This window comes from Eulemur rufifrons, chromosome 19, assembly GCF_041146395.1.
Source record: "Eulemur rufifrons isolate Redbay chromosome 19, OSU_ERuf_1, whole genome shotgun sequence".
Lineage (NCBI taxonomy): Eukaryota > Metazoa > Chordata > Mammalia > Primates > Lemuridae > Eulemur > Eulemur rufifrons.
In genome coordinates this window covers 47,447,354-47,567,982 of record NC_091001.1, presented here as the reverse complement: position 1 = coordinate 47,567,982, position 120,629 = coordinate 47,447,354, and the positions used below count along the sequence as shown (strand labels likewise).

The 120,629-nt window shown below is 37.9% G+C and overlaps 2 protein-coding genes and 2 non-coding genes across 5 annotated transcripts; all 4 read right to left on the bottom strand.

Moving 5' to 3' along the window:
- Positions 1–9,328: 9,328 nt before the first annotated feature.
- On the bottom strand, positions 9,329–60,370 carry CHMP3 (charged multivesicular body protein 3). Of its 2 annotated transcripts, none has more exons than XM_069495183.1 (6): positions 59,643–59,791; positions 45,269–45,329; positions 35,992–36,171; positions 15,738–15,859; positions 12,179–12,293; positions 9,329–11,158 (listed from the first exon to the last, which is right to left on the bottom strand). In XM_069495183.1, exons 2-6 carry the CDS (start codon positions 45,294–45,296, stop codon positions 11,013–11,015), a joined length of 591 nt encoding a protein of 196 aa, XP_069351284.1. In that variant the 5' UTR covers positions 45,297–45,329; positions 59,643–59,791; the 3' UTR covers positions 9,329–11,012. The 2 variants fall into 2 exon arrangements, with proteins under 2 accessions (XP_069351284.1, XP_069351283.1); XM_069495182.1 differs by lacking the exon at positions 59,643–59,791 and adding an exon at positions 60,254–60,370 and having other exon boundaries at positions 9,330–11,158.
- On the bottom strand, positions 20,550–20,655 carry LOC138400400 (U6 spliceosomal RNA). Its single transcript, XR_011236293.1, has one exon. It is a non-coding gene; the product is annotated as a U6 spliceosomal RNA (small nuclear RNA).
- Positions 60,371–63,179: 2,809 nt separating the features above from the next.
- LOC138400444 (small nucleolar RNA SNORA32) lies at positions 63,180–63,297 on the bottom strand. Its single transcript, XR_011236327.1, has one exon. It is a non-coding gene; the product is annotated as a small nucleolar RNA SNORA32 (small nucleolar RNA).
- Positions 63,298–82,316: 19,019 nt separating this feature from the next.
- RNF103 (ring finger protein 103) lies at positions 82,317–103,077 on the bottom strand. The gene is made up of 4 exons (XM_069495181.1): positions 101,844–103,077; positions 99,562–99,701; positions 91,129–91,244; positions 82,317–84,570 (listed from the first exon to the last, which is right to left on the bottom strand). The coding sequence occupies exons 1-4, from the start codon at positions 102,067–102,069 to the stop codon at positions 82,995–82,997; spliced, it is 2,058 nt and encodes a 685-aa protein (XP_069351282.1). The 5' UTR covers positions 102,070–103,077; the 3' UTR covers positions 82,317–82,994.
- Between the last annotated feature and the right edge of the window lie 17,552 nt (positions 103,078–120,629).

Genomic DNA, 120,629 nt, shown 5'->3' with positions numbered 1-120,629 from the left:
AGACTGAAACAGTCTCCTGGCCCTTTGTAATATAAATTTACAAAGGAAAATGAAATTATTATAAGTTTTAGGACATTAATACCTAAATATTCATCTCTGTAAAGGAAGAAAATTCATAAGGAAGCAGCTTTCTATAGCCCACTGAATTCTCCTAGGCTGCTATAGCTGTAAGAAAAGGAGTTAAATTAAAATCAAGTAGTATAGATGAGGCCTAGAGCCTGGGTTTTAACCTTTAGGCTGAGTAGGTGGTCAGAGGATTGGTGTTAGAGTTAAGAATTTGTTGCCAAATCCAAGGTCATATGATTTGCTCTTGTTTTCTTCTAGGAGTTTTACAGTTTTGGCTTTGAAATTAGGTTTTTGACTCATTTCGAGTTAATTTTTTCATATGGGTGAGTATAAGGTAAGTAAGGGTTCAACTTCATTCTTTTGAATGTGGATATTCAGTTTTCTCAGCACCATTGGTCAAAGAAACTGTTCTTTCTCCATTGAATGGTCTTGGCACTCTAGTCAAAAATCAATTCACCATAAATGTGAAAGCTTATTACTAGGATCTCAAGCTATTCCATTGGTCTGTGTATTTATCCTATGCCAGTAGTACTCTGTTTTGATTTGTGTAACTTTTGAAATCTAGAACTGTGAGTTCTCCAACTTTGTTTTTTTTCATGATTATTTTAAATAGGTTCCTTTGACATTCCATATGAATTTTGGCATGGGTTTTTCTATTTCTGCAAAAATGTCATCTGGGTTTTGATAGGGATTGCATTGAACTGTGGCTTGGGGTGGTATGTCATCTTAATAATATTAAGTCTTGCAATCTGTGAATATGGGATATCATGCTATATATTTGTGTCATCTTTAATTTCTTTCAGCAATGTTTTGTATTTTTTGGTGTATGAGTTTGTACCTGCTCAGTTAAATTTATTCCTAAGTATTTTATTCATTTTGATGCTATCCTAAGTGGAATTACTAATTTCCTTTTTATATTGTTCATTGCTAATATTTATAAATGCAACTGATTTTTGGTGTTGATGTTATATCCTGCAACTTACATTTAATAAGATCATATCTTCTATAAACATAGTGATTTTACTTCTTCCTTTCTAATCTGGATGCCTTTCCTTTTCTTGCCTAATTGCTCTGGCTAGATTTTCCAGTTTCATGTTGAATAAAATTAGTGAAAGTGGGCATCTCATCTTATTCCTGATCTTTGGGGAAAAGCTTTCTGTCTTTCACTGTAGAGTGATTTGGCTGTGCATTTTTCATCTATGGCCTTTATCACGTTTGGTGAAATTCCCCTTTTTCCCCTAGTTTTAGTGTTTTTTTTTTTATCCTGAAAGGTGTTGGATTTTGTCCAGTGTTTTCTCTGCGACAATAGACATTTTGAGGGCTTTCCCTTCATGCTATTAATGTGGTGTATTAAATTGAATGATTCTCATAGGTTGAACCACCCTTGCATTACTGGGATAAATCTCACTTGGTCATGGATATACTCCTTTAAAATGCTGCTAGATCTGGTTTTCTAGTATTTTTGTATCTACAACCATAATGGGAATTTGTAGTTTTCTTGTAGTATCTTTACCTGACTTTGGTATCAGGATATTGCTGGCCTTATTGAATGAGTTAGGAAGTGTTCACCTCTCTCCAGTTTTTTGGAGGAGAGTTTGAGAAGAATTGGTGTTGATTCTTATATAAAGTTTTATAGAATTCACCAGTGAAAACATTTCATCCTTGTTGGTAGTTTTTTTGTTTCTTTGTTTCTTAAGGGACAGGGTCTTGCTCTGTCACATAGGCTGGAGTGCAGTGGCCCAATTACAGCTCACTGCAACCTTGAACTCCTGGGCTCAAGTGATCCTCTCACCTCAGCTGCTCAAGTAGCTAGACTACAGGTAAGCACCACCACACCAGGCTAATTTTTCTACTTCTTGTAGAGATAGGGTCTTGTTATGTTGCCCAGGTTGGTCTTGAACTCCTGGGCTCAAGCAGTCCCCTCACCTTGGCCTCCCAGAGTGCTAACCTTACAGGCGTGAGGTACTATGCCTGGTTTTGATAGGTTTTTGATTACTGATTAAGCCCCCTTACTAAATATTGGTCAATTTTGGTAGTTTGTGTGTTTCTAGAAATTTGTCCATTTCATCTAGGTTATCTAACATTTTGAGATACAGTTCATAACATTCTCACATTCTCATAATCTTTTTTATTTGTGTAAAGTTGGCAGTAATGTCCCTTCTTTCATTTTAGTAACTTGTGCCCCCACCCCGCCTGCCCCTTGGTCAATCTAGCTCAAGGTTTGTTAATTTTGTTGATCTTTTCATAGAACCATCTTTTGATTTTTTTGATTTTCTGCATGATTTTTCTGTTTCCAGTTTCACTTACCTCTGAACTATTCTTCTGCTACCTCTGGGGTTAGTTTGCTCTTTTTCTAATTCCTTAAGGTGTACGTACAGTTAGGTTATTGCTGTGGTCTGAAAGTTGGTATCCTCCCCCTAAATTCATATATTGGAATCTAATACCCACTGTGATAGTATTAAGGGGTTGGGGGGGGGGCCTTTGGGAAATGATTGAGTCATGAGGGATTCACCCTCATGACTGGGATTAGTGCCCTTATAAAACAGGCTGGAGCAAGTTCCCTTGCCCCTGCTGAAATGTGAGGACACAGAAGGTGCCATCATGAAACAGAGAACAAGCCTTCACCAGACACCAAATCTGTGGATGCCTTGATCTTGGCCTTCCCCGCCCCAAGTACTGTGAGCAATATATTTCTGTTGTTTATAAATTGTCCAGTCTAAAGTATTTTGTTATAGCAGCCCAAACAGACTAAGACAGTTATTGATTTGAAATCTTTCTTCTCTTTTAATATAAGTATTTCAGCCATAAATATCTCTCAGAGTACAATTTTTGCTGCATCTCCTGTGCATTGGCATGTTGTGTTTCCATTTTCATTTGTCTCAAATATTTTGATTTCCTTGTGATTTCTTCCTTGACCCTTTGGTTGCTTTATGATTGTTTAATTTCCACGTATTTGCTAGTTTTTGAGTTTTCCTCTGTTAGTGACTTCTAATTTCATTTCATTGTGTTCAGAAAAGACACTTTGTATGATTTCAGTCTTTTTAAGTTTCTTCAAATTTGTTTTGTAGCCATTTGCATTTGAGAACAATGTGCATTTTGCTGCTGTTGGGTGGATCATTCTTTATGTTAGGTCTAATTGATACATAGTGTTTTTCAAGTCTTCTACTTCTTTATTGATATTTCTGCTTGGTTGGTATGTTCATTACTGTAAGTACTAAAGTCTCAGCTGTTACTGTAGAACTGTTTCTCTCTTCAGTTTTGGCAATCTTTGCCTCATCTTTTGGAGTTCCGTTGTTAGATGCAAATATGTTTATAATTGCTATATTTTCTTGATGGACTGACCCCTTTATCACCATATAATATCTTTCTTTGTCTCCTGTAATCTTTTTAACTGAAACCTATTTTGTCTGATAATAATATAGATACCCCAGCTCTCTTTTGGTTACTATTTCCATGGAATCTTTTTCCATCCTTTTAACAGGTTTTTTTTTCCCCATTGTATCTAAATTGACTCAGCATACAGCTAGATCATGTTTTTATCTATTCTCCCTATCTGCCTTTTAACTGGAGAGTTTAATGTATTTATATTTAGGGTAATGAGATGACTTACTTCTGCTGTTTAGCCATTTGTTTTCTGTTCCATTCTTTTTGTTACTCTCCTCCTCCATTACTGCCTCTCTTTCATACTTAGTTGAAATTTTGTCATTTTCCATTTTTATTTCCTTTTCTGTTTATTTTTTAGCTATTTTCTTAGTGGTTACCTTAGGGATTGCAATTAACATCATAAACTTAACAAATTTTGTTTTAGTAGTATACAAAACCTCTGCTTGTATACATCTCCATCCCTCCTTGATGCTGTTGTCACAGATTACATCTCTATACATTGTGCCCATTAACATAGATTTGTAATGTTTTATGTATTCACCTTTAAATCATATAGGAAAAAAGGATGAGTTACAAACCAAAAGTATAATACTGGCTTTTATATTTACTTATAATTACCTGTTCTGGTGTTCTTTATTTTTTATTTATTTATTTATTTTTTTGGTATGGTTAAGTACTGTCTAGTGTTGTTTCATTTCAGCCTTAAGGTCTCACTTTTGCATTTATTGTAGGTCAGGTCTACTAGTAACAAATTCCCTTGGTTTTTGCCAGGGAATGTCCTGATTTTTCATTTTTGAAGGATAATTTTTCTGGATATAGAATTCTTCATTGATAGTCTTTTCTTTCAGTACCTTAAATGTGTTTACTGCCTCTGGCCTCTGTGGGTTCTGATAAAAAATTGTGTGTTAATCTTATTGAAGATCTCTTGTACATGATGAGTCACTTCTCTTTTGCTGCTTTGAAGAGTCTTTGTTTCTTCGATTGTTATGTTGTCTCAGTGTGGATCCTTTTGAGTTTATCCTGTTTGGAAGTCACTGATTTTCTTGGATGTATAGATTCATGTTATAGATTTGGGAGGTTTTCAGCCATTATTTCTTCAAATATTGTTTCTGTCCTTTTCTCTCTTCTTCTGGGACTGCCATAATGTGTACGTTGGTGAGCTTGATGGTGTCCCATAAGTTCCTTAGGCTGTATTGACTTTTCTTTTATTTATATTTAAAATGTTTTTGTAGAGATGGAGACTATGTTGCCCAGGCTGGTCTTGAACTTCTGGCCTCAAGGGATCCTCCTGCCTCAGCCTCCCAAAGCGCTAGGATTACAGGTATAAGTGACACCCGGTCTCTTTTTAGTTTTTTGAGATGAGGTCTCATTCTGTCACCCAGGCTGGAGTGTAGCAGTACAGTCAGAGCTCACTACAGCCTCAAACTCCTGGGCTCAAGTGATCCTCCTGAGTAGCTGAGACTACAGGCATGTGTCACCATAACCAGCTAATTTTCTTTCTTTTTTTATGTTTTTAAAGAGATGGGGGTCTTGCTGTATTGCCCAGGCTGGTCTCAAACTCCTTGCATCAAGGGATCCTCTTGTCTCAGCTTCCTGAGTTGTTAGGATTACAGGTATGAGCCACCATGCCCAGCATTGCATCAACTTGTTTGCATTCCTTTTTCTTTCTGTTCCTTGAGCTGAATTTTTTCAAATATCCTATTTTCAGCTTTGCTGATTCTTTCTTCTGCCCACTCAGACCTGCTGTTGAACTCCTATAGAGTATTTTTCCTTTCAGTTACTATACATTTCAGCTCCACAGTTTTTATGTGGTTCCATTTTATAATTTCTCTTTATTGATATTCTCATTTTGTTCATGGTGTTTTCCCAGTTTCCTTTAGTTTAATGTCCTTTACTGCACCAGCTTTTCTTCCCAGGTTTTAGGCAGTCCATTGTATGTTTCAATTATAATCTTTTGCCTCATGCAGGTACACAATTTTTTGATTGCCTCACTGTCTTTTTGAGCTGCTTTTCTACCAAGTAGGTTCTAAATTAGGCAAACCAGAGTGAGTACCTTGTGTTAGTCCCCACAGACAGGTTAAGATAGACAAACATGCTGATTTGTGAATATGTCCTCCTTTGTTCCCTCTGGAATCAGGGACCAAAGTCCCATGCTAAGAATGTGGGCTGTCAAGCTGGGGAGGGGGGTGAGGAACTCCTGGGCTCAAGCAATCCTGCCTTGGCCTCCCAAGTAGCTAGGACTACATGTGCACACCACCATACCCAGCTAATTAAAACATTTTTTATAGAGACAGGGTCTTGCTATGTTGCCTAGGCTGGTCCTGAACTCCTGGGTTCATGGAATCTTCCCATCTCAGCCTCCCAAAGCACTGTGATTACAGGTGTGAGCCACTGGACCTGGCCAAAGAGAACTTCTTTAGCCTAAAAAAAGGTGGCTTAGATCTGCATTTCTGAAATGGTTCAGTGGCTGGGGGATGTTATTAAATAATTCTGATGTCTCAAAACTATCTTGGTCAAATAAATTAGGCAAAAATATATGAAAGCCTCTAAAAAGTTGTAAAGAAACCTTTTTTATGTTTAGTTTAACCAAACATTTTCCAAGTTCATGTCATTGTCAGATCTTTTTCTTATGATAATACAAATTAGCATTTGAAGAGCACTTGTCACTAGGGGTAGGACAAGGAAAATGATTCCAGTTATTCAGTGCTTTGAATCTGTATGATTTTTCAGTTGTCCCCAAAACCACAGTTGTGGGGTTGGGGACAGGACCAGAGCAGGTATGACTAGTACTATTTGGGGACAAATGAGTCAGAACTCCTTCCCTCTAGGAGTTCTAAGATAAACACCTGGGGATATGCAAGACAGGGTTGCCTAAGGCCAGGTGAGCTGTACAACTGCTTATTGCTTAGGAAGACATCCTTCAGAGAAAAAAATAGAGTTGGGAGGGGCAGCTAAGGTCAGGTTACAACCTGCCTAGAGTGAACCGCAGGGGAACCACCTCAAGCTGGAAAGTGATTTTTTTTTTTTAAACAGTAAGCTGTTTGGAAATAGAACAGATAGGGTGGTGGTGTGGAATGATAGTTTAAGTGCCCTTAGAATTGAATGAATGGTTTTACTAGAGCACCAATTAGAGCCTGTCAGTAGGAGCTGGTGCTGTTATTGCTCAACCAAGTTGAATATCTGAAGACAGAGGAAAACTTACTGCAGGATCTGTACAATCATTATTTGCCTTCCAGGTTACAGATTTTTAGGACTAAGACAGTATCTGACTCACTTTGTCTCCAACGATGCCCCACAGGGTATACATGAGGGGAAAAAGAACACATGATATGATAATGAGCCAACAGTGTGTTTCCTTAGCCTGAAAGCAAGAATGGAAAATATGACCTCTTTAAAAATTAAAACAAAGCAACCCTATGTTTAGATGAAGAGGCAAAAGACCTAAAATAGCCAACACAATACTAAAAGACAAGAACAAAGTCAGAGGACTGACAATACCCAACTTTAAGCTACACTATAAAGCTACAGTAATCAAGACAGTGTGGTAATGTTGAAAGAACAGACAAATCAATCACTGGAAAAGAATAGATACTCAGAAACAGACCCACACAAATACAAGTCAACTGATCTTTGACAAGGGAGCAAATGGAATATAATGGAGAAAAGATAGTCTATCAACAAATGGTGCCCTATAACTGGACATCACATGCAAAAAAAATGAACCTAGACACAGACCTTAATACCCTTCATAAAAATTAATTCAAAATAGATCACAGATCTAAATGTAAAACATAAAATTATAACTATTAGAAGATAACAGAGGAGAAAAATCTAGATGACCTTGGGTTTGGTGATGATACATCAAAGGCACAATCCATGAAAAATTTGATAAGCTGGATTTCAATAAAAGTAAAACCTTCTGTTCTGCAAAAGACATTTTCAAGAGAATGAGAAGACAAACCACAGACTGGAATAAAATATTTGCAGAAGACATATCTATTAGAGGACTGTTATCCAAAATACATAACACTTAAAATTCAATAATTAGAAAACCTGATTAAAAAATGGGCAAAAGACCTGAACAGAAACCTCACCAAGAAGATATACAGATGGTAAGTAAGCATATGAAAAGATGTTCAAAATCATGTTATTAGGGGATTGTAAATTAAAACAATGAAATACCACCATTAGAATGACCAAAATCCAGGCCATTGACCACATTAAATGCTGACAAGGAGGTGGAGGATTAGGAACTCACAGTCATTGCTGGTGTGGACACAAATCATAGTGCAGCCCCTTTGGCAGTCTCTTAGAAAACTAGACATATGCTTACCCTACCAACAATCAAGCTCCTTGGTATTTACACAGATAAATTAAAAATTTATGTCCACACAAAAACGTGCACACAGATGTTTATAGCATGTTCTATTCATAATAAACTTGGAACCAACCAAGATGTCTCTCAGTAGGTGAATGAATAAACTGTGCTACATCTAGACAATGGAATATTAGGTTGGTGCAAAAGTAACTGCAGTTTTGTACCGTGAATTTTAAATCAACTAGGCTCAAACACATCCTTATTAATCAACATAGGAACCAATACAATCAACACATTTTTGCCAACAAGAAATAAGTTTATTCCTGTAGCATAAAAATTCATGCTTTGGGATTCCATGAACTCTTGGAAAGCATTTTCTGCATCCTGCTGGTTTGGGAAGCGTTTTCCCCGCAAAAAGTTGTCGAGATGCTTGAAAAAGTGGTAGTCGGTTGGTGAGAGGTCAGGTGAATATGGCAGATGAGGCAAAAGTTCGTTGCCCAATTTGTTCAACTTTTGAAGCGTTGGTTGTGCAGTGTGCCATTGGGCATTGTCATGGAGAAGAATTGGGCCCTTTCTGTTGACCAATGCCGGCCGTAGGTGTTGCAGTTTTCGGTGCATCTCATCAATTTGCTGAGCATACTTCTCAGATGTAAGGGTTTTGCCAGGATTCAGAAAGCTGTAGTGGATCAGACTGGCAGCAGAGCACCAAACGGTGACCATGACCTTTTTTTGGTGCAAGTTTCACTTGGGGAAGTGCTTTGGAGCTTCTCGGTCCAACCACTGAGATGGTGGTTGCCAGTTGTCATATAAAATCCACTTTTTGTTGCACATCACAATGTGATCAAGAAATGGTTCGTTGCATACAAGAAAAGATGACGATACTTCAAAAACGGTGATTTTTTAAATTTTCAGTCAGCTCATGAGGCACTCACATATTGAGCTTTTTCACTTTTCCAATTTGCTTCAAATTCCGAACAACCGTCAACATTAAGGTCTTTGGCAACTTCTTGTATAGTTGTAAGAGGATCAGCTTCAATGATTGCTCTCAATTGGTTGTTGTCACCTTCCAATGGCCGGCCACTGGGCTCATCTTCAAGGCTCTCGTCTCCTATGCGAAACTTTTTGAACCACCACTGCACTGTACGTTCATTAGCAGTTCCTGGGCCAAATGTGGTGTTGATGTTGCGAGTTGTCTCCACTGCTTTATGACTCATTTTGAACTCAAATAAGAAAATCGCCCTTGAATTTGCTTTTTGTCTAACATCATTTCCATGGTCTAAAATAAACAGCAAGTAATAAGTCATTAGCAAAAAAACATAAAGCGAGAAATGTGCATTAAAATGATGTATAACGTAACCACATTTAAGAATGTATTCCAATATCAAATGGCAAATTTCAACAATGCTACAATTACTTTTGTACCAACCTAATATTATTCAATGCTAAAAATAAATGAGCCATCAAGCATGAAAAGACATGGAGGAAACTTAAATGCACATTACTAAGTAAAAGAAGCCAGTCTGAAGAGGCAACATATTATATGATTCAAACTATTAATATATGACATTCTAGAAAAGGCAAAACTTTGGAGACAGTAAAAAACAAAGACCAGTGATTGCAAGGGAATTAGGGGGGTGTGGGGTGAACAGGTAGAACACAAAGGAGTTTTAGGGCTGTGAAACTATTCTGCATTATACCATGATGTTGGATACGTGATAGTATGCATTTGTCAGACCCATAGGATGTACAACACCAAGAGTGAATTCTAATATAAATGATGTACTTTGGGAGATAATGATGTGTCAACGTAGACTGTAACAAATATACCACTCTGGTGTGGGATGTTCATAGTGGTAGAGGCTATGCATATGTGGGGGCAGGCGGTATATGGGAAATCTCAGTATTTTCTGCTCAATTTTGCTACAGACCTACAACTGATCTAAAAAATAGTTTGTTTTAAAAAACAAAACTATTCCCTGAAGATGACATCAGGAGTAGTAAGAGGGTCCTCTGGATTCAAGATTGCGATTTTCTATAATGAGACTAGAAGGATCCCATTGTTTCAGGATTTTGCTACAGAATAAACAAAAACCAACCTGTGAGTGGTTGGGGGTTTTTTTCTCCCTGGCTAAGTTAGTGCACACAGGACTTGGACCAGAGGGATCTGGGTTTGAACCCCAGCTCGGCCACTTACCAAGTTGAGCTGTTTCCCTTATTTGTGAAGACTGAATGAGATCACATATGTCAAAGAGCTTTATAAACTGTCAAACACATACAAATATAAGTGCTACTGCTGAAATTATTTATAAATGTATCTTAAGAATGTCCCTGATGCATGAGAGTTGGTTATGATACATGGTGATGACGTGGTAACAACTTGCCCCTCACTGTCAGCTCCTGGCTTTGAGAACGTGCTCGTGCATAGGCCCAAGTGCCATGCACAAGATAACCAGCTCAAAGCAGGGACAGACAATAAGAGGGTGAAAGATGACTAATCCTATAGCTGTCTGATCTTGGTGCAACTTGCAAAGGGACGGAAGGGACAAAACCTGCAAACACAGCCACAAATACACGCCAGGACATAATACAGCCATCCAGCCATCCAGCCAATGGGACAAGCAGCACAGTTCCTAAGCATCCTTTTGGTTAAATAGATGACAAAATGCAGAAGAGTGGCTCCCCCACCATGACTGTGAAGGCTGGGGAGCAGCACACTCAGGGCAGAAGTGACCTCTCCTGAGCCTCCAAGTCCCAAACTCTGGCTATAGCCTCTCCTCTCTTTCCAAGGCCAATATATGAAACAATCTGGGACAGCAACACCTTGAAAGTTCATTGTACATGACAATCTACAATGGGGCCAAGTGTTAAAGCAGAAATTTATTAAAACCCATTTATGTAGTGTTTTACAGACAAAATGCAAAGTCCTCAACATTCAACAATCACTTCTTTTCAGAAGTACTTCATGAGAAGATGAATTTCTTTGCCCACCCCCCAATAAGATACTTCTGTTTATGCTCCTGAAAATGATGCATTTAATTACACCACCTTCCTAAGAAGAATTCCTTTGAGATCCCAAAACCTCTGCAGAGTGAAGAGATACTAGCAGAGAACCTTCTCGAAAATGCAGTGGCTCACCACAGAGGTGCAGTGCAAGAGATACATAAGATGGTGGCTCTTCAGAGGAGTGTGTGCACACCCAGCAGGTGAGCCATGAGGAGAGCCTGAGGGCCCAGCTGAGCAACCCCTAGCTGCGGAGTGTGGCCAGCCGGGACTGCATGGCCTCCAGAGCCTCCTCTTCTTCTTCCTCATCCTCTGAGGCGGCCATCGCTCCTAAAGGTTCAGTTTCTGGAAGGGCATCAGTCACTTTACTGGGTGCCTTGCCCAATGCCCCTGAAAAGAAAGAGCAATTAACACATCAGCTTAAGGAAGTATTCCCTCACTGTTCCCTGCCTTTCATTCCTGGACCAATTTGACAAATACAGAAAAGGGGCAGTAAAACAGGCTGTTTGGGAAGGGTTTTGCTCAAGGGCAAATGTGCAAACAGCAACTTGGAATGATACCAAAGTCATGATAATTGTAAGGAGTTTTGATTTTAAGAATCTTGGTTCTGAAGCACCTAATCTAAATTCCTAAACACTACTGAAACAACTCAAAATCTTCTCCCTGAATAAAAACCAAATTGTTTCTAAATCTTCATAAAGTGTTTTCTTGGAATAACTGTCTCCTTTCTCCCAGCAACTTAAACCAAATGAACAAATAAAAATTAAATCTACCCATTTTTTCATTAAACATAAAACTCAGAAAATTCAGAAGTAAAAATAAAGTTTAAAAACTGATTAACCATCACTCAGAGATAATTTTATTTATTCTCCTTCCAGACTTCTTCTATAGACATTCCATATACAAAAGTACAAGGCTTTTTTCATATAATATTTTGTAAACATCTTTCCATGTTAATGAATATATTTCAATATCATCTATCACAGCTGTATAGTATTCCATTAAAATAGCTATAACTGATTCAACCAATATTGTATCAGGCATTTAGGTTGTTTCAAACTTTTCAATATTATAAACAATGCCACTAGAGACAGCTCCCAGAAGTCAATCTGTTAGGTCAAGGGCTTTTAACAGTTACTGCGAAATTGATTTCAAGAAAATTTATACCAATTTAAATTCCCAACAGCACCGTATGAGAATAGTATTGCCCCTTACCATTTGGGAAATTCTAGAAATTTTGAGAATTCTTTATTTTTGTGTTTTTTAAAAGATGGTTATAGATATAGTTCTTAATTTTCAAGAAATAACTTACATACTCTTAAAAAAAAAAAAAGGAGAAGGGAGTTACAGCCTAAAGAAACAGCAGGAAGAATGGCCATAAAAGAGAAAGGGTGAATCTCATGGTCATACCTGCTGTAATTTCAAACAGAATTTTGTCAATTTCCATTTCTGCTTCTTCCTCCATTTCTTCCTGATCATCCATGCTTTCAAAAGTGTCCTCTAACATCTCCTCTATGATCCCAGCCTGAACACAGAGTAAACATGTCATTTCCTCAACTATTAAATCTGTTTCCATCAGACACCCCTAGACACCATCTGGACCATGCTCCAGTTTCAAGTCCCGTCCAGCCTTTCAAGAGTTGACAGTTGGCCAAAGGAAATACTGGATGCTCTCTGTCCTCTGCAGAAAGGCAGCAAATGCCCAAAGGGAAATGGGTCTCCAAGTTTAGCACTAAGCTTGGGGACTGCCACTACTGGCTATCAGCAGAGCTTCCTAAAATAACCCAGACTATAATGGCAGCATTTGGGGGAAAACTTGCTGACAGATGAGTATGTTCCCTGAGCTATTTTGCGAAGTATCTGCCCTAACATTGCAAATATAATCTGTGAATGCAGGAGTCTGAACAGAGTATGAAAACTGGCTGGAGTCATAGTAGACACTGTGATAACAAATGCCAAGAGGAGGGTGGGAATCCAGAAAAAGCCTGCAGAGCACTCCAGCATGTGCACGTTACAGCTGCTGGCCCAGGGTGACCTGGTAGGTCTGCAAGGATCAATCAGTTCACCCACTCCTTGGAGAACTGAAACAATGTTTCTGGATCCAACAAGGTAAAGACCAAACATTTTACTGGGAGCCCTGTGCTTTGTCCTCAAGGTGGCACTATGGCAGGTGCAAGCAAATGGCTCTAACACCAGCCCAACACAACCAGGCCCTGCAGTATTCCTGCTTAGCAGTGCCCTAAACTCACAGAAAAGGCCCTACTGAGTGTTCTTTGTTATTGAAGCAAAGGGTCATAACAGCACTCTCAAATGTCAAAAAGGGGGCTGCTGACATTCCTGGGCAGAAGTAGGAAGGGGCTGAGTGGGAGGGCAGAGGGAAAGCATGTGTTCAGGCTTCTGAGAAGCTGCCAAAAAAGGAAAGTCCTGATTGTCTTGTCACCTGAAAGAAACGAGCCCCTAGCTTTGTATCTTGACGTTCCAGTGATTGAAGGAGCAAGTGGTCACATGCCGCAGCTGCAGCTTTGGCTCGCCGGTACTCAGCCAGGGTACAACTCTCACTGACTATGCCAATGGGATCAGATTTAAAGCAACTCTCTATCCTGTCTGCCTTTCTACTTCCAAACCACTGAAGTGACTCTTTTTTTTTTTTTTTGGGAGACAGAGTCTCACTCTGTTGCCCAGGCTAGAGTGAGTGCCGTGGCGTCAGCCTAGCTCACAGCAACCTCAAACTCCTGAGCTCAAGCGATCCTCCTGTCTCAGCCTCCCGAGTAGCTGGGACTACAGGCATGTGCCACCATGCCCGGCTAATTTTTTCTATATATATTTTTAGCTGTCCATATAATTTCTTTCTATTTTTGGTAGAGATGGGGTCTCGCTCTTGCTCAGGCTGGTCTCGAACTCCTGAGCTCAAACGATCCGCCCACCTCGGCCTCCCAGAGTGCTAGGATTACAGGCGTGAGCCACCGCGCCCGGCCTGAAGTGACTCTTAATGACATGAACCTAGCTAGTACCCTATTCTGCCCATTCTTAGATCCTTTCTTCCCAACCAAAATGAACAAATAAATTCACATTCATGGTCACCCAGGTGGAGCCCTGGGGCCTTCCTGAATGGAAGTCATCTTAGTGCTGGGACTACTATAAAACAGGTTCAATAAATATTTGCTAATTGGTTAAAAGAGCCCACCCGAATCCTGACTGTAATAGCCCTTCACATTCTGGAGGTAGAAGATGTCATTTATTCGTTCAATCAGCAACCATTCAAATTCCTGATCTGTGCCACATAACAGGCCAGGCTCTGGCAATAACCAGAGTGAATAGGACTGTGTCCCTGCCCTCAAGGAGATGGACCCCCATGGGAGGTTTCAGTATCTACTATATGCAAGCCGTCCTCCACATCTGTATTACTCCAGTATTCAGAATCCATTGTGAAAAAGATTCCAGATTCTAAAAACAGGATTCCCCTCCGATCCTGTCGGCTGTATGACTTAAAATGAGTGGGTGTGAGAAACACTCCAAGAATGATCTTGTGGCCCGGCGTGGTGGCTCATGCCTGTAATCCTAGCACTCTGGGAGGCCGAGGCGGGTGGATTTGTTTGAGCTCAGGAGTTCGAGACCAGCCTGAGCAAGAGCAAGACCCCATCTCTACTAAAAATAAAAACAAATTATCTGGCCAACTAAAATATATATATATATAGAAAAAATTAGCCAGGCATGGTGGCGCATGCCTATAGTCCCAGCTACTCGGGAGGCTGAGGCAAGAAGATTGCTTGAGCCCAGGAGTTTGAGGTTGCTGTGAGATAGGCTGACGCCACAGCACTCACTCCAGCCCAGGTAACAAAGTGAGACTCTGTCTCAAAAAAAAAAAAAAAAAAAAAAAAAAAAGAATGATCTTGTTATCCAGTTCTAGATGGACAGTCATCACCAACCTTGGGGCAAGACATCCATCCACCACTTTTAAAGAACATACCCTCCTCACCCCGTTTCTTCCTTACTGCTCCTGCCCAAGGCCAACACCTGGCCCTGGGAGTTTTATGTTGCTTTTCTTTCCTATCAATTTTCTTCTCCAGTCCCTTTCTCCATGCCTTATAACCTTTTGTATAATTCAAGTTCATTAATGAAATTCCCCAGGAGGAAGGGAGGTGACTTCTATGTACAAACTCTATACAAGAATTTGAAATGTACACTCTTGGTTGTCAGGCCAAGGTCTGAGGCATGAACAGCACCTGTGAGGATTTCCCATCACTATTTCCTCTGGCAGCTCAGGTGATAAGGTCAGGCACCTGTGCTTCAACATCAGATCTTCACTTAAATGACTGAGGTGACTTCAGGAAAGTTACCAGGCAGCTCAGACTCAGCTTCCTTCTGTGTAAAAAGGGGACAAAAATACCTACCCCTCCCAGGGTGGCTGGGACAGTGAGTGTGGTGCACCATTGGCTGTGGGGACTCAGTGACAATACCCTCCTTATCCCTGTCCCTTCTGAAGGGCACCAGTATAGTTCCTTGCCAAGCTCTGATCCTGGGGGTGGCAAGTATTTTTGTACTTTCTATTTGGTTCTCAGTCTCTCCTCTTTTAGTTTAAAACAGAGATCAGCAAACTACAGCCTGCAGGCCAAATCTGGTCTGCTGCATGTTTTTGTAAATGTTTCCCTCCATCTCCTTGCTCATGATGGAGACTGCAAACCTTATCTCCTTGATTCCTAAATGGTTGTTCCCTGGACCCCCACCTCCCCCAGAGCTCTGGGTATACTTTTTACTTCTTCTAAGGAACACTCTGGCAATCTGATCCAGCCTCTGCCACGTTCAGCTCAAAAATGGTTTCCACCAGTGTTAATGGCTGCTCTTCTATTCTCAAAATCATTTCTGTCCAGCAGCTGTAGTCTGTCCATTCCCACCCACCCAGATCCCTACCCCCTACACTGACATTTACTCTCATGGTTTGGAAGGGGAAGCAGGGCTAACGCCAGGTCACCTTCATCATCTCTTTGGATAGCTCCCGCATGGTGGCCTGAATTTCTGGGATCTTCACAAGACTTTGCATGGCCTTCATCACTTCTGTGCTCTTCTGCAGGGAACCAGCCACTCGCAGGACCGCTGAAAGGGAAGGGGTACAGTCAGGTTGTTCAACAAGATGGAATAAAGAGAGACAGCCATATTATGAGCCATTCCAATAAATGGAAGCAATAGCAGATAGACTCCCGAAGTTATTTTATGTACCTTTAGACTACTTTACCGTCTAGTTGACCAAAAGACTGACTTTTCTAAATTGTGTGTTAGCTAGGCTACTGTTGGTGTGAATTCTCTGGGCATACAGGACAACTGGCCAATCTGCAGAGTGGCCTGCCTGAAGCCCTGTAACTGCCCTTTTTAGGGAAGGAAGCCAGCTGGGAATGACTGTGACACCCAAGACAAGACACAAATTGGAGTAACAGCTCTAGACCTGTTAAGGGCCACACTGGAACAAGAAGGCTTTAAGGTGCCCAAGTAGAGCTTCCCATATACCATACATCAGCCTATGGGCAGAGTCTACTCTGTGTGGAGCTTGTCACTGGTCCTCGTTAAAATGAGAGAAATTGGGATAAGACACAGTGAATATACGTTTGACAGTATGAGGTGGTTACAGTTCCTTGCTGGGGAGAAACGTTCTGTAGTCTGAGATCATATGCATACTACAATCTTCATTATAAGAAATTGTGAAAGTAGCAGAAGATCATTTCCTCCCTTCCCCCAGATGTCTTTAACATGACAAAGAGTTGGCAACCCTCCAAATCTCTTTTGGAATTTCATGAGACTTAAAGTTCTGAGAACTGTTATACATCAAGCTGTTCACTAACAATGGCACACAGACTTCCTCCAGTGCTACGGCTCCTGGCTCAGCCAGGAGTCACTACAGGTTTACCTCTAGTGGAATCCAGACTCTAGGAAGCTTTCCCATCTAAGGAAAAATAAGAGTGACCAGGGAAATGTCTGTCTGACATATATATAGCAATCTGTGATTTTTTCTAAAGGAGTAAAGAAGTTTTGCTAGTTGTGGAGAATACTTCATTTCTCTTAACATTGGAATAGGAAAGTAAAATATTTATTAATTAAAATTAGTATAATGATAGAGGAAGTATCAATCTGTATGGCTGAAATAAGCAATAAATTACATATGGCATTATAATGATATCAAAAAGATAGAGATTCTAAAATGTTAAAGTTACTATTGATTATTGTATGAAGATGAGAAGAAAAGGGTAAAAATAAAGCAAATTCCAGATAATTCTGTTTGAATTATAAAAGTCTGATGTCTACATGGGCCTGTGTTTTATCCTTAATTTACATCCTGAGTTTGTAACCCAGAAAGAGTGCCTGAACATGACATGTATTCAATTAACTTTTTTGAGCTGCGAATCAGTAAAAATAAGTAAAAAGATGGGAGACATGGAAAAAACTATGACTACAAGTGTTAAGTAATGAATCACTTGTATTCTGAAAAAGGTATAAATTTCTGATTAGTAGATCGAACAACAAAGGAAGAGTCAATGTAGTAAGAAAAAGAGGAGGCAAAATGAACTTAGAAATAAAACTTACTATAAAAAGATTTAAGTTGATAACCAATCAAAATGGAGAGGGAAAGTGGGTTTTTAAAAGGCCAAACTAAATGTATATTGTACACTTGTTAACTCAAAACAAAGGAGGTTGCTATTGTTTGAATATGACCCCTCTAAAATTCCGGTGTTGCCAGTGTGACAGTATTAAGAGGTGGGGGCTTTAAGAGGTGATGAGGCCATGAGGGTCCACCTCATGAATGGGATTAGGTGCTCTTATAAAAGAAACTGAAGGAGGGAGTTCATGCTCCTGGGCCCTTCTGCCAGATGAGGACACAGTGTTCCTACCCTCCACAGGATGCAGCCCTCACCAGACAACTGACCCTGCTGGCACCTTGATCTTGGACTTTGCAGCATCTAGAACAGTGAGAAATAAATTTCTACATTCTTTATAAATTGCCCAGTCTCAGCTATTCTGTTATAGCAGCACAAAACAAACTTAGACAAAGGTATAAAAGACTGGACGAAGATGTATTTTCTATGTTCCAAAAGGAAAAAAGGTGTGGCAGATAATTATTTCATAATAAAAAGTCATGCCTTCAAAAAAATGAGAAGATAAGCCACAAGTTGCAAGAAAAATTTGCAAAAGACATATCTGTTAAAGGACCGGTATCCACGACATACAAAGAATTCTTGAAACTCAATAAAACAACCAAATTAATAAATGGGCAAAAGACCCAAAGAGACACCTCACCAAGAAGTTACACAGATGGCAAGTAAGTATATGAAAAGATGTTCAAAATCATATGTCATAAGGGGATTGCACATAAAAACAATAAGATGCCACGAAAAACCTATTAGAATGGCGAAAATCCAGACCACTGACAACACCTAATGCTGGTGAGGATGTGGCGCAACAGGGACTCTCATTTATTACTGATGAGAATGCAAATGGGGCCACTTTGGAAGACACTTTGTCAGTTTCTTACAAAACTAGACATATACTTACCATATGATCCACCAATTGTGCTCCTTGGTTTTTATCCAAATGTATTAAAAACTTATGTCCACACAAAAACCTGCGCATAGATGTTTATAGCAGCTTTGTTCATAATTGCCAAAACTTGGAGGTAACCAAGATGTCTTTCAGTAGGCATATGATAAGCTGCTACATCCAGACAATGGAATATTATTCAATGCTAAAAACAAATGCACTATCAAGCCATGAAAAGACATGGAGGAAACTTAAATGCATATTACTAAGTGAAAGAAGCCAGTCTGAAAAGGCAACATATTGTATGATTTCAGACTATATGACATTCTCAATATACGTAACCTAAACATTTGTACCCCCGTAATATGCTGAAATAACAAAAAATTTAAAAAAAAACCCAACTATATGACATTCTAGAAAAGGTAAAACTATGGAGACAATAAAAGACTAGTGGTTGCCAAAGGTTGGGGGGCGGGGGGAAGGGATGAATAGTTGTAGTTTCGGGCCAGTGAAACTCTTTTGTATAATACTATCATGGTGGATTCATGTCATTATACATTTTTCCAAACCCACAGAATGTATAGCACCAAGCGTGAACTCTAAACTATGGACTTCACATTACATTACAAAATGGGTGATAATGATGTGTCAATTTAGTTTTATCGATTGTAACAAATGTGGTGGTGGAGGCTGTGCATGTGTGGGGCAGAGGTATCAGGAAACTCTGTATTTTCTACTCAGTTTTTCTGTGAACCTAAAACTGCTCTAAAAAATAAGTTTACTAAATAATAAAAACTACACCCAGAAGATGAAATTAAGAGTAACAGCAGGGCCCCCTGGATTTAAGACTGCCATTTTGTATGATGAGACTGGAAGGACCCCACTGCAGTCACTCCTGACATCAGGATTTCCCTACAGAATCTATAAAACCAATTTGCAAGAGAGTGGCTGGACTTTTTTCTTCCCTGGCTAGTTAGTGCACATATGACTTGGACCACAAAGAGCTGGGTTTGAACCCCAGCTCTGCCATTTCCTGACTGATTTAAGACAGTGGTTCAGCCAGCTGACCTGCTTTCCTTATTTGTGAAGACTGAATGAGATCACATATATCAAAGAGCCTTGTAAACTGTCACACACACATACAAATATAAAGTGCTACTGAATTATTTATAAATGTACCTTATGAATGTCCTGGATGCATGACAGTTGGTTAGGATGCATGACCCCACCTTGCCTCACTGGTTGGCTCCTGACTTGGAGAAAGCACTGATGGGTAGGCTCAAGTCCCATGCACAAGAGAACCAGCTCAAAGCAGGGACTGGCAAAGAGAGAGTAAAAGAAACCTAATCCCATAGCTCTGTTATAAGCCACTATGATCATGTTTTCTGTTACTTGTTGCTAAACATACTCTTCAACTAATACAACAAAAGAAAACAAAACTAACACCCTTTATATTTTATGAAGTATATATAACACTAATTCTAAAGTCTGAACAAAATCCTAATCATAGCATTGCCATGTAATGTTCTAATGAACTCAGGTGCTATTTATAATAAAATACTAAAAATGTCTTCAAATGTATTATATAAACCCATTAAGATCAAAGCCGATTCATACTCAAAAGGCATGGGTGGCTTACTGCCAAAATACTGCATTTAAAAAACAAGAACATACATGACATACTGGAATATAAGTGGCATCAGTGCGGTGATTGTGTCCCACTGTGTTAACAAGATGCTTGGTCACAAAGAATGCATTAATAGATAGTGCTGAATGCAAAAATGAATCAATCTACAAAGAATTATTTAACAGCAGAAAGTATCTCTTATCTAAAATCTTCAAAAACCAAAGCATTCATAGTATTCTTATATTTAGTTAAATGTTAAATGCCATTGAATTGTATGTGTAAAATGTTTAAATTTTGTTATATCTATTTTACAATAAAAAAATTCTCCTAAAACAAATTTAAAATTCTACAGAAAACATTACTAAGTCAGCATTATAAAAACTAGCTGACCACATTTAAAATTAGAAAGATCAAAGTTACACAGAGGGGATCATGAAATAAAATGAGCAGCATTTCACTGGTCACAGCTCGTTTTTGCTGGAGCCCTACCCTGCCCCAGGCCTGTCTGCAGGTCCCCCTGGGTTCCAGGCTTTCTCCAACCTTCAGGGCCTTTTCTGTGTTCCTCCCTCAGCGTGGGGGGCCGGGCCCCAATGAAAGCTCTATACAATGGAGACTTGGTGGATGAAGTTTTTTAAAACTGTAGAATGCTTCACAAATTTGTATTCATCCTTATTCAGAGGCCATGCTAATCCTCTCAATATTGTTCTAATTTTAGTGTATGTGCTGCCCATGAGAGCACTAGATTTCTTTTTCATTTGGCAGGGGAGCCACTGTTTCATTTCTGTTGCCTAGCATTGTGCCTGACACAGCTGACACTCTAATATTTGTTGAATAAACCAATAAATGAATTTAGAAGAGAACAGGGAAAACTATCATATTCAAATTGGGGAAAAATATTAAATATATTAGTATCTTGATAGGAAACAACACTGAGGTAGTTTTATAAAGACTCAGGTGCTCCTATAAAAATACTACATATTTAATATTGGGTCAGAAATATGTTTTTCCTTTTTTTGTATTGAACATAAAAATTCTAGAAGATTTCTTTATAAAAATAAACAGACAATAACCAATTTTATATGGCAAAAGGTTAGAAAGGGATTACAACAAATAGAAACTAGTTCTCTCAATGTTTGAAATTACAGACATAGAATACTCACATACTGGCGACAAAAACAGAGCAAGTGAGGCAGGAAAAGAAACTAGAAACCAGAAATAGACATAAAAGGATTAAGTTTATAACATTTTATTGTGGAGAATTTTGGAGATAACACAAAAGTAAAAAAGTATCATTTCACAAAAGAGGAGAAATAAGCACATGAAAGGATGTTTCTAATCATTAGCCATTAAGGAAATACAAATTAAAACCACAATCAGCCCTACACACCTATCAGAATGGCTAAAATAAAAAATAGTGACAACACCAAATGTTGGGGAAGATGCAGAAAAACTGGATCTCTCATACATTGGCTGGTAGGAATTTAAAATGATACAGTATCTCTAGACAACAATTTGACAATTTGTTCTATGCCACCATGAAACCTAGCAATTGTTCTACTGGGCATTTATCCAAGAGAAATGAACACTTAGGTTCATGCAAAAACCTATACACTTTCATATATAAGCAGTTTTATTCATAATAGCCAATAACTGGAAACAACCCAGAAGTCCTTCAATGGGTGAATGGTTAAATAAACTGTGGTATATCCACAGAATAGAATACTGCTCAGCAATAAAAAGAAATTATCTACTGATACATTAAAAAATCTGGATTAATTTCCAGACAATTATGCTGAGTGAAAAAAGCCAATCCCAAGAGGTTAATACTATATAATTCCATTTATATAATATTATTGAAATGACAGAATTATAGAAATGGAGAACAAATTAGCAGTTTCCAGAGATTAAGTAGGGAGTGAGGATGCGACGGAAGTAGGTATGGCTATAAAAGAGCAATATGAGGGATCCTTGAACTGATGGAGATATTTTGCGGCTTCACTGCATCAATGCCAATATCCTGACTGTGATACTGTACTCCAGTTCTGCAAGATGTTACCACTGAGGGAAACCAGGTGAAGGCTACACAGAATCTCTATGTATTATTTCTTACAACTGCATGTATGAGTGTCTAAATTTTTCTAAAAATAAAAACCTTAATTTAAAAAAACCACCTTAGAAAAGAGAAAATTAAAACATTGCATTCCCATGCCTGCCAAAGATACAAATAAAAAACAAAAGGATATTATGTACATAGAGACAATTTCTGCTATAAACATATCATATTATAATAACCACCACCACCAAACATGGAAGTGAAGTAGCTAAATAGTTTCGTAATCAGTAGATGCAAAAACTAATGGAAATATTCTGAAAAGAATTTAGACACCAATAATGAAAGTAACAAAAACAGAATTCACTCCACCTATCACAGGCTCTTATAGGAATTATAGATAAATTTTAAAAGAAAATTAAAATAATATTACAAGTGGCATCCACAGCAAACTGTAGCTCATTGTTGGCAAGGGCCCAAGGGAGCAATACAGTCACAAACTAGACTGACAGTGTGGTTTTTAAAAGCCAACTTAAAATTCGCAATTACAAACACAATGAATAAGATTATGAGAAAATAGGAAATCTTATAATGGTATTTCACAATAATGACAGATGAAAGCTCAGAGAAGTGATATTAAAAACATTCGAGCATCAAAAGTAAAATTCTTTTAAGAGACTAAGATACTTCTTCCTTGTAACAAAAAAAAAAGTTGAGATAAGTGATTTCCAAAGAAACATCTACCACAATAAGAAACAAAAAACAGAAAGGTAAAAATTAAAAGAAGACAGTACAAACATTCTATAATAAGGGGAAACCTATAATATGGGGAACCAAAACCTACAGTCATAAAATACCATAACCATGTACATTTGACAAATTTTCAAAATTTAAAGTCATGTTTATTTATGACTCATATGCTACCACTTGAAAAATAATTTGAAGTGGTTTATTAAAAAGACATATATGGTAGGTACAATAAAATAAATACAAAAGGGGTGAGCTGACTTCATTAATGTGGGCTGCAGTTTCTCAACAAATGCACTTTGACAGTTTGGATACGATAATTTTTTTGTTGTAGGTCATTTTATTCATTCGAGAGTGTTTAGCAGCACCTTTGGTTTCTGCTAGCTAGATTCCAGTAAACCCCCCCCCCCCAAACCCCAGTTGTGACAACCAAAAATGTCTCCAAACACTGCCAAATGTCCCCTAAGGCAGCAGTCCCCAACCTTTTTGACACCAGGACCAGGTTTCATGGACTGGGGTGAGGTGGGGGCAGGATGGTTTTGGGTTGACTCAAGTGCATTACATTTATGGTGCAGTCAAAGCTCTCTGCTAACGATAATCTGTATTTGCAGCCACTCCCCAGGGCTAGCATCACCGCCTCAGCTCCACCTCAGATCATCAGGCATTAGATTCTCCTAAGGAGCACGCAACCTAGATCCCTTGCATGTGCAGTTTACAGTAGGGTTTGTGCTCCTATGAAAATCTAACGTTGCCGCTGATCTTACAGGAGGTAGAGCTCAGGCAGTGATGCGAGTGATGGGGGGCAGCTGTAAATGCAGATGAAGCTTTGCTCACTTGCCTGCCACTCACCTCCTGTGCAGCCTGGTTCCTAACAGGCCACGGACCAGTACCAATTGGCTGCTGGGGCGGGGGTTGGGTTGGAAATCGCAGCTCTAAGAAGCAAAATTGCCCCCTGCTGAGAATCAGCGACCAAGGCTAACAAGCTGCTACAGCTGAAATTAAATTCAGCTGTGAGCATCTCAGGAGCTAAAGCACAAAGGTTAATAATATTTTGGTTGTAAGATACTGATAGAGGCACACTGCTTCACTGGGAAAGATATTTTTCTCCAGCACTAGGTTCTAAGATAAATTTCTTCCCTGGTTTTTATCTTAAGGAATATTAAAGTATACAATCTTTATTGACTATACTAGTAATTATATAGAAGTTATAGAAATAATCTTCATATGGCTGTTTCTTATCCATTATCAAGACAAGCAAAGGATTACTATGAAAAGAACTCAGTAAAGGCATTTCTTTAGGAAAGAAGATGGTGGTGGGAGGCTTTGTGATGGTCCAGCTTGCTACAGGGATAGGGTTTTAAAAGTCTAGAGGGATGAATGTCCTGTGTCACTCTCATTTAATGCCAACGATGTGTTCTTACACTATATTTACAGAGCATGAAATAAACATTCATATGAATAACACCTAAAATTAAATATGAAAAAAATCATAATTTGTTAGGGAGGTAGATTTTTTTCCTTAAAAAAATTTCATTTAATGTGTTTTGTTTGTATAGGGGAAAATATTTCATTTGAAAAAGACAATTGCACGCTGGTGGATAAGGTGCCTCACTGAAGCCAAGACAAGGGATTGGTGGGCATTAACTTTTTGTTTTATATATTTCTGTAGCATTTTTAAAACAATAAGCCTGTATCACTTTTAAGTTAAAGATACTAACAAAATCATTAAAAATGTGTTTTGATTCAACAAACATATCAGTTTAAATTTCACAAACGTTATGTTTGATCCCAAAGATCCACACCTTGCAGACTCACTTTCAAGTATGACAATCAAAGCACAGAAACAAAACAAAGAAAAAAGGAAACGAATCTAGGCAGATGCACCACCTTGCCTGCCCCTCTAGACATGCTATGCTGAACCCATAATCTACGAGCTTTGAGTTCTCACACATTTCTGCCACCTGGGACCTCACCAGGGCTTGGCACCCAGACCCGCCTCAGGTAAATATACATTACATAAAATACACCTGTACATGTATATTTTTATGGCAAAATATACATAACATAAAATCTATTATCTTAACCAAAAATACACACAACAAAATTTATGATTTCTAACCATTTTTAAATGTATAGTTAAGTGGCATTAGGTACATTCACGCTGTTGTGCAGCCATCACCATCATTTCCAGAACTTTTCTCATTTTCCAAAACTGAAATTGTACCCATCAAACACTAATTCCCCACTTCCACTCCCCCTTACCCTTGGCAACCACCATTGTACTGTCTCTAAATTTTACTACTCTACGTACCTCATATAAATGGAATCATACGGTATTTGTCCTTTTTTGACATGCTTATTTCACTTAGCATAATGTCTTCAAGGTTCATCCACTTTGTAGCGTGTGTTAGAATTTCCTTCCTTTTTAAGGCTGAATGATATTCTATTGTCTGGACATACTACATTTTGTTTACCCATTAGTCTGCTGATGGACACTTGGGTTACTTCCACCTTTTGGCTATTGTTAATGCTGCTGCCATGAATATTGCTGTGCAAATACCTGTTTGAGTCCCTGCTTTCAAATCATTTGGGTATATATTCACAAGTAGAATTGCTGGATTATTTGGTAATTCTATTTCCTACCCCACCTTTGAACCTCTCCCTTAACCCTCTCCCCCAATCAAAACATATTCATCATCTGTCTTATTCTGCAAGGAGCTGCTGTCAGAAAGCTGTCACTTGCAAAGCATCTAATCATGACAATGTATTAATAGCTGACAAGGCTTAACAGACTACCTGTCCCAAGGCCATCTGCATTTTAATAGGGGAACATCTTGAGGAAAAGGAATGACTTTGTCAAAATGTGGCTTTTCAAAGCAGTAATAGGCTAGGGGTGGGATGGGGTCCGTGGCAACACAGACAAAGACCTCTCAGGAACTCTGGTTACTCTGGAAAACCATTTCTAGTTTTCTCTTTTTCCACTCCTAGAATGTAGTCTTCCCTCTTACCCTCTCCCAAATACAGTTACTCGTGCTGCTGTATTTACTCTCCTAACAAGCAACATTCCACTATAAACCCTCTCAACAACCCTCTCTGGGGTCCCTGCTCCCATTACTATACTTAGGTGCTGGGGAAGCAGGGTAAACCAAACAGCCCCTGATCTCATGGAGCTGGTCTGGTCAGCCCCAAGTGGAATCTCCTTTCTCTCTTTAGATCTGTTCTTCTTTCTGTGTTTCCAGTGGGGGGTTGTTTTTTTTTTTTTTTGTTTTGTTTTGTTTTGATAGAGTCTTGCTCTGTCACCTAGGCTGAAGCTCACTGCAGCCTCAACTCCTGGGCTCAAGTGATCCTCCTGCCTCAGCCTCCCTAGTAGCTGGGACTATAGGCACATACCACCATGTCTGGCTGATTTTTTTATTTTTTGTAGAGACGGAGTCTCTCTATGTTGCCCAGGCTTCCAGTGTCTTAACGGCCCTGCAGTGAAATGAAATTAAAATTCCTCAGCCTTGGCTAGGTGGCTGACATCTGTAGTCCCAGCAATTTGGACTGGGTGATGGTGCGAGACTTTGTCTCTTAAAAAAAATAAATAAATAAATAAAGTTCCTCAAGGTAACTCTCAGAATTCTGACTCTAACTTACCTACCTTTCCAGCTTCCCCTCCCACTGCTCCCTTTCATGCACTCCTGTCAAACTGTTTCCTGAACACAGCCCGAACCAATCCCTTTGTACTCAGATGCCTCCCTGATTCTTCCCAAAATAGTTATCCTCTGAACTCCCACTGCACTTCATCTGCACCATTGCTATAGCACATCTCACTTGGAACTTGTTTTTAAGAACCCTTGCTCTGCTAACAGCTGTAAAAATTGTCTTCTTCACTTCCCTGCTCATTTCCAGCCATCCCTTGCCCTTGCTCAGTACTGTCCAGACCTTCCTTCAGTGTCGTGAATACACAGTTCCTTATAACCCCAGGGTGTTCTTCACACGTGCTGGCCAAGCACACTGTACCCCTCATACATACAACTTAATTGCTCATCTTCCTTCAGATTTTATCAGTGCCTGAAAGGAGCCATCCTTGATTCTGCATTTCTCTTTACAGTCTCCAAATGCATATCACAGTTTGCAATTATAACATCTATTTATTTGATTACTGAATTTATTATTTTTTTATTTTTATTAAACTTAGCCGATTATTTGCTTTTTACTCCATACCTAGAAGGCAGTGACTACGCCTATAATGTTCACAATTTTAACCCCAGTGTCTGGCACACAATAAAGGCTAAAAGATACACATTTATTGAATGAGTTAACATTTTGGTCTTTGTAACTCAGTCTATCTACCTGAAAAGGCTGGGAAAGGTACTCAGGAAGCCTACACTTAATCTAGCCTCCCCTAACCTCTTCTCTCCCATTCTCCCTCCCTCCCCCAACCTCTTTCTTAAAAAAGAGAAGAGGGACATGGAAGAAGAAGAAGATGATTGGGAGAGGAAGCTCTGAGACACAATGCAAGGAACACAAGAAAATTTCAAAAAGAGACTATCATTAATATTAATAGAAGATAATACTGCATAAATGAAATAGGAACAGAATGAGAACTCTTTCCTGAACATTAAATTTAAGATAGCCAAAATAAAGAATTCAAGAGAAGTGCAAAATAAAGTTAAGGAAATTTCTCAGAAAGTAGAACACAGAGACGAAATGGATGATAATATTTAGAACCTACATATACAGCAATTACCATGTGCTAGGCAATAAATTAAGCCTCAACCAGCCTACGAGGAAGGTACTATTATTGTCCTCAAAACAGAACATGAGAAAGAAAAAATTAAAGGATCAGTCTGGGAAATCCAACGACTGACTAAAACCATTTGCTTTCAGAAAGAAACAGAAAATATAGTGGAAAGGAAATGTACATGCTCTCATCCAAGCACTGAAGAATACAAGCCCTCAAATTGAAAGGACTCACCAAGGAACAGGAGGATAGAACCCTTATCTTTTATAAATTCATGTGGAAATATTTACAAATGAAACAACAGTTGGCCCTCTGTATCCGTGGGTTCTGTATCTGTGGATTCAACCAACTGAGGATCAAAAATATTCAACAACAAAATGGATAGTTGCACCTGTACTGAACACATATAGCCATTTTTTTCTTGTCATTATTCCCTAAACAATACAGTATAACAACTATTTGCATAGCAATTACAATGTATTAGGCATTATAATTAATCTAGAGAAGATTTAAAGTACACAGGAGGATATGCATAGGTTATATGCAAATACTACCCCATTTTCTATCAGAGACTTGAGCATATGTGTATTTTGGTATCTGTGGGGGTCCTCGAACCAACCCTCTGTGGATATCCATGTATACTGAAATACAGGAGATAGGTGAGGATATATATGAAGTAAAAATCAGCCAAGAGTTGACAATAGTTTAAGCTGGGTGATTGGTACACAGGGATTCATTTAACTATTCACTCTACTTTTGCATATGCTTAGATTTTCCTTAAGAAGTTATAATAAAAAGAAAACAATGCAGGAGGATTCAAACAATAACAAAAGTATGTATTAGAATAAAAAGTGAAAAATTTTTCTTCCCTGTAATCCAACTTCTCTCCTCAGAAGTAAACCTATTAACAGTTTGGAGCATATCTTTTTCAGTCCTCTCTTTATCCGTTTACCATTTATTAACACACTTATACAAATGCATCCTCTATTTACTTATTTATTTAGAGTGTGAGATCATACTATATATACTGTTCTGCAACTTGCTTATTTATTAAACAATGCATCACTAACAACTTCCTACTGGCTGAGTACTACGCTAAAACCTGAATATACCTAATTACTGATTCAATCCTCTAGTGGGGAAAAACAATGTTAACAGCCCCCCTGTTACCAACAGCTTTCCATTTTTGGCCTTAATTATCTATATAATTGGGAAACAATGCCTGATGCTAATAACTGTACAATTACAAAACTAACACAAAAGTGAAATTAAATATAAAAAACTTCAAAATCAATAAAATTCACATTAACAACATAAATAAATTTCCTGTGATACTTTGCTGGAACTAAAACACCACTTATATATGGGTAATGCTGCAGGTAAATTATTTTAATATTTGAGAACATATACATATACTGCCTTATGTGTCTGCCGGTGACTCATCTCCCATTTTTCTCTATTAAGACTACAGAAAGGCCGGGCGCGGTGGCTCACGCCTGTAATCCTAGCACTCTGGGAGGCCGAGGCGGGTGGATTGCTCAAGGTCAGGAGTTCGAGACCAGCCTGAGCGAGACCCCGTCTCTACTAAAAATAGAAACACATTATATGGACACCTAAAAATCTATATAGAAAAAATTAGCCGGGCATAGTGGCGCATGCCTGTAGTCCCAGCTACTCGGGAGGCTGAGGCAGTAGGATCGCTTGAGCCCAGGAGTTTGAGGTTGCTGTGAGCTAAGCTGACGCCACGGCACTCACTCTAGCCTGGGCAACAAAGTGAGACTCTGTCTCAACAAAAAAAAAAAAAAAAAAAAAAAAAGACTACAGAAAATCCTTGCATCAGATGGGACTCCCTTGGCAAGGCTACTTAGTTAAGTTGGGTTTTTCTCTTTTCACATTGGATTGCCACAATTAAATCTGGCAACAAACCTCATAAACAATAATGCAAATAATAATGAAATCTCACGAAAGTAATTGATTATAACATGACCCAGAGTATTCATATATTCAATTTTTAAAGGATACTAAAAGTCAAATTAAAAAATTTTTAATTGTCATAGAAAACTCACAGACACCAAAATATGTTCCCTGGAGGAGTTACTAGACTCCAGTTTGAAAAATCTGTCACAATAAAAATTCTTATAAATAAATGCTTTTGTACCTGAAACCACATTTCTATATGAAAGGAAGTATATATTTAAATTCTGATGTTGCCAAAATGTCTTCCAAAAAAGTTACACCAATTAACAATTACACCAAAATAAACGAGTGTGTGTATTTTCCCAATCCCTGACAACTTTGACAGTAGAAATGCAATTATCTCATTTTTTAAACTATATTTTAAATGTTATTAATGGGATTGAGTATCTTTTCATATAGCCATTTATTCGTTATCTTTGAGTTATCTAATTTTTTTCATATTGACTTGCAAAAGGTTTTTGAATAAGCTATCAACCGTCTGTTTATTACAACAAGTACTTAGCCACCTTATCTTCTGACTTGTGAGTTTTTGTAAAGTTTAAATGTTTTATGTTGTCAAATATATCAACCTTTTAAGTTTTCTAAAAGGGTTTTATATGTTAGATTTGGAAAATATTTCCCCATTTCAACATCATACAAATATTAAACTAGATTTTCTAAATTTACTTTTTCTCAATTTTTAATCCACTTGGAAATTACTTTGGTAAAAGGGAAAGTAGAGGCTTCTAAACTAGATTCAAATGAGGAACACTGTTGTATTTTCCAAATCAAAATTCAAAGTAAAGAGTTTTCTGTGTTATTTCCTAGTCTAAGGTACTGTTAAACACCAAAAAGATTAGAATTTTTAGGAGACAGCATGCTTTATGTGGACTGTAGGAAAAAATATATAATATATGAATATCAGGAGCACATAGTACTGAATTAAGTCAAAAATACACAAAAAGACTGTCAAGAATTGAACTAAGCTGCTAGCAGGTGTCAGAGGAGTCAGTTAAGACAATAAGCCAGTCAGACAAGCCTTTAATCACGACAATAGTGTATACCAAAAACCAGGTAAAGGTCAGATGCATCATCCCAGACAGGACCCTAAAACAAAGGTCTCCTTGCCATTTTATGGACCTAGCGGCCACGCAGGAAGAGCGGGGAGTGGGGCTAGCAGTTAGAAGGTACTGAGTACTGAGTCAGAGTGGAGAAAAGTGCCTTTAAGGTTTCTCTCCCCACCCATTAACAAGATCTTAAAAGAGGTGCCTGGGTAGGCTTCTGCCAAGGTTGCTCCAGTCCCCATGCTTGGGCTCTCAATAAAGAGGTGTCTGAAAGGAAGCATCTGGGCTAAGAACACAGATAAACTTATGAGCTTGGCTGGCCAGAGGAACCTGAATCCTTGACTGAGACTCCTTTAAAAGACTACAATGCACTGGTTGTGCACCAAGACTAGTGTGGAGAGGGCAGGTCTCCCAGAGAGGTCTGCCAGGTAAAGCCTTTTAAATTGCATATGGTTGGGTCTGAAAGATCACACAGGTTTTTGGCTGGGAGGTGGACTCCTCAAAGACAATACCCTCCTTGAAGAATCTTAGCCTCCAGATATTCAACATTAATGACAAGACTAAAATTTTACGATTAATAGACTTAACAGAGATTCCTCTACCATTCTAGACGGTCAAGACATTTAACAAGTGCTAAAAACACCTATCCCTAGCCTTCAAGGCAAAACGTATGTTTTCCTTTTTTAATCAAAAACAATAACAAAAATCTGAGATATATAGATATATCTATATATAAGAAACAATAACTTTTACTTTTCTCCCTCCTCAAATTACAATACATTGATACATATCAGAATGTGATACATAAAGTGCTTATTAACTATTGCTAAAGAAATAAAAATACAGTCTTAGTAACTAATGTTCAAGCTAGCAGCTCTCTGAAAGCTGTAATTCATTTAGGAAAGAGGGAATTGGTATAATTAATAATACAACTTTCCATTTTGCCACTCAGAATACTAAAAGATGTATACTCACTGGTTGTGATTTAATAAAATAATCTGTACTGCTTCATCAAGGATTCTTAAGTGAAACTGACTTTTTTTCCTTAATTGTGAGTGTGTGGCAGTAAAGAACACAGTAACTCCTAGAACAGTTGGGCACCACAACCTTGACTGGTGCTGAGGTTCCAACAGTTTTCCCACCACTGCTTTTGCATAATTAGTGCAAATGTCAACACAGTGACAAAGGTAAAAAACATTTTAGTATTATTAGGAAAATAGTTTCGACCTTGTAGATCTCCCTGAAAGGGTTTTGGGACTCCCAGGGATCACATGGACCATACACTGAAAATCACTGTTCTAGACAGAATATATGCAAAACTGATGCACTCCAACATGAGCCTGACGAGTTTTGACACTACAGGTAAAGAAGAGAGCAAAATTATCAAGGTATTATTCAAGACTGCATTTTCCATAGTAAACACATGAACAAGTCACAGTATTGCCAAGAAATCTGTGAAACCAGCTGAAAAGTTCATGAAAAATACATTGAGAGAAAGTAGAATAAGCTAATGACAAAATTCCTTTGTTAAACCATTCTGCTCCACATTTAATAATATCAAGGGTGTATATTATGAAAGTGCAATTACCATCACTTGAAGATGCTAGCAGATTTATTCTTTTCACAAACATTAACTGAGCCACACACTGTTTTTGGAGCTGGAGATATATTAGCAGACTAGACAAGGTGTTAATGCAAGGAGACAATCAATATACAAGCTCAAAATAAATGAACAAGTTAATTTCAGATACTTATAAAAGCTATAAGGAAATTAAAGGGAATGTTGTAATAATAATAAAATAATGGTAGGGCAAGGGGATGGGGGAGACTTTAAGAAAGGCTTCACTCAGTGCCTGAATCTGAACTAAGAATTGAATGCTTGAATGACAAGAAGGAGTGATCCATTCAAAGAGATGGAGAAGAATGTGCTTGGCAGAGAGAACATCAAGTGTGAAGGTTCCGTGACAGGAATAAGCTTGACCAGTTCCAGGAATAGAAAGGTCAGTGTGGCTGGATATAGAGTAAAAAGGGGAAAAGTAGGAGATGAGGTCAGAGCAATTGTCAGACCCCGTAGGGCCTTACAGATCAGACTAAGAATTTGGGTCTTAATTTAAATGCACCGAGAAACCACAGTATTTTAAATAGAAAGAATACCATGATCACACATTCATTTCATGAAGATCACTCATGCTGCATGAAGTATGAATTGTTAGCTGAGTGTGCATGCAAGCAAAGAGACAAAGAGTAATCCAGGGAAGAGATGATACTAACTTGAACTAAGATGCCACAATGTACATAAGTAGAAAAATATAAAGCTCTACTACGGAGGCCGAGTGACAGGACTCTGAAGGAAAGAAAGGAAATTAAGGATGAATCCTAGGTTTTTGGCTGGAGAAAACTGGGTAGATGGTGTTTCCATTTAAAGAGATGAGAAGGACTGGAAGATGAGCAAGTGGTGGGGGAAAGAAAATCAAGATTTATTGGCATAGATATATTAATTTTGAGATACCCATTATGAAATTTGAGTGGAGATGCTTTAGAGATATAAATTTAGGCTTGAAAATAAAATTTGGAAATCAAATTTAAACACACAGAGTTAGATGAGATCAACTAGGTGAAAGAGTGAAGGTAGAAGAGAGCAGAGGACTAGTAGGGAGCCCTAGAGCACCTTAACATTTTGAGACCAAAAAGCAGACACTTATTTTTCTTTTCAGTTATGGTAAAGCCACAATATATATTTAAGCAAACATATCATTAAGGGAGTATATTTAAAGAATAGGCTCTGGACTTATGTGCAGTACATATGAGAGCTTTTCTACTTACTACTGAAAGTGTAAGTTATGAGAAAGATTTTTTTCATACGGATTAATGATTACTTGTTATGATTATAACTGCCTGAAAAGGTATTTTGGAATCAGTACACAGGAAGAAAGGGTGAAGACAATGCTCAAGTTGAGTAGCTCCAAGAGAAATATTAAACAAGATAATATTTCTTTAAAATTAAAAAGTCTGACAATATCAAGGGTTGGTGAAAAGGTATGGAAAAAAGAACTCTCTCATCTGTTGTTGCTGGAAATATAACTTAGTAAAGCCTCTTTGGAAAGCAATTTTGTAATTCTAGCAAAATTTAAACCCAGATGTTTACCAGCAATTCTGAGTATATAACTATCCTAAACATGTATACAAAATTGAAAACAACCTAAATGTCCATCAATGGGGGAACAGAAAAAAAAAAAAAAGGAATTCCATCCAGTAGTTCAAATGAATGAACTAGCTCTATATCATTCAAAATCACAATGATAAATGGGGGCAAAAGATGAACAAGGGTATACACAGAATGAAACCATTTATACAAATTTTAAGATTCATGATAGTGGTTTCCTCTGGGGAGGTTGGGAGAGAAGGGGATGGAATTGAGAAGGGGTATTAAATGAGCTTCAAAGGAGCTTTAGTACTATAACAATGTTTTATTTCTTCTATAATATAAAAGGCAAATACAACAAAATGTTAAATTTTATTGGTTCTGGGTGATAGATATATAAGCATTTATTATATTATCCTCTGTGCTTTTATCTCCACAATTGGAGAAAAAAGAGGCTGTGTATACACTACTTTATTCGTAGGGGAAAAAAGGCAAAATAAACAATGTGTTTTCTGATGTTGATTCAGTAAAGGAAACAGTGAAAATTTTTAAAGTAAGCTTATCATCGTGAATTAAAACATGCATCTTTTCAGTATGTCACGGGAACAATTAGGAAATTTTCAAAGCTGGCAGTAAAAGTCAAAAGTATTTACCTGACCTTTCAAAATGACAGATAAGATTAAACTATTTCTTTATGGCACTGAATACTCAGCTTGATCAAAAGGCATTACCTAGGCGATATATCCAGAATTTAAAGGCCTGAATTTATCACTTTAGGGCTGAAATAACATGATTTTTAAAAGTGAACATAATCCTGATAGATTATTTTTTAACAAGATGTGGTACAGTTTGTTATATATTTTTACTCTTTCCCAACCCATAATTATTTTCTTCAGTATCTAGAAAAAGAAACTAATGATACATTCATTGTTAGGCATATTTAGAAACCACATTCAAATGTTAAAATTGAACACGAAGAAATACCTTCAGAGCCAAATACAACCGAATAATGCATTTGGCACCATCCTATAAATTAAAACATTCAGTCTTCTAGCTTCTTTTGAGTGTGATATATGCATCAACAGAGTGACAGAGAGTTGAAAATATTCTTTAGTGAAAATTTTCTCCATATTTCTTTCTTTCTTTTTTTTTAGAGCCAGAGTCTTGCTATATTGCCCAGGCTGGAGTGCAATGGCTATTCACAGGTGTGATCAACACAAACTACAGCCTCAAACTCCTGGGCTCAGGCCATCCTCCTGCCTCAGCCTCCCATGCAGCTGGGACTACAGATGCATGCCACCATACCCAGCTTCAGAAGAATTTCTGAGTCTGTATTCAGTCTAAATATCCGACAGTCACTTTGCTACCATTACCAAAGAACTATAATTCTGAGTTAAGACTTCCTAATTTAACAGAATAAGAAAAGAAATCAACTGGATGTAAAATTTAACCCATGACTCAAGCTGTCACTGACCTGGAAACAGATACCTGTGAAAGACCATAAACAGCATGGTACTAGACACTGAAAGGAAAGAAAATGATGTTTATTTCTAGTTTAAATATCACGGGTTTTTAAAAGTCATCTAAAATTGATGGTTCCCATGTATGCTGAATACCCATTATGTGACCTGCAGATTCCTAAGATGTGAGGAAGCAGTAGGTAGATAGCGATAAGGCAGAAAGGGAGGTGGGTGAAAGTGAAAGCCAAACAGGTTGGTTTAAAATTTTGCCTGAGGTGGTCTTGGCCTAGGACAAAGAGAGGAAACTCTTTTCTTCATCCCTCTTCCCAATATACAGGCTGGCCTCTTACCCCTACAACTCAATTGCCAGGTCACTTGATAACATTGTTCAATATATTCTCATTTCTAAACAAAGCAGATTTATATGTAGATTTTGTTATTACTTTGAAAACAATAGCAAAAGAAATGAATAAGATAATTATTATTACATTTTGCATTTTGTGTAACACCCAACTAAGACCATACAAAAAATAAAAACCAGACTCAGTGGCTCATGCCTGCAATCCCAGCACTTCAGGAGGCTAAGGTGGGAGGATAACTTGAAGCAGAAGTTTGAGACCAGCCTGGGCAACACAGCAAGACCTTGTGTTTAAAAATCAGCCGGGCATGGTGGTGTACACCTGTAGTTTCAGCTATTGGAGAAGCGGGGGTGGGAGGACCACTTGAGCCCAGGAGTATGAAGTTGCAGCAAGTTATGATGGTTATGATGACGCCACTGCACTCTAGCCTGGGTGACAGAACGATCTATCTCTAAAAAAAAAATCAAAAATAAAAACCAGAGCTAATTTCTTCCTATTTAAGGAAACCCACACTGATAGTAATAGTGATAACATCAGCATTACAAGGTGACTGTAAGGTAAGTGGCCTTACCAAGTTGATTCTTCATACCCATAAGGACCGAGTTCATGTGTGCTTTGGATGCATAGAGCTTGCTCACAGCCTTCCTTGACCTGATCATCTCCTTGGCCAGAACTACACAGACATCCTTCTGGCCCTTCTTGGCAGCATCTTTCACAGATCGTTTCACTTTTTCTTCTTCTCTTTGGATATCTAAATTTAGAACACAACACCAAAAATCAAGGGTAAATCAGATCTACTGACACTCAAAGCCACTCTTATTGTGATCTAAATGTGTCTATTGAAAACACAGGAAGATATAAATGAAATCAAAACAATGTGGTGGGTATTCATCATTTTCAAAAACAACATTAAAGTAGTTTAAGAGTAAAAAGAAAAGTATGATCCTATAATACTTGACAAAACTTCAAAACACCTTTGCAAGCCCATTCTAACATTTGTTGGTACCACTCTAAGAACTTTAAAAATTACTGCGAATGTATTCCAGAGCCTGCTCCAATAATTAATAAGCAGTATTTCCACAATTATGGAAGTACAATTTCTGTATAATCACTAATGATTTATAAACACTTGCAACTTAAACCCTAAACATATTAAAAGTCTCATATCAGCATCAGATAGAGGTAAGATATGTCTACATTATATTCTTTATGATTGAGTAGCATTTTTCCCAATTTTTAAAATTGTGATAAAATACATATAAAATTTACTATCCTAGTCATTACAATTCAGGAGTATGAAGTACATTCATACTGTTGTACAACCAGCACTACTATCTAAAACTTGTTTTCATCTTTCGAAATTGAAACTCTGTACCCATTAAACAATAACTCCCTCTTCCTCTGGCAACCACCATTCTACTTTCTAGGAGTAGGGAGAAATGCGGGTTATTTTTTAATGGGTACAGAGTTTCAGTGTGTATCAGGAAAAAGATCTAGATATGAGTAATAGTAATAGTTGCACAACAATATGAATTAAGTACTTAATGCTACTTCACTGTACTCTTAAAATGGTTAAAATGGTCAGTTTTATTTTATGTACTTAAAAATGGTTAAAAAGGTCAGTTTTATTTTATAACAAAAATAAGTAAAAAGCAGCAGCAAGCCTAGTATGATCAATTTATAAACAGACATTTGTGTGTAAAACAAAAAAAGAGAAAAATATATCTGGAAGGATGATCACCAAAATGTTGTGTAGTAGTTATCTATGAGTGGTAGGATTTCAGGGTAATTTTAACTTTCTCCTTTGTACCATTCTGCATTTTTATGTGCATTATTACCTTTAAAGTCATGGGGGTCACCCAAGCTACCTATTTTCATCTGAGGAATGAGGCAAAATGAATTACTCAAATTCACTCCAATTACTACCTATCATGAGTGTTCAAAATGTGGTATATTTGACTGAAAGCTAAAAATGTGGACTACCATGAATCTTCCATCCGATGTTGAGAACTACCTATAGTTATACTTTGCTTTAAATTACTATTATTTTTCTTTTTAACTTTTTTTAAAATATTGCATATATATAGAAATGTGCACATAAATGTAGAGCTATGTAAATTTTCACAAATTAAGCACACTCACGTAAGCAGGACCTAGATCAAGAAACAGATATTACCAACATGCCACAACACCCCGCTTTAATTCATCATCCCCCCAACAAGTATAACCATTATCTTGACTTCTAAGAACATAGATTAACTTTGCAGTTACTCATTTTTGCACTAATATTTTTTTAAAAATCCATTCACCCTGACTGCTAATATTAAGCCAAATGAAAGACCCTGAGTGTTTCTATGATAAATCCTCATATGCTTCCACAAGTAACTTTTCAAACAATCACATTCTTTCATAGTCATGCTTTGTCTAAGCGTCCCACCACCTTTTTGTGGTATAACCATCAATAAACAGTAAAGTCTCTACTGTATGTTAGGTACTGTCCTAAATACTTTCCACATATTCACAGATTTAATTGTCAAAACAATTCTATACAAGTCAAAGAAGTTTATTAAAGACAGATGGCTAATAGCAAAGTAAGAGTTTAAAACTGGTAGTGATAAGACTCCAAAAGCCAGAATCTTTTTGTGATGCCATGTTAAAGTTAGTAAATTGATGAATTCCTATTGATAACAAATAATAGGAAACAGCCATGGAAGAGATAGGGCTTAAAGATCATTTAAAAGGATAAATGAGCTATGGATGTGAGAAGGAATATAATGTGCATAGCACAAAAAAGGAATATGCAAGGCTTGTAAGACACTAATGGAATTTCTGAGGTTTCCAACATTTATTTATTAATTTTTGACGCTAATCAATTATTTGTGCTATTACTGTCATACATTTTTACCTCCACAGATGTTACAAGCCCCACAATACATTATTATTTCACTTATCAAGAATCAGTAAGTTAGGAGAGGGATCAAGATGGCCACCTAGACACAGGTAGCATGTGCCTCCTCCATGGAGAGGAACCAGAATAGTAAGGAGATGCTCGCATTTTGAACAGATCATCTAGGAAAGAATGCTAGGATTCACCAGAGAAGTGACGAGAAGCAGCAAAAGTAAGTAAGGAGAGGGTCCAAGGCAGCTTGCCCAGCCGAGGACTGGGTGAGAGCCAGGAGAAGCTCCTTAACACATGGAAACAGTAAGAGAGAAACCCCCACAGCTCCATACACCAAAATGGGTTTTTATGATCTTGGCTACAGCAGAACCCCATGACCCACACAAGTCTTGGGCCTAACACAGGCAGCTGCACAGAGATTGCACAGAGACATTGCTCCAGAAAGGAAACCCACATGGAATCCATGAATGATAAAGGGATTGATTCAGCAAGAAGATATAACAATCCTAAATATATATGCACCCAATATTTGAGCACCAAGATTTCATTCGCAAAAGAAATATTACTAGACTTAAAGAGACAGACAACAGGTGGGAGAGGGGAGGAGGGGATAGGTAAATTCATACCAAATGGGTGCAGTGCACCCTGTCTGGGGGATGGGCATGCTTGTAGCCTTGACTTGGGTGGTGCAAAGGCAATTTATGTGACCAAAGTGTATGGACCCCACTAATATTCTGAAATTTAAAAAAAAAATTATTTCACTAATAATTAGACAAATACTCTATATATTTTAATTCCAAAAAAGTAAATAAATAAAGAGAAAGACAATAATACAATAATAGCAGGGGACTTCAACACCCCACTCACAGTATCAGATCACTGAGACAGAAAATCAAACAAACACTGGACTTATGTTGGACTTTAGACACAATGGACTTAACAGGCATTTATAGAATACTCTACCCAACAACTACAAAATATACACTCTTTTCATCAGCACATGAAACATTCTTTACGACAGACCACATGTCAGGCCACAAAGCAAGTCTTAACCAATTTTTAAAAATCTAAATCACATCAATTATCTTCTCAGACCATGGTGGAATAAAGTTAGAAATAAATACAAAGAGGAACTTGGGAAACTATACCAACACATGGAAATTAAATAACATGCTCCTGAACAATCGCTGGTTCAACGAAGAAATTAAAACCAAAATTTAAAAATTTTTTGAAACGACTGAAAATAAAAACACAACATACCAAAACCTATGGGATACAGAAAAAGCAGTGCTAAGAGGGAAGTTTTATAGCATGAAATGCCTACATCAAACAGTAGAAAGATCACAAATTAACAACCTAACATCACACCGTGAGGAGCTAGAAAAATAAGAACCAAACTCAAAGTAAGCAGAAGAACAGAAATAACAAAGATCAGAGCAGAACTAAATAAAATAGAGACCCAAAAAACAATACAAAGGATCAATGAAATGAAAAGTTGATTCTTCAAAAAGATAAAATTGATAAGCCACTAACTACATTAACCAAGAAAAGATCCATACAAACAAAATCAGAAATGAAAAAGGAAAAATTATAATTGATACCACAAAAAGACAAAAGATCATCAGAGACTATTAAAAATACATGCTCACAAACTAGGAAACCCACAGCAAATGGATAAATTCCTGGAAACATACAATCTCGTGAGATTGAACTGGGAGGAAACAGAACTCCTGAACAGACCAATAATGAGTAGCAAGATTGAATCAGTAATTTAAAAATCACCCCCCACCCAAAAAAAAAAAAAAAAAAAGCCCAGGACCAGATGGATTCACAGCTAAATTCTCCCAAATAAGCAAAAAAGAACTAATACCAATCTTCTGGAAACTGTTCCCAAATAATCGAGGAGGAAGGAATTCTCCCTAACTCATCTATGAAGACAGTATCACCGATATGAAAACCAGAAAAGGACACAACAACAAAACTACAGACCAATATCCCTGATGAACAGAGATGCAAAAATCCTCAACAAAATACTAGCAAACTGAATCCAACAGCACATCAAAAAGATAAGACGTCATGATCAAGTAGGTTTTATACGAGGGATGCAAGGATGGTTTAGCATACACAAACCAATAAATGTGATATATTACATAAGCAGAATTAAGGACAAAAACCACATGATCACCTCAACAGACACAGTAAAAGCATTCAATAAAACTCTGCATCCCTTCATGACAAAAATCCTCAACAAACTAGGCAGTGAAGGAACATACCTCGAAATAATAAAGGCCACATAGAACAAATCCACAGCTAGCATCATACTTAATGGGGAAAAGTTGAAAGCATTCCCCCAAGACCTGGAACAAGACAAAGATGCCCACTTTCGGCACTCTTATTCAACATAACACTGGAAGTCTTCACCAGAACAATCAAGCAGGAAAAAAAAAATAAAATGTATCCACACTGGAGAAGAGGAACTCAAATTATCACTATTCACTGATGATATAACAATCTTATATCTATAAAACCCTAAAGACTCCACTAAAAAACTATTAGATTTGATAAATGAACAGTAAAGTTTCACAATACAAAATCAATATACAGAAATCAGTAGCATTCTATACACCAGTAATGATCTAGACGAGAACCAAATCAAGAAGACAATCCCATTTACAATAGCTACACAACAAATAAAATACCTAGGAATAAATTTAACCAAGGAGGTGAAAGATTTCTACAACGAAAACACAAAACACTGATAAAAGAAATTGTAGATGACACAAACAAATGAAAAAACACCCATTCTCGTGGGTTGAGAGGATTAATACCATGAAAATGACCATATTGCCCAAAGCAATCAACAGATTCAATGCCCACTCTATCTAAATACCAATGTCATTTTCACAGAATTAGAAAAAACAATTCCAAAGTTCATATGGAACCAAAAAAGAGCCCGAATAGCCAGGGAAATCCTAAGCAAAAAGAATAAAACTGGAGGCATCACATTGCATGATTTCAAATCATACTATGGCTTATAGTAACCAAAACAGCATGGTAATGGTATGAAAACAGACACACAGATGAATGGAACAGAACAGAGAACCCAGAAATAAAGCCACATACTTACAGCCAACCGGTCTTTGACAAAGTCGACAAGAATATACACGAGGGAAACCACACACCCTTTTCAATAAATGGTGCCAGGAAAATTGAACTGTCATATGCAGAAGAATGAAACTGAATCCCTATCTCTAATCATATACAAAAAATCAACTCAAGATGAATTAATGACTTGAACGTAAGACCTGAAACTATAAAAACACTAGAATAAAATCTAGGGAAAACTCTTCTGGACATTGACCTAGGTAAAGAATTCATGATTAAGACCTCAAAAACACAGGCAACAGAACCAAAAATAGACAAACGGGACTTAATTAAACCATAAAGCTTCTACACAGCAAAAGAAATAATCAACAGAATAAACAGATAACCTGTGGAATAGGAGAAAATATTTGCAAACTATACATCTGACAAAGGACTCTGTATACCAATAACAATATACACCAATATCCAGAATTACAAGAAACTCAACAACAAAAAACCAAATAACTGCTTTAAAACTTGGGCCAAGGACATGAATAAACATTCTTCAAAAGAAGACAAATGGCCAACAAGCATATGAAAAAAATGTTCAACATCACTGATCATCAAAGAGATGCAAATTACAAACACAGTGAGATAACATCTTATTTACACCAATTAGAATGGCTATTATTAAAAAGACAAAAATCATGTTATAGAGGATGCAGAGAAAAGGGAACTCTTATACACTGTTGGTGAAAATGTAAATTATTACAACCTCTAAGAAAAACAGTATGGAGATTTCTCAAAGAACTAAAAATAGAACTATTAATACCATACCACCCAGCAATCCCACTACTGGGTATCTCCCCAAAGAAAAAGAAATGAATATATAAAAAGATACCTGCACTTGTTTGTTATTGTAGCACTATTCACAACAGCAAAGATACGGAATCAACCTAAGTGCCTATCAATGGAAGATTGGATAAAGAAAATGTGGTCATATACACACAATGGAATACTATTCAGTCATTAACAAGAATGTAATCATGTCTTTTGCAGCAACATTGATGGAACTGGAGGCCACAACTCAGACAGAGACAAATATCGCGTATTCTCACTTATAAGAGGGAGCTAAATAATGGGTACATATGGAAGCAGAGTGGGGAATGATGGACAATGGAGACTCAGAGGGGTGAGGGGGATGGATGATGGGAAGTTGCTTGGTGGGTGGATGCACTGAAGGCCGTGACTTCAGGACAATGCAATGTATCAGTGTAGCAAAACTGCACTTGAATATGCTGTGAATATATACAAAGAAAAAAGAAGAAAAAGTCAATACATTGTTAAAGAAATTTTTAAAAGAGACAAAAGTCATTTACTTGCATACTTACCATTTCCAGCATGCTTCATTCCTTTGTATAAATCCAAGTTTGTATCTGGCATGATTTTCCTTTAGCCTACAACTTCCTTTAAAATTTCTTGTACAGGCAACAAGTTCTCTCCATCTTTTATTTGAAAACATCTTTATTTCACCTTCACCTTTGAATGCTATTTTCATTGGGTCTAGGATAAGATGTTTTTTATTTTTCTTTCACCATATTAAACATATTTTGTAATGTTTCAGATATAAATTTTTTAATCATGCTTATCACCGTTTCTTATACTTGTTTTTCTTAGGCTGTGTTATCTCTGCTTTTAGTAATTTGAATATGCTAGGCCTTTGTATGGTTTTTTGTGTGTTTATCCTATTTGGAGATGGTCCTTGGATCTGCGGGCTTACCATTTTCATCATGTTTGGAAAATATTCAGCTATTAATTCATCTGCTCCCTTCCTGACTCCTCTCCTAAGATTCAAATTACACATTAGACCATTTGATATCATTCCACAAGTCACAGAAGCTCTGTGTTATTTTTTTCTTTTTTCTCTCTGTATTACAGTTTGAATAGTTTATATTACAGGCTGAGTATTCCTTGTCCAAAATGCTTGGGAACAAAGTCATTCAGGTTTTTTTTTTTTATTTTCAGAATTTGCATTATACTGGTTGAGCATCCCTAACCAGAAAATGCAAAATCCAAAATGCTCCAAAATTTTAAAACTTTTTGGGCACCAACATGATACTCGAAGGAAATGCTCACTGGAGCATTTTGGATTTTCAGACTAGAGATACTCAATCTGTACTATCTTCATTCTCACTGATCTTATTTTTTGTAGTGTCTAATCTTCTGTTAAGCCCATTCAGTAAAGTTTTCATTTAATTTCACTGTATTTCAGAGCTTTCATCTCTAGAAATTCCATTTTGTACTTTTCTATATATTCTATTTATCTCCTCATTATGTTCATGTTTTCCTTTAAACTCTTCAACATATTTAAAATAGCTGCTTAAAATCCTTGTCTGCTAATTCAATCATCTGGGTTTTTTGGGGGTCTATTTCTATAGCCTGTCTTTCGTCTTGATTTTGGGTCACATTTTCCTAATTCTTCACAGTAATTTTTTATAGGATGCTGGCCACTGTGAATGTTCCATTGTTGCGTGTCTGAATTTTGTAGTCCTCTTTTAAAGAGCGTTAAGCTTTATTTTGGCAGGCAGTTAAGTTACTTGGAAATCAGCTTTCAAGTCTTAATTTTTAAGTCTTATTTGTTGATTATGGACTTATGGTAGCCTTTATTCTAGGGCTACCTTAGTCTTAATACTAAGGTGTGACCCTTCTGAGGTCTCTACTGAATGTCCCAGATGTTCAACAAAGTCTCTTTACTGTGTCTGATCAGAATTCAGCCACCTCTCAAACTTTTATTAGCTCTGGGAATTGTTCAACTTACAGCTTCCTGGTAGTTGTTCTGTTCCCTGTAATTGTTCTTTGCCTAGTCTCTTGAAATTTCACTCTAAGTAAAGCACAGCTTAGTGTTCAGCCAAAGACTCAAAGGGTTCCTATGCAGATATTTGGAGTTCTTTCTGAGTATTTCCCGTCTCTCTGATATTCTGCCCCACAAATTCCAGCCATTTCAGCCTTCCTGAACCCTGATCTCTGTCTCCTCAACTCAGTGAAACCACCATGCTCAGCTTGGAATCTCCTTCTATGGGCTTTGATCCTGAAACTATCTCCACACAGAAAGACAGGGCCATATTACAGCTCTTTGTGTTTCTTTTCTCTCAGTGATCATAATCCTGTATGGCCAGCTGCCCAATGTTTGAAAACAGCTGGTTCACAGACTTTGTGCAGTTTTTTCTTTCTTGCTTTGTCTAAATTTTTATTTACAATGGGAGTACAAGTTCAAGTCCAGAACCAATTTACTCCATCATGGCTTGGAATGGAATTCCCCTCTCCAATTCTTTCTTTTTTTTTTTTTTAATGGCAATCACTTTCTGACCAATCTCCACTTCTTTTTTAAAGGAGTTATGTTGGTATGTATCTATGGTATTAATTTTTCTCTAATCACAAAAGTGTTAAATATCTTAAAAGTTTTAAACATTACCATCCCTTTGCAAATTACCTTAATTTTAAGTGGAACTCAAAAAAAAAATTAACTTCATTTAGAAATATATTTTCCTCAATTTACAGTCATGCTAAGATAAACAGAGTGGTGATAATGGAATTGCATTCCTTACTTATGTGCAATTTATTTCATTTGAATTCCATAAAGACATTTCTTTATAAGTAGCAAGAGGTTTCTTCTGCTCTTATAAAATATAGTTTAATTATTTTTTTAATACTGATTATAGAATTAAAAAGCAAACTAAGTACAGCTGTAAATAATTAATACAGGAATAAACTATGTCTTATAATATATAGATGCAGTTTATTTTTATGAACTGAAGCAAAATATACCAAGAGGGCAGAGAATAGGAGATATAAAATTATAATTTACCTCTTATTTGCCTGTCAACAACTCTCATTTCCTTTCTTATCTTCAATGACCATTCATTAACCTGGGAAAGATTTTAGAAAAGGAATTATAAGAGAAGCCAACACTCCTAATTCAATCACTTTTAAAGAATTTTGTGTTAATTCTACATTTATTCCAGACATAAAATAAAAAATAAAGCCATTTTTCAAAGATACAACTTTAGAGTCAAATTCTACTTTTTAAATTTTTCATCTTTTTATTCACAGTGCATGGAAGTTCCAAGCTATTCAAAGATTCTTAGCTGAAGGCAGGCAGTAAGAAGCACTTTATATAAAACCTCAGAAGGAGTGTGGCATTCTGTGGGTACACAAAGAGTTTTCAAGAGATGCATGCGCACAGATAGTTTTAAGGGCATCAGAAGATTTTCATCTTTGACATGTAATCATTTCAAAACTACTCTGCCTATGTCATGAGAATTAATCTTTTCCTTCTTCCCTTTAACAATAATGCTTTTTCATTTTGCAAAAGAAAAACATTCCCCAATCCTTGTCTCTTATTACCATGGTACAGTTCCCTGACAGGCAAAAACCTCTGAAGCACTAAACATAGGGCTGACTGGAAATACTGGTGTAGGTGTTGAGAAAGTAGTAAATGACTCTAATGATTACCAAATTGTTATGCAAGTGAACTGTTTTCCAATTCTTCATTTTTCAAAAAAATTGAAGGAAAACCTGAGTTGTCAGATGATTAACCATTAAAAGTCAATTTTATACTAAATCACTATGTGCTTTTTGGCGTATGACTAAGTAGAAGTGACACTGTCATAACAAAACTCCTTCCATTACCATTTGCTTATTGTATTAACACAGTTTCTCAGCACTTGAGTCTAATAAATCATAAAATAGGAATAGAATTGAAGGTAAATCCTTTTAGCATTCATTCATATAGTATTCATCAGTGGACACAAACTAAATGACACAAAAAATCTCTATCATTAGAAGATAACATTTCCAATAAATTTCACTTTTAATGTTTAATAATTATTTAACAAAATTGTAAAATATTGATTATGTAACAATAATTGTAATAATTTATGAAAGTTGACAGAATCAAAATGGACTAGTGTTTTAAAAACCCTGACAAACACAGCTGGAAAAAGCTAAGAAATAAGAGTTCTCACACTTGTATGCCTTAATAAAAACTATCACAAAAGACTCTGCAAAAAACACAACCTTACACAAAGGCCACCACAACTTTACGCAAAAAATACTTCTGCAAGGACATCTGTCCAGAAATTGCCCGTCCAGCCTCAGACTGGCATCACCCTTGTTATTGGTCTTTGTAGCCAAGCATAATCATTTCAAAACAATTATGTAATCCTTTTTTTCCTTTAAAAACCCTTGCCTTCTTTTACCTCCATGAATACACACACAGTTTACTATGGCTCATATATTCCCATTGCAATGCTCTACTCTCAAACAATTTCTTTTAGAGAGCCTCTCTACTTGTTATTTATTTCGGTTGACAAGCTCAGAAGAAATATTTAAGCACTTAAAACTGTATGTTCATAAAATTTTTTTTAAGAACTGCCAAGTGAATTGGACAATTTTTAAAAATGTAATGTTAGGTTTATGTACATTTTTTGGAAGTAAAATTTATATAACACAATCAACCACTTTAAAGTATACAATCAGTGGCATTTAGTGTATTTACAATGTTGTACAACCACCAACTCTCTCTAGGTTCAAAACTTTTTCAACTACTCAGAACACACTATACCCTTTAAATAATCTCTTCCTATGCCCCACCCCTCAATTCCCTGGCAACCACTAATTTGCTATCTCTATGGAATTGTCTATTCTGAATATTTCATATAAAAGGAAGCATACAAGGTGTGACCTTTTGTTTCTGGTTTCTATGCTAAATGGCATCTTTCCAAGGTAATCCATGTTATAGCATGTATCAGTACTTCAGTACTTTTTATGGATCGATATTATTCCATTACATAATATGTATACAACACAACTTGTTTACTCATCCATCTGTTGATGGATATTTGGGTTATTTACACCTTGGCTATTTCAAAGTGTTGCTCTGAGCATTCATGTACAAGTATTTTCTTGAGTGCCTGTTTTCAATTCTTTTGAGTATATACTTAGAAGTACAATTGCTGGGTAAAATGGTAATTCCATGTCTTTTTGAGTATCTGCCAAACTGTTTTTCACTGTAGAGTCACTATTTTACATTTCCACCAGCAATATATTATACAAGGGTTCCTATTTGTCCACATTTTACCAACATCTGTTATTTTCCAATTTTTTTGTGATACTCAATCTGCTGGATGTGAAGTGGTATCTCACTGTGGTTTTGATTTGCATTTTCTTAATGCCTAACGAAGTTGGATGTCTTTTCACGTGCCATTTGGCCATTTGCAGATCTCCTTTGGAGAACTGTCTATGTCTTCTGTCCATTTTTTAGTTGGGTTGTATATCTTTTTATAGTGAAATTGTATGAGTTCTTTATATATTCTGATAGTAGACTCTTACCAGAGACATGATTTGCAAATATTTTCTCCCATTCTGTACACTGTCTTTTCACATTCTTGATAACATCCTTTGAAACACAAAAGGTTTTAATTTTGATAAAGTCCAATTTATCTAAAGAACATGTTTTCTGAACTCATTCTTAAAGTCTAAGCTTACATGCTACTTCAGGGAGTCATTCCCTGATCCCCAAAATAGGTTAAATACCCTCTGCTGTATAACTACACAGAACCCTATACCCCTTTCTCTTTTGTAAAGCTCATCATAATTACTTATAAGGAGACTACAGGAAGATCAAAGACCTTTTGTTATTCACCAAGCCTTTGCATAATGCCTGGCACAAAGCAAATGCTCAATAAGTATCTGCGGAATTTAACTGCATGGAATATGAGATATGAAGAAGGGACAAAAAATTTCAGCCATAAATAACAATTATGTAACAAAAATTTCCAAAAACTTTCTATGTATGTTTTAAAATGTCAAAGAGTAAAAGTTTCATAGAACTTGTCAAAAAGAAAAATTCCTTTTAAACTTATAAAATCAAAAGGGACTTTGCAAAAGAAAACACACCTAAGAGAAATGCAAAGAACCAAAAGTATCTGGTCATGTCTCATACCAGTGCTTCTCAACCTGAACTACACACAAAAGCCAACTGGGAAACAAAAAATACTAATTTAACTGTGCTGGAGGTAGACCCCAAATGACAGGTAGCAAATTTAAAGTCTCTCCAGGTGATTCTAACGTTCTGTTAGGGTTAAGAAATATAGTCCAAGACAAAGAGATAAAAAAAATGTATCAGACTGGGTGTAGTGGCTCATGCCTGTAATCCTAGCACTTTGGGGACTGAGGTGGGAGGATCACTTGGAGCCAGGAGTTCGAGACCAGCCTGAGCAAGAGTGAGACCCTATCCCTACAAAATAGAAAAATTAGCCAGGCGTGGTGGTTCACGCCTATATTCCCAGCTACTCAGGAGGCTGAGGTAGGAGGATGGCTTGAGCTCAGGAGTTTGAGGTTGCAGTGAACTGTCATGACGCCACTGCACTGTAGCCAGGGCAACAGAACGAGACCCTGTCTCCAAAACTAAAAAACGGAAATAAAAATTTAAAAATGTATCAAACAAGTCTTATTATAACTGTCAATAGCACTATAATAAACCAAAGGAAATTTAAAGCAGATAAAAAGAAAATTCAACAAACATTTATTTAGTGCCAATAGGATTTCTGTAGTAAATGGAAGGGATTTATAATTAATAAGTAAATAGAACATAAGGAGTACAGTATAAAAAATCTATTAGTAAGTTAGACAATATGCCGTGAAAACCATAAGAAACCTACAAAAAGAATTTCACACTATCAAAATATATCCTTTATTCAAATTCATTCATAAAGTCTACTATATGTCAGACACACTAGGCAAAGGAAACTAAAATCAGTAAGTGAGCATTTTACATAAATAATGCTGAGACAAATGGCAAGACAAATAGAAAACAAAATGATTGAATCCCTGTTCCATCCCTCACTGAAAATAATTCCAGGTGGACTGAAGACATATATACAGAATGCCAAACTGCGTTGAGACGACAGTAGAGAATATATTCATGATTTCAGGTTAGAGAAGGGTTTCTTAAACATTACGCAAAAAGCAAAAACCATTAAAAGGAAAACACTTCATGTTTTTATCTATATTGAAATTAAGAATTACTATTCATCATAAGACTCCATTAAGAAAGTAAAATATCACAAATTGGGAGAAGATATTTGTAACCATATAAATGGTAATAAATAAAAGGCATTTATAAGGACTTTGTATCCAGGACATATAGAGATCTCCTATGAATAAATGTTTTTAAAAATTGAATTCTGAACATTGTACAGTTGGCCCTCCTTATCTGTGGGTTCTGCATCTCTGGATTCAACCAACTACAGATCAAAAATATTTAAAAAAAAAAAAAAAAAAAAAGGATGGTTGCATCTGTACTGAACATGTACAGACTTTTTTTCCTTGTCATTACTCCCTAAACAATACAGTACAACAATTTACATAGCATTTACATTGTATTGGGTATTATAAGTAATCTAGAGATGATTGCAAGTATATAGGAGGATGTGCAAATACTATACCATTTTATATCAGGGACTTGAGCATTCATGGATTTTGGTATTGGGGGTCCTGGAACCAATCCCCCACAGGTACCAAGGGATGATAGTATGTGAAAATCTATCTGCAGGATAATTTAAGTCTCTGGATGATGTCATTTTCTTCCAGAGAGGAGTTACATTTGCTTCTGGCAAACATCTAGCTTAAGTGCACTGGCAACTGGTTCAGTTTTTGTGCAAGCCAGTCTATTTCCTGCTCTCTGTTACTGCTAAGGTGTATCCTTTCAGAGTACCAACCAAAAGCCCTAGATATTTACCAGAGGCCCTTATGAACTCCAATTTTTATACTCCCCAACCACAGGGTCTGTCAAAAGCTCTACTCAAATTCTCAGTTTGTTAGCCACTGCATTTCAGGAATTAGAGGATCTCTTTAGGGGGAAAGTGGTCCCAAATGATTGGGTTCATGTAATTCAACTTCCCCCTTCTCTAGGATCTTGATTTTGCAACTTCTCACTGCCTTGGTAGCTTTTAGTGACTTCAAATAGTTATACTTTTTGTTTAGCTCTTCTAGTTATTTTTCACAGAGGGTTGGCTCAAAACACCTTAGTCCATAATCAGCCTTGTGATTTTTAAAAGACTCTATTTCCTAGTTCTGTTCCATAAAAAGGCCTAGAAGCAGGGACACTCCAGTAGCAAGAAAAATCATGAGCACCCAAATTTTGGTTTCTAAATAGCATTCCCACTAAAAGAAACTAGCGCTTCTTGGAGAAATGGCTGATTTCAGGTCTCAGGCTAGGAATACACAAATCACACCAGGATATATTATGCTTGAAAATAAGAAAACACTCAAAGATGAATAAGGTTATCTTAAAAGGAGATAGGAACTGGCTTGAAACAGCTCCCACTGGCCAAATTTTTAAGTATTTCAGCATCAAACAGAATAATGGTTAGAACTGACTGTAACACACTAAATATATAAATATCCATGAGTCCAAAATGGTGTTTCTGAGAGGGGTGGAGTGGGGAGAGAAAGCATTTGACACTACTGGATACTATTATACCAATTCCTTATTCTAAATGTCGGTGATTAAAGAAAAAACATTAAGTACTTATCCTGCCTTTTCAGTAGAAACTGTATGGCCAGGTTAACAAACAGCCCAAGAGAATGAGGGACAGATCTTTACAGAAGACCGCCATCTAAAAAATGAGGAATAGGCCAAGCACGGTGGCTCATGCCTGCAATCCTAACATTCTGGGAGACCATGGCAGGAGGATCACTGAGGTCAGGAGTTCGAGACCAGCCTGAGCAAGAGTGAGACCCAGTCTCTATTTAAAAAATAATAATAATAAATGAGGAATAAGTCACAGAATTAGAAAAATCACCATTCTAAAAACTCTTATAGAACAGTTGATCAAGAGAGGGACACCAACAGGTCCTAAAGTGTGTAAATGAACAGTTAATGAGGAACAGGAGATTCATATGGTGCCAGAGTATCAGCCACCCCTCAGATTACTTACCAGCAGCAAAAGGAAAAACATAACAACCGAGATCTGGTTGTCACTACCCCAACCAAGTGCCCAAAGTTATTAGCATCACTAAGTATGAGACAACCAGACATTATATGCCGTCTGATGCGATATACTAAGAAGTACACAGATTACCTGTGAGGTATGCTTGCTAAAATTGTTTAACCTGAACTTAATTGAGCTTAGACCCAACTTCCATTTCATAGAAAAAGCAGGGAATAGAGGAAAAAGCTAACCACAAGATACAATCAGACAAATCCAGAACAAGGAACAGTCTATAAGACAAATGGCCTACTCTTAACAAAAAAGTCTTTACTCTTACAATGTTATAAGTAAAAGACAGGAGAGGCCAAGCATGGTGGCTCACGCCTGTAATCCTAGCACTCTGGGAGGCCGAGGTGGGAGGATTGCTTGAGCTCAGGAGCTTGACACCTGAGCAAGAACGAGACCCTGTCACTACTAAAAATAGAAAAATCAGCCAGGCATCAAGGCTTGTGCCTGCAGACCCAGCTATTCGGGAGGCTGAGACAGGAGGTTTTCTTGAGCCCAGTAGTATGAGGTTGCTGTGAGCTAGGCTGACACCACAGCACTCTACTCAGGACAATAGAGTGAGACTCTATCTCAAAAAAAAACAAAACAAACAAAAGAACAAAAAACTAAAAGGCAGGAGATTATCAAACAAAAGCAAATAAATACAAAACATGGTCCTTCACTGGATCCTAACTTAAAAAAAAAAATTATAAAAGACATACTGGGGGCCTGGGAGCAGTGGCTCACACCTATAATCTTTGGAAGGCCCAGACAGGAGGATCACTTGAGGCCAGGAGTTTGAGACCAGCCTGGGCAACATAGCAAGAACCCAGTCTCTACAAAAAATCTTAAAAATTAGCCGGACATGGTGGTACATGTCTATAGTCCTAGCTACTCCTCCTTGAGGAGTTCAAGGCTGCAGTGAGCTATGATCATACCACTGCATTCCAGGTTGGGTGACAGAGCAAGACTCTGTCTCAAAAAAAAAAAAGACATATTGGGAACACATGGGAGGAATTTAAATATGGACTGGATACTTGATATTAAGGAAATTTTGTCCACTGTGTAGGAGAATTTCCATATTTTCTAGAGATGCAATCTGAAATGTGAAATGTGTCATCTTTACTGTTCTTCAAAATGATTCAGCCAAAAAATTAGGTTTATCAAATAACAGCCAAAGGCTATTAAAGTCTGAATTCAGATGATTAATATATGGGTTTTCATTATACTATCTACTATGGTATGAATGTCTGTGCATCCCTCAAAATTCTTATGTTGAAATCCTAAACCTCAAGGTGATGGTATTAGGAGGTGGGCCTTCTGAGAGGTGATTAGGCCCATTAGGAATGAGAATAATGCCCTTAGAAAATCGGTCCTAGGGAGCTTGTTTGCTCCTTCCACCACATAAGGACACAGCAAGAAGGCGCCATCTATAAACCAGAAAGCAGGGGCCTCGCCAGACACCAAATCTGCCAGTACCTTGATCTTGGACTTCTCAGCCTCCATAACTGCGGAAAATAAATTTCTGTTGTTTATAAGCTACCCAGTTTATGGTATTTTGTTATAGCAGTCCCAAAGGACTAAAACACTACTATTTCTTCTACTTTTCTTAAAGTTTAAAATTTTTCGGCCGGGCGCGGTGGCTCACGCCTGTAATCCTAGCACTCTGGGAGGCCGAGGTGGGCGGATTGCTTGAGCTCAGGAGTTCGAGACCAGCCTGAGCAAGAGCGAGACCCCATCTCTACTAAAAATAGAAAGAAATTATATGGACAGCTAAAAATATATATAGAAAAAATTAGCCAGGCATGGTGGTGCATGCCTGTAGTCCCAGCTACTTGGGAGGTTGAGACAGGAGGATCGCTTGAGCTCAGGAGTTTGAGGTTGCTGTGAGCTAGGCTGACGCCACGGCACTCACTCTAGCCTGGGCAACAGAGTGAGACTCTGTCTCAAAAAAAAAAAAAAAAAAAAAAAGATATAAAAAATTTTTCATAATAAAATTTTAAAATAAAGTACTTGGCATTTTGTAGGTATTCTATTTTAAGAAGAAATTAAACTCTTCATGACAAAGACAGTGTCTTTATGACAATGTATACAACAGTGAAATGACAAGCTACATAATTGGAGAAGATAAAAATGTTAAAAGATGCTCAACCTCACTGGTAATCAGGAAAATGCCAGATAGTAATCTCATTCCTCTAAGATTGGCAAAAGTCAAAAATTCAATAACATGTGTTAGAGAAGATGTAAAGTCAGGGAACTTTCATTTTTGCTGGTGAATTTATAAATCAGTTCAACTGTTTCTGGAGGCCAATTTGGCTATTTTTACAAAGAAGTCACAGCCTAAGATCCAATAATTTCACTTGTAGACATATATTCTAAAGAAATTCTTTCACAAATACACAAGGATACATGTATTAGACTGTTCATTGCAGCACTGTTGTATTACCAAAAAAACAATCTAAATATCCACATGTAAGGGTATGAATAAATCTCATTTTCAAAATATACAAAACAATACTAGATGTACCAAATTTAGGACATTTGCTAGCACTCTCTGTGAGAATGTAAGGAAACAGGATAAAGAAAGTAAGCATGTATAAAAGTGTACTTGTTTCTTGAGGTCACCATAACAAAGTACTTAAAACAGAAATTTCTTGTCTCACAATTCTAAAGTCCAGAAATCAAAAATCAGTATCACTGGGCCAAAATCAAGGTAGCAGAAGGCATAGGCTTCCTCCAAAGGATCTAGGAGAGAATCCATTTCTTTACCCTTCCCACTCCTTACAGCTGCCGGCACTCCTTAGCTTGTGGATGCGTCACTCTAATCTTCAAAGCCAGCATCTTCAATTTTCTTTCTGCTCTACGTTCACATTGCCTTTTCCTCATCTGTGAGTCAAATCTCCCTCTAACTCCCTTTTATAAAGATACAGGTGATTGCATTTAGGGCCCACCATCTCAAGAGTCTTGATTTATTCATACCTACAAGAACCCTTTTTCCAAATAAGGTAGCATTATAGGTTCCAGGGGTTAGCAGCTGATATCCTTGGGGGGCCATTTTTCAGCCTACCACAATGGGTATCTACTATCCTCTGTTCTTTATTTAATTAAAAATATTAAATAATTTTTTACATTTTCATGAGAGAAATTAAAGGACTAGAAAAAAACATAACAAGCAAATTCTTAAACAAAAGCAGAAATACATAAAATCAATTTAAAGTGGGGGAAAAAAACAAACACTGGCTCCAACAATATTTTTGAGATGATAATTTTAATACTTTTTAATGGCATAAATTCAAAAGATATAGAAAAGTATATAGAGGAAAGTAAGCTTCCCTCCTATTTTTGTCCCTCAGCTGCTGAGCTCCTCTTCCTGAAATCTATGATCTCTGAAGGAAGCATCTCCCTCTGTTACCCTGATTTTGGCCCAGTAAAACTATAATTTTGTGTATCATTTCAGACAACCTAAAATATATGTAAAACTAGAAATTAGCCCAAACCAACAAATATAAGTGAGCTTAGATCAAAATCTGCCTATTATGATCACTGTCAGCGGAGTATATGTCAGCTCAATTATCAAATGTCCAAGTGTTCTCTCTCACCATCTCTACTTCTGTCCATCAAACAAGTACTTAATGGCACCTTACTTTTATTGGAGTTCAACATTATGCCAGCACAGTGGATGAAAGCATAAATAAAAACATAATCCTTGCTCTCAAGTAGCTTACAGTTTTGCTGAGGACACAAAGTAGAAGAGAAAAATATTCTCCCAGGATAGTCCTGTGTCTATCTTCTCTGATCTCTTTAATTCTGTACAAAACTGAGCTCTTCAACACCCTTTCCTCCATCATCACCATTCTCATCAAACTTGCTGTTTCCCTAAATTCTCTCCATTTCAGTTCGTGGCACTGCCATTCAGAGGTATGGATAGGAGTGATTGGAGGGCAGGGTTAAACAGAAACCTAAGAATCATCTTTGTACTCTTTTCTCATATGTAGTAGATAGCAAATTCTGACTATATATCCTAAATATTTCTAAAACTGATCCCCTCCATTCCCATTCTTAGTTAAGACCAGTGTCGTCTCTCACCTGGGCCACTAACTGGCCTCCCTACCTAAATCTCTTCTATCCAATTCATGCCCTAAACCACTGTTCTAATGCTCCCCATGTTTTGCAAGCATGACATGCAGACTTCTGCTAATCTGCACTCTACCTCCCTCTCCAATGTTACATCTTACCACTATCATCACTCCTCCTGCATCCCACTCAGAACAGCATTGCATCCTCCAACCATTCTGAACTTTTTCCTGGTTCTTCTACCTTCCACACTTCTATCCTTGCATATGCAGTTCACTGTGCTAGGAATGCCTCCCCTTTCCTAATCTTATACCTACCTGTCTGCCTCGCTAATGACTCTTGTGACAAGACCCAGACACCCTCCCTGACCAGTTCTCCTTCCCTACTCTCAAGAGTTATTTACTCCCTCCACTGTGACATCAAAGACTTTGTTTATATTTATATTACTGCCCTAAAGTATAAGTATTTGCTCACATGTCAGTCTCCCCAGTAAACTATATTTTTTGAAGTCATCATTCCCTTATTTTTGTAAACCTGGTTTCAACCCAATGCACACCAATCTTTGTTGTATGAACTAAGTGAATGAAGCTTCATCTTTTCCTCTATCTCCCCTTCTCATTTTCTTCCCTTTCCTGATCGTATGTCACAAGGAGTCATGACCCAGTCTAAGGACTTAAGTTAGTCATATGATTTAAGAATTCGGGTAGCACTCTACCCAAAGGCTAAATCAGTGAAGTCCCTAAGTAAGACAGCACAATTTTCCAGCAGAACCTCAAGTCCAAAGGAAGAATCTCTTTCCAGCAGAATCTCATGTCCCCCTGATTCCCACCCCAAGATTGTCACGTTTCTAAATGGATTATAAAGCATCCTCATCCTCAGCAGGTCCAGTATTTTCTTAGTTGTACCCTGTAAGACAAGTTTCACCACTAAGATGTCTCCACCAAAGTGTCTGAGATGTCTAGGGGCAATGACTTTAGTCTGTAAAGGCTATTTACACAGCAAATGTCTTCCTGGAGAATTCCTTGAAACATTGCTCATCATGAGACTCCCTGACTTTAAATCTTACTGAACTTTATTCTGATATTCACTTATTATTCAACAAACATTTATTTAGCACCTACTCTGTGCTGTCTACTATTAATATGTAAGAGTGTTTGGACTACCACCCATAATGTATCTTACTGGCCTGGCCTGACCTGTCATCATGGCCTAAATGGTACCAGGTGTGACAACCACGATGGTATAGCAATGACTGCACCTGGGCCCTCATGCCTGCATCTTCCAGCCCCCAATAGAAGCCATATTATAAATTTATCCCAACTCAAGAGTTGCCCAGCTGAGACAACAGCATTTAGTCAATTCCCTCTCTTTCTCTAATCCCTCTTCCCTTTCTGTCAACATTATCACATTTTTAAAAATTTCCTTTGCTTAGTTTCTTTTATGAAGTTGAATATCTTATTTCTTTCTCCTTCTTAAAAAAAAAAAAAAAAAACCCAAACTAACATTACTTCTCTTCTTATGCATATATTGCTCTCAATACTTCATCTGTGTATCAGCAGCTCTACAGAGAAAAAAAGTATTTTCCATCTGTGATGGTTAATTTTAGCTGTCACCTCAGCTGAGTTGAGGGATACCCAGATAGCTGGTAAAGCACTATTCCTGGGTATGTCTATGAGGGTGTTTCTGGAAAAGACTAGCATTTCAATCAGTGGACTGAGTAAGGAAGATCTATTCTCACCCAAAGTGGGTGGGCAGCATCCAATTGGTTGAGGGCCCAGATAGAACAAAAAGGCAGAAGAAAGGTGAATTCTTGCTCTTTCTTGTGAAGCTTGGACATTCTTCTCCTTCTGTCCTTGGACATCAGAACTCCAGGTTCTCCAGCCTTTGGACTCCAGAAATTCCATCAGCGGGGGGTGGGGGTGGGGGGGGACACTGATGGAAGTTCTGGAGTCCAAACCCCTCTTCTCATTCTCAGGCCTTCAGTCTGGGAATGAGGTACATCACCAGCTTCTCTGGTTCTCCAGCTTGTAGATGGCATATCATGGGACTTAGCCTCCATAATCACATGAGTCAATTTCCATATTAAATTCCCTCTCATCTATCTATCCATCCTGTTGGTTCTTGTTCTCTGGAGAACCCTAATACACCATCCCTGCTTTATTGGCACTTTCTTGAATTACAGACTCATGCTAAATAACTGTAGCAAGTGACAAAAACACTTTGTTTCCAAGTCACAAGGCGTGAGAGAGACCCTAGTGCTTAGTATTAAAGAAGCTGAACCTAAAGCAGAGAATCTTTTGAAAAACTAAAACAACTTATAATCAGAACTGAAAGTGTACTCTGAAGAACTGAGGAGGAACTTGAAGAAAATCCTAGGCAGGGTATCTCCAGCACCAGATAAAATGGATCATCTATCTAATACTAAAAATCCTACTAAATAGTCAAGAACCCATTCTTAGGCAGGAAGGGTGTGGAAAACATGATAGTGACAGGTCAAATCATTTCTGATCATTCCGGCCTAGAGCTGCTCACTCCAACCTCTGAACTCCTGTAACTGTATATGCGGTAACCAATCCAAACTTGTTCTTGAAATGTTTATCTCATTTGCTAGAAGTTAAGTTCTTTGGCTTATTTCATCTTTAAAATCGTCTTCTGAGAGGCTGCATAAATAGCATGATATAACATTATGACTATAGGCCTCAGGATACTTACTAGATTATAACCTCTGGTGCGGTAATTTACAAACTGAATGACTTTTGGCAAATTACTTAAACACTCTATGCCTCAGTTCCACACGTGTGAGGTGAGGATAATAACAATACCTACATTGTAACATTCAAAGTCCCAACAAAGTATGTAGCACAATGCCGGGTTCAATACGTTGGCTAAAGGTGGTAGCTAACACTGATCTTTACATATTCTACAATCTTCCTACTCAAGTGCAAACAAGCAGCATCAATATCACCTGGGAGCTTGTTAAGAATTCCTGGGCCCTACCCCAGACCTACTGAATCAAATTTTTAATGCTGACAAGATCCCCAGTGATTAGTGCGCACTTTAATACTTAAGGAGCACTGCTCTACAACACCTGGACTTGCCCATAATGAAAAACAGTGAAATCCCTTATTTAATAAATGTTATTACTTGTTCAGCTCTGGCAGGCATATTTTTACAACCAATCTCACACATCAACCCTGCTGTATTCTCGTGTTAATTAGCTTTCTCAGGTAGGTTACCCTACTGAAAAAGTATACTGATGTTGTATTCTTAGCAATATTTATCATTTTAAATTATTCTATAAGTAATACATACAGGCACATACACCGTTAAACGACACTTTAAACAGTAATAGGACCATTTTCCCCAGGATCTTGTTTCCTCAGAATCAATTTATGAATGCAACACTAAGGCCAGAAACTGAAGGTAATGTATCATCTCTCCCTATCAAAAACACAATTCTAAAATACCTAGCATGTTAGAATATACATGTATATAATGTACTACAGTTTACAAAGTGATGTCACACACTTTTAAGCTCCACAATTTTTGTTTTACCAGGGAGCAAAACAGAATAAGTTGCCTGATGAAATTAATACTGACGTTTGATTAACAAAAAAATCAACACATGTATTATGCGCCAGAAATTACATTATACATGAGATGGTTTTAAAAACATGCCTGCCAGAGATAAGAAGGCAAGATCATTTGTTGAAAGATTTTAGGTTTTTCCTATTATGGACAAGTCTGGATGTTGTATAACAGTGCTTCTTTAGCATTAATGAGTATACTAATCATTAGAGATCTTGTCAGAATTCAAAATCTAATTCAGCAGGTCTGGGGTAGGGCCCGAGATTTCTAACAAGCTCCCAGGTGATATTTATGCACTGCTGGTCTGCACTCGAACAGCAAGGCTGTAACTAGCACTACTTAAAAAAAATTTACATCTTTTAATCTTCAATTAATGAAATGATACTATCATCATTCTTATGCGACAGGAGAGAAGACTAAGGCACAGAGAAGTTAACTTTCCTAAGCTCACAGAGTTAAGATGTGGGGAAGCAGACTGACCCTGCAGGGCATTTTCAACCGCTTGCCTCCCAACATTATCTCAATTAATAGGCAGACCTGGAGTTCGAAGTCGGGTCCAGCGCTATCTTTGATGGCATTCTTCCTGGTTGGATCCCTGCTATAATTAGTAAGTGTCAGAAGTCAACATAAGGTTGTACTGGAGAAGAAGGAGAAAATAGAGCCTCCCACTCGTTACAACAGGGTAGAGGAAAAGGGGCAGCAGGTGCCTGGACCTTCCCGCGGTGGTAGCCGGGTCCTCCCAGAACAGCACTCCTGGCAGGCGAAGATTCGCCCGGTGGTCCGTAAAAACACCGGCGTGAGAGGGCGGGGCCTGCGCGTGAAAAGGTTCCGGGCGGGACGTACCAATGCGCACAGAGGGGTTTCCACAGGCCAAGACCCTGTCGCTATCTCCGCGCCCTATGGCGAGGTTGAGAAACTGTTCATCCAGCCCTCGGCTACCTGGTCTAGAGCCGAGGTAATAGGGGCTCTCTCACCCTACAGCCGACTCCTAAAGATTCTTCCTCCGGCCCCTCACTCGAGTGGGAGGCCCCGGAAGTGGCGGCCGGGCGGTACCGGGCAGCCGGTGGAGGAAAGTGTCCAGCCGTTTACCAATTCCACGACGCCCCACACAAATCCACCCGCTCATTTGCCGCCGCTGTAACCCTTACCAGCTCTTTGGGAGGCTTCTCCTGGGTTTTTCCAAAAAGGCCCATGGCGAACTAAACTCGTCTTGCCCCTTCTGGCTTTCCGTTCCCTGCGCCTAGGCAGGTCACGGGCAGCCGCCTGGGCGGGGCTGGCCGAGAGGAAGGGAGTGGCGGCAGTTGGGGGTGGTACCCATGCGCAACGCATGCGCATACTAAATTTGGGCGGGGTCTCTGGTAGAAAAGAATTACGTCACTGCACGCGTTGTGGGAGGGAATGTGCATAGGACCTCAAGGTTTAGGTGTTTTTCGTGAAGTGTGGAAGTGCTTGCTGCGAAAGATACATATGTATTGACTACATTTGCTAACTACAGTTGCTCCTGATACTTCACCCAAACTTGTATGTTGTTGCACCAGAAATCTGTATCTCCACCCAAACGTGTACATTTACACTTTCCGAACAGCTTCATCTTTGTGTGTTGTAGGCACTTCACAGGCAACAAACCAGAAATGATCTCTTCTTCCGCCAAACTTACTCCTCCCCTGTGCTGACACCACCATCACCTATTCACTAAAACCTAGGCGTTGTCTTCTCTCCCCCTCTTCCCAAGTCCCAACAATTCTGATTTTTCAATGTGTGAGAACTTCAGCCCTCTCCTTTCTGTCCCAGCTGTCGCAGTTTTTATTAAGGCCATTTCCAACGTGGGTGATACCTACCTGGCATTTGTCCATAAATATGTCATCCTACACCCCACACCGACTGTGACCTTAATCAGATTCTCAAAGGAATCTGACTAAAGAGGACTAGACACATTTTAGCAGGGACAATCCCTGATTGAACTTACACAGTAAGCTGATGGTTGCTGTCATTACCTCACCTGATGATAATGGAGAGATCATTTATTACCTCAGTCCTACACTCTCATCTCTGGTGAGAATGTAAAATGGTACAACCACTTTGAAAACATTTTGGCACTTTCTTAAAATGCTAACCATACACCTATGTATCCCAGCCATTCCATTCCTATTTTCCCAAGAGAGAAAAAAAAATGAATGTCTTTGCAAGGGCTTGCACACAAATGTTCATAGCAGCTCTATTTGTAATAACCAAAAAGCAGAAATAATCCAAATATCCATCAAGTGAATGGATAAACCAATTGTGTAATAGATCCCTACAGAGGAATAGTACTGAGCAATAAAGAAGAACAAACTATCGATAACTGCAACAACATGGATGACTCTCAAAATAATAATGCTGAGTGAAAGAAGCCAGAAAATAAAGAGTAATACTGTATGATTCCATTTTAAATAACATTCTAGAAAATGCAAACTCAATTATAGCGACACAAAGTAGATCAGTGGTTGCCAGGGGACAGGAATGGGGTCAGAAAGAGGCAGGAAGGAGGGATTACCAAGAGACACAGGAAGTTTTGGGGAGTGATGGATAACATTTTGATTGTGGTGATAGTTTCACAGATGTATAAATGTAAAATCAATTTGGACAGTTTAAGTGCAATTTATTTTGTGTCAATCATACTTCGATAAAGTTCTCTTTAAAAATAGCAGCACATGTTTCATTGTAAAAAGTAAAAACCCCATTCTCACTTCCTCAGGGGAATAGGTCTCAGGATTCACACCAAGTATTAAATATACATAGTGTGACTCCTTTGAGACCTTCTCTTTTGGAGAATATACTTTTATATATTTTTACTTAATTGGGACTATATTATACATATTTTCTGTAATTTCCTTTTTAAAAATTTTAACATAGATTTTCATCAGCGTCAATAACTATAGCAATTCATAGCAGGAATATACCATAATTTATTTGACCACTTGCCTATTATATGACATTAAGTTCTTTTCAGTTTTTGCCTAGTAAATAATCCTGCAAACATAGGCACAGTTAAAAATTTAAAACATACTACCAATATCCTCCATACAGATTGTATTGTTATGAACTCCTACCAGTAGAGTATACCAGCACTCTATTCCCTAAATCCTTGCTAGCAATAAATGTTATAAATCTTTTAAATTTTTGCCAATCTAAGGGTATAAAATATTATTTAATTCTCATTTCTCTGATTACCAGTCTGGATAAGCATCTTTTCTGTGTATTTGTTGATGATTTGAATTTCTTCTGTGACTTGCCTCTTCATATGGTTTGCCCATTTTCCACTGAATTATCTTCCATCCTTGCATGTTTTTTTGTATGTAAAACAATCTTTATTGTAACATTTTATGTAATAGTTATTTCTTTATTGTTCATCAATGGAATGATGCTCAAGTATTTTCTGCCCATTCTATGAAATACTATGCAAAATACAAAATTTTTTAAGTATAATATCATGTATGTAAAAATATCATACAAACATGATTGAACAAGTATGGAAGAAGAGTTGAAATGAAATCCACAAACTTTAACAATGGTTACAAAGGGGGAATGGAATAAAATGACCAGTGAGTAGAGGGACTGTTACATCTTATGCTATATACTTCCATGTTGTTTGACCTTTGTGCAATGGCAGTGTATTTATTTTTAAATTAGTTAATGAAAACTATCGTATTAATTAACTTCATGGACTACCTGAATGCTGAGTACCACCTGAGTTATTTAGGAAGACTTTTTAATGTGTCTTTGTGCCCTATAGATGTTACAGGTGGCCCATATATTGTGCCTCTTGGGCTGAAAATTGTACTACTATACTCATGGTTTCTTCAAAGCTCACTCTATTGATGGCATCCTCCAAAGGTGGATTTACATTTTGATTCAAACCAATCCAGTTATTCTGTGAGCTAGATGTGCCTGTGTAACTCCAACTTTTTGATTTTGTGAGATTGTCGCCACCTGCCAGCCCTTGCCACTTTAGGTCTGTGATTGTTTTGCTTTGAGTCTTCTCTCCTAGAAGATTTGTTTGGTTGGTTGTTTTTGTTTTTTGTTTTTTTTTCAATAAAATGTTCCAAATAGGCTGATTGCTAGCAAGGTAGCAGATAAAAAACTTAGTGGGAAGTTTTTTTATGGTCATGTCCACAGCAAATGAGAAACTGCATTCTAGAAGCCTTGGTGGCTGGGCACAGTGGCTCATGCCTGTAATCCTAACACTCTGAGAGGCTGAGGCGGGAGGATTGCTTGACCTCAGAAGTTTGAGACCAGCCTGAGCAATAGAAAGACCCCATCTCTACTAAAAATAGAAAAATTAGCCAGGGTGTCATGGCACACACCTGTAGTCTCAGCTATTAATATTTGGGAGGCTGAGGCAGGAGAATTGCTTGAGACCAGGGGTTTGAGCTTGCAGTGAGCTATGATGACGCTACTGCACTCTACCCAGGGTGACAGAGCAAGACTCTGTCTCAAAAAAAAAAAAAAATTAAATTAAAGCCTTGGTAATGACCATATTTACTGTTTAGAGATAAGATTCTCAGCACCAGACAATTTTATGTTAGAAAAGTCTTGAATTATTAGTGGCTTTTGAAGTATCAGGAGTTCTCTCCTCCTTGAAAAAATTTCTTCTCATGCCTTCTAGGACACAATCCTTTCCTGGGTTGCCTTCTAAGTCCCTTCCTTCCATTTTTAATGTGAAGGAGTTCTTTGAAAATGTGGCTAATTTTTGAAGTCTCCTTTACCACAGCCTTCTTCCTTTTTTTGAGAAAGAAATATGAGTCAGCAATTTTTCAAGTAGGAAGATACTGGGCTGCCAATCAGTCAGCAATATTTATCAAATGCCTGCTATGTGTCAGGCATTCTATAGGCTTTAGTAAAACAACTGTGAACAAAAAAAGAACCTCAAACAATCTGATGAGAAGCACAGGGATTAAAAATGGTTGTAAATAAAATTGAGTGCATTACTATAAATGTGCAAAATCCTGACTGTGAGAACATGGTGATCAGTGACTGTTCCTGAGCAGATGATGTATAAGCTGAGACCTGAAGGATGAGCTAGCAGAGAGACGAAGACTATCCAGAGCAAAAGAAACAGCATGTGCCAAAGAGCCTTTCCAGTTTCTGAGTAGGGGTTTTAGGCCACAGGCATTTCAGATCCTTAAAGATGCATTTATTCTACAATTGGTGATCAAGGGCAGAGGGGCCTAACAGGGTGTGGAGGCAGGTTTGATTTGACACATGGCCTCTCAATGAGATACAGAGCCCACAGGTATTAACAGAGCCCTGTAAACACATCAGTGCTATTCACCTAGAAGGCCACTGTGTATCTTCCTTCCACAGTTTTTCAGACTCCACCCTCCGAGCAATATGTACTCTCCACTTGTGTCCTGATACTGCCTTGGCATTGGACAAAGCACTCCCTAGCTGCAGCTGGGGCTGTAGTTTGTCCTTCCTACACAGACCTCAGGAAGCAAGCCACAGATCCTCCCACCTGCTAAGACTCACACATCTGAGGGTGTGGGAAGAACTAAGTGAGCAGGCATTCTAGCTCTTGGTTCCTGCCAAACACAGCAAGTGTTTAACAGGATCACACTCCCCTGCCATATGTTCATGTAGACGTTTATTCACACACATTTTCAAAGGCTTTATGTACATTCTCCTCCTGATCCCTGAAAATATTATAAATAGATGCGTACCCTTGACTTGAGAGGCACACCAATGCCTGTGCCTTAAATCATTCCCTGAATTTGAAATGAAAATAGAAATTAATGAAAAACAGAAAGGACTGTTTTTCCTTCAGGTCCCAGTTTGTCCTTGCTCATTTCACTAAGATATCCAATCTTAGGGTGCTTCCTGGCTCACAACTGTTCCCCATTTGCCAGGTAGATTGTTAATTGAAATGCTTTGGGCAAGAAAATCACAACCCAATTCCTGGCAAGAATTTTGGCCTAATAAAGCCAAGATACACCTTGTTTTATACAACAGATGGTCCCCGGAAATGTTAGATATAAACCAATCTTTGGAAATTGAATTCCCTCCCATGACTTATATAATAATTTGGAGTGGATTTATCTGCATTTCTGACTAAACTTCAGGACCAAGGGGGTCCTAACCCACAGCTTACATCTTGCAATAAGGCAAAGACAGACCTTGAGTGATCTCCTGACCATTTCCAACTTTCCTCCACGAACCTAACAATGATCCTTGTGTTAGTTTCCTAGAACTGCTATAACAAAGTACCACAACCTGAGTGGCTTAAAACAGAAATTTATTTTTTCAAGGTTCTGGAGGCTAGAAGTCCAAAATCAAGGGTCCGCAGGACCATGCTCCATCTGAGACTCTGGGTTGGATCCTTCCTTGCCTCCTCCTAGCTTCTGGTGATGGTTGCCAATCACCGGCATTCCTTGGCTTGCAGCTGCATCAGTACAATCTGCTATGAACATATGGCAAGTACCCTATTTCCAAATAAGGTTGCATTATAAGGTACTAGGGGTTAGGACTTCAAGATCATCTGTTGAGAGGGCACAGTTCAACCTATAACGACCTTCATATATACACATGGGTGCCTCACTTGGAAGAGAAAAAAGAGAGGGATAAAAAGTAAAGGAAGAATGGCTAGCCAAATCCTTTAAAAATAAACAAACATCTGTCCTCCATAATGGGCCCCAAAGTAGTGATAGTCTTCACTTGGGAAGGGAAAGTAGATATCTCAAGGCTGACTCCAGCTTGGAGGTTGCTTCTTCCCCGGGGGAATCACAATAATCACTGTGACCACCCCTCGTTGCCCTGTAGAGCATAATTTCTACCACTAAAGCTCCTCTCATGGGGGATTCATGTGCCTTCCCTTATTTCCCCAAGCAAAGACAAAGCCTAAAGTTTTGTTAAAAATCCAGCTTGAATAAACAATACCGAGGTCTCCAAAAACAGTATTGGAATTAGAAGAGTAACATGCAACTTACACATTCTACATTACTGTGGACTAGGTGTTCTAAAAACCCACTACAAACGCAGGGAGAATTTTGATAAAAATACAACCAGAATTATTTTATGTGCATGTATGATCTCTTTAAAAAGAGAAATCAGGAATGTCTTCCAATAACAGGAAAATAGGACCTTGTTTGTGTAACCTTTTTAAAAAAAATGTGATAAAATCTAGAGACAGTAAAGTGCATAGGTCTTAAGTGTATAACACGATGAATCTTTACATATGTATATATCTATAAAAGCAGTATGTAGAACAATATTAAAAACATTTTCAAAACCTAAAAAAGCCCCGTCTGGTTGGTGTAGCATTTGGAAATTAAAAAAAAAAAAAAAAAAAAAAAGGCTCCCTCAGTCCGTTCTCAGTCAATATCCTTAAAAGAATACCATTATTCTGACTTTGATCTGCATAGATTAGTTTTGCCTGTTCTTGAACTTCATGAAAAGAGAATAAAATAGCATGTTTGGTTTTAATGTTTGGGCAGGGGAACAAGAAGCAAGGCTTTTGGCTGGGCAAAGTGGTGAAGCAAAATTGAGATTCCCCTGAAGTCGGGAGTTTTGAAGACCTCATCCTCATTGAAAAAAACAGGGTACAGAAAAAATCTCTACCTGCTGACAAAGGGAGCCAACAAGATTATGTTTGTCTCAGGCTGCAGCTCTTGTGAAAAATTAAAAGTAGAGGTTTTCTTGAGAAACCGTAATAATAAGGCTGCCCTCATGTTTAAATTTATTCTACCTCCATAGAACTGGAAATTCGAAGCCTAGATATTAATTTAAATTGCTCCTAGATTTATAACATCATGAAGCAATGAAGGTTCTTTTTGAATAAACATATCCCAAATCCAGGAACTACATTATTCCTACAAAGTAAGATCAACAAAAATTTCCAAATACACAAGGGCACAAACATCTGTGGCCGAGAGTAAATTTAAAAAGCATCACAATTATGCTCAAAAGCACTTCAGATATTAGAATTCTCAAATGTAGAATATAAAATGTTATGCTTAAAATGGTCACAGAAATAAAAGAGGAACTTGAAAGAAACAACAGACCATAAAAAATAACCAGATAATATTGAAAAAGAATAAAAGAATTTCTAGACATGAAAAATATAGTGATTGAAATAAAAAAAGCTTAGTCACTAAATAAACCTCAGTGAATAAATTAAACAGCAGATTAAACATAACTCAGGAAAAAAATAAGTAAATCAGAAGATAGATATGAATTATCCAAAATAATAATAATCTTGGAGAGATACTGAGACATGAGTATATAAGAAAGATGATGAGATACAGATGTTAGAATATGAGTACCCATTATATGTTTAATTAAAGTTCCAGAAAGATTGAAATGAGAAACTGGGAGAGACAAGATTTTGAAAGGGCAATGGCTAAGAATTTCTGCAAATTTATTAACATAGTAATCTTAAGAATCATGAAGTAATCATGTGTCACTTAATAATGGAGATAAGTTCTAAGAAATGTGTCATTAGGAGATTTCATTGTTGTGTGAACATCATAGAGTATACTTACATAAACCTAGATGGTACAGCCTACGACACACCTAGGCTATAAGGTAAAGACTATTGCTCCTAGGCTACAAACCAGAATAGCACATTACTGTACTGAATACCATTAGTAATTGTAACACAATGGTAAGTATTTGTGTATCTAAACATAGAAAAGATACAGTAAAAATACGGTATTATAATCATATTGGACTATTGTCATATATGTCATCAATTGTTGCCTGAAAGGTAGTTAGACAATGCATAACTGTACATAAATCTCAGGCAGGTTAAATAAAACAGCTACACATTATAGTAGCAGTGCAGAATATCAAAGACTTGAAGAAGATCTTAAAAGCAACCAGAGAGAAAAGCCAGATACATATAAAATGACAACAATCAGACTGGCAATACCCTTCTCAGTAGCAACAAAGGAAGCTAAAAGAAAGTGAAAGAATATCTCCAAAGTGCTGAGGGAAAAAAACCCAAAACAGTTAACTTACAGCCATATGCCCTGCTAAATTATCATCCCTAAATGGGAGTAAAATGAAGACATCTTCAGGGGAGACAAAAACCTAACAACAGACCAAAAAAAACCCCAATAACCAGCAGATCAACACTAAACAAAATTCTAAAGAATGTATTTTAGAAATAATAACAATGATCTCAGAATGAAGGTCTTAGATACAAGAAGAAATCATGACAAATAATTTAGTGAACTTGTGGTTAATCTTTTAAAAAGTTGATTATATTATAAAAAAATATATAATTTGGGGAGTTTAATAAGATAATTTAAAAATTTTTTAAAATTTAAAAATTAGCTGAGTGTGGTGGTATACGCCTGTACTCCTAGCTACCCATAAGGCTGAGCTGGGAGGATCACTTGAGCCCAGGAGTTCGAGGCAGCAGTGACCTACAGTCATACCACTACACTCCAGCTTGGGTGACAGAGTGAGACTGACCCCATCTCAAAAAAAAAAAAAAAAAGCAATACTTCCAAAATGGTAGAGTGAAAATGGAATTAAGAATACTACTGTAAATAAGACAGGAAGGAAGACATAGAAAAGTCAGGAAAAGTAGAAGGCACAAAAGACAATGGCAGAATTAATTTAATTAAATTAAAGATATGTCAGTATTCACAATGAAATGGACTAAACTCACCAGTAAAAAGGTAGAGATTTTCAGATTGGTTTTCTTTACATCTAGTTTTAAGCTGTTTAAAAGAGATACACCTACAACACAGGATACAGAAAGAGGGAAAGTAAAAAAGTAAGAAAGACATGAAAAAACATATTTACCAGACAAATATTAACCAAAATAAAACTGTTATAGCTATATTATTATCAGATGAAATAGATTCTAAGGCAAAATAACTTTTTAGGGATAAAGAAGTTTATCATATAATGATAAACTTTTCAATTTACCTGGAGGCTAAACATATAATCTTAAAAAAAAAAGTGAACCAAAAACTAACAGAATTTCAAGGAAAAATGCATAAACCCACTGTATTAGTCTTCTCAGGCTGCCATAACAAAATACCAAAGACTGGGTGGCTTAAACAACAGGAATTTATTTTCTCACAATTCTGGAGACTAGAAGACCCAGATCAAGGTGTTAGCAATATGGTTCCTGGTGTGGACTCTCTTCCTGGTTTGCAGATAACCACCTTCTCGCTGTGATCTCACGTGGCCTCTTCTCTGTGTCCCACAGTGGGAAAGACTGAGGGAGTTCTGTGGGAGTATCTTCCTGTTCTTATAAGGGCAACATTAGCTCTATCAGATTACAGCCCTATCCTTATGATCTCATCTAACCTTAATTACTTTTCTAAAGACCCCATCTCCAAATACAATCACACTGGGAGTTAGGGCTTCAACATCTCAATTTTAGGGGGATATAATTTAGTCCATAACACCCACCATCATGAAGGGAAATTTTTAAGGCCTTTCTTTCATTAATTAATAGATCAATAAGACAATCATTTGATAAAGACAGAGAAGAGATGAAAACAAGACATGCTTGATTTAATTGTCATATCCTGTACATATCAAAGAATAAGTTACCACACATAGAATATTTACCAAAATTGACTATGTTCTAGAATAGAAGGGAAGTGAAGAAATCATTGTGATACACATCACATTACACGACCACATTTCAATTGGGTTAGAAATCATTGACAAAAAGAAAACAAAAAAATTTGGAAATGTAAGAACATATTTCCAAATAACTCATAAGTCAAAGAAGAAATCATAATTGAAATTGGGGAGCCTGGGTTTCCCCCATACCTGATAGTAACAAGGCGACCCTGGGGTGGTGTCAGAAGAGACCTAGTGGAGATCCAGAACTTTCCCCATGACCCGGTAATAATAAGAACACCCCCACCACAGGGTCTTTGGTGACCACATGAAGAACTGGAACTCCCATCTCTGCCCACATTAAAGAGGAACCTCTCCTGGATCTCACTAGAGACTGAGTAGAGAACTTGGAAGTAACAAGGTAGCACCCCCACTTTTCCTACCAAAGCAGTGTCGGAGAAAGCCAGCAGAAACTGAGGTTTAAATAAGATACAAAATCTCAGAGCTTAATATGAAAATGTCTGGGCTTCTAATAAAAATCGCTCATCATACCGACAACCCGGAAGATTTCAAACACAATGAAAAGAGACAATCAACAGATGCTTTACTAGGTTGAATAGTGTCTCCCCAAAATTCATGTCTACTCCAAGCCTGCAAATGTGATGTTATTTGGAAAAAGAGTCTTTGCAGATAAATCAGGTTAAGAGGAAATTATACAGGACTAGGGTAGGTCCTAAATCCAGTACGACTGGTGTCTTTATGAGGGAAATTTAGACACAGACACATGGGGAGAAAGCCATGTACAGAGACAGAGATTAGAGTGATGTATCTAAATAACAAAGAACACCAAAGATGTCTGCAATCACCAGAAGCTGGAACAGGCAAGGAAGAATTCCTCCCTAGAGCCTTCAGAGGGAGTCTGGCCCTGTCAACACTTTGATTTCAGACTTCTAGCCTCATCAAGAACCACAAGAGAATAAATCTCTGTTGTTTTAAGCCACCTAGTTTATGGTAATTCGTTACTAATATAGATGACAAGACCGAGATGACTGAGATATTAGAATTATCTAATAAAGATTTTTTAAATTTATTTTTAAATTGACAAAATTGTATATATTTATGGTGTACAAAGTGATGTTTTGGAGTATGTATACATTGTGGAATGGCTAAATTGAGCTAATTAATGTATGTATTACCTCACATATGTATCCTTTTTTTTGTGATTAGAACACTTAAAATCTATGCTTAGCAATTTTAAAGCATACAATACATTGTTACTAACTACAGTCACCAGGTTGTACAATATATCTTTTAAACTTATTCCTCCTGTCAAACTAAAATTTTGTATCCTGTGGCCAACATCTCCCTAATCCTCCTCTCCCTACCCTAATCCGCTGGAAACCATCATTTTATTCCTTGCTTCTATGAGTTTGATGTTTGTTTTAGATTCCACATATAAGTGAGATCAGCCACTATTTCTCTTTCTGTGTCAGACATTCCACTTAACATGTCTTCCAGGCTCATCCATGTTTTCAGAAACGACAGGCTTTCCTTCTTTTTTAAGGCCAAATATTATTCCATTTTGTGTATATACCATATTTTCTTTCTTTCTTTCTTTCTTTTTTTTTTTTTTTAGACAGAGTCTCGCTCTGTTGCCCGGGCTAGAGTGAGTGTCATGGCATCAGCTTAGCTCACAGCAACCTCAAACTCCTGGGCTTAAGCGATCCTACTGCCTCAGCCTCCCGAGTAGCTGGGACTACAGGCCTGCGCCACCACGGCTGGCTAATTTTTTCTATATATATTTTAGTTGGCCAGATAATTTCTTTCTATTTTTAGTAGAGATGGGGTCTTGCTCTTGCTCAGGCTGGTACCATATTTTCTTTATCCATTCATCCATTGGTGGATCCTTAAGTTGATTTTGTATCTTGGCTATTGTGAATAATGCTGCAATGAACGTGGAAGTGCAGATATCTCTTTGACATACTGATATCATTTCCTTTGGATATATATCCAGTAGTGGGATTGCTGGATCATATAGTAGTTAGTTCTATTTTTAATTATTGAGGAAATGCTGTTTTCCATAATGGCTGTACTCTAACAAAGATTTTTAAACAGCTATGATTTTAAAAAAATGCTTCAACAAGCAATTAAAAACATGCTTGAAACAAATGAAAAAAATAGAAAATCTCAGCAAAGAAAAAAGAAGATTTAAAGAAGAAACAAATGTTAATTTTAGAATTGAAAAACACAATAACCAAAATAAAAATCTCAGTGGATGGGCTCAACAGTAGATTGGAGACCACAAAGGAAAAAAAAAATCAGTGAAATAGAAGATAGAACAATATAGAAATCACCCAATCTGAACAACAGAGAGAAAACAGATTGAAAAGAAAAGTAGAACAGAGCCTCAGAGACCTGTGAAACTATAAAAAATATATAATGTTTGTATCATCAGACTCCTGGAAGAAAAGAAAGAGAGCAGGGCTGAAAAAGTACTTGAAAGCAGCAAGAGAAAAAAAGACACTAGGTAATGTATGAGAGAAACAAGTAACAGTGGATTTCTCATCAGAAACCATAAAGGACAACTGGAAGTGATACAATATTTTTTTAAGTACCAGAAGAAAAGAATTGTCAACCCAGAATTCTATATCCAGAGAAAATATTCTTCAGGAATGGAGTGATGGTTAATTTTAAGCGTCAGCTTGACTAAATTAAGGGATAATTACATAGGTGGTGGGGCATTATTTCTGGGTGTGTCTGTAAGGGTGTTTCCAGAGGATATTGGCATGTGAATCAGTGAACTGAATGGGGAAGATCTGTACTCAATGTGGGCAGGCACCATCCAGTTGGCTATGGGCCAGGATATAACAAAAGGGCAGAGGAAAGGCAAATTCACTCTCTCTCTATCCTGGAGCTACAACACCCTTCTCCTGTTCTTAGACATCAGAACTCCAGGTTATCTGACTTTGGACTTTGGGACCTGCACCAGTGGCTTCCTGGGTTCTCAGACTTTTGGCCTTTGACTGAGAGTTGCACCATCAGGTTCCTCATTTTGAGGCTTTCAGATTTGGACTGAGTCATGCCACCAGCTTCCAAAGGTCTCCAGTTTGCAGACAGCTTATCATGGGACTTGTAAACCTCCATAATAACATGATCCAATTCCCCTAATAAATCCTCTCACATCTGTCTGGCTATCTATTTATCTATCTCCTATTGGTTCTATCTCTCCAGAGAACTCTAATACAAAAGGGAAATCAAAACTTTCTTAGATGAAAGAAAACTAAGAAAATTTGTCACCAGGAAATTACCCTAAAACAATGGGTAGTCTTTAAACAAAAATTCTTTAAACAGAAAAGGAATGATAAAAGAAAGAACTCAAGGACACCAGAAAAGACATAGAGGAAATTTAAATGTATATTGCAAATCTGAAAAAGCTAATGTACTATATATTTCCAATTTATAGGACATACTGGAAAAAGGCAAAAGTATGGAGATAGTAAAAAGATCAGTGGTTGCTAAGGTTGGAGGAAGGAAAGGATGAATATGCAGAGCACAAAGGATTTTAGGGCAGTGCAACAACCCTACATGCCATTATCATTTGTCCAAACCTATAGAATGTATAACATGAAGAGTTAACCCTAATGTAAACTATGGACTTTGAGAAATAATATGTCAATATAGGTTCATTGATTGTAACAAATGTACCACTCTGTGAAGGATGTTGGTATCAGGTGAGGCTGTGCATGTGTAGGGACAGGGGCTATATTGGAAATCTCTGTACCTTCTGCTTTATTTTGCTCTCTAATAAAAAAATTTTAAATATAGTATAATGGAAGAATGGGAGAATGGATTGGAATGGGGTGAGAAAATCAGAAGGCTGCCTTGGATACTTGTGGGCCATCCAAGTGAGATGCCCAGCAAATAGTCCATATACACATCTAGTATTGAACAGAGTGTTCTGGACTAGAGATATAGATTTAGAAGGCATCAGCATGTAAATAGAGTTAAAGACATGACTATGACAAAATTACCCAAATGAGTTGAAAACTAGAACAGAGCTCTAGGGAAATAATAACTCTGAAGAAGCAGGGGAGGAAGAAAATTCAAGGAAGGAAATTATGAAGAAAGGATCAGAGAAGTAGATGAAAACCAGGTAGAGTATTACCACAGAGGCTTAAGGGAAAGGAATTTCAAGGAGGAAGTGGTCAACAGAGTCACCATATGCAGACAGCTCAGGTAATGTAAATACAAAAATATATTCATTGGATTTAACTACTAATCCAATCAGATTTCATCCAATAATATATAGAATAAATAAATGACTGTTAAATGAAGTAATAAAGGCTAAAAGGATAAACAATAAAACAAAAGGGCACATTAAGGCAATGAAAGAGGGTGATTTTTAGTGGGGATACAGCTGAAACAATTGGCCATGAGTCGATAATTGTTGAAGCTGGGTACATGGGGATTAATTATATTAATCTCTCTACTTTTGTATATGATTGAATTTTTCCAAGGGAAAAAAAAAGATTTAAAAACAAAAAACCATCTTCCCTCCTAAAATGAAAGCCATAGACTGGGAGAAAATTTATGCAATAAATATATTTGACAAGGACTCAAATCCAGAATATATAAAGAACTCCTATAATTCAATAAGAAAAAGGCAGACAGCCACGCAATAGAAAAATGGGCAAAAGATTTTAACAAGCACTTCACAAAGAGGTTTTTCAAATGGCCAATAAGAATGACAATGGTCTTAGCCTCGTTAGTTCTCAGAGAAACGCATATTAGAACCACAAAGAGATATATCTCTATACAGTCACCAGAAATGCTAACATGAAAAAAAGTAACATCAAATGTTAGCAAGAATGTAGGACACTAGAACTCTCATACACTGTTAAAGAAAATGTAAATTGGTACAACCACTTTAGAAAACCATCAGTGTCTACCAAATCTAAACATAGGCATACTCAGTAACCCAGAAATTTCACCCACAACAGAAACATGAACATATATGAACCAAAGTCATATACAAAAATATTCAAGGCCAGGCATGGTGGCTCATGTCTGTAATCCTAGCACTTTGGGAGGCCAAGGTGGGAGGATCTCCTATGGCTAGAAGTTCAAGACCAGCCTAAGAAACATAGCAAGACACCATCTCTATTTAAAAAATAAAAAAATTAGCCAGGTGTGGTAGTGAGTGCCTGTAGTACTGGCTACTTGGAAGGCTGAGGCAGGAGGATCGCTTGAGCCCAGGAGTTCAAGGCTTTAGCGAGCTATGATGATACCACGGCACTACAGCCTGGGTGACAGAGGTAGACTTTGTCTCAAAAAAAAAAAAAAAAAATTAAAAAAAGAATATTCATAGTAGTACTATTTGTATACTCTGATTTCTCTTCAGATCGTATAAATCTTTCGCCTTTTACATAGTAGTACTATTTATAACTGCCAAAAACTGAAAATAAGCTAAATGTTCATCATAACAGAATGTTGGTATTTTCATACAATATAATTGTGGTCAATTGTGGTATGCTCATACAATATAATTCTACACAGCAATAAAAGTGGACAAAGTACTGCTATACATAGAGATGAACTTCACAATCTTAATTGTAAATGAAAGAAACTATACACAAAAGAACTACATCCTATATGATTCCATTTGTATGACATTTAAAAAGAGGCAAAACTGGATGGGGCGGGCTCACGATTATAATTCTAGCACTTTGGGTGGATGAGGCAGGAGTATCGCTTGCATCCAGCAGTTCCAAAACAGCCTGAGCAAAAGCGAGACCTCGTCTCTACAAAAAAATAGAAAAATTAGCCAGGCGTGGTGGTGCATTCCTGTAGTCCCAGCTACTTGGGAGGCTGGGGCAGGAGGATCACTTTAACTCAGGAGTGTGACGTTCTAGTGAGCTATGATGATGCCACTGCATTCTATCCCAGGCAACAGAGTGAGAGCCTGCCTCCAAAAATAAAAAATTTTTTTAAAAAAGAAGCAAAACTTATCTATGATTTTAGAAGTTATCTTAGAGATTACATCTGGGGAGGACAGTGGAGGTAGTATCTCTTCCACCAGGAAATAACCAGAGGGAGATTTCTGCATATGGCTGGCAATTGTTCTGTTTCTTGGTTTGAGTGATGGGTTACGTGTGTTGACTTTGTGACAAATTAAGAACCTGCATATTCAATATTCATATACATTCATGGAGATATATTGCTCTTCAGTAAGAGCTTAAAGGGAAAAAAGAATGTATTTTCCCTAGATGACTGGAAGTGGTTAAAGAAGGAGTAGATGGTGAGGGTACTGCTCATTTTTTCCATCTCTTTCCTGTCCCAGCCCTTTCCTTTTTAGCTAATTAATGCATGTTATGAGGCACCAAAAGCCTTTTCCACTTCCTTTCTATGGTTTGCCCCGTAAGAATATTGTTTCAGGAAACAGTAGTACTCCACTCCGACCATGGAATAATCCTCAGATAAACATGGTTTAACACCACATATTCCTTGACTAACAACTCTATGCTGTTTGAACAAACTCTAAATCTCTGATTAACAGATTCATGTAAAACACATATTTTTTCCAGAATGGGCTAACTGTATACATTCCTGCTTAGAGTTAAAGAAATGCAACCGAATGAGTTATTGCAGGCTTTTCTAGTCCTTAGAAAAGTTTGAAATTGTGAAGGATTTTAAAAAATTTCGTTGTAACCCAATCTGGTGCATATACTATGCAAGAAACTGCTTTTTGCTTTGGCAGTGCTACCTCTCATCCTTAGCCACAAAAATATAGTAGAGTCTGTGTAAATCTGCCCTCATTCCATAACAGCAGAGGATATGCTTGACTGAAACAGAAGAAAGCTGCTCTCATGTCTCCTGTTCCCTTTTTTGGCTATGTTTGGGGTAATGGAATGAGTTTGGTGCTGAACTTATAAGGATGCTTTAATATCTTACAGTTCACAGGTTTCTCTCTAAATAAAAATCCTGGTTAAATATGTGCTATTTTGATGAATGGGAAGAAATATCACATTTCAGAGCAAGTAAGTTACATTAGAATTAGCTTTTTCAGAGATAAAATCCTGACCCATGCTCCTTCCCAAAGATGATGATGACATGGGAGGTGTCCAACAAAATGTCCAGATCTGAGCTTTCAGCACTTGCTGTTGCTGTGCTGCCAGCTAACTGCACGCTTTTTTTGTGGATACTGGCAGGTGGAATGTTTATAGACTTTTGTAAATGTAGCATGCCTTTTGTTAGATGATGAGTGTGCCAATTCATAACAGGAACATCAAGAATCTGTATTGGATTAAATGATCTTCAAATTGGCTTCTAATACTCAGATTCTATAATTTTAAACAGAAAAACTATAAGAATTACATTCTTTTTTTCCCCATCAAACAAAACTAGGTGCTTTTGAAGCAAAGCAATATATGTCAAGATTGGTCATTGTCCACCATATTCAATACTAACAAATAATTTTAACAATATTGTTTTAAAAGCCTGAGATATTGCTGTGTTTGGCATTTTAAGAGGTATCTCCTACCCAAGCTTCTGGCAACAAAGCTGGGAGTCAGCTTGAGGAATTTTGTTCCAAAGACCTACTGTTTTAGCTGTTTGGCTCAGGAATTAAGTAAAAAGAAATGGAAAGCACTTAACAAAAACAAAAGCTACCCTGAAGAGAGCAGGGAGTTCTAACTTCTCTTTTGCTGTGTCTGAAATCCTACTACTTCCTTTGTAAATAGACCTCACAAACAAGTTACCCACGTGGAAACATGTCACCAGACTCTGCTTTATCAACAAATAGATGGCATTCTGAAAGTACCTTCCCAAATGAAAAGAGCTTACAGAATTTTAGAACAGCAGTGACACTAAGTATGCACTGTATGTAAAAATCATTTTTAGATTATACAACCGATGGCATGGTTTATGGCAAGACTGAGGAGACTGTTAGGCATTAACTCTATATAAGGGCATCCAGGTACAAGATTTCTGTCCCAACCCAACCTTCAAAATGTCCTCTATGTCAATACTAAGAGTGTATTTTAAAACAGACTAAATAAGAGCATTCAAATACTATTTGTTTAACATCTGATGTAAACAGTCTATTATCCCATTACACGCATAAACTAAGAGAACTTGACAGTAACAAGTACCAGGCATACCTCGTTTTATTGTGTGTCACTTTATTGCGCTTCACAGATATTGCGTTTTTTACAAATTGAAGACTTATGGCAATCTTGCTGGAGCAAATCTATCAGTGCCATTTTCCCAAGCATATGTGTTCACTTTGTGTCTCTGTGTCACATTTTGATAATTCTTGTAATATTTCAAACTTTTTCATTATTATATCTGTTATGGTGATCTGTAATCAGTGTTATCTTTGATGTTACTATTGCAATTGTTTTGGGGTTCCAGGACGTGTGACCACATAAAGACAGCAAATTTAATCAATAAATGTATGTGTCCTGACTGCTTCACCGACTGGCAGCCCTCCTACGCCAACCTGTCTCTCTTCCTCTTCTCAGGCCTCCCTATTCCTTGAGCACACAATATTGAAATTAGGTCAATTAATAATCCTATAATGACCTCCAAGTGTTCAAGTAAGAGTTGTAGGTTTCTCTTTTTTTTTTTTTTTTTTTTGAGACAGAGTCTCACTCTGTTGCCCAGGCTAGCGTGAGTGCCGTGGCGTCAGCTTAGCTCACAGCAACCTCAAACTCCTGGGCTCAAGCAATCCTTCTGCCTCAGCCTCCCGAGTAGCTGGGACTACAGGCAAGTGCCACCATGCCCGGCTAATTTTTTCTATATATATATTTAGCTGTCTGTATAATTTCTTTCTATTTTTAGTAGAGATGGGGTCTCGCTCTTGCTCAGGCTGGTCTCGAACTCCTGAGCTCAAACGATCCGCCCACCTCGGCCTCCCAGAGTGCTAGGATTACAGGCGTGAGCCACCGCGCCTGGCCTGAGTTGTAGGTTTCTTTAAATCAAAAGCCAGAAATGATTAAGCTTAATGAGCAAGGCATGTTGAAAACTAAGATAGGCTGAAAGCCAGCTCTTCTGCCAAGTGAATGCAAAGGAAAGTTCTTGAAGGAAATGAAAAGTGCTCTTCCAGTGAACACCTTAATGATAAGAAAGCAAAACAGTTTTATTGCAGTTAGGGAGAAAGTTTGAGTGGTCCAAATAGAAATCAAACCATTCACAACACTCTCTTAAGCCTACGCCTAATCCAGAGCAAGACCCTAACTCTTCAATTCCATGAAGGCTGAGAGAAGTGAGGAAGCTGCAGAAAAGTCTGAAGCTAGCAGAGGTTGGTTCATGAGGTTTAAGAAGCCATCTCCATGACATAAAAATGCATGGGGAAGCAGCAAGTGCTGATGTAGAAGCTGGAGCAAGTTATCCAGAAGATCTAGCTAAGATCCTTGATGAAAGTGGCTACACTAAACACAGATTTTCAGTGTAGATGAAAACCTTCTATTAAAAGAAGATGACATCTAAGACTTTCATAGCTAGAGAGAAGTTAATGTCTGGCTTCAAAGCTTCAAAGGACAGGCTGACTGTCCTCTGATGGACCTGGACAAAGTAAATTGCAAAAATCCTGGAAAGGATTCACCATTCTAGATGCCATTAAGAACATTCATGATTCATGTGAAGAGGTCAAAATACCGACTTTAGTGGGAGTTTGGAAGAAGCTGATTCCAATCCATGTGAATGACTGAGGGGTTCAAGACTTCAGTGGAGGAGGTAACTGCAGATGTCATGGACATAGCATGAGAACAAGAAATGGAGCCTGAAGATGTGACCAAATTGCTGCAATCTCATCATAAAACTTGATGAGGAGTTGCTTCCTATGGATGAGCAAAGTGATTTTCTGAGATGGAATCTACTCCTGGTGAAGAATGCTGTGAACATTGTTGAAATGACAACAAAGGATTTAGAATATCTCATAAACTTAATTGATAAAGCAGCAGCTCAAGCAATCCTCCTGCCTCAGCCTCCCTAGTAGCCAGGACTATAGGCATACACCGCCACACCCAACTAATTTTTCATTTTTTTAGAGACAGCATCTTGCTATGTTGCCCAGGCTGGTCTTGGACTCCCAGCCTAAGTAAGCTTACTTTTTAAACAAAAAGTTTAGAATATGTCAACCTTGAATATTTCCTTCAATTCTCCACTTCCAGGAAAATCTGAAAAAAGCATTATTTGCTGTGCTTAACAATTAAGGGATGAGTCAAGCTCACCTGGAGACGTGAACCTTTGGCAATTATTTTCCCCAGACTTCATTACAGTATTTTTTATTGCATGTCTAACATTCAAAATATTTTATACCATGCACTATGGATACGTAGATGAATCAATCGCAGTTCCTACCATAAAGGAACTCATCCAAAGAAGACACACGCATAGAGTTTTAATTCAATACGGCTAAGTATGACAGGCATGTACAAGGTATTATTGGGCTATAGAAGGGCACACATCAATTTGCTCCATTGTTGATGATGTAAAGTTTGATCACTTGAGTAAGGTGACATTCACCTAAGTGTTCCTTGTATAGATATCTTTGTTCCTTTAGAAGCCTGGTGAGGAAGGAGAAGATGGGTGGAAAGGTATAAAATTTCTGGAGAAAGTGGGATCTTGCCAGGCAAGGCAGAGAGGAAGGGGCGAGAACGTCAGGTAGAGGGAATAGTAAAGCACCAAGTTGAGAAAAACTAGAGCACGAGCCTGGGGCAACAACCACTACAGAATATCATGATGAGTCTAAGAGGTAGGCCAGGAACAGATTATGAAGAATCATGAAAGCCAGTGTTAGAGATTGATTTATCCTCTAAGCTAATTGTCTCTAAGGTATGGTGTGCCCTGGAATACTGGAGGAGAGATTTTGTCTTTTTAAATTTTCATACTTTTGTGTACATTTCATAATGAAATACATATATATATGTTTCTCATTAAGTGAAATCAGGACCTTAAGAGGGGGTTTGGGGGTGGGGAGAGAGGATGAAAAGCTGTTTTAGACTAAGCACTTAAAAGCATCCAGAAGGAGCTGTCCAGCAGACAGATAGCTGTATATGAAACTGAAGATCGGGGAGGGTCTTTTGCTTGGATGTGTAGATTTGGTAGATATCCAATAAAACTCTGAGAGGAAAGAACAGTGGACCAATGGCAGAACCCCAGAAAATACTAACATTTACAATAACATGGTTATTTTTTTCCAGAGGAAGATTAGAGCACAAGGAGCAGTACTTGGCACTATTTCTTTTAAAGCTCCCAAATATTAATACAAAGTTAGTAACTGCCAGACCTTACTATTTCTATTAGCATATGAAAGCAAGGCACAATGCACCATGAAGGGAGAAAAATGTTTCTGTTAGTACTCTAGCAGCAATTCAGAAAGAGATAATTTTCTTACCATTTTGGGTGGTATTCAATTAAGGATTTTAAAAGTCCATCATGAAACTTGGGCACTTTGAAGAAATGGCTGATTATAGGACAAAGTCAGGGAAAACACAAAGTGAGCCTGAACACCTTGTGTAAAAAAGGAAGCGCTTCAAGATTAAAGGGACATGTCAACAGGACATAAGAGCTGGCTTAGAGGAGCTTCCCCTAGCCAACTTTGGGATAATTTCAGCATCAGAAAGAATAATAAATTTTAACACACAGAATATATAAAAAAAAAATCTGAGTCCACAGTAATATTCAAAGTGTTAAAGAAAAATGGAAAGCTCTTGTTCACAAAAAAAATGCCAGCTAAAAAATGTAGATGAATGATGGAATTAGAAAATCCCTATGTTGCAATTCCTATTTAATGTTTGTTTGAAGCAAAGAATCATTAACAGATGTTAAAACCATTGTGTTAAAGGTTATGGAGGAACAGCATATTCACCTGGTCTCACAGGTTCCTTCTCAAAGTGAAAAAGTATCTTACAATAGAAACATAAAGCATGTATCACTTTCACCCAATTTAGTATCACCAACAATGGGACGAACTGACATCTGATGTCATGTGCCTTTCGATGTCATAAGAATGGGAAGTACATATCATTCTAGGCAATATTCTTTAATTTAAATCTAATCATGAAAGAAACACTCAGACAAATCAAGAATGTGGAGAATTCTGTAAGTCAACTGGCTTGTACTCCTTAAAAATTTTAGTATCAGAAAAGGGGAATTTCTCTAGAATGAACGTAGAGCGACAAAAACCAATGCATGAACCTTGTCTGATTTCACAATAAAAACAAAACAAAACAACAAAAAATAAAGATATAAAGGATATTTCAGGTGCAATCGGGGAATAGGGATTATATTATTAGATATTACTGAAGCAATGTTAAATTTCTTGGGTGTGATAATGATATAATGGTTATGTAAAAGAATGTCCTGGTTCTTAGGAAATATGTGGTAATATATTTAGGAGTGAAGCATCATGATGACTGAAAGTAATTTTCAAAAGGATCAGCAAAAAAAATAAGAGAAAGAAAAAATAAATATACACACAGAGGAGATAAAACAGAGAAATGGATGTTCATTTACCATTCTTACAACTTTTCTGTAGTCTAGAAAATTTTCAAAATAAAAAGTCAGGAGAAACAATCTGTGTGTAGCTAATATGCTATAGTTGATTTTATTTAGATGAATGTACTAAATACTAATAAATTATTTAATACTTTAAAAAAGCCCACCATGAAATTCTTTCCCATCAAAGTTAATCAAGATAAAAGGTGAATTAATGTCACCTGTAGCCAATGCCAGCAACATAATTTCTGTCTTTTTTCCCCCTCTACGTGAGTCAAGAATCATGTTTGACTTACCTGTGAAATTAACAAACCAGCAAAACACCTATGGCACTCAACCACTTTTTCAAAAACAATTTAACATTGGAAAACCTGTAATCTTCTGGTTTTAAAATAATTTATTTCATAGTTCTGTTTTAATTTCATGTCTCAGAGCATACATTATTTAACCAATAGGTGCTGGACAAAGATTGTAAAAAGGGAGGAAACGTTTAGGATAAGAAACCGGCTCAATTCCATCAGAATTTGATCCTACTTTGTAAAGTCTTACTAGGATAAATTTCTATCATACTCCTTTTGTGCTTACAAAAAACATTAACTTCTGAATTTCCAATGTTGTAAATAAAAATTTTTACAATTAAGTATGCATTCAATTGACACACAAGGCAACCAAATAAATTCTGTCATCAACATTAGCATAATGTGTATTTCCTGTCACTGCACTAACATTAAACTAAACTTCAAACCACAAAAACATTGTGACTAACATTAAAAAGGCAAGCTGTAAGATACTCAAAGCTTATAAAGGACAAATTGCACATGGTTAAGATGGGACGTCATTTGACAAGGGCTGGTGTTGTGCATATGGCTGCTTTTTTTTATAAGAAGGCCACCGGCAAACAGGGCAACAGTGTCGGCCCCCAGCCAACCACATCACAATACAATTCTGATGAAACACATGACCACAAGGCAATCCCATTAACAAACATCCATTTTCAAAATTCTCTAGGCAAACAACACATTCAGTACAGTGCAGCATGTCAGCAGGCCAAGTTAACCAATCAGGTTCCATGTCTTCATTAGTGTTATATGATCCATATGACCTCCCCTTCCTTTCATATGGGCTGGTCTGACAATACTTATTGGCACATGAACAAGCCTCATCATCACAGAGACTTGCTTTTCCCGGAGAATTGTGAAATATACTTTGTTTATCTTCAAATGCTTCCTTCTCACTGCTAAAAGTGTCTGTGTTCTCACTGTCTGAATCATTTTCAATATCTTGAGAACCCTCCGACATTTCCTCTTCAGACTGGACTCCAAGACATTTAAATCGCCACATTGGTAAATTTTTTATATAATCAGTTGGTATCAGAGGGTGAAGCCAAAGGTCAGGGAAAGCTAACCGCTCCAAGAACAAGTCAGGGTCTTCGTCCCAATCAGATTCTACAGGAAAGTTCTGAAAAGAAGCAATTGGGTGGAAGAGGTAGCTGGTGTACCAGTCCCACAGACTTGATAACCATTCTAAGTTATTGGCATTGACTTCATCATTGTTGTTGTTGCGTCGTCTCTTTTTCTCAAAGTAATCAATTAGTAAACCATGTCCAAGGTATGTACTGAGAAACAGGGCTGGGTGTGAAGAATAAAACATCCAGTCTGCCCTTACCCACGAAGCCAGTGTGGTTGTATTGGAGTATCTCAGTAACTTTAAGCTGTATTCATAAAAGCTATCTAAGTAAGGGAGCTGTAAAAAGCCCAACACAGGGAGCCAGGAAATAATTAATAGAGAATTATACGTCCCTAAAGTGCTTATGAGAACCACAAATCGTTTTATGGTAGCTCCCTGTGTAATAAATAAGTCCATCCAAGCCATAAGATTTACTAGAACCAAGCTCAAAACAAAGAGATCATTTACTTCAGGTTGTAAGGAGCGTAAAAATGAATCCAGGGCCTGAAGGGATATAAATTCGCCTGTGTGGTTTCCATATCTGTAAATTCCTTCAGGAGTTCTAAGTATGTATGATGGCATGTTATATACACCAATATCTGTCATATAACTCTTGTTGTCCCAGTTTTCCACATTTACAAAAATAAACTCAACTCTTCCAGTAAACTTTATACTTAGTGCAGAGAAGAAAGCTGGGGGTTGGTCAAGGTTTGCAAATAGGTATATTTTTACCCAATACTGATCACTTTTATTCCACTCTTCTTTCAAATGCTCAGCATTATAAATGGTTTTGATCCGAGAAGCTGCATGAGCAGTTATCCATTTAAAAATGTGCTCTACTTCAACCTTGCGTCCACTGTATTCTTTAAGCATGACTTTTCCTTTAGAAGTAGTTGTTTGTGGAACTGACATAATGAGTGTGGATCGTACCCAGCCTCTTCTCCTGCAGTATCTACAAGAGAATAAACTGTGAGTAAATAGCTAGGGTGTTGTGCAAACAATTTATCTTCCTCTTGTAAATTTCTTTAACACCTCTTCCCCAAACCAAATAACCTCCAAATAATCAAAAAGTAGTACCAATACATGACAGTTGTGCAAGGGGAAAGGCAAGGTTTTTACACTTTGTTCCACATTTCTATGTTTCTTTTCTTTTTTTTTTAAACAAAGTGTATCATGAAAAGTCTTTGAGTCAAAGGAATCAGCAAATACTTCAGCATCTCTTATGTACCTACTACTGCATTGTGTGCTAAGATCCAAAAGATAATATGCAAATAATTTCTGCTTACAAGGAATTTAAAATCCTATTAAAGAGACAAAACAGAGTAAAAACCCATATATGTTAATGCAAAGAAAATTCAAAGAAAGGAAATATCATTGGGAATTTGAGCTGGTAAAGATTTTACGAAAGGTTTGGGAATTGAACTAGGTCTCGAAGGATGGTTAAAATTCAGATGGGCAGAAAAAAGAGAAGAAAATAGATTATCCTACACTCTGCCGAATCCCTGATTTGGTGCAAGCTCCTTGAGGGTAGCGGTCATGCACACCCGTTTATTAACTCAGGCACCTACCACAATGCCTGATGCACACAGGCACTGTTACAAAGTAGTCTACACAAAAGCTAATCTAGAAAAGAGCAACTGAAATTTAATGCAGAGGAAACAAAGAGAGAAAGTGTTTAGATTAAGAGATTCAGTCTAAGAATTGTCCCTACTTTATAGCAGAGTAAATATAGGAGAATTTAACTAAAATTAAATCATTTGTTTAGATTTATCCAGCAGGGTCATAACTCTATTCCTTTTGGAAATAGAGAGCTTCTTGCTCTGTGATTTGTGATATCCAATCTCCCCCTAAAAAACTAGACAACAAATGAAAGGAAATGATGAAAGCATCTATTGTATCACAGTGGAGAGATTTTAAGTGAAAACATTTTCCTTTTTTTTCAAGTATTTTCCCCATAAACCGACCATGTGGAATTTTATGATATGTAAAATTTACCTCAATGAAGTTGTAAAAACAGAAAATTCACCACACGGATACATTTTGTTCCGTACAGGTTTGTAAATGAATTATAATAAATGTTCTATTTCTTATTTTGCTACTCAGAGTATTGACACAAAATCATAGGTATTATGCTTACCATGGATTATTATTTTATTAAATAAGCATCATATGATCAGATATTAAGAGAGAAAAAAGTTGACATACAGTAGCATATGGTTTTATAATGATAATATAACTAATTTTATCTCAGAAATTTTGTGATATAGTTTTAGATAAATGAAGACAACATGTTATATCTTAAAAACAAGGTTAGTAATGACTCTGGAAAACTATCTGGGTGACTCAGAATCACCGACCATGACTCTTAGCTTCTTGTTGAGTTGATTCACTTCCCCAGCAAGATAGATTCCATTAATATCAATACTGCTTTAACTGAAATGGCTTGAAAAGTATATATTCCTACAAAATATCTTCTATGCAATGCAAAATAATAATTCATTAATGTGAATTCTATTTTTACCCTCTCCAAAAAAAGCAACAAGTCAAATGCATGTGGATAATTATCTTATTTACATCTTAAATATCTTTAATTAGCTTTAATGTTTTAATTGCATATGACATCTGTTATGACACATTTCTACTCTTGGCTATTCTTTTTATCTTCCTATAACTACCTTGGCTTCTGATTTGTGTCATAATCTGACAGAAAACCTTACTCTGTAAAAATGACAAGATCTAAGTGTATACATTTCTTTATGTAAGGAAACATGGCTGGGCACGGTGGCTCAAGCAGGTAATCCTAGCACTCTGGGAGGCCGAGGTGGGTGGATCGCTCGAGGTCAGGAGTTCGAGACCAGCCTGAGCAAGAGTGAGACCCCGTCTCTACTAAAAATAGAAAGAAATTATCTGGCCAACTAAAATATATATAGAAAAAATTAGCCGGGCATGGTGGCGCATGGCTGTAGTCCCAGCTACTCGGGAGGCTGAGGCAGGAGGATCGCTTAAGCCCAGGAGTTTGAGGTTGCTGTGAGCTAGGCTAACGCCACGGCACTCACTCTAGCCAGGGCAACAAAGCGACACTCTGTCTCAAAAAAAAAAAAAAAAAAAAAAGGAAACAAATATATTGTGTGGTTTCTTTTCAGTTCAGAGATAAGTGACAGTTTAAGATTTATCATTCTGGATAGAATTTAAGAGTACCCAAGAAAAGAAAATTCCAAACGTCATCATATATCTTTCAAATCAAATGTTTTTCATACCTGGAAAAAATCTCTAATACTTATGAAACATCAGGCTACTAATACATAGTTTCTAAATACTGGTCTAAAGAAATCAAAAACATAAATATAGTATACCATATTAGTTTTAAAACTCTACCACTAAACATAAATGAAAACTAATGTACATACTGTTTTTTAAGAATAATAGTGTATCACCTTATATCAATATAAACACTTTTTTATTGCCAATTCAAAAAAAAACTTTTTAAAGGTCTAAATAAATTCAATGACAATACCATGAAAAATATCCTCTAGTTCTTAAAGTAAATCTTTTGGGCTCTCTTAGAGACTTTTGAGATCTCTTAGAGAATTTAAAGACTAAAAATGATAGGAAATATGGCTAATGAGTTTTGGTATTCTAGTTTCTGATGTGGCATGCTATATTTAAAAAGAAAGCTTGGTATTTCTGTTTCTATATGCCATTTCTTCAGACAAGGTCATTGGTCTCCTTGGCTTTCCTGGCTCTCTTTCCAATTCCCCATTCCCTTTCCCTTCTCCTTCCCTGCTTATTCCACAGGCCCCTCATCCCTGACACTCTCACCATAAGCTTTCCTGTTTATCACTCAGCTCCTGCAATTCCCATGTTGCCCTTCTTCTCTTTATTACCCCCTATATCCCCTGCCCTCATATACACACATAAATGCCACCTCATCTACTTTCTCCAAAAAAAGAACAGAGCGTGGACCTGACAGGAAAAGCCCTTTGAAACAGATCTCTTGGTTGGGGAATGAGAGGAGGTAGAGTCAGGCAAGACTACCCCTGCTGAGTATACGGAGAAAGAAATTAAAACTGCTACAACTGGACAGGGTGAGAAGCTGCCCAGAAGCCATGGTCCTGAATGTTCTCAGGAAAGCTACTATGGTTTGGATATGGTTTGTTTGTCCCCACTAAATCTCATGTTGAAATTTGAACCCCAGTGTGGCGGTATTGGGAGGTGGGGCCTAGTGGAGGTGTTTGGATCATGGGGGTGGATATCTCATGAAAGGCTTGGTGCTGCTCTTGAGGTAGCAAGTAAGTTCTAGCTCTCAAAAGACTTGGATTAGTTCTCATGGGAAAGGATTAGTTCCCAAGAGAGTAGGTTGTTATAAAGCCAGAAGCCCTTGGGTTTGGTCCCTCTTTGCACACACCCACTTCCCTTTTGACCTCTGCCATGTTTTGGCAGCAAAAAATCCTTCACCAGAAGCCAAGCACATGCCAGCCTCATGCTTCTTGTACAACCCGCAGAACTGTGAGCTAAATAAACTTCTTTTCTTTATAAATTATCCAGCCTCAGGTAGTCTTCTATAGCAACAAAAACCAGACTAAGACAGGAGCTGAACAGATCAGAAAAGTACAGTTATACAATGGGACCAGCATATTGAATGAGTCTGCCCCAGAGGCCACACAGAGAAGGCACTACAGTCAAAGAAAGCAGCACAGACAGTGGAATACAGAGTTTTGAGATTTTTACAAATCTGAAACCAAGATGACGACTCAATTATTCAGTATGTGATTAAAACACTTCCTGAATAACACCATTTTCTGCCCACTTACAACCTGCATTGAAATTCTGAACATTCTTTTCTGTATCTCTGTATTTTGTTGTTCTATATCTCCATAGAAAAAAATTGACCCCGACTAAGTACAGCTTCTATGTCAAGAACAGTTCTTATTCCAGTTGGAAGACTTTCCAAATGAGGAGACAACACAATATCGAAACTTATACAAGTCACTGGGCATCAAAATCATCTTTGTGATGAAACTTAAGAGGAAGTATATATGTGATTTTTTTTTTTTGAGACAGAGTCTCACTCTGTTGCCCGGGCTAGAGTGAGTGCCGTGGCGTCAGTCTAGCTCACAGCAACCTCAAACTCCTGGGCTTAACCGATCCTACTGCCTCAGCCTCCCGAGTAGCTGGGACTACAGGCATGCGCCACCATGCCCGGCTAATTTTTTGTATATATATATTTTAGTTGTCCATATAATTTCTTTCTATTTTTAGTAGAGACGGGGTCTCACTCTTGCTCAGGCTGGTCTTGAACTCCTGACCTCGAGCGATCCACCCGCCTCGGCCTCCCAGCGTGCTAGGATTACAGGTGTGAGCCACCACGCCCGGCCAATATGTGATTTTTAATAACAAAAAATTATAGCTGCAATCAACCAAAAAGCAAAAAGTTACTCAAAAAAGATCTCTTCAATCAACAAATAAGAAGGATTATTTGAAGATGAAGGATTTAGAGGAAAATATCTGGATGTAGCTTTTATATATCTCTTCCCTATTCCTCAGCTAATATAGAATCAGAAAGAGGCGGGGGCGTGGTGGCTCATGCTTGTAATCCTAGCACTCGGGGAGGCTGAGGTGGGAGGATCACTTGAGGTCAGGAGTTCGAGACCAGCCTGAGCAAGAGTGAGACCCCATCTCTACTAAAAATAGAAAGAAATTAGCTGGGCAACTAAAATAGAAAAAAAAAAAATTAGCCAGGCATGGTGGCACATGTCTGTGGTCCCAGGTACTTGGGAGGCTGAGGCAGGAGGATTGTTTGAGCCCAGGAGTTTGAGGTTGCTGTGAGCTAGGCTGACACCATGGCACTCTAGCCCTGACAACAGAGCAAGACTCTGTTTCAAAAAAAAAAAAAAAATCAGAAAGAGCTTTTCAAAAGAAAAGCTAGAAAAATTTACACCCAAATTCACTGGACTGAATTATGACACTTCTGATGTACTTTGTTTTATAAGATACACACACAAAAAAAAAAAAAAAAAAAAAAAAAAAAACTCCTACTCTTTCTTTTTCTTTCTTTCTTTTTTTTTTTCTGTTTTAGAGATGAGGTCTCACTCTGTCACCCAGGCTGGAGTGCAGCGACAAGATCATAGCTCACTGCAGCGTCAAACTCCTAGGCTCAAGCGATCCTCTCATCTTGGCCTCTTGAGTAGCTAGGACTACAGGCACACACCACCATGCCTGGCTAATTTGTTTTTTTTAATTTTTTTGTAGAGACATAGTCTCACTACATTGCCCAGGCTGGGTTCAAACTCCTGGACTCAAGTGATCCTCTTACCTTGGCCTTCCAAAGCACTGGGATTACAGGTGTGAGCCATCGCACCTGGCCTCTATTTCTGAATTTGTTATTAATTTTATCTAACAACTTATATTAGATTTTAATATGTGCTTAACCTTTATATTTTTAAAAATTTGTTTTTATTTCATATTTTCTAATATGTTTATAAACTTCCATGTTTGAAATGTATTATTTAGCTATACTGATTTTTAGAAAATGAATTCTGAATATTTTTTAATAAGGTAGTGATACTAATACTGACTTTTAAAATTATCTAAAAAAAATCAAAATATCAGCATTATCATTTGTTCTGGTATTGTAATCATCTGTGAGGGAAAAAAAGATCTTTCAGTTAGAATCTGACATAGGTAAGTCAGGCATGTCTACCTGCATGAGAAACTACCTAATATTGTGGAGTTGTCTACATACATATCATATGCTTCCTCCTCTGCACAAAACAAAACATGTGGTACATGCTAATTTTGTGTTAAATATTCATCAAATGGATAATTAAATGAATGAATGTAAGTTATAACTTGGTGGCACTAGAAATGGGAAAAAAAACATTTCAAAGAAGAAATAACGGAATAAGAAAATTCAAAATAATATGACAGACTGAATACTGGAGATAACAAAAACCAAAAACGCCTCCAAGGATTCTTATCTGAGAAAATGGAAAGAAAAAAACAGTAAAGGACAGAAAAAGGAAAGGTAGAAAGGGCACATGGTTGATTAAAGAATAAGAGGATGAATCTGATTTTGGACACTAGGTTTTAGGGAAAAGAACATATCTATGGAAATGAGGAAAGAAATGTAAACTAGAGGTCAGAATGATAGAAGATGATTTCGATCAGCACAGGTCACCTAAAGCCATCAATGTGCTGAGGTGTCTTTGAAAAAGAAAATTGAAACAAAAAGGACTGAAGATACAGCCTTAAGACATATATTCGATAGAAAGAACACAGAAGAGAGAGAGAGATAGAGAAAGACAGAGACAGAAAGACAGAGAATGATCTCAGAGAGAAAGAAAATAACAGTTTATCAAAAACTATTAATCAAGTACCTATGTAACCAACAATGTGCTAACCATTATAATTAGCTTTCAGTTCAAGCAGGCTTCTAATACATTATCTTTCTGAAACAAGAAAGATCCTGGTCCCGGGACTCAAAATTGTAAGATTTGCCTAATGAACTTACCTGGGATCACTGGAACAGTTAAATGTGCCCGTACGTATTCCAAATCTTGACACCTTTTTTACCATTTTCTCCCAGTGAATTTTACCCACCAAGGGACTTCTGTCATTTGCTATGACCTATTCTCAAAAACAGAAAAAAAAGAAACTTTAATTACCTAGAATGGAGTCAAACCACCATTTGTATCTACACTATAATTTTACTTTTTTGAAAAAGATATTCTGTTCCTAGTCCTTATTTACTGTATCACCATATTATCACTGCAATTCTTATAGAAGAAGCAACTATCCAACAGGAAAAGACTTAAAACACTGAAGAATACATTAAACTCCCACACTCAGTTACACAGAGGGGGAGTCAAAATCATATTAAAAAGCTAGCCATGTTCTCCACCATGTGGCCTCTTCTCTAGAATTAAGTTACACAGGAAGAAAATGTCCCTTTGAGTCATTTCTCTTTGCTTTGAAAAGAAAATTTTAAACAGTAATCTAAATAAAGCTTACTAAAATTATCACATATAGGTTCAACAAGTTCAAATTTTTTAAAAGTATAATTATGAAGCCAAGAGTCAAACACATGTTTTCTATTAAACTATGCTTTGACAAAACCAATAAATACTACTACTTCTGTGGCTTTTTCCTTAACACATATGAGAGGCTCTAACATATAAAAAAATTACCACAACGAATTTTACATTCTTGAACTTCTACTTCAAATTTGCAAATAGCTTTCAAACACAGTTAGGATTAGGGGAAGAAAAAGATTTTTCAAAAAAGAAAAGAAGCCAGGCACGGTGGCTCATGCCTGTAATCCTAGCACTCTGGGAGACAAAGGCAGGAGGATTGCTTGGGCTCAGAAGTTCAAGACCAGCCTGAGCAAGAGCAAGACTCTGTCTCTACTGAAAAAAAAAAAAAGAAAGAAAAATTAGCCAGGCTTCATGGCGTGTGCTTGTAGTCCCAGCTACTCGGGAGGCTGAGACAGGAGGACTGCTTGAGCCCAGGAGTTTGAGGTTGCAGTGAGCTATGATGATATCACTGCACTCTACCCATGGTGACAAAGCAAGACTCTGTTTCAAAAAAAAAACAAATTCTAATTTAACATTCAAAATATGTACTGACTTCTCCTATTTATAAATCGCAGCCTTTCTAATCATTAACACCTTTTCCCTTTATCCCCTAATCTTCCTGCCTTGAATAAAGGCAGAATTTTAGTGAAGATACCAGTAAAAAACAAAACAGAAAAATAACTAAATGGGAACTTAAAAGAAATGTCTAAAATGCTAAAAACGTCTAAAGTTATCAAGAAACCATCTGTTTGACTTAAGTCCAGGGTACATGGGCCAAGTTTATTTTCATAAATGCTATATTACTGATACTATTCAATTCAAAATTATAACACAATACTCTGTGGGTCTCTAATCTTTCTTGGAGAAAGGGCCATTTTCATGTTCACAAAGCTTCCAGAAGTGAAGTTCCAGATGGGTGTGTGAAATGAATGCCAAAAGTCAAGTCCCTGGGAGAGACAGGAGGTGGTGTACTACTTCATCTGTGGCCTTTCTGCTGGAAAGCCTAATAAATGCTAGAGGGCAGCAGAAGAGAAAGCGCGTAGTGATGAGGAGTGACTTGAAGTTCACTTTATGTGCCAAGAAGTCATTGTCCAGTAATCTCTGAGATAGTCCACTGATACTATCATCCTCATATTACAGAAATATACATTCATACTGAACATCTTCTAACGCAACTTTGATGCTTAATACATATACACAATTTAGGGCATTAAGCAAATGGTTTTGATAGTACTTTTTAATGAAAATAAATGGTCTTATTAAGGGAGATGTGAGTTCTTATTTAAATACTCAGGTGGCTGAGGTAAGAAAGAACAGGGCAATTGGAGGACATGGTCTGAAGAGGTAAAAGCTCTTTTTGAGGAGGTTCATACTGGTTACACTACCCAGTAAGTCCCTAGCTTTCACATTTTTTCTGTGGTCCAAAAGTATTTTACAAGTTTTACCTGGAGAATCAGGAAGATCAAGCAACGAAGGCTTCTTCTTCCTCCTTTTTTTTTTTTTTTTTCCCCTGCCACTCAAGAGTCATTATGGCAGTTCTTTTCGTCAAATGATCGAAGAAATCTTGAACTTATTTTTTGTATTCCCCAGGAGGATGAAGAAGTCTCCATGCAATCATATCACCACACTTCCTGCTCTTTGCCCTCTTTTTTAAAGAACTCTCTTTTCAGACATTTTCCTATTTCTTTTTTTTTTTTTTTTTTTTTTTTTTTTTTTGAGACAGAGTCTCACTCTGTTGCCCAGGCTAGAGTGAGTGCCGTGGCATCAGCCTAGCTCACAGCAACCTCAAACTCCTGGGCTCAAGCGATCCTCCTGTCTCAGCCTCCCGAGTAGCTGGGACTACAGGCATGCACCACCATGCCCGGCTAATTTTTTCTATATATATTTTTAGCTGTCCATATAATTTCTTTCTATTTTTAGTAGAGATGGGGTCTCGCTCTTGCTCAGGCTGGTCTCGAACTCCTGAGCTCAAATGATCCGCCCACCTCGGCCTCCCAGAGAGCTGGGATTACAGGCGTGAGCCACCGCGCCCGGCCCCATTTTCCTATTTCTTGATCAAGGCTACAAATAACCCAAACATTTCAGGCCTATGTATATAATGACATGCTTCAAGGAATTTAGAAGTTGCCTTGTCAATGTAAACATGGTACTAAGTGTGGGGACATCTTTCAGTGAAGATACTGTTCACTGCACAGGTATCTTTCATACATATGATAAGAGCTCCAATGCTAGGAAAGGAAGGAGGAATGAGAGGGGGGTTGTTCCCAGGTACCTCCTGGCTCCAGCTGAAAATAACAGAAGTGAGAGAAAAAGTTGGGAACAGCCCTGGGGCATATAAAAGACAATGCTCAACCCCAGGTCCTTATTTATTTAGCAACCTGTTCTGGCACCTGTTTCTGAAGGGTTTAAGGATCCCTGACTGAGAGAGGTACACAAAAATGAAAAATCCCCTAGGCACTGCATGAAAGCATTTTATATGCTCTACAGCTATAATTATACAATTAAAAAATGCTTTGTCCAATGTCCTATATAGTTATATTACTCAACTGAAGGTTTAGCATGAATTAAATTTGGTGGAGGTTGAATTAAACAACTATAAAAATGTTAATATTTTCACAAAATAACTCATCTGGATGAGTCATACAGAACAACAAAATACTGCAAGCCTATTATTACTATGTCATGCCAGTAAGAGTCCCCACTTCATAGCTTATATCCTAAAAGTATGCATGATGACTGTGAGTGGCAACCACATTGCTAATCTAATAAAAAGGGGAGACATATTCCTCAGCAGTTCAGGAAGGAGCATTCTCTGTGAGGAATATTTTCAGATACTAGAAAAAAAACTGGACCAAAGTACAGCTTGAGTTCCAGGTCTGGAACAGACTTGGCAACACAGGGTAGAGGTGAAGCAATCTTTCCATTCCCTTTCCCAGAGTATCTAGCTCTGTAATTGGCACCCTTACACTTGCTCACCAATATATATGTTCCTTGCAGCTAATATAGTGCCTAGCTCAAATGGTGCTCATCAAATATTTAAGTGAAACCAAACTATTTCAGCTTTTTATAGTTTAATAACTCATTCTTCTACTTCTGATTACACAGATTGTTTAAAGGAAAGACTCCAAGTTTTTGATTTCTGTTATAATGAAAGTCCCTTCCCCAGCAACCTGTCATCTGGAATGTTTTCTGGACAAACATTAGCATAAATAGTACCTTGCTATGCAACTGCCCCAATGTTCTTGACCCCAGTCAGACATAAAGACGTCCAATTCTGTGCATTAAAAATGCACTTCTGCCTATTCTTTAGAGGTGGCGTTTACTACTGATAAGAATGCTTGGTATACCTCTTTTAATATTGTTAATCCCACACAATAAGATCCAGGCTTAATTTAATAACATAACTCCTTGCACCAAACGGAGTGCTGTGCTATGATTATTTTCCACATTTCTCAATATTTCATTATAATAGGGAGTCTCAATGTTCAAAATCATAGACCAACCTAAGTGTATACATATATATATATAGATAGATATAGATAGATATGCAAACTGTATAAAATCATTAAAAGTGAGGACAAATGATTGACAAAAACAAAACTCAATGGCATTTTAATTTTTTTTGGTATTCTCACTTACTTTATGAGTACACATACATAAAAGTTTTTCACCAATAGAAAATATAGGGTAAAATGGCTTGCTATGTATTTCACCTCCAGAGTAGTATTAAGTGAGGAATAAATAAGTTAGAATCTCCCTGAACAAAACTATTGTCTATGAGCAAAGATAAACAAGTTTAAAATCAGCCATTAACTCTTTTCAGCCAAACAGAAAATATATTAACATAATACTTCAGTAAATATTGACCCAAAGCTTTACTTCAAATCATATGATACTTTTCCCTGCTACCTCAATTCCAGTGACTTTAAATTCCTTATGATGTGACACAACCAGTAGAGAACAAATATGTCCTTCTTTGAACTAAGACAAAAGTCAAAATAGAGAAATAGAAATGTTAAGAAGGTAAATCCCTAAAACTTATAAATTCTGCTAACTTTTACATTTCATAAGCCTATCCACTGTGCCATCTGCCTCTCCGACCAAGAGTCTTTTGAAAGAAAAGTTACCATCTATTTGTGTTGCTAGGAAGATGACTAGGGTCAAAGAATCCACAAAACTGAAAAATGAATAGCTAATGAAAGATATGAGCTTAGGTTAAAAACAAAGCAGAAAAACTAACATCGTTAAAAAAAACTGTTAGGAAAAAAGAGGACTTAGTTCTTTATGGACTACACAGTATGTTATTGGTAAAGATGTCACATGTATGTTGCTACCTCAAAAACTAAAATTAGTCCTGTTCATCTCATATTACAAAAAATACTGGATAAACATGGAAAAGCTTGAAAATTTGAAGAGGATTTAACTAGCTGGGATCTATGCATCTTCATCTATGACAACACTCCTCACAGACTTAAAAAAAATGGTAAAGCAAACAAATTAGCTTCTTTTAAAATACAATAGTTCCCCCTTATCAGGGGTTTCACTCTCCCTGGTCAACCACAGTCCAAAAATATTACATGCAACAAGGTATTTTAAGAGAGAGAGAGAGACCACATGCACATAAATTTTATTGTATTATTATAATTATTCTATTTTATTATTAGTTGTTAATGTGTTACTTTGCCTAACTTATAAACTAAACTTTATCATAGGTAATGTATGTACACAAAAAATTAGAGTGTACATGGGTACACTATTTGCAGTTTTAGGCATCCACTGGGGTCTTAGAATGTTTCCCGCTTGGACACGGGCAACTACTGTAAATAGAAGAAAATGATAATTAAAATTATTAAAAACTGAACTCTTAGAAGTTATCCTTTTGATAAATACGATCTGAGCTGAAAGAATGGCAAGCAACAGAGAGTATTTCTCTTCTGTTTCTAGCAGATATTTTCAATTTTAAGTACAGTTAAAAAAAAAACAAAAAAACCTCTCAATCCTCTTTTGAGAGTTTAAACCAGGATGTCTGTGCTTAGTTGGCTATTTACAGTGCCAAGGACAGGGTTTCAATCTCACTCTTCTTAGTTGTCTTGCCAGAGATAGTTCTTCCAGACCAAGCCAGCCATTTGACAGATGTAAGCCACTGGCCCCAAAGAACATAAGCCAGACAGTGGTGATAAATACAAACCTTGAGCGTCACTGGAAAAACTGTGTGTCCTACTGCATCATTTCTATACACAGAAAACCACATAAATACATTTCATTTTTCTTAGGAGTCATTTTTCTACTATTAATACCTATGAGGTTTAAAAACATTTTCAGAGAAAAATAATTTAGTGACCAGGATTTATAATGCTAACATTCACTGTCATTATGTTCCTTACTTCATTCAAGTGACATCTTATCCAAGAATTCTTTGCCATTCTCTATCTCCTTAGCCTGCTTATTTTTCTTCTTAGCATTGTCCACTAACTGATGTAATACTAAATATTTATTTGTTTGGTGTCTGCCTTTCCCAGCTGGAATGTGAGCTGCCTGAGAGAGCAAGGACTTAGCTTGATGTGTGTTCCTGGTATATCTCCAGGGCCCAGAACAAGGCCTGGCACACACATATCTGCTGAATAAACTATTCAATGAATTTTGTCACATATTAAGGGAGCTTAATTCATGTATATCTTTAATAGCACATCAAAAAATAGATCATTAATAAGCCAAGAACATATTGCTAACTAGTGAACCAAAATGTGTTGGTTGCCTACAGATAGCATCCTAGTAATATACACCAAAAGAATTTCCAGACTTTTGTCATGGCTCTTCCAAGTTTCAAAGGTGCTCAGCATCTTCACCATTCATTTCTACGGGATTAGTCAATGTGGGTGACAAACATTTAAGCACTGAACACAGGGGAGTGGAACTGGCTACTCAACTCAATCTCAGCAATAAAATCTAAAATTATCAAAACTGGTTAAGTCTTTCTTAATCAGATTATTAGAAATAAATACCAGAGAAAAGAAACGAATAACAATTTACTTATAAATTAAAGCTTTAAAAAAGCTATGGCTTATTTTTCTATACCAATTAACTAACACAGAAATAAACTAAAATTAAAATGGATAATGTATAGACTGCACCCATACTCTCTCATATTCTTCCTGAACTTAAAAATTACTGAATTCGATTATCTGGAAGGTAAAAGATCAAACACAATAGAAAGGTTACAATAAAGGAAAGGCCATAGATATCCAATGCAATCTCTGGAAGAATTCCCAAATCACAACCCTTAAGCACAGTGAACTACAGTATTATCCCATCCTCTTTATTTTTATTTATTTTTTTTTTTTGAGACAGAGTCTCGCTTTGTTGCCTGGGCTAGATTCAGTGCCGTGGCGTCAGCCTAGCTCACAGCAACCTCAAACTCCTGGGCTCAAGCGATCCTACTGCCTCAGCCTCCCGAGTGGCTGGGACTACAGGCATGCGCCACCATGCCCGGCTAATTTTTTGTATATATATAGATTTTAGTTGGCCAGATAATTTCTTTCTATTTTTAGTAGAGACGGGGGTCTCACTCTTGCTCAGGCTGGTCTCGAACTCCTGACCTTTAGCAATCCACCCGCCTCGGCCTCCCAGAGTGCTAGGATTACAGGCGTGAGCCACCGCGCCCGGCCACCATCCTCTTTAGATGTATATGAATTTATCAGAGGCTATATACAATAGAAAATCTAACTATCCACAATCATACCACTGTCAGTGACAGTACCAGATCTGCAACTGAGGTCTCTGAACTCAAAGCTTTTTCAACCATATTTTGCAGTCTTTGTTCTCAGAAAGAAATATGAAGATGAAGCTGTTTTAATTTTCATACCCTGAATCAAACTTTGTCAAACCCAGTGTGAAGTGACAAAGAGCACTGGACAAGAAATCAGGGAACCTGGCATTTGATCCTGGTTCAGTATTATCAACTAGTCCCATGACCTTGGGCAAGCTACTCCACCTCTCAGAGCCTCAGAAGAGGTTAGTCTGACATAACTTCCAAGCTTTAGTCATTCATAGATCACATTAATAATTTTAATCACATTCATGCCATTAATTTACTTGATGTTAGGTAAACTCATATTTTAAAAATTTAAATAATTTTAGCTTTGTCCTAAGCAATATTTATGAAATCACATGTTCAATATAGATTTTTCTAATTTACATTAAAATACATAAATGATAACATGTGTCCATTTGTTTACCATAAACTACACTTTGGGAAGTATAAAAGATGCTTTTTAAGGTCCTTCATAGCTCTAAACTTCTGATATGCTAATTAAATCTCACAGTTTTGATATCATAAAAACTAGCATTAAAAATTATAATCGCATCATCATAAACAAAGTAATGAGCAGCTCCCACTATTCCCCTCACAACAGCTGCCCCTCCATAGTCACAAAGTTGGCTATTTCTCTAATAGAAGGATTCCTTAACTTTTACTTTAGGGTTCTTCCTTTACGTACAAAAATTATTGGGGCTACTGAATTCAAAATTGAAGTTAATAAAAACTGAGACAAACAGTGCAAATCACTAAATAAAAGGGATATATATGTGTGTTTCTCACTTCAATGAAGAGCCAACAACTCAAACAGATTTGCTTCTGCTGATTCTAAACAAAAAAGTCAACCTTCATTCCCCAACTTTCCCACTCTTCAATTTTCATTCTCCTTGGTCTCCAAGCCTCTTTAAGAGGGCATTAGAGCCTCACTATGAGAACTGAGTTATGTCTAAGACACATGACACAAGTACACAGAAGTGTCACTGGTACATACTATTTTAGTAAAAATAACTTCTTTTAAGCTTCTCAAATTATCAAGAACTATCACTGCTTCTGATACCTGAATCAGCCAGATGCCATCTTTTGTATCTTCTACAAGCTCATAGAAATGCATTTCACCACTGAAATTTGTACTAGACACAGATTCAGATGCTTCTTCTTCCTTGAGAGCAGAATAGAGTTCACCCTCCATCAAGTCACCTGAAGAAAGGAAAAAAATAACACTAATAAGATTTCAAAAATCTTATGTTTCCAATTTCAATAATTCCATTTTTCACACTGATAAGAATCATCTTATTGTACTTTCATTGCAATCCACAGAAAAGAACAGTAGAACCTGAATACACCATTTAAGATGCATACATTCAATAAATATGTAATAAGAACTTCATATGTTTCAGGCAAGAGTGAAAAAAATCCCTCTCTTATAGAGTAGAGCTTATATTCTAGTGGGGTCATCACATAATTGTTAGGAAATTATTGAACTTATACCAGTCCAAAAAGCCATCACAATATGAATTACTTAGTTTTGTGTATGACATGTCCAGGCTTCATATAATTTTTAAATAATATGGCTTATATGCTTCTTACTTAAAAAATTTAGAATTGGGTTCACAGAATTTGCCATTGGCACTACTTAAAATAGCAGCGGGGTTTGTATGACTTGGAGGTTACAACTTTACCTATTAGATAAAACAAACTCCACATTCAAACACAAATTTATAGTGCTAATTTGGAGCTCGTATCACTAAATAAAAAACAAAGGAGAACACTAAAGTCAAATTATTTTAACTTTTGCCTTTAATATTAAACAGTGAGAAACCAGGTGCTGTATCATGATAGCAGCCAAACCATTCATGATAAATAAAGTTTTAAAGTTAAACTATCATACCAAGACTTTTCTGCTATAAAATAAATGATTTGAGTTATTTTTGTGGGCTGTGTGTATTCTTTAGATTATATGTGGACTCCTTAAACATTCAGTGTGACAAGTATTTTTAGGCCCAAAGGAAAGCAATAATAAATCAAAGAAAATAAATGTGCAATCAAATTATTTTACGTGAAAAATGATTTGGCTTTGGCAGTTAAGATACTTCTCATTTCTAAACTAAGAGAGTTTATTTATTAGATATTTTTACTTACTCCATTTTTCCTTCCTGTGGTAGAAATAAAAGTCACCAAAAAAAAGTCAGTAAACAAAGGGAAAGAATAATACATGATTTTATATTTTCTCTAGAGAAAATTTATCACTTTTGCAGAGTGGTTTTCCCTCCTCTACCCTGTAGTAAGATGTGAGTTTTATAACCCTTAACCGACAAATATGCAAGTGTAAAACTGCTATGGAGTTCATAGTCTTATATATCACACTACATGGCTATAGGGTACTAAATAAGGAAAAAAATAAAAGACACAGCTGACTTGAAACAACAACAACAAAAAAGATAACCATCAGTTTCATCTGCTTCCTACAGCAACCCAGAACGCCTTTCTCAAATTATTATACATTCCCCTCTCGTGAAGTACATCTAAACAAAGATACACTTTGTCCAGCAGTGAAAAAAATTAACTATATTTCTCACCCAACCCCAAACCAAGAGTTACTGAAAATATATTAGCACTGTTTCAATTCTATTTCTCAACCTATTACATGATGCAAGGGTGCCTGCGATACAGAAGGCAAAAAAAAAAAAAGTTTACATGTAAGATAAATTTTTTTTAATCCTTACAGAAATACAAACTCAAAACAAACAAGGCAGGCATTCACACAAAACGTTCATCTTATTTTCACCAAATTTAAACTATGAAAAGCTAAAAATGCACAGTGCACACTTTATATCCAAACTCATAATTTAACATTTAAACCTTGGGCCCAAATGCCTCTTTGATACTAAGTATTCCAATGATGGTTTCTCCTCAGGGTAGCTTGCTTGTACTACAGTGACAAATACCGCTACTTACAGACAACGTTTTGGAGTATTTCTTTTCTTATATTCTCATGAACTTCAACTGACGATGCTTTTGAGTTTAATGGTTGCCATTCCCGAATTTTCAGAAAATCACTCAACTTAGTAAACAACGCTAAGAAGCTACACTTTAAACTGTCATTTTAAAAAAAACCTTAAAAAGACACACCAACACCCCTCCAAATAATTTCACCCTCCTTAAAACTGGGATCCACATATTTTACTGTAGAAAACCTGGACAAAGAAAACATGGGCAGCTCTCCCAGCAGTCTGCTTAACACTTCCAGGGAACGCCTCACTCGGGGGGAACAGCCAGGTACGAGGAGTACAGGTCGCCCTTTCCCCCAGGTGGAGGGGACCCCGGAAGCCTGACACTCGCCTGACTTTTCCACCAGCTCCCGGACATCCTTCTTCTCGGGCAGTCCTGAGTAGCCCAGCCCCCGGCACTCCAAAATGGTCTTCAGCTTCTTGAAGCTCAGCGCCACCGGGTCCACCAGCTGGGTGGCAAAGATGCCAGTTTCATACCACACAACGGCCTCAAAAAACCTGGCCAGGACGAACAGGACCAGAAAATAGAGGAGCAGGAAAAAAAGCTTCAGCCACATCTTCCCCAGTGTCCCCTCTCTTTCCAGAGGGCTCGGAATGTGGGAAAGAGGAGGGTCGAGGGCAGGGGAGTGTGGCTTCACGGCGGCGGCCTGGGCGAGGGCACCGGGTGAGCGTGCGTGCCGTCACTGGCCAGCCATCCCCCGCCGGGAGACAGGTGATTGGGGTGTCCGCGCGGGTGTGAGGAAGAGACGAGGGGGACAGAGGCGCAGAGCCTCGCGCCGGGCCTTCCAGTCAAGAGGCGAGAAAAACAAAGGGGAAAAAGTCAAAAAATCCCATCCATTAAACACCGAAAGGGAGAGTCCGCGGAGTAGAACAAAACGAGGGACATTTCCCCCGGCGGGGGACACTGACCCAGGCAGCAGGGGGAGGCCCTGCGGTACCGTAATCTCAAGGGGGAGGGGGAGAGACCAAAAAATATTTCACATCCACAAAGGAAGCGGGGTCCAGGCGGCAGGGCGAGGCCGGAGGGGCGGCGGGTCGGGGAGGCGGTTGGGGCCGGACTCCTGCGGCGGCGGGTCAGGAGGGCGCGGCGCTCGGCCCGGCCAGGCCTGGGGCCCAGCGCGCCTGGCGTGAGGAGAGGCGGTCGCCGCAGCGCCCCGCCCGGCGCCCAGGCCCCAGGCCCTGCCGGCAGCCCAAGCTCCGCGAGAAGCGCGGCGGGCACAGCGGCGGCGGCGGCGGCTCCAGGTTCGCTCCGGCCGGCGGGCGGGCGGCGCCTCTCAGGCGGGCGGGCACCACGGCCGGCCCAGGAGGGGGCGTCGCGGTCTCTGCAGAGGGAAATCAGGCGCGCGGGGCGACGATCTCGGAGGGACAAAAGCAAAAATAGGCCCCAAGACGGCTGCCCCTGGCGGCTATTAGGTTGCTTCCTGGCCACGCAGCGCCCGCCCCGCTCAGATGGACGGCACGGGTCGCGGCCGCCGTCCCCGACACCCCGGGCACCTCCGGAGGCCGCGGCCGTAGACTCCAGAGCAGTGGATCAGCTGCGGCCGCGGCCGGGGCCGAGACATAACAACTGACGTCGCAGTGGGGCGGGGGCGGGACCGGGGCGGGGCCTCGAGGGGTGGGCCCGCAGGGGCCGGGGGTGGGGAAAAATGGGTGCCGCGGGGAGAGGGGCGGGCCAAGCGACGGGGCGACGAGGAAGGGCGGAGCCGCTGCCGGGCTTGGCTTTCCGACAGCTCCAAAAGTTGCCTCTCAGGTGTCTTCTCCGCTCTCACCCGCTGTGTCCTGCAGATTTTTAGTAATCGATTGTGTCTGAGCATTGGTCTTTGGACTGTGTCACTTTGTGTATTTTTTGTAAAAATAGGGCAGTTCACTGTCCTCTTAAAATCGGTAAAAATGAAAATGCACGTGTTATGCTGAGCCCTGGTGCATTGGGAAAATTTTGGCACACTTGGTTTGAGGTGATAGAAGGCAAAACCCAGAAAACAAATGTTTTTACACTTCCACCCGAGAATATGGTTTTGTGGGAGGAGGTTTAGTCAAAATAGGAATTAGAACTAGGCCCAGTTGTCATGAGTTCCTAGGACAAAGGTTGTTGAGTGTTGATACGTCCAATTGCAAAGTTCCAAAGTTCCGTGTGTTTTATTTCATGACCCACCCTGAATATGGGTACCGCCAGCAAGAGGAACTTATATAAAATGAGTAATATGGACAAGCATGCGATACCTGGTTCGGTATTTATTTAGCCAGAGTCAAACATACTTTTCTATTTTTATTATATATGTTTTGGGGTTTTTTTGTTTTTTTTTTTTTTTGGTGAGACAGGATCTTGCTCTGTTTCTTACACTGGAGTACAGTGGCCTGATCCCAGCTCATTGCAACCTCCAACTCTCAGGCTCAAGTGATCCTCCTGCCTCAGCCTCCCCAGTAGCTGGGACTACAGGCAAGCTCCACCTCTCCGGGCTAATTTTTTTGTAGATATGGGGCCTCACCTCACTATGTTGCCCAGGCTGGTCTCTAACTCCTGGCCTCAAGCGATCTTACCGGTTGCCTCCCAAAGTGCTGGGATTACAGGCGTGAGCCACCGCTCCAGGCTAGCATATTCTTTATATCAATCTCTATGCCAGTCTTGAGGGAGGTAGGAGTTGGGTTTATAAACTGAACAAGGTTGGCTTCGACCAGCCCCTTTTGATAAGGAAGGAAAAAAAAAAAAAAAAAGAAAGAAAAGAATTACAAGGGAAATGTTAGCCACTGTGTAAAACTGTCAACTATGCTAAACTATGGGTGAAAGTTTTAGGAAGAAAGGAAGTGTGATCCTCAATCTTGAAGCAAATGAGAAATGGAAAGCAAAGAATGGACTGTAAGAATGTAGCCTCAGAATGGTACCCATTTGAAATAAAGTGAACAAAGGCATTTCAGTGCTCAACTAGTGGGGGAGGAATTAGAAGGACATGGGCCCAGGGGGCAGAGAGAAAGAATCAGAGGAGGCGGCGAAGGAATGTCCAGCCAGTTCTTGGACACTGCTCTGCTGTCTTAACTAGCTTCCATGTGGCTTTATTTCCATGACTGGCAGATCAGTGTGGGCGTCTGTATTAAACAATTCATTCTAACAAGGTTGGTTCTGAAAGTTCAGAATCCTTGAGCATGTCACTCAAGTACTCTACCTGCCTTAGCCTCCGGAGTAGCTGGGGCAACAGGCCACCTCACCTGGCTAAATTTTTAAATTTTTTTTTGTAATGATGGGGTCTCTCTGTGTTGCTCAGGTTTGTTTCAAACTCCTGGCCTCAAGCAATCCTCCTGCCTTGGCCTCCCCAAGTACTGGGATTTCAGGCATGAGTCACTGTGCCTGGCTCTACTGCTTTTCTTGATTTTTCCATTTTATACATTATCTATTGATTTCTCACCATGGAAGATAAGGAATTATCTCTTTTATACCCTCCATTCACAAACCATTTCCCTCCCCTCACTCACATCATGATTATATTATATATAGATATATATATCTTTTTTATATTAATATGCCCATATAAATCTTTTTTTTTATTTCAAGAAGTCTTTATCCTGAAGAACCACATCTTTTATATTTCCTTTCTAGCACAATTATTCATTTTCCCTGGAGTTAATAATTAACTCAAAATTTTTGTTTGTTCTATTTTCTATGGCCCTATCCACTTACCATCTCCAAATGCTCTGAACTCTAAAATTACTCGAAAAGTAAATCTATCAGTTCCATAGTTTATTGGAAATAAACCTTCTGTCCTTTGTTCTCTTGCTCCGGGCCAGCCTAGTTACTCCCCATACCCATTCCACATCTGTCATCCTAGGACTTCCTGTTTCTTCTCTTCTATGTTGGATTCTATGTTTTCTTGATCCCATGGTTGCACTTTGTTCTTTCACTTCCTTGTTTGCAGGGAACACATCCTGTTCTACAATGGTTTAGTAAGAAAGTGGGCATGGAGATAAGCTTTGGAAATCTTCCACGTCTAAAAATTCCTTTATTCTACCCTCATTTGTTGTTTGGGTGGTTTTTTTTTTTTTTTTCAAACTTAGAGAAGACTTGCAAGAATATTACAAAAACTTCCTTACCGATGCATTAATTGTTAACCTTTTGCCATATTTTTTTATATCACATCTTTTCTCTAGAGTATAAATGCATAATTCTTTCTTGAACCATTTGGGAGTAAGTGGTAGCTATGCTCATGTTTGAATGAATGATAGTTTGGCCAAGTACGGAATTTTAAGTTAGAAATCATTTCTCCTCAGAATTTTGAAAGCATTGATCCATTATCTTTTGGCTTCTGCTGTTGCTGTTGAAAGTCTAGTGTCATTCTGATTCCTGTCCTTTAAAAGTGACTTGTTTGTTCTATCTATACACTCTTTGAGTCTTCCTTTCATCCTCGGTGTTCTGAACTTTTATGATGTACCTCAATTCGAGTTTCCATCACTTCATTGTGTTGAATGCCTTTCAATATGGCAACTCATGACCGTCAGTTCCAGGAAATTCTTTGATAATTTCCTCTGTCCATTTTCTCACTTTTCTGGAATTCCTGTTAGTGAGATGTTAGAACTCCTAAACTGATCTTATAATTTTATTTTCTTTTCTCCAGTTTTTCTCTTTGCCATTCATTCTACTTTCTGAGATATCTTCAACTTTATCTTCTACCCCTTCTGCTAAATTCTTAATTTTGTCTATCGTTTTAATTTCCAAAAGCTTTCTTGTTACTGGGATGTGCCTTTTCTATAGCATCCTGTTCTTTTTGTTTTATGTATGCAATATATTCTCATATCCCTCTGAAGATATTAGTTACAGCAGCTTTTCCTCTAAGGTTGCTTTTGCCCTTTGCATTGCCTCTTTGATCTGGGCTTATTTTCCATTTGTTTATTTTGGACTTTGTCTTTTACATTAGGGATTCCCTTTAATTAATTGGTAATTCCCAGCTCTCTGTTTGTTGATAGGTTCATAAGTTTGAGATACTGAAAAGCTCACTGGAAGTTCTCTGAGAGTGGGTAGGACTCACTGTAGGGTGAAAGGGCAGGGACCAGTTATTTCTCTGGGAGGACCTATCATTCCTTTCTCCAACCTGTTTGCTTTCTTGAGAGAGGAATCCTGCCTAGAACGTTCATGTGTGGCCAGCACTGGGGGACTGAGTGGGAGGAGCTGGGGATATCAAGCCTTAGCCCTTACGCTTGTGTTTAATATCACAGTTTTCAGTAGAGTGTCTCATCTCCCTGTCTTAGCTATGAGCGGTGCCTGGTGTTTCCAAGTCCAATGCCAATCTATTTACATCAGTGGATAAACCTCTCATCTTCCCCTGCGATAGGGGAGGGGCACGTGCCTGGCTGTACAGGGCCCAATTGTACCTTAGGAGACTTGGAGCAAATCCTCCAGTTTTTAGCCTCACCCTCCACCCTGGGCTTCCAGGGTGTTGTGCTTCCAATTTCTGAACTTTTCCTGGGTTCCGTGTCATCAGCTGGTTAGTATGGCAGAGGTAGTGCCATGAATCCACCGTGTCATTGCCTCTTCCTAGGAGTCTCGGCAGACTACAGCTTGTGGCCTTTCTTGCAGTTAGGTTGGGTAAGTGACAGACAGAACTGTGGCCAATGGGAGGTGAGCGGAAGTGATGTCCACCTCATTGGGGCCTGGCTCTCATAAACATCCTTCAGCCCTGGTTCCACACTGGGTGGCCAGGAAGGGGGTGGGCCCAGAGAATGTCCCTGAGACTGTTGCACTATAGCAGGCCCTATCAGATAGAGGATGAAAGAGTTGGGCTCTGGGGCCCCTGGAATTTGTTCTCATCTTCAGCTGCATTTTTTTTAAAACGATAGAGCTCTCTGCATCCAAGACATAATCAATTCCAGAGTGCCACAGGGGCAAGGATGGAACTCAAAGGACCTGAGAATGGTAGGCAGGGAGCATGGGAAAAAGAATCCCATCATTCACTAACTTGCTTTCTGTGTGGGCAAGGACAGTGGCAAATAAAGGCAAAGGAAAAAACCCTATTTTCTGTACTTTGCTCTCTCATCCCATTATCAAATACACATTTTGGTTTTTTAAAAAATGGCAAAAAAAAAAACGGCCGGGCGCGGTGGCTCACGCCTGTAATCCTAGCACTCTGGGAGGCCGAGGCGGGTGGATTGCTCGAGGTCAGGAGTTCGAGACCAGCCTGAGCAAGAGTGAGACCCCATCTCTACTAAAAATAGAAAGAAATTGTATGGACAACTAAAATATATATATACAAAAAAAAAAATTAGCCGGGCATGGTGGTGCATGCCTGTAGTCCCAGCTACTCGGGAGGCTGAGGCAGTAGGATTGCTTAAGCCCAGGAGTTTGAGGTTGCTGTGAGCTAGACTGACGCCACGGCACTCACTCTAGCCCGGGCAACAGAGTGAGACTCTGTCTCAAAAAAAAAAAAAAGGCAAAAATGGCTAGAAATGGCAAAAAAAAAAAAAAAAATTGGCTAGTAATCTGAGTCCTACTTAGATGGGTTAGGTGTTTATCATCTTATGTCTGGCTGATATGAACAGCTAAGCACAGATTGAAGCAGGTAAGGGAACTATTTTAAGTCTGTCTCCAGCATGTAAACATATTTGATATTTTCCATTTGGGGACTTAAATGTTAATTTTATTAGTAACTAATAATAAAAAGGATGATACAGGTAGCCTTTGATGTAGAAAAGCTCCTCCTTCGGCAACTCACCCTGGGAGCTCTTTGCCAGTTTCACCACTGTTATAAGGTAATGCCAGGAGGTACATACCTACCACCCCCTGAAACCTGCAGTCCCCCCAATTCTGCCTTCTCAGCCCATAGCTCTCTTTCCTTCTTTTGATCCTCTCCTCCCACACTTCCCACACCTACACAACCCAACTTCCAGGGGAGTCCCCTAAACAGTTAAACAAAGTTAATTGAAAATTTATATAATCAATTTCTGTATTACCAAACTAATTTACATTTTGAGAGCTTACTATTGGGCAGCATATAATTATGTAATTTACAGTGGATTTGAATATGGCATTTATGGTCAATAAAAAGAAAAGTTAAGATTAAGCTCTTAGCTTGTAGTTACCTACTACATTGTTGCTGTGAGAAAATCCCACTTGCCCCAGAATGCCTTCTCCAGGCACTTCCCCTGCTGTGATTGTGAGAACTGTCTGTCCTGTCCATCCTGTGTGGAGATGACCCTGTTGACTGACTGACTATCACCACAGCATTGCTCCCAAGTTGCTTTTTCCAGTGCATTGAGGCCATTCTCTGCAGGAATAAGCAGTGCCTCAATGCTTTATTTGGAGGCCTATTTGGCATTCAAGCTGGTATCTTCAAAAAAAGGACTGTGTTTTCACCTGAGAAAGTGGCTTTCAATAAAGCTGAAAGGAATGCACCCTGGGGCAGCTCTCTTTGTACTTTGACATCAGTATAATAAGCAGCCCTTCTCTGGCCAGCTAGCCAGCCTTTTGTATGGCTTCCTTGAAGATGAGGTTGCCAAAAGGAGGAACATACAGCATCAAACCCAGAAAATTAACAGAATTGTAGTTATGGGAGGCAATGGTTAGTCATAGAGTTTAGGAATCTGAAATTCCCAATTTCTCATTTCCTTTCCCAGTTCTTCCAACTTCGCCTTCCCGTGGCACAGTCAAGAAATTATATCAGTGGTTGGCAGCTTCCTCTGCAGAAAATAGTCACCAGTGGTGCTTCTTCCAACACCAGGAACAACAAGCAGTAGGACTTCCCGAATAAACACTTTGAAGGCAAAGGTAAATAAGGCTGTAAAAAGCAAATAAGAAGTCACCTTTCCTCCTGGAGTAAACTGGTCCCTCCTCTGATCTCCTGAAGCTACAATGACACATGATCTGACGCAGGGACAGCAGGACTAGCTACATAATTTTCCAGCTAGTACAAAATGAAAATGCAGGCCTTTGTTCAAAAAGCTGGGCAAACAGTGACATTAAAAGTATTAAAATATAAATCTCTTCATTTCTTTGATGGTTTCTCTCTTGACCTGTCTTGATGGTTATTTTTAATTTGCCATTTAACGTAGCTGCCCCTTGAGCAGGGGATACTCGCAGGCCAAGGGCAGGTGCTCACAGGCGCAGGGGCCCCCTCCCTCCAGCCGCAGGCCAATGCTTGGTGCTAGGCCAACATGCAGCAGACAGTTGGCCCTGAAGGGATTGCCACCTCAGGGATTGCAACCTCAGGGCCAGGACAAGCTCAGTATCTGGATTGAGCGTGGGTCAGAGAGAGACCTGCATGCAGCAAGTTGTCCTTAAACAGCTGTGGTGCTGCCAAGCCCTGCCCTGAAACACCCTAGGGTGCAAGTGCCCAGCCTCAAGTCTCCCTGGGCTTGAGCCCAGGTCTTCACTGGGAGCAGAGGGCAACACGGACACCCCCCACCACGGACACAACCCAGTTACCACCCCTGTTTGGGAAGGTGGAGCAGCTGCCACAGTGGGGAGAGCAGACGCAGAGAAGAGGAGGCTGGGCAGGGCCCCAGGCACCCGGCAATGGAGAACAGCCTGCCAAGGACCCATTCCAGGGAGGTGAAGAGCTGGCAGCAGGCAGAACCACATGTGAGCTGATGGCACACGCTCCAATGTCCATCAGACTTCACTTGCAAAACACAAAATCAAAAATAAAATGATTAAGAATTTCAAGACAGCAACCACAGAGCGCTAAACTCCAAGTGCACAGGGCCCTTCTGAACTTAGGGCCCTGTCCAATTGCACTGTTCGCACGCTCATGAATCTGGTCCTCTGTGTAAGGCTGGTGGCAGGCACCCCTCCCCTCCCTAATGGAAAAAGAAGCAGCCCAGGAGAGCTGCCGAGAACAAATGTCTGCAAGGCCCAGCTAAGTTAAAGGATGACCACACCTGGATGGTTACCCTGATAAGAGTCATGGTTCCTGGAGTCCACACATGCCACCGGCCCCTCCTATTTCTCAATGCCCACCCTAAAACTGCAACAAAGAAATTCCTCACTCTTGGCGCCAAAATCTTCCTGCCGAAGAAACCCCCATCGCCCAGCCCTAAAAACATATATAAACCCACTCAGACTTCTGGGCAATGTGACTTCTCAGGCCCCTCTCCCCCGGGACCTGAGAATCTCGCCCAGGCCCCTCTCTCTTGGGATCCGTTACCCTCACCCAGGAGCGCTCCAATAAAGCCTCTTTACTTATCCCTTTTAACTCTGCTCGTCTTTCTTTCTCTGGCGACGGCCAATCCAAAAAACCTTACACTCTGGAACAGAATTATTGAAATAAGTGAAAGTCCAGGAAATTCTTTGTGTGCATATTTTTTATCAACTTGTGGCATTTCTCATATGCTGCGTTGTACATAGTCTTACATACATAATCTGTACTACTCTCTTCTTTTGCCAGGTGCTATCTCTCTGGCCTACCTTCTGCGCTTTCATGTCATAGCCCCTCTCTAAGCCTGATCTGTAAAATGGACATAATAATGAGGCTCGCATAAGAATGTTGTGAGGACTAAATGAAGTAAAGCTTAGAAAGCACTAAGCCCTGTGCAAGGCATATGTTTTATACACACACACACACACACACACACATGCCCTCATACACTGATACATACATATCCTTGTTACGATTCATAGGGACAGTACCAGAGCACATAGAAGGTACTTAATAAGTCTATTTTTTAGACAAAAGAATACAGTTAGTATGCACACGTTTTTCAGTATCAATCTGGCTAATGGATGTTTTAGGTGAAATGTAACACAAACATAAGTCTAAGAGAAACTAGAAAAGCCTTTTTCAAAAATTCAAACCTGTTATGGTAGAATAATTCAGTAAACTCAGTTTAAGCACATGGTACAAATGAAGAAAGTCCTGAAAAATTTGATAAATATAATTTCAGAATGAAAATTAGGTCTTTTAAGGAAACATAAAAAAATTGACATTGGTTAGCATGGAGAAGAGTAGAATAAAGAGAGAACTTTAAGATAGCAATATTGCTCTCAAAAGGAGAGGATTAAAATGTATATTTTATTACAAAAGTAATATATGTTTATTTTAGAAAATTTAGAAAATACATATAAGCAAAAAGAAGAAAATGTAAAATACACACTATCCCACCATTCTCTCATAACACACAAGTTTGTATCAATTGATTATCCTGCTAAAATATAGGTTTGGTAACCTCAATTATTCTGGACATTCTCATTTAAAAAATATTTGCCAATTTTGTAGTTGAAATGGTATCTCATTGCTATTTTGATTTAAACTACTTCTTAGAATAATAAATTACTTCTTTCCTCATATGTTTTAGTTCATATATGTTTTTCTTTTGTGAATTGCCCATGTTCTCTTAAGACCACTTTTTATTAGGACATTTGTTTTTCTTTTAAAAAATTAAAAATATTTAAAAGTACGTATAAAAAGTACAGAAAATAATACAGCAGACACAGCATTTCTATGTGTGTTTCAGAAAGGAGGCCTGCTGGAGTTGAGGTAGGGACTATATTAACACAATCTGCCATGTTGCTAGAAAAAGAAGTAAAATGTTTGTCTTTTTTCCATACTGAGTACGAGAGGTTTTTTTGCACATTAAGATATTCACCCTTTCATATGCTAGAGAGCTTTTGCTTCAATATTTCTGACCAAGTCATCAAAGTGATTGCTAAGAACAGAAAAAAGGAAATTCGTTTAAAATAAAAAAAAAATTTTGGGCCGGGCTTGGTGGCTCACGCCTGTAATCCCAGCACGTTGGGAGGCCAAGATGGGAAGATTGCTTGAGGTCAGGAGTTCAAGACCAGCCTTGGCAACATAGTGAGGCCTATCTCTACAAAAAATAGAAAAATTAGCCAGGCATGGTGGTGCGTGCCTATAGTTCCAGCTACTTGGGAGGCTGAGACAAGAGAATTGCTCGAGCCCAGGAGTTTGAGGTTGCAGTAAGCTATAATCATGCTACTGCGCTGTAGCCTGGGCAACAGAGAGAGACCCTATCTCAAAAAAAAAAAAAAAAATATATATATATATATATATACACACATACATATATATACACACATACACATATAGGTTGTCCATATATGTGTGGTTTATTTCTGGACTTTCTATTCTGTTCTATTGAGCTATTTTTCTATCTGTACACCAATGTCATACTGTCTTCACTAGCATAGCTTTGAAATAATTCTTGAAGTCAGGTAGTGCTTCCCAACTTTGTCTTTTTTTTTTTTTTAATTTATTTCAAAATATTAAGGGTGTACAAATGTTTTTGTTACACAGCTTGAGTCAGGGCTATAAATGACACCCCATCACCCAAATAGTGTTCATTGTACCTGTTAGGTGGGTTTTTGCCCCTCCTCTCCTCCCCCCTCCCCTGTTTGATTTCCAATGACTTTTACTTCCCTCTGTGCACATGTGTGCTCATTGGTTAGTTCCCATTTATTAGAGAGTACATGTGATGTTTATTTTTCCGTTCTTGAGATACTTCGCTTAGGATAGTGGTCTCTAATTCCTTTGAAATTGCTGCAAAAGGCACTAATTCATCCTTTCTTATGGATGAGTAGTACTCCATGGTATACATATACCACATTTTGTTAATTCATTCATGAATTGATAGGCACTTGGGTTGATTCCAGATTTTTGTAATTGTGAATTGTGCTGCAATAAACATTCGAGTATAGGTGTCTTTTTGATAAAATGGGTTATTTTCCTTTGGGTAGATACACAGTAGTGGTATTGCTGGATTGAATGGTAGGCCTACTTTTAGTTCTTTAAGAAATCTCCACACTGTTTTCCATAGGAGTTGCACTAATTTGAAGTCCCACCAACAGTGTATAAGTGTTCCTTTCTCTCTGCATCTGCACCGGCATCTATTGTTTGTGGACTTTTAAATAAAAGCCATTCTAACAGGAGTAAGGTGGTATCTCATTGTCGTTTTAATTTGCATTTCCCTGATGACTAATAATGTTGAGCATTTTTTCATATGTTTGTTGGCCATTTGTCTATCTTGTTTTGAAAAACATTTGTTCCTGTCTTTTGCCCACTTTTTAATGGGGTTGCTTGTTTATTTCTTGCTCATTTGTTTGAGTTATTTGTAGATTCAATACAATCCCCATCAAAATACCAATGGAATATTTCACAGATAATAGAAAAAATAATTCTATGCTTCATTTGGAACCAGAAAAGAGCTCAAAGAGCTAAAGCAATTCTAAACAACAAGTAGAAAGCTGGGGGCATCACATTACCAGACTTTAAACTGTACTACAAGGCTATAATAACCAAAACAGCATGGTATTAGTACAAAAACAAAGACATGGACCAAGGAACAGAATAGAGAACCCAGATATAAAATCATATACCTACAGCCAACTGATCTTTGACAAAGCACACCATAATACACTGGGGAAAAGAAGCCCTATTCAATAAATGGTGCTGGGAAAATTGGAGAGCCACATGCAGAAGAATGAAACAGGACCCCTGTCTCTCATCACTCACAAAAATTAATTGAAGATGGGTAAAAGACTGAAATGTAAGGCATGAAACCGTAAAAATTATAGAAGAAAATGTAGGGAAAACTCTTCTAGATATCCGTCTAGGCAAAGAATTTATGACTAAGATCCCAATGGCAATTATGACAACAACAAAAATAAATAAATGTGACTTGATTAAATTAAAAGGCCTCTGCACAGCTAAGGAAATAATCAACAGAGCAAATAGACAACCTACAGAATGCGAGAAAATATTCCCAATCTACATATCTGATAAAGAGCCACCTTTGTCTTGTCAGACTTGTTTGGATATTATAGGGGCTTTGCATTTCCATAGAGATTTCAGACTCAGCTTGTCAATTTCTACCAAAAAAATCCTTCTGGGATTTTGACTAGGATCACATTGAATCTATAGATCAATTTGAGAACAATTGATGTCTTTGAGTCTTCTGGTCCATGAACAAAGAATATGTCTTCATTTGTTTAATTCTTCTTTAATTTCTTTCTGTAATATTTTGTAGTTATTAGTGTACAGGTCTTTTGTGAAGTTTATCTCTGAGTATTTCATTTTTATTTTATTTTAAGTAGTATTTTTTAAATTTTCAATTTCCAATTATTTGTTGCTAGTATAAGAAACAATTGATTTTTGTATATTGGTCTTCTACCCTGAAATCTTACTAATCTCATTAGTCTTATTAGTTATAATAGCTTTCTTTTTTTAAAAAACTGGTTCATTTACTGCCACAGTGACAACGTTCGAATAAAAAATTTTTTAACTTTCAGAATATAATAGGGGTACAAAGGTTTTAGTTACATGATTTGCTTTTGTGCAGTTTGAGTCAAAGTTATATGTGTGCTGCAAGAATGGAAAAACAAATACCACGTATATTCATTACTAACCTGGGACTAATTGATCAATACCCATGTGCACATATAGTAGTAAGACTCAATAGAAACCAAGCAGGTGGGAGGGGTGAGGAGGGGATTGGTAAATTCATATCTAATACCTTTCTTATTAGATTCTATCATATTTTTACATAGACAATCATGTCATCTGCAGATAAACACAGTTTTACTTGTTTCTTTTCAATCTTGATGTCTTTTATTTCTTTTTCTTGTCTGATTGCACTGGCTAAAACCACCAGTAAGATGTTGAATTGAAGTGTAAGACCAGACATTCCTGCCTCATTCACGATCTTAGGAGGAAAGTATTTAGGCTTTTACCATTAAGTATGAAGGTGGCTATCAGTTTCTTAGATGCACTTTATCAGGTTGAAGAAGTTTCCTTTTAATTTGAGTTTCCTGAGAGTCTTTATCAGGAGTGAATGCTGAACTTTGTTAAATGCTTTCTCAACATCTATTGAGATGATCATATAATTTTTTTAGTTTGTTAATATGTTGAATTATATTAATTGATTCCCACTTGATCATATGATGTATTGTCCCTTTAATATATTGTTGAATTCAATTTGCTAACATTTTGTATAGAATTTTTTAATGAGGGATATTGGTCTATAGTGGTTTTTTTTTTTTTTTTGAGACAGAGTCTCACTCTGTTGCTTGGGCTAGAGTGTCATGGTGTCAGCCTAGCTCACAGCAACCTCAAACTCCTGGGCTCAAACTCCTTCTGCCTTAGCCTCCTGAGTAGCTGAGACTATAGGCATGTGCCACCATGCCCGGCTAATTTTTTCTATATTTTTAGTGGTCCAGCTAATTTCTTTCTATTTTTTTTTAGTAGAGATGGGGTCTCATTCTTGCTCAGGCTGGTCTCGAACTCTTGAGCGCAAAGGATCCGCCCGCCTGGGACTCCCAGAGTGTGAGGATTATAGGCGTGAGCCACTGTGCCTGTCCATATAGTGTTCTTTTCCTGTAATGTTTTTGTCCAATTAATCCTGGCCTTGGAGAAAGAACTGGGAACTATTCCCTTCTTTTCAATATTTTTGAAAAAATTTTTGTAGAATTGGTATTATTTATTCTATTAAATGTTTGGAGAAGTTACCCATGAAATCACTGAGCCTGGAGTTTTCTTTGTGGGAGATTTTTGAACTATGTCATCTTCTCTAACAAATATAGGTGTATTCAGATGATTTATTGATTTTTGAGTGAGTTTTGGAAATTTGTATCATTCAAGGAAATTATTCATTTCATCTAAATTGTCAAATTTGTTGGCATAAAATTACTCATAATATTCCTTTATTATCCTTTTAATATCTGTAGCACCTGAAGTGATTCCCCTTCTCTCATTCCTTTCATTGTCATTTGTTTATTCTTTTCGCCCTAATATATCTAGCAATAGTTTTATCAATTTTATTGCTTTCTCAAAAAACAAGCTTTTGGTTTCATTGATTTTCTCTATTGTTTTTCTGTTTCTATTTTATTAATTTTGCTTTGATCCTATTTTTTGCTTTCTTCTGCTTACTTTGGGTTTAATTTGCTGTGCTTTTTCTAGTGCCTTAAGGTGGAAGCTGAGGTTATTGATTTGAAACCTTTCTTCTATTATGTGTTTGGTCTTACAAATTTTCCACTCAAAACTGCCTTAGCAACATCCCACAAATTCTGATTTGTGGCATTTTTATTTTTACCAGTTCAAAATAATTTTAATTACTTTTTTGTTTCTTTTACACATTTTTTTTACATTTTTTTCAATTTCAGCATATTATGTGGGTACAAGAGTTTACGTTACGTATATTGTCCTTGCCCCTCCACCCCAAAAGAGTTTCAAGCGTGTCCATCCCCTAGACAGTGCACTCATTGTGTATGTATACACCCATCTCCTCCCCCCCACATCTGTCCGACACCCCATTAATGTTATTCCTAAATGTGCTCTTAGGTGATGATTGGTGAAACCAATTTGATGGTGAATACATGTGGTGATTATTTTTCCATTCTTGGGATACTTCAGTTAGTAGAATGGGATCCAGCTCTATCCAGGAAAATACAAGAGGTACTATATCAGCATTATTTCTTATAGTTGAGTAGTACTCCTTGGTATACATATACCACATTTTATTAACCCACTCATGTATTTATGGGCACTTGGGTTGTTTCTACCTCTTTGCAATTGTGAATTGTGCTGCTATAAACATTCGAGTGCAGATGTCTTTTTTATAGAATGTCTTTTGTTCTTTTGGGTAGATGCCCAATAATGGGATTGATGGATCAAATGGTACATCTACTTGTATCTGCTTAAGGTATCTCCATATTGCTTTCCACAGAGGGTGTAATAGTTTGCAGTCCCACCAGCAGTGTATGAGTGTTCCTGTCTCTCCACATCCACGCCAACATTTGTTGCTATGGGACTTTTTGATAAAGGTCATTCTCACTGGAGCTAAGTGATATCTCATTGTGGTTTTGATCTGCATTTCCCTGATGATTAGAGATGTTGAGCATTTTTTCATGTTTGTTGGCCATTCTTCTGTCTTCTTTTGAAAAATTTCTATTCATGTCCTTTGCCCACTTTTTAATAGGGTTGTTTGATTTTTTTCTTGCTGATTTTCCTGAGTTCTAAATAGATTCTAGTTATCAGTCGTTTATCAGATGTGTAGCAGGTGAAATTTTTTCCCATTCTGGAGGTTGTCTGTTTGCTTTCATGACAGTTTTTCTGGCTGTGCAGAAACTTTTTAATTTAATCAGGTCCCATTTATTTTTGTTGGTACTGTGATTGACTTTGGGGTCTTCCTCATAAATTCTTTGCCTAGGCCAATGTCTATAAGAGTTTTTCCCATATTTTCTTCTAGAATTCTAATAGTTTCTCACCTTAAGTTTAAGTCTGTTATCCACTGTGATTTGATTTTTGTGAGAGGTGAAAGGTGTGGGTCCTGTTTCAGTCTTCTACATGTGGCTATCCAGTTTTCCCAGCACCATTTATTGAATAAAGATTCTTTTCCCCAGAGTATGTTATTGTCTGCTTTGTCAAAGATTAGATGGCTATATGAGGATGGTTTTATATCTGCATTCTCAGTTCTGTTCCACTGGTCTGTGTCCCTGTTCTTGTGTCAATACCAAGCTGATTTAATAACCACAGCCTTGTAGTATAGTTTGAAGTCTGGTAAATTAATACCTCCCATTTTGTTCTTATTGCCTAAAATTGCTTTTGCTAAATGGGGTCTTCTCTAGTTCCATACAAAGCGTAAAATTATTTTTTCTATATCTGTGAAAAATGATGTTGGTAATTTAGTACGGACTGCATTGAATCTGTAGATCACTTTGGGTAGTATAGACATTTTAACAATGTTGATTCTTCTGATCCACGAGCATGGTATGGTTTTCCACCTGTTTACGTGCTCTGCAATTTCCTTCCTGTTTCATAGTTCTCCCTGTAGAGGTCTTTTACCTCCTTAGTTAAATGTATTCCTAGGTACTTTATTTTCTTCGTTGCTATTGTGAAGGGTATTGAATCTTTGATTTGGTTCTCAGTTTGACTGTTATTGGCATATATGAATGCCTCTGATTTGTGTGTATTGATTTTGTATCCTGAGACTGTACTGAATTCATTTATCAGTTCCAGGAGTCTCTTGGTTGAATCCTTGGGGTTTTCTAGATATAATACATTCTACTTGATTTCTACTTTTATTCCACTATGATCTGAGAAGATGCATGGTATAATTTCTTTTTTTTTTTTTTAATTTTTTAAGACATGCTTTGTGTCCTAGGATATGTTCAATCTTAGAGAATGTCCCATGAGCTGATGAGAAGAACATATATTCAGTGGAGTTTGGATAGAATGTCCTATAAATGTCAGTCAGGCCCATTTGTTCTAGTGTTCTGTTTAAGTCCATTATTTCTTTGTTTATTTTCTGTTTGGAGGATCTGTCCTGTGCTGTCAGAGGGGTGTTGAAGTCTCTGGCTATTATGGTGTTGCTGTTTATCATTTGGTTTAGTTCAAGTAGGGTTTGCTTTATGAATCTGGGTGCACCTAAGTTGAGTGCATACAGATTAAGTATAGTGATGTCTTCTTGTTGAACTGTACCCTTCACCATTATATAGTGATCATTTTTGTCTCTCATTACTTTTGCTGATTAAAAACTAAGTTATCTGAAATTAAAACTGCCACACCAGCCTTCTTTTCATTTTTGTTTGCTTGAAATATTGATTTCCACCCCTTTATTTTCAGTCTAAGTGCATCTTTGCAGGTTAGATGAATTTCCTGGAGACATTAGATACTTGGCTTGTTTTTTTTTTTTTTTTTTTTAATCCATTGGGCCAGCCTATGTCTCTTGAGTGAGGAGTTCAAACCATTCACATTTATTGAGAGAACTGATAGGTGGGGCAGATTTGTGTTCATCCTGTTGGGTAGAACTTCATTGCTATGTTTTCTCTCTTATACCATTGTGGTATCTGGCCTTTGATCTTTAGCTTTTGAGTGGTTTTACATTTGTGAGTGTTTCTTGTGCTGGTCCGTGTGCAACTCTGTTTTGAGTAGTTCTTGGAGGGCTGGTCTTGTCTTGGTGAATTCCCTCAGTCTTCGTTTGTCAGAAAATGTCTTAATTTCTCCTTCATATACAAAACTTAGCTTTGCTGGGTACAAGATTCTAGGCTGGGCATTATTCTGTTTCAGAAGAGTGAGAATGGGGCCCCAGTCTTTTCTTGCTTGTAAGGTTTCAGTTGAGAAATCTGGCATTATTCAGATGGGCTTTCCTTTGTATGTTACTAGTTTCCTTCATCTTACAGCTCCAAGAAGGGCCTCTTTAGTGAATATTTTGGTCAGTCTGATGACTGCGTGATGTGGTATCTTCCTATTTGCAATGAATCTCCCAGGGGTCCTCTGGGCTTCTTGTACCTGTTTATCTAGATTTTTAGCAAGGCCTGGGAAATTTTCCTCAATTATATCTTCAAATATGTTACTCAACCCTTGTGTATTATCTTCTTCACCCTCAGGAATGCCCATAACTCTCACGTTAGGCTTCTTCACATAATCCCACATTTCTTGCAGCCTCTGATCTTTTTTCTTATTTCTTTGCTCTATCTCTGTGACTGACTTATTTAATTGGAAGATGTTATCTTCGATCTCTGAGATTCTTTCTTCTGTTTGACCTACCCTGCTCTTGAGGGTTTCCACTGTGTTTTGTAGTTCCCTGAATAAATTCTTCATTTCCAGCAGTTCAGTTTGATTTTTCTTTTAATATTTCAATTTCTTTAGTGAATTTTTCTTCCAAGTCCTGGGATTTTTTTGTGGTTTCTTTGTGTTGGTTATCCATTTTTTCTTGCATATCATTGAGTTTTCTTAAGATCCATGTTTGAAATTCTTCTTCTGTCATTTTAGTGTTCTGAATTTGGTTAATGTCCTTTGCTAGAGAGCTGGTGTTCCTCCTTGAGGGTGTGCTTTCCATTTGATTCTTCATACTTCCAGAGTTCTTTCGCTGATTCCTTCCCATCTAGATCAGCTGTTGCTTCTTACCTTTAGATTTTCATTTGGATAATGATACACCCTGTTTAGTCTCTGAGCCAGTAGGTGGTGTTTGTGGGTGAGATTTGACCACACTCTATATGATGAGTCAGTAGATGCAGTAAAAGGGTGTGCAGAATGACAAACCCAGCTAATACCTGGAATTTAGCCTCATGAGAAATCCTGAACCAAAGACACTCAGCCAAACCATGCCTGATCACTGACCCACAGAAACTGTGAAATAATAAATGTTTGTAGTTTTAAGCTGCTACATTGTGGGATAATTTGTTATGCAG

Bases quoted from the DNA above. Each gene is read 5' to 3' on its own strand.
- RNF103 (XM_069495181.1), bottom strand. From the start codon at position 102,069: ATGTGGCTGAAGCTTTTTTTCCTGCTCCTCTATTTTCTGGTCCTGTTC. The intron at 99,702-101,843 runs GCGAGTGTCAGG...TCCTTTCTTCAG, and splicing joins GGAGCTGGTGGAAAAGTCAG to GTGACTTGATGGAGGGTGAA. The intron at 84,571-91,128 runs GTAAGTTCATTA...ATTCTCTTGTAG, and splicing joins AACTGTTCCAGTGATCCCAG to ATACTGCAGGAGAAGAGGCT.
- CHMP3 (XM_069495182.1), bottom strand. From the start codon at position 60,298: ATGGGCCTTTTTGGAAAAACCCAGGAGAAGCCTCCCAAAGAGCTG. The intron at 12,294-15,737 runs GTGACCTGGCGT...CTCTGTGTTCAG, and splicing joins TATCCAAAGAGATGATGAAG to GCTGGGATCATAGAGGAGAT. The intron at 11,159-12,178 runs GTATGACCATGA...CTTTCTTTTCAG, and splicing joins TCTGTTTGAAATTACAGCAG to GGGCATTGGGCAAGGCACCC.